Source organism: Notamacropus eugenii, chromosome 4 (assembly GCF_028372415.1).
Source record: "Notamacropus eugenii isolate mMacEug1 chromosome 4, mMacEug1.pri_v2, whole genome shotgun sequence".
In the NCBI taxonomy this organism is placed as follows: domain Eukaryota; kingdom Metazoa; phylum Chordata; class Mammalia; order Diprotodontia; family Macropodidae; genus Notamacropus; species Notamacropus eugenii.
The window spans coordinates 85,810,064-85,935,906 of record NC_092875.1 but is presented as its reverse complement, the minus strand read 5'-3'; the positions used below and the strand labels follow the sequence as shown (position 1 = coordinate 85,935,906).

The 125,843-nt window shown below is 41.2% G+C and overlaps 3 protein-coding genes, 1 long non-coding RNA gene and 1 other non-coding gene across 8 annotated transcripts; 3 read left to right on the top strand and 2 right to left on the bottom strand.

The window, feature by feature from the left end:
• Window positions 1-4,212: 4,212 nt before the first annotated feature.
• On the top strand, window positions 4,213-41,002 carry OPLAH (5-oxoprolinase, ATP-hydrolysing). 3 transcript variants are annotated; one of them, XM_072602657.1, is made up of 27 exons: window positions 4,213-4,335; window positions 5,364-5,566; window positions 6,150-6,341; window positions 7,515-7,614; window positions 7,971-8,094; window positions 8,349-8,544; window positions 8,951-9,116; window positions 9,448-9,586; window positions 11,709-11,776; window positions 12,021-12,286; window positions 12,742-12,854; window positions 17,958-18,128; window positions 18,379-18,516; window positions 18,607-18,745; window positions 19,626-19,738; window positions 20,020-20,171; window positions 37,336-37,496; window positions 37,698-37,799; window positions 38,060-38,234; window positions 38,446-38,630; window positions 38,916-38,993; window positions 39,202-39,336; window positions 39,469-39,618; window positions 39,709-39,866; window positions 39,950-40,110; window positions 40,364-40,461; window positions 40,758-41,002. In XM_072602657.1, exons 2-27 carry the CDS (start codon window positions 5,369-5,371, stop codon window positions 40,902-40,904), a joined length of 3,825 nt encoding a protein of 1,274 aa, XP_072458758.1. In that variant the 5' UTR covers window positions 4,213-4,335; window positions 5,364-5,368; the 3' UTR covers window positions 40,905-41,002. The 3 variants fall into 3 exon arrangements, with proteins under 3 accessions (XP_072458758.1, XP_072458757.1, XP_072458759.1); XM_072602656.1 differs by having other exon boundaries at window positions 38,916-39,062; XM_072602658.1 differs by lacking the exon at window positions 5,364-5,566 and having other exon boundaries at window positions 4,273-4,335; window positions 38,916-39,062.
• LOC140500262 (sphingomyelin phosphodiesterase 5-like) lies at window positions 40,155-44,680 on the bottom strand. 2 transcript variants are annotated; one of them, XM_072602665.1, is made up of 8 exons: window positions 44,150-44,680; window positions 42,957-43,995; window positions 42,786-42,858; window positions 42,089-42,229; window positions 41,908-41,997; window positions 41,589-41,652; window positions 41,368-41,503; window positions 40,155-41,158 (listed from the first exon to the last, which is right to left on the bottom strand). In XM_072602665.1, exons 2-8 carry the CDS (start codon window positions 43,827-43,829, stop codon window positions 41,012-41,014), a joined length of 1,524 nt encoding a protein of 507 aa, XP_072458766.1. In that variant the 5' UTR covers window positions 43,830-43,995; window positions 44,150-44,680; the 3' UTR covers window positions 40,155-41,011. The 2 variants fall into 2 exon arrangements, with proteins under 2 accessions (XP_072458766.1, XP_072458767.1); XM_072602666.1 differs by having other exon boundaries at window positions 40,610-41,158; window positions 42,957-44,033; window positions 44,150-44,188.
• Window positions 44,681-44,726: 46 nt separating this feature from the next.
• On the top strand, window positions 44,727-45,158 carry LOC140500265 (uncharacterized). Its single transcript, XR_011965677.1, has 2 exons — window positions 44,727-44,878; window positions 45,062-45,158. It is a non-coding gene; the product is annotated as an uncharacterized lncRNA (long non-coding RNA).
• A 3,326-nt stretch (window positions 45,159-48,484) lies between these two features.
• On the bottom strand, window positions 48,485-123,234 carry SPATC1 (spermatogenesis and centriole associated 1). The gene is made up of 5 exons (XM_072602659.1): window positions 122,901-123,234; window positions 71,874-72,647; window positions 71,000-71,593; window positions 70,242-70,381; window positions 48,485-48,987 (listed from the first exon to the last, which is right to left on the bottom strand). The coding sequence occupies exons 1-5, from the start codon at window positions 123,193-123,195 to the stop codon at window positions 48,658-48,660; spliced, it is 2,133 nt and encodes a 710-aa protein (XP_072458760.1). The 5' UTR covers window positions 123,196-123,234; the 3' UTR covers window positions 48,485-48,657.
• On the top strand, window positions 117,588-117,669 carry TRNAS-GCU (transfer RNA serine (anticodon GCU)). Its single transcript has one exon. It is a non-coding gene; the product is annotated as a tRNA-Ser (tRNA).
• Window positions 123,235-125,843: the final 2,609 nt, after the last annotated feature.

Below are 125,843 nucleotides of genomic sequence, written 5' to 3'. Positions count from 1 at the left end.
TGAAGAAAATCAGCTGTCACTATACATCTGAGTTGTTGGAGCAAGGATAAAAATTAATATAAAAATTAGAGGTAAAAATAAAGGGGAAAATGCACAGGGGAAAATGAAGGGATGATATAGTGGCAAGTCCTTAATCTTGGGAACTTTTTGATATAATCAAGAAGATAAAGTACAATAAAAAAGAGACTATCTGAAGAAAAGTCCAATAAGGAAATTCATGTGGAGGAACAAAAGGTCAAGAATATCAAGGGTAATAATAAAAGAAAAGTGGGATGGAAGAGGATCTCTCAGTACTAGATCTCTCAGTACTCAAACTGTTCTACAAAGCAATTACCGTTAAAATGATTTGGTACTGGTCAAAAAGGGAGAATTCTCTGGAACAGATTAATCAATCAATAAACATTTATGAAGTGCCTACTATGTGCCAGTCATTGTGCTAAGCACTGGAAGCATTGTGTTAAGTGTTAAGATGAAGTCTACAACATACAGAATCAAACAAATACAGTGGCAATCTTCAACAAATTCAAAGACCTGGTTACTGGTGGAAGGACTCACAATTTGCTGAGAGAATTGGACAATAATTGGCAGAAATTAGGTTTAGAGCAACACCTCATGATATACACCAAGATAAACTCCAAATGAATTCATGACCTGAATATAAAAGGTCACATCATAAACAAATTAGAGAAGCAAGGAAGAAAGTTACCTACTGGATTATGGCTAGGGAAAGAATCAATATCTAAACAAGCAATAGAGAGCATCACATAAGATAAAATGGACAATTTTGATTATATAAATTAAAATGTTTTTCCATAGGCAAATCTAACATAGTAAAAATTAGAAGAGAAAGATATTATGTGGAAAAAATCTTTGCAATAAGTTTCTTTGATAAAGGTCTCTTATCCAAGATAGATGAGAAACTGCTTAAAATTTATCAGACTAAAAGCCATTCTCCAATAGCTAAATCATCCAAGGATACGGACGGATGATTTTCAAAGAAGAAATTCGAGTTTTTAATAACCACTGGTGAAATGAATTGTGAAATAATTGGTGAAATGAAAGTTAAAGTAACTCTGAGGTTCTGAGACCTACTAGACCATCAAATATGACAAAAGGGGAAACATGTTGAAGGGGTTGTGGGAAAACAAGTAGTCAAAAATTAGAAACTAAGATGAGGGGAGTGGGGAGAGGCAGGCTCCACCTCTTAGGGAATGGCTAAACAAATTGTGTTATATTAATGTAATGGAATTTTATTATGCCATAAGAAATGATGAAATGGACAGTTTTATAAGAAACCAGGAAGACTTTTATGAACAGATGTAGAACAAAGAGTAGGACTAGGAGAACCATTTATCCAATGACAATATTAGAGACAACAACTTTGGAAGACTAAATACTCTTATCTACTCACAAAATATGAGTCCGCGAAACAATAGCCATGAAATATACCACTCACCTCCTGACAGAGATGTGATGAATTTAAAAATACTAAAACAGACATTCATTTTTGGATATGGCTAATATTGGTTTTTGTTTTGCTGGACTAGGCAGCTATAAGGATTGAGGACTTTATTTTTCAGATTTACTCATTTTATTTGCTCAATGGAGCCAGAAAGGAGTGAGAGGAACAAATTAATTTTCAAACGCAACAAAAGGTTTTTAAAAATCAAGAACAAAAAAGGATCCATACATTAGATAGTTTGGACTAGATAAGCTATGATGGCTCTTCTGACTCTGAGATTTGATGACATACTTCTTTCTCTATTCTGACTTCTCTGGCTCTCCTTTCCAGATAATTCTGACTTCTTGTCCGTCTCTGTACTCCTACCTTTCCATTTTGACTCTGGGTCTCAGGGTAGGAGACACTAAGCTCAGAGCAGAGACAGATGATGTTTTAGGAAAACCCAAAATAAAAAAAGCTGAACTTTAAATCAGGTAAGAGGACATTTCCCTTTACAAAGAGATTCACCATATTTCTTCTTTCAGTAGTTTGTCCCCTTAGTTCAAATTCTCAGACACATTTTAGAGTGAGGGAGGGCTGCCTTTTTTGGCAGTTCCTTCTGTTTGTCTTTTGTTCTTGAAGAGGACGATGACATGACTGGAGACGGCCCAGGATGCAATGTGAGACCCTGGCCCTTTTAGGCTAAGGTCTTATCACATTCTCACTGTGAGACCCACCCATTCAAAGAATAGGCTTCTTTAAGTTACTCCAGAGATGGCCCCTTTACTAAAAAAAAAAAAAAAAAAAAAAATCAAACTGGGAGGGGAAGACCTTCAGTGTTCCTGGGTAAAAGAAACAATTACTATTTATTTATTACATTCACTCTGTGCTAGGTGGAGACTGTTGTCCAGTCTATGAGCTCCAGAGTGGGTTTAAGGCTTGATCTTGGAGCAACAAAAGGCAGCTTTTGGCCATGGAGTGTATACCTTCCCCTGGGTAGGACACCAGAGGAGAGGAGAGGAGAAAAGAGGTGAGGAGCTGCTGCTCACTCACAGGTTGTGTTTGAACTTCATTCATGAAGAGGACCATGACATCAAGATGATGACATGACTTGCAGCTGAGTTTGATTTGAGTGAGGGAGGGCTGTGCAAGGTCACCAACCTCATTTTCTTTTCCTGAACCATCCTGGCAGCTCCTACCATCATGAGGAAGGAGCCCAAAGAGTATTGAGGAAGGGTGCTCACACTCTTAAATAAACTCTGTTGAAACTATGCTGGAGGCTGGTTCCTGGAGAGAAGCGTTGGGGGGAGCAAGCAGCGAAGATGTTTTTGGGAAATTGGTGGTGAAGAAGACACCCTGAGAGTCTTTTCTTAGGGTCTGTAGACACTCAATGGCCCGTGTCAGTGCCTCTCCTGAACACGGAGAGAATCCAACTTTCTAATATGGGCTTGGACTATTTTAAGAGCAGAGAAATCACATGTCAACCATTCTGTCTAGCATTTCCCAATCTTGCTGTGGTGGAGGGGCAAAGAAAGGAATTGGAGAGGAAAGACTATGCCTTTAAAGTGGTAGTTTGCCCATGGACATTTTTGGAGGGGGAAGGGGGTTGTTGGTTTGGAAAAGATATAAGGGCTTCCAAGGAGAATCCTGTACACATAGGCGCCCCCTCCCCCCTCCCCCCAATGTTTGAAGCATTGCTTTTCAGGCCTTAGAGACCATCCTGTTTATCTTGCTGTCACTCGGCCCCCCTCCCCTCCCCCCCCCCCCCCCAAGCGTTCTTGTTCTTCTGCTTGTGAGACCTCTGACATAAGTACCTGTCTTGGTTGTCCCTCACCTGTTGAGTGTATCTCACCTCTCACTGGCTGGAAGCTTTTCTGACTGCCTAGCCTAATCCTTCCTACTCATTTCAAGCCTTGGCGCGGGGTAGGGGTGGGGTGGGGTGGGGTGTAATGGTGGAGGTGAGGGAGTGTTTTTATGAAGAGGGGCAGATTAAGTTTTTCATCATCCTCTTCATAACCCCCCAAGTCACCTGGTCCACCGTCTTCTGTCATCTTTCAATCTCCTCCCTCTGTCTCCTCTACCCCACCCCATCCCAGTAAACCACAGGAAGTCGCCAGGAAGAAATGAGAGCCAAGATACCAGGGTTCTGTAATCCGCAGGGTTTCTGATGCTGCCTCTGGCTCACCTTCCAGCTCTGTAACTAAGGACTACTCACCCTCCTCCCCAGGGGATTGTGTGAGACGCAAGGCAGGCCAGACCAAAAGGTTATGTAACTGAGAGAAGGGATTAGCTAGTTGGAGAGTGCCAAGACAGGAGCCAAGGAGGGCAGGGGTGGGGGATGGAGGGAATCCATGAAGGTGGGGAAGGGTGGGGGAAGCGGAGAACCAATGATGGCAAGGAAAGGAGGGAGCCAAGTGAGGCAGGCGCTGAATTGAGTCGGGAGAAGGGGGAGTGGAGGGGGAAGCCAAGGAGTGGAATGGGTAGCCAAGGACAGAGGGGGCCAGAAAAGGGGGGAAGCTGAGAGGAGGAGCTGGAGGAAGGGAGAGCCAATGGGGACAAGGGGTAGGAGACGGTGGGATAGCACCGAAGGCGTGAGATTCGGGGCAGGACTGGACAGAACTACCGGACCCGACTTGGCCGGATGGGACCAGCCCCTCCACCGCAAGACCCTAGGACCAGATCGTGTCCCGCCTCAGGCGGAGAGAAGAGGGAGGGCTGAGAGATGGGGAACAGGGGCGGGCGGGGGGGGGAGGGGGGGAGGGGAGGCGTGGCGGGGAGGGGCGGAGCCGGGGAGATTGAAGCCACTCGTAGCCCTAGGTCAGCCCGAACCAGAGCAGGAGCCCAAGCCTAAACCCGATCCCGAGCCTTGACCGAGCTGGAGGGAACCTGGCTAGGTGCGTCTCCACTTTGTCCTATCCTACCCGCCCTACTCCATCCCGATTCACCTCTCCCATGTACGCTCCTCTTTCCTAGCCTAAGTCTTAGATCGCGCTTCCTCCCCTGTCGACCCCCCAGGTCCACCCCATCTTTCCCTTCAGTATCCCTTCCCCCTCCCATACACTCCCAATCCACATCTCCCCTCCCTTCCCCCTCCAATCTCGAGTCCCAACTAGGGAAAGTCTCCGGTATTCACTTCTGTCTGAGTCATTTCACCTCTTTGATCTCAGGTCTGAGAGAGCCCCCACCTCTCTCCTCCATTCATATCACTTCAATCTCAAGTGACCCCTTCCTTATCAGAACCTTCTTTCTCACTCTCCTCCTCAGAACCGTCCCCTGCTTCCTTTTCCACTATCAGTGTCAGCTCCCCAATCCAATCTTTGCTCTCTGTCAAGATACGCAGCTCCCCACGGCCTGTCTGATAGAGCCTGTTCAATGGAGACTCCGTCTCTTATCAAAACCCGGAGAGAACCCCCAAGAACATTTCTATGCCAAGTCAGCGTGGTCCTCCTTTCCCTGCTTCCTCAGAGGTGTCTGCCCCATCTCTCCGGTCCCCTCCTCCCTCACCCTTTTTTCCTTCTACCACAACCTTCCTTGGTCCGTTTTTCTCCGGTTCCATACTCCTCCAGCGGACCCTCCACAGCACTGTCTCCTTCTCCCTTCCATTATTGCCCAGCTCCCTCTGACACCCCACCCCTCGTCAGTTCCCATTTTCTAGTGCGCTTCCATCGTGCCTTGAACACTTTCCACTCCCACGCTCTCTGATTCTCTGCCCTGACTCTCCTCAAGCTTCGTGATTCCCTACCTTGACTCCCGCCTCCAAGTCCGCTGATCTCCTGCGCTGCTTCCTCACTTCTGCATGCCCTGAATGTACCCCGCCCCCCCCCGCCCCCCCATTCCCACACTCGCTGATTCCTTGCCCCCTCGACTCCCAATTCTTCAGCCCAGCTGACCCGGGCCTACAACCCCTCCCTCTCTGCCTCAGACTTAATGACCAGTCCCAGTAACACTGCCTTCAAGGGCAACGTGGAGGGGAAGTTTCAGTTTGCCATTGACCGGGGTGGCACCTTTACGGATGTATTTGCACAGTGCCCTGGGGGCCGAGTGCGGGTGCTCAAGCTACTGTCTGAGGACCCAGCCAACTACCAAGATGCCCCAACTGAGGGTATCCGGCGCATCCTGGAGCAGGTGGGTCTGCCTCAGGAAACTGTTGTAGAAATGTTAATTGTTGTCATTACTATTAATGATGAAACTAGTGATAAGAACTGTCGCTTTCTCTTAACCCTTTCCTTGGTGATCTAGCACAGGTAGAACACTTCTAAATTGTGGTTTAAGGTCAGGGGTGGGGAACCTTCAGCCTCGAGGCCACATGTGGCCCTCTAGGTCCTCAAGTGTAGCCCTTTGACTGAATCCAAACTTCACAGAAAAAATCCCCTTAATAAAAGGATTTGTTCTGTAAAACTTGACTGAGTCAAAAGACCGTATGGAGGAGGTCGCATGTGGGCTGGAGGACTCAGGTTTAAGGTTCTGTTGCAGAAGATGCCTGGGTTGTGTAGGGGAAGAAAGGGGGCAACGTGAGGGAGGGGATATCCACCCTTTAGACAGAAATTGAGGGGCATTGATTCTGGCACCAAAGTTGGGAGCACTCTGATCCTCTGTACCCACAGGAGCCAGGGGAGCATCAATCCCCAGGGATCCACAGGAAAGGAAGGGAGTTGGTGTATGACGGCAGAGGGTAAGAGGCTCTGAGACTGATGCTCTGTGTTCATAGGAGAGTGGTGTGACACTGCCCAGGGATCAGCCCCTGGACACCAGCCACATTGCCTGGATTCGCATGGGCACAACTGTGGCCACCAATGCACTATTGGAACGCCAAGGAGAACGTATGGCCTTGTTGGTCACCCAGGGCTTCAAAGACCTACTCCACATTGGGAACCAGGCCCGGAGAGACCTCTTTGACTTGGTGAGAGCTTACTGACCAACCCACTCCTCAGTAGGGCAACTCAGGGGAGAGTTCTCCCCTTGGCCTCGTGCTTATCACAGTGCCTGGCATGTAGTCGTCAATTGACTGACTGTTTTCATAGAACTACCTCATCTCCACTTCCCCTTCTTTATGGGACAACTCCCTCATGGGAAGCACCTCTCACTTTTAGTGATGCTGCCCCAACCAAAGCTGTGTAGAAATGGAATAATTTTCAAGCAGAAGTTCTTAACTGTGAAATGGCTTAAAACATTTTTTATAACTGTATTATGTCTTTGATTTCCTTTGTAATACTATTTAGTTTATTTGGTACATTTACAAACATTATTCTGAGAAGTTGCCCATAGGTTTCACTAGACTGCCCACAGGGTCTGACACAATCAAAGATGAGCATCCCTCTTTGAAAGGGACAATAATGGGATTTTTTTTTTAATCCCTGTTTATCTCTTTGGTGTAAGAAAAAGCCTGGTAGCATTCCTTTATTCTCTGTGTATGGGGAAATCCCTTTATGATAAACTTTGTATTATGGGTATTTTTGATTGCCTCCAGTGTTGCAATCCACTTGGAGCCACCCCCTCCTTCCCATTTCCTTTATAACCTGAGGCCTATTCTCCACTCCAAGGAATAGAACTGGACTAACTGGTTCTATCATCCAGGAGAGTGTTGGGGGGGGGTGGAATTAGACTGGAATGAAAACTTGGGCCAAGGGCCAGTTGAGAACTTGGATAAGTGCAGACCGATGGTTCGGAGAAAGTCAGCAGCAGCAGCAACAGCTGGCCAGGAAAGACCAATTGTTCCTTGGCTAGAGTCTAGCTTGCCTTTCCCCAGCCACAGTCCCTGGCCCCTGGAACTTGGGCTGGCTGGAGATAGCAGTCTGTACTCAGTCCTGTAGTTGCTTCATTTCACTCAGGTTCCCCCTTTCTGCCTTTCTTCTCTTTAGTCTTCACCTTTCCCTTGGTTTCCTTCTACTAGGGGACCCATGATTGGTTTGTAGAAATGTCTCTCACTCCCACCTTCCATCTCCAACTGGACTCTGGTACAAAGAGGGAACTTTAGCCAGACCACTAAAATGCTAATGAGAAATAACTTGGAGAACATTCCCTCTGAGTGTGCTCTTGTTTTCTTCCTCCCACCCCTTCACCCCATTCCCCCTAGTCAGTACCAATGCCTCAGGTCCTGTATGAGGAGGTGGTGGAGGTGGATGAGCGGGTGGTGCTGCATCATAAAGAGCCAGGGGCTGGGACCCCCATCAAAGGTGTGTGCCTCCCTCTAAACTGATCTTTGACCCAAACTTTTGAGGCCTCTGAGTTTAGTTCTTTTCTGATTCACAAACCCTGCTTTCCCTTTCCCCCACCCCCCCTTCCCTCCCAGTCTAGCCAATCTAGCCTACTACTCCCTGCTTTAAACTTCTGCCTCTTAGCCTTGGGCCCCCTGCCTCCAGTGGGAGCTGAGAAGTGGACTCTGGGGTCAGAATTGGGGCCAAAGAGCTGGATTGGAGACTGTGGAGTTGATCTGCAAAATCACCAACGTAGAAGCGGTTTGGGATGAGATAATGAGGATGTAGGTTGGTATGACATTCTTCAGTTACACATCATTTCTCCTTACCCCTAGGCTCAACAGGAGATCTTCTAGAGGTACAACGACCTGTGGATCTAGGAAGCTTACAGAAAAAGCTGGAGGGCCTGCTGGCTAAGGGCATCCGAAGCCTGGCAGTGGTGCTCATGCACTCCTACATGTGAGGGCAAATTTTGGGTGGCCTGGTGATACTGGCAAATTATTAGGAGCCCACAGTTACAGATCAGGAAGGGGTGGGTGTATGCAGGAATCTGGTACTTCGGAGGGAAAGGAAGAGTCAAAGGTAGACTCTAGTATGAGAAGTTGGAGACCTGGAGATGGGGTGCCAGGGGAGAGGCAAACTGGGGAGACTGAAAGTGCTCCAGGGCCTTGCTCACCCTGTATTCCAAAATGTACCTATATACCCCTGGGCAGGTGGGCACAACATGAACAGCAGGTGGGTGCATTGGCACGGGAGCTGGGCTTTGCCCACGTGTCTCTATCATCAGAAGTGATGCCGATGGTGAGGATTGTTCCCCGAGGGCACACAGCCTGTGCTGATGCCTACCTGACTCCCACCATCCACCGTTACCTGCAGGGCTTCTGCAAGGGCTTCCAGGGGCACCTGAAGGTGAGGAGACCTTCTTACTCTTAGGATCCTTTGTCTACTCACCAAGTGACATGCTGTACTTCTTTCACCTTGTTCTCCTCTACTCTGTGCCTCCTCAGCTATGCCTTTAACCCTGAATTACCCAGTTCTGTGCCTTCTCACTTTGTGCCTTTTGCATTACTCACCCTGCGCTGGTTTGCTGGTTCTCATTCCTATCCTGTCTACCACTTCCCAGGTCTGCTTACTCTGAGCTCTCTGTGTCTCACTTATGGGTGTCTCACCTGTGATGTCTCACCTGTGGTCTCTGTATCTCTAACCTCTATGTGTTCATCCTCTGCCTACCCATTTGATGTGACTTGACTCTCCTGACCTGTCCCCTATCCCAGGTGGTACTTACTTTTTGTTGCTTGTGTCCCCTCTTGCCCAGGATGTCCAGGTGCTCTTCATGCGTTCAGATGGGGGTCTGGCACCCATGGCATCCTTCAGTGGCTCCAGGGCTGTGCTCTCAGGCCCTGCAGGTGGTGTTGTTGGCTATGCAGTCACTACCTACTGTGCTGAGGGGAAACATCCTGTCATTGGCTTTGACATGGGTGGTATGGAGAATGGCTGCTGGGTTCTGCCCTTTGCTGGTGGATGGGCAGGGGCCATTGAGATTGATGGGGCTGATCTTGCTCTGGGGCACACCTTCTCACCCTCAACCCTACCCCAATGCTCAGAAAAAATATCCTGTGGTTCAGGGCACTCCGAATTGTGGGGCTCAAGGGAACTGCAGGGTGGTCACTGATATCTGGAGTGGGAGAGACTTAGAGTGGAGGGGCTTTGAGTCCCAGTTCTATTCTGGGATATGGTGTGGACTGTCCCCATACCCCCACCCCAATATATCTCTGTATCCCACACACTGTCTCCCATCCTTCCTACTCTTAGGGACCTCTACAGACGTCAGTCGATTTGCAGGTGATTACGAGCATGTGTTTGAGGCCAGCACTGCTGGAGTCACCATTCAGGCCCCTCAACTGGACATCAACACTGTGGCTGCTGGAGGTGGCTCCAGGCTCTTCTTCAGGTCAGGATCTCTTTCTCCCTCCCTGCCCGTCCTCTTCCCAGATCTAGGAGCTTCTGGTCTTGTCTTCCAGTTAGGGTCATACCCTGACATCTTGCTCCTGTCTTCTCTGCCATTGCTGCAATTCTCTTCAATTAAGCTCATACTTATCATATGCCTGTTCTGGGCATGACATTGTCCCAAGATGAAAAATAATTCCATCTCTGGCCTTAAGTTTATCCTCTAATGGGGATACGACAGATATGAAATTAAGTTACCAGGAAAATAGACTGTGGTAAAAGCAAAGCAAAGGGCATGACAAATCGTCCTGAAAGTGATCTTCCCCTCCTCTAATTTAGGAGGGGAAGATCACTTTGAGCTAGAGTCATGGGGAAGTCTTCATGGCAGAGGAGGCATCTCTGTTGGGCAAGGAAGAAAGAGAATGAGGAGGAAGTGTTTCAGGCACAGGTATAAGCCTGAATGAAAGCAAGAGAGGACAGGAAGACACTATCAGGTTGCTGCTAACTAGTGGTCCAGTTTGGCTAGGAATGTTGACTGCTTGGAAGGGAAGTAATAAAAGAAAAGTAGGTTGAAACTAGATAGGGCCTTGAATGCCAATAGGGAGTTGGAAGATTGAAGGATCAGGCTTGAATGTTAGAAATGTTTCTTGGTAATTATTTGAAGACAGATTGGAGAAGGAGGATTGGAGGAGGAGGAGGAGAATTGGAGAGATTGAGGAGGCAAGTACAATAGCACAGGGGTGAGGTGTTGAGGGCCTGAATTAAGGGAGGTAGTCCTATAAGTGGAGAGGAGAGATGGATATGACAGATATTGTGGAGGCAGAAGTGGTTACTATTTGGATGTCTCCCAGCAGAAGATAAACTCCTTGAGGGCAGGCACTGTCAAATTTTTATCTTCATATCCCCAGTGCCTAACATAGCTCCTGGTCTATAGCAGGTATTAATAAATGTGGTGAATGTGGGGGATGAGGGAGAGAGAAAAGTGTCATCTACGACAATGAGCTTTTGAGTCATTAACAAAAATCGGAGTCTTGGAAGGGAGCCCCATTTGGGATATGCTGAGTTTGAGGTGCTATTGGGAAATCCAGTGGAGATGTTCAGCAGGCAGCTGACTCAACTCAGATGCCATCTCCTCCCCCATAAAGCCTCCTTTGATTTCTCTCCAGTTGAAAGCATTTTCTCCTTCAGGTTTTTTAATTTATAATTTATTTAATTTATAAATCAAGCAATCAAAAATCATCTTTAGGTGTCTATGAAGTTCCAGGAACTGTGTTAGGTGTTAGGGACACAAAAAACCTTCCCCGCCTTCAAGAGCTTACAAGGATATGGGGATGGGAGAGGGGGAAGAAGAGGGAGACAACATGTCCACATGGAAGCAGTGATGGTCTGGAGCTGGCTCCGATTGATTGTCAAATTTTCAGTGTGAGCATTTTTGCCTTGGAAATTGACAAATGCTACAAATAGCTTGATTTATTATCTTGTTGATTTCCTAGATTTAAGAAAGTATGATAATGAGGTCTGACCTTATTATATTGACATATAATGAGGTCTAGCCTAATATTAAAGGTTACTGCCCCTTTGGGTGCCTAAGATTGTTGTCTGTTCTCAGAGAAGATCATGACATCAACAAGGTGATGCCATGACTTACAAGTGAATTGGGTTTCAGTGAGGAAAGGTTCTGCAAGGTCACCAGCTTTACTTTCTCCTCTGGAGCTGTCTGGGTCCAGTGGCAGGATATAAATCAGGACAACTGGAGATGACCCCAGATAGGGTGGAGATAGAGGGTCTAGGAACTGAGTTTGATTAATGGGGAAGCCAGGGTGTTTGAAGAAGTCTTCACTGTGAGTATCGAAAGTATTGAGGATGATGGCAAGGCCTGGGGCAGAGAGGAGACTATGAGGCAGGTGTTGAGGTCATTGAGATGGGTTTGAGGTGGGAGAGAATATCCTAGATACTGGTAGATGACAGCAACAGGAACTCGGGGAGGGTGGTGTAGTGAGATGAAATGACCTTCAGAGGAAACCCTTGATATCATTGCCTTCTCTGCCCTGACCGGATGTCCATCCCATGCCAGGCTCTGACTTCTTCCTTAAATTCTACTTCTCACCCATATACCTCTTCTTTAGGTCTGGCCTATTTGTGGTGGGTCCTGAGTCAGCTGGTGCTCATCCTGGTCCGGCCTGCTATAGAAAAGGTCAGTAAAGGTCATGACCCTGATCCCAGCTTCCCAAACTTGAGTACCATCTCAGATGCTTTCTAAAGGGTAGACTGAATGTTCCTAGCCCTCTATCCTATTGAGTTCCTAAGCTCTGTATTCTCCTCCCTATACCCTTTATCCCTCTATCAAATCTCCATCCTTCCCCCGCCTCTGAAATGCCTTTTCTGCCTTGCTGTCACCAATGAGTTCCACTCTTCTTTCATCTACTTTATCCTTCCAGGAGGACCATTAACAGTGACAGATGCCAATTTAGTCCTGGGTCGCCTGCTACCCTCTTCCTTTCCCTGCATTTTTGGTCCGGGTGAGGATCAGCCACTCTCTAAAGAGGCCTCTAAGAAGGCCCTGGATGCTGTGACTGCTCAGGTCAATAACTTTCAGGTCCAAGGACCATATGGGCTTGATCCACTGACACCTGAGGAGGTGGCCATGGGTTTTATACGAGTGGCCAATGAGGCGATGTGCCGTCCGATCCGTGCTCTTACTCAGGTATGAACATTCCCCATTCACTGACACTGATCACTGTGACTACTCACTGATAAACGCATACTAGGCTGCTGACTTCCTTTTTCAAAATTAATTTTATTTTGAACAAAAATTTATTTTTTTTCCCCTCTTACCTCTTCCTGTTGGGAAAATAAAAGAACAAAATTCTTGTAACAAATATGGATAGTCAAGCAAAACAAATTCTTACATTGTTCATGTCCAAAAAATAAATCTCATTTTAAACCCTGAGTCCTTCAACTCTGTGTCAGGAATCTGACAATGATTTTCAGCTTCTGAAAGACCATTATGCCTCTGGTCATTTTCCTTGACTGCTGAGCAACCACAAGGCCACTGGGCATTTCTTCCTTGGCCACTACCTTAACCCCTGACCAGCCATGCTCCTTGATCACTAACTGGATGTTGGGTCACTGCTAACTGCTCCCCTCTCTGCTCCACAGGCTCGAGGACACGACCCATCAGTCCATATACTGGCATGTTTTGGGGGTGCAGGGGGGCAGCATGCCTGTGCCATTGCACGTTCCTTGGGCATGGATACTGTCCACATACACAGGTACCTGTTGGGGTGTGTGTGTTTGGAAGGGTCATATGCCTCTGTGCTTGCTTCTCCAACATGTATCTGGGCACAGTAGCTGTTATCTGAGCTGCAGTCAGTTTGCTAGGGAGGTACAATAACAACTTAGCTTGTATGGACTGCACCTCTTTCCTGCTGACTTCAGAAAAAGTCTCCACTTCACCAGTAACTTCCAAGGTGAAATCTCCTTTGTCCTCCACCCCATCTTCTTCATCTGATCCTGCTTCTTTCTGCCAGCTTATAGTAAACTGCAACTTGAGCCTCTAGATCATCTGAAATTTTACTGCTGACATGGAGGGAGGGGGAATAGGAATGGAGGAAGGCTTGAGATACAAAGATCCAGAAGTATTATACAGAATGTGGTGCATGGTGCACTGATATTAGCCTGTTCTCTGCTAAATTATATGAGATGCATTTCCCCCATCCCTCTTTAGCCATGTTCCTTTTATGGTTACCAGTCTGGCATTTTCTCATGCTCAATGTTTTTTTTTTTTTTAAATAAATCCATGGGAAACTTTCCTTCTTATTCTTATCTCTTGCACCCACTCCTATGCAGTTGGGGAGGAGGAGTTAGTACCTTAATAAGCATTCATTAAATATCTACTATGTTCCAGGCATTATGCTAAGCAGTGAGGATAGAAAGAAAGGCAAAATCATTCCCTGCTCTCAAGGAGCTCACAGTCTAGTAAGAGAGACAACATGCAAGCAAATACATACAAACAATATATAAACAGGATAAATTGGAGACAATCTCAGAGTGAAGGTACTGAGGTTAAGGAAGATGGAGCAAGCCTTCTTGCCAAAGGTGGGGCTGTAGCTGAGACTTGGATAAAGCCAGGAGGTAGAGATGAGGAGCTGAGAGAGTTCTAAGCATAGTGGACAGCCAGTGAAAGTGCCCAGATTCAAGAGATGTAGTGTTTTGTTGAAGGACCACCAAAAATGTTGTTGCCATTGCATTGCAGAATAAAGGGGTGGTGATGGCAATAACATGTAAAGACTGGAAAGGTAGATGGGGGGACTGGAGTAGGGAGAGCCTAGGGGGAGAATGGGCCTCCAGAAGGCTGGGATGATAAGGAACTAACACCAGGGTGGTGGCTGTGTCAGAGGAGAGAAAGATGTATATACAAGAGATATTGCAAAGATGGAATTAACAGAAGTTGGTGCAAAAGCAAGCACCTTGACTTACACAGGAGGGCCTGCTATCACAGGTTCTTTGATCTGCTTTTCTAAAAGGAAAGGTAGCTTTTGAGGGGTTAACAATCTCCTTTAATCAAACACATATATTATTTACCAATAGAGAAAAATACAAGTAGAGTAATAAAGACCAATAGACAGGCTTCCAACTCTCTGACCATAAGCAATACATATATCACAGATCAACAGACAGGTCCAACTGTCTGACCATAGTTACCAGAGAGGGAAGCACCAACATCTGGGTTTTCAAAGCCAGAGAACTCAATGGCTACCCAGAGTCTCATCTGGCCAAATAAATTTCTTCTAATGAGTGAGTCCCAAAGCAAACCTCACCTCAGAATATTTATACACTTTTTAGAGCCAGAGGGCATCACAACCTTGGAACCAGTGCCTTATTAACAAAAGGTGTAGGCCTTCCTACAAAACTTTCAAGGTTCATTAATGAGTGAGGAAGGTCTTCTTTAATCACATTATTCAATCAGAGGCACTTGATTGTACTAAAACAAAAAATTCATTATCAATACAGTTGGCAGAAGATTAGATATGAGTGAGACAGAGTGAGGATTCAATGATTTCAACGATACCCCTAGGTTTCCAACCTGGTTGACTACAAGAATTGTAACACCTTCAGCAGTAATAGGAAATCCAGAGAGGGGTGGGTGCAGGGGAAAAGATGATAAGTTCTGTTATGGACATGATGAGTTGAAAATATCTAGAGCACATCCAGTTTGAAATGACCAATAGGTAGTTGGAGAGGTGAAACTGAAGGTCAGGAGAAAGCTTAAGGCTGGATACAGAAATTGATTAACCATCTGCATAAAGATGATAATTGAATATGTGGGATCTGATGAGATCACCAAGTAAAATGGTATAGAGGGAGAAAAGAAGATCCAGTCTGAAGTTTGGAACATATCTCTGGTTTGCAGGAATGAAGATCCAACAAAGGAGTCTGAAAAAGAGTGGTCATACAGGGATCCTAAGAACTAGGAAAGTAGTGTCAAGGAAACATGGAAGAGAGTGATAGTGCCAAAGAGGTCAAGAAGGATGAGAACTGAGAAAAGGCCACTAGAATTGGCAATTGAGAGATCATTGGTAACTTTGGAGGACAGTTTCATTTGAATGAGGTGATCTGAAGCCAGACTGTAGAGTTAAGAGAGTGAGAGGAGAGTAGTGGGGGCATCTAGTGTAGATAGTCTTCTGAAGGAGTTTAGCCATGAGTGATATCATATAGGATGATAACTAGTTGGGATACATATAATACCTAAAATAAAGGGTTGGGGTTTTTTTTTTCTTTGAGGATGGGGAGACATGGGCATGTTTGGAGGCAGTAGGAAAGCAGCCAGTAGACAGAGATTGATTGAAGAGAAATAGAGAATGGAGATGAAAGAGGGAACAATTTTCTGGAGAAGATGAAATGGAATAGGATAATTGATGCATGTGGAAAGGGGTTTGCCTTGGCAAGGAGAAAGGCTTCTTCTTCATATGAGATGAGTGTGAAGGTGGTGATAGTGGCAGATGGCATCTGGTAGATGTGGATGAAGAAGACATGAGAAGAGGGAACTCATAGCAAACGACTTCAATTTTTTTCAGTGCAATGAGACAAAGTTCTAAGTTGAGAAGGGTGGTAAAGAGGAGGAACCATGGAAGATTTGGGAAGGATGAAAAGGTTTGGTAGAGCAGCTGTGGTAAGTGGGATAGGAAAATATGAAAGGATTGCTTTGCTGTGGTGAGAGCCCAGCTGAGACTATGTAACAAATTTGTAGTGAGCCCAGTTGGTACAGTTTTTGATTTCCCCTGTCTTGTTCTGTAGCATGTGCATAGGAGACAGCAGATGGTAGGAGAAATCCAAGGCTGAGGTTTAGTCAGGCTAGATCTTTGATAGGATAAAGGTGCAGGGGACTGAAGAGAAGACAGTGTAGGGTTGAACTGGTTCACCAAGTGGTCAAGATGGGGAAAAGAAGAGAGTGTATGGGATGACAGCTTGAGGGTAGGGGGGATTGGAGATTCTGGTGAGGATGGAGAATGGGGTTTGGGGTTGCATGACAGGAGAAGTGGAATAACAAAAGGTTATGATCAGATAAAGGTGAAGGTCACTAAAAGGACAATCTCACTTAGACAAGGTTTTTAACAAGGTAGAAATTCCATTGACAAAGTTAACTGACAAAGTGTAAGTTACCCTGTGTTAGGTATCACTGGTTAACTTTGACAATGAAGTTTCAGGTTACTATTGCTCAGTTGGCTGTCATTGTTATTGAAGTTAAATGCCTGAATTACCACTTTGGACTTAGCCTCTTAAAGGAGGGATGGTAGAACAGAGAGAAAGGATATCTGTTAGGGAGTAAAACAATCATTCCTTCCAGTGAACCCCACCCTTCCAGGGTCTTATATAGTATATCAGATTTATATTGTTCTGTCTGGGGCCTCCTTGGAAGGTAAAGGAACTTGGAGCAGATAGTTAACTCCTCTCCCTCCCTGGACTTGTTCAGCCCACAGAAATTCAAAATACCAGTGAAGGACAATTCTGGGTTCCACATTAGTGATTCTGTTCCTCATTATTCCTTGGCTGCCACTTCTTGATCCATCATCCTTTCTGCTTAGTCTAATAGTTTGACTGTTCTGCCATCTTTGGCAGAATCTGGAGAGAATCCTTGAGGGAATGTGCAGAGATACCATCTTCCCTAGACTCCATCAGAAGTGAAATCTACTTTCTGTAGATCTCTCTCTCTCTCTCTCTCTCTCTCTCTCACTCTGTTTTTAACTCTCTCCCTCTGTCTCTGTCTCTGTCTCTGTCGCTCTCTCTCTCTGTTTCTCTCTTATTCCTTACAACAGCTCTCCTTTCTCTGTTTTCTGAGCTAAATTGGAGGCTGTGTGTATCTCAGTTGGTACACCAGCAGTGAGGCAGCAAATAGGCAATAATTGTGCATGACAATCAGAAAAATGGGGTTAACCCTTTGGTGCCCAAGGTAATTGCAAGGGTGTTCATACTTTGTCACAGAGTTAACCTTTTCAAAGAGATTTCATCCTTTGTTAAGGAGACACATCATCATCAATACCAGAACAAGGGCTTTACTATTTGGCAGTCGGGAAGACTTTGTATAGGGAATTTCTTACCTAGCCTTAGGGAATGGCTAGGTACCCTTTCCATACTAAGAAACTAAGATTAAAAAACAAATAAATGAGTAGTCATAACTTACATTTGTAGGAAACAGGTTCAGAGTTTACCAGCTGTCAGTTGTGCTACAGCTAGTACATGTTAGAGCCAGGTCTCTGGCACCGTGTGATGTTTGTTCTACTGTACTACATTATCTCAAAGCAGAGCTGCAGATTCTAGTTTTCTAAATTGACCTGGCTTATCAGCCGAAACAATCATACTCTAATAGCTTTGGGGCCAGTCCAGATTTCAGTCCAGATTTCCAGTTTCAAATTTCTCAGTATAGCACCTCTTATACTTACCACACCTCCCCTCAGCCTTGATTTGATCCTTGCCAGCTTCATCTTATCTGCTTGGAAATAAAAAAGAACATAGCACTTTTTAAAGTCTTTGGTAGATTTCTCGTCTATTTTAACTGGCTGGGGTGGCAGAGTCTGGCCCTGGGTATCCTTAGAGAGGAAAGGAGGGACAAAGGGTGCTAAGTAAGGTCAAAGGGATCAGTTAAATTGCAGTGGAAGCATTCTTTCACCTCCTCATCAGGCCATTTGCTTTGGCTTCCCACGACCTATGAATTTTCCATCCTATTTTGAAGAAGGTGAAATTCATACTTTTATATAAACATTGAGGTAAAGGCTCCAAGATTTACCAATCCAATAAGTTTTATGACCTTAGTACAGGGGTCCTGGGTAGATATTCCTAGAGTTGACCTCCCTACACACACCCTCCCCCCTCTGCAGGCACAGTGGACTGCTCTCAGCACTGGGGCTGGCCCTGGCAGATGTGGTGCATGAGGCCCAAGAGCCTTGTTCCCTGCCATACACACCTGAAAACTTCTCTCAGATTGACCAACATCTCAGTCGCTTGGATGAGCAGTGTGTGGAGGCCTTGCAGGCCCAGGGCTTCCCCAGGTACTGGGGCATATGGTGTGGGGCTGGGGTTGCCTAGCTACTGAGGGCTGAGGGAAGGTGCCTGCTGTCCACAGTGGTTTGGGAACATGGGTAGGGCCCCATGAGGGAAGTCTGAAAGTAGGGCTAGGCCTGGGAATCTGGGATGAGGGTGGTCACAGGTACTTGGTCAGCAAAGAAATTATCTTTGTGTCCCGGAGTCATGTCTTTACCCATTCAGCATCTCTCACTCTTTCCTTCTCCTTCATCCCAGATCCCAGATCTGTACTGAAAGGTTTCTACACCTTCGCTACCAAGGGACAGACTGTGCGATCATGGTTTCTGCCCGTCGACACCTTCCCACTTCTCATTCTCCTCGTGAAGGAGACTTTGGGGCAGCTTTCACAGAGAGGTAGTGGGATCCTGTAAGAGGACAAGGAAGTTGGGTCCCTTCCTCAGTGACTTATCTTCCTTGACCAACTTCCCTCTGGGTGGGATATAGGTATCTACAGGAGTTTGGCTTCATCATTCCGGACCGGCCAATCCTTGTAGATGATGTGCGAGTGCGAGGGGTGGGCCAAAGTGGCCTTAGACCGGAATACCCTCCCCAGACCCAGAACGGACCTCCTCGTGTTGACAGAGTAAGACTCCACCAAGCTCCAAACCGAGGGGTCCATAATACTATAGCACTTTCCTTACAGCAACTCTGTGAGGTGGTAGATATAGTAAGACTTTCCAAAGAACTATTTGCTGCATATAATGAGACACCATCTTGTTTTGTTCCCCACATGCACATGGTAAGATTCTCTAAACCAGAAGTGTGGCCCATGGGCTACAAGCAGTGCAGAATACAGGCCCAAATTATGACCCAAATCAGGTTAAAATGTAATTGGGAAATATTTGACAAAGTAAATCAAAATACAGTAATACATAGGTAATGCATTTTAAAACAAAGGTTCCACAGGGATCCTTATATACAGTTTAGTGATCCCAATTCCTATTTCAGTTTGATACTGCTGCCCTAAATATACATGGACACTGAAAACTGCCTAGAGGTAATGGGCCTCATAGCTTTCCAGGGAAATGAAGGCTAAGGAATTCTGCTATCAGATAGATATTGAAGGTACCTCACTGTTGCTGGTAGAGGAATGTGATTCTAAGAGGCAGGTTTCAGCTTACTATAAGGAAGGACTTCCTAATAATTAGAGCTGTGCTAGAGGAATGGTCTTTCTTGGCAGGTAGTGAATTTCCCTTCTCTGGAGGTCCTCAAGCAGATACCAAGTGACTACTTTTCAGTGATGTAGCTGTTCAGTTACGGGTCATTCTGGATGGCCTCTGGGGCCACACCTAACCCTGGGATTCTATAATTCTGTCTTCACTTCTACCCCAAAGTTATCTTGGACAGTACAGGATTTCTATCCAGAAAACCCTTTTCCTCTCAGCTATGGGAGGAGCTCCTATGCTGCTCTCCCTGTCCAGAGTGGGGCCTTAGGAGGGCCCTCACGCTGTGCCTTCTTCTAGGTAACCCAGTGCTACTTCGAGGGAGGGTACCAGAATACTCCTGTGTACCAACTGGGAGAGCTGGGCCAGGGACACAGACTCCCAGGACCTTGCATCATCATTGACAACAACAGGTCAGGGGGATGTTTTGGTTGGAGTTACAAGGATAGGATGAAGGGAAGGAGTATGCAAGGATAGAGGAAGAGAAATTGGGCATCTCGAAGGTCATGGAAATAGGGGTGGAGGAGAGAATGTGTGTGCGACAGGTGACCACACAGTCGTTGTTAGTCTTAACCAGAAGCAGGTTGAGGGACATTGAGACCCCGACTGATATATTTTCGGGGGAGGGCTCTTCCTGAAGGGTTTTGTCAGAATTCTTCAGGATCCTAAGAGTAAACTTCTTTCTATTTCTCAGTACCATCTTGGTGGAGCCAGGATGCCATGCTGAGATGACCAAAGCAGGTGATATCCGAATCACTGTGGGAGCACAGTCCTCTACTTCTGTCAGCTCTCGTCTTGATCCCATTCAACTGTCCATCTTCTCCCACCGTTTCATGAGCATTGCTGGTGAGTGGCTGTCTGTCTTCCAAATCTCCAAATCTCCTCCATTCCCCTCTTCTTCTTTTTCTCCTGTTGGCTATTTATTGTAGCCATCCCCAACCTCCTTAGCTCTGGCCTCTTTCCTATCATCTCCTGTAACGCTAACCTCTTAGCCTCCTGATACACTTGGGTTTCCATGCTAACAAATTTCCCAGCATTTTTCATTTCTCCATGGACATAGGAAAGGTGATGGGACATTCTTGTGAGCACAACTATGGGATGATGGGTGGCCTCTATTAGTTTTTCTTGGATATTGTGTATATACATTGAAGGAGCAAGTAACCCTTTGTGAATTACTAATATCTCACAGAAATATAGCTGGTAGAGGGAAGGAGGGGGTTAAATTAGAATTAAAACAATACTTCCTAGGAGCAGCTAAAAAAATTATTGATAAATTTTGTTTCAATGTAACCATAGATACTTTATCTTCCATAATGTACAATCTCCCAAAATAGTTCTATATCAAGGGTGTTATCAGGAGGAGCCTGAAGATATCTCCCTGTATAAGTTGTGGATAACCTCACTGAGAGGACTGTTAGGTTGTGAGGTGTACCTTTTGGCTTGGACCATTGACATTTTATTGTCAGGGGTTGATTAGAGTTCCACCCTTGGTTTAGGGCCTCTTAAAGGTTGTGTTTGGGTTATTTGCAGATAGAAGTTGACAGAGAGACAGAGAATGGACTTGGATTCTGGAGGGTGGGATGAAGCCTGTAGTTCCTCACAACCCCCTAGTAAGCTCCTCAGTCACAGACATGGCTGCTGTGGAAGACAGTGGTAGAACTTAGCTGCCCCATAATTGACTGCTGTGGACAAGTGGTGGCAGAATAAGGAAGGAGTTCCTAGAGAGGGGACTCTTTGGCTTGAAATATGACTGAAGTTGGGAGTATCATTGGGCACCTAGCTTCCACTTCAGTGAGCGGGGAGGGAATTTCCTGGACAATACCTTGTCATCAGCCTTCTGGAGAAAAAAAAAGAGAACCCAAGTGGCAAGGAACTGAGTCATAATTTGTAAAAACCAACCTGGACCTTGTCCAACTACTACTCTGAGTCATATGGACTGTGCAGGATCAGTTGGGAGGGGAGTTGGTTCTCTAGCAACTCCAAATGCAAAATGTTCCTCAGGGGTGCTTCCAAATCATAGGGTAGCACCATTAGTAGGGAAGATTTTATGGGTTACAAGAATACATTAGAGAAGCTCACTAGGAGGTGAGGATTTGACTTTTTTTTTTTAGCAATCCCAAATACAAAAACCCTTTTTGAGAGAGCCCTAAACCTTACATTACAGGAGGGTTATAAATCTGAAGAATTATACATGTCCCTAGGTGAGGGTGAAGTTCACCCAAGGACTATGGGTCATCTACTGATCTTAAGTTCATTTCCTTCCAAAGAAGTCTCAGTTACATGGTGGTGCTTTGAATCTAGAATATTGTATAGCTTCTAAGGATGGGGGTAGGAAAGGAGGGGAGAGAGGACTTCCTGGAAAGGGAAGGAGGGGTATTTTAATTCATTATAGGCTCCTTTGAATTGTTTTATTTTGTCTTGTTTTTCATTTATTTTGTGGGAGGAAATACAAGAAGTCTTGCATCCGATTTTTAGTTGGCTTATGTACTTACATGGAAGCATTATTTTTTTACCCAGATGTGTAGAGATCTAGACATAGGCTATATACCATCATTTCCAGGGCAGTTACTGGAGTGGGGACAAAATGAGTCAATTTTGGGAATTCCAAAGGAAACTCTGGGTAAGGACTCAAGCCAAAGAATGATTTGTGGGAGGTTCCCTAAAGTTGAACCTAATCTTTAGAAACCCAGAGCTGGGGTTCTGGGCCACAGGTTACCTAAAACAACATAAAAGTGTGATCGTGACCAATAGTGCAAAATGTGCAGCCTTCCCATATGTACAAAGATATTTATATAGCAGCTTTTTTGTGGAGTCAAAGAATTGGAAAGCAATATTGTGACAATGATCAACTGTGAAAGGGTTAGTAACTAATGAAATACAATGATCTATGACAATTCCAAAGCACTCATGATGAAAAATGCTATCCACCTCCAGGGAGAGAAGTGATGAACTGAGTGCTGATTGAAGAGTATTTTTTTCACTTTATTTTTCTTGCCTTTTTTTGGGGGGGGGGGGCAACATGGCTAATATGGAAATATGTTTTGTATGACTTCACATATATATATCTATATATAATGGATATTGCATTACTTGCTTTCTCAATGAGTACAGGAGGGGTCAGAGGTCAGAAGAGAATTTGGAATTGGGAAAAAAAAACAAAGAATATAGAACCTTGCTCTTGGGTAGTTTTCTGTTTGTTAGAAGAAAAGATGTGCTCATGTGTGTGTTTCATAAGTCAGTGTTGGGATTCTCCATTTTCTTGAGCTGAATTTGTGACTTTTTGATAGTTTTCATTTGTAGTTAGTCGTAGTAATCATGTGTATTGTTCCTCTGGTTATGCAGACTAACTCTCTTCATCCACATTTTCTCTTCTTTCTTTTTGTCTCTTGTATTTACCTTTCCTTGTGATACAGTAAAGTTCCATTACAGCCACATTGTACTATTTGGCCATTTCCTAAGTTGTTGATCATCTGGTTTCTTTCAGGTTTGATTGTAGTAGTGCTGCAATGAAAAAAAATTTTTTGGGGAGGGGGCAGAGAGGTCTTTTCTTGTCAATAGACTCCCAAGAGTAGGATTGCTAGCTCAAAAGGTATGGATCATTTTGTAGCTATAGAAGATAACTGTCAGGAAGAACCTGGTCAAGATTAACAAAGTTAAAGGATGAGATCTTTGTTCTGCCATCGAAAAAGTCTTGCTATATATAAACACATCCATTGACAATACATTTCAGACTTTGTCCTGGAATCCATAATGACTTCGTGTTGAAACCCCTCATCATGTGAATGAGTGCCCTTGCCTTGAGTACTCTTTGGCATAAAGACCACACATTCTGGATACTTGATTGAGTCATGGCTAGTTAGGCACTTGAGTCATTGTATTTGGCTTTGGTCTTGAAAAAGAAGAGATGCAGAGCGGGAAGAATAAGAGTGGAGAAGCTCATAGGGGAGAAGGTACTATAGTGATCATGGTGATGGCAGCATCTCAAATATATCTCCAGGAACAGTGGAGCAACAACAGAAGAGATCCAGGACAAAAGGAGGAATTCTAGGGCCAACCCAGGAGAGAGGAATAGGATTTCCTGGATAATACCAGGTCCTTGGACCAAGTTTTCTTGACACAGAGGAGGAGTTTCTGGACTTGGCTGGAGGAGCTTTGGATCCAAGCAGGAGTCAGAACTAAGGAGTAGTTGGAGACAAGTCCACAGCATGGAGGAGCAAAGCTAGATCATATATACCCAGTGTCAGTACTTTGTGTTATGTGGACTAACCAGAGGGGTCAGCGATCTTGCGATCCTAGCTAGGTAGTGCAGAGGATAGTGTGCTGGGCCTGGAGTCAGGAAGACCTGAGTTTAAATGTGGCCTCAGACACGTACTTGTGTGACTCTGGGCAAGTCACTTAACCTATGTCTGCCTTAGTTTCCTCACTGGCAAAATAGGGATGAAAATAATAGAATAAATCTCCCAGGGTTATTGTAAGGATCAAATGAGATAATATTTGTAAAGCACTTAGCTCAGTGCCTGGCACATATCCTTCCTTCCTTCCTTCCTTCCTTCCTTCCTTCCTTCCTTCCTTCCTTCCTTCCTTCCTTCCTTCCTTCCTTCCTCCCTCCCTCCCTCCCTCCCTCCCTCCCTCCCTCCCTCCCTCCCTCCCTTCCTTCCTTCCTTCCTTCCTTCCTTCCTTCCTTCCTTCCTTCCTTCCTTCCTTCCTCCCTCCCTCCCTCCCTTCCTTCCTTCCTTCCTTCCTTCCTTCCTTCCTTCCTTCCTTCCTTCCTTCCTTCCTTCCTTTCTTCCTCTTGAAGACTTTATAATTCCCTGGAGGAGATTGGATTCACCAGGGTAATTTAGTGTGTTTTTTTCCTTTATGGAGGAATCATGGGACTCAGTGGAAAGGGAAAAAGAATTGTCTTGATTTTGTATGGGCTTGAGGATAAGTCCTTTGTGTTCAGGTTTTGTGTCTAGTAGAATAAAAACTGTCCAGTATTTGATGTATGGTTAGCTTGAAAGCTTGCATGGGATATGAAAACTTTTTAATCTTTTTGGTAGAGACCTAGACATGAACTCTAGTCATATTCCTAAGGGAAATCCTTGGTTGGGGCATGAGTCAAACAGAGTAATTTGTGAAATACTCCCAAAGATTAGAATTGATCTTTAGAAACCCAGGGCTTTGTCTCTGGGCCATGAGCTAAATACTTTTTCTTCTATAATTTCAAATTGTTTTTCAAAATGATTGGGTCAATTCACAGCTGATCACAAGAAGGTGAATGACTGGTGGGTGGTACAACACCATCTTCTGACTTGTTAGAAAAGTTCCTAGACAGAATGGGGGGAAATATCTTGGAAGAAATCCAAGAGGAAGAGAATTCTCAGAGGGTGGAGAGATACTAAGGCCAGTGCTAAGAGGCCTTAGGTTAATAGAAGAGTGGACCCAGAGGAGAAGAGAGAAACCCTTGATACAAGCAATGAGTGAACCTCTGTCCATGAATTTGAATCTTGGACAGCCCTCAGCAACATACTTGGGATGACAGACAGATTCAAGCATGTGTCAAGTGCTTTTAGCATATCCTGAAGAAATTTTTGTTTGCTGACACGACTCACCTGTGGGGATGACTGACGAGACCCCAGACATGACTATGCATGGGCATAACATGGCTAATCAGGAAATGCTTTTGCTTTCGTGAACATGAATCCAAAGCCTGACAGAACCAGCTAAGACTCTTCTGTGAAATCCACTGGCCACCCCCATGCTTATGGGAACAAATGCTATAGGCAGGAAATTTTGGAAGAGAGTTCTCTTGAGAGACATCTACAGAGTATTTTACAGTTTACAAAGTACACTCCTTTAATACTAATAATAATAGTTAACATTTGTATAGCACTTCAAAGGTTCCAAAGTGCATTGCAAATATTATCTTACGAATATTTGATACATAACAACAAATTTATGTAATATTTACAAATTTATATAACAAATATTCCATATAAATATTCTTTACAACAACCTTGGGAGTTAGGTGCTATTATTAAATCCATGTTATAGATGAGGAAACTGAGGTAAACCAGTTATGCGACTTTCCCAGGGTCACACATCTAGTAAGTATCTAAGACAAGATTTGAACTCAGATCTTCCTGAATCCAGGCTCAGCAGTCTCTCCATGGTGTCACTTCACAAACCATAAAGAAGTTCTTTGAGGTGAATAAAACAAGATAGGTAGTTAAGGTATTTTTTAAGTGCTTACCATGTGCCAGGCACCATGCTAACATGCAAGTATTAAAGATGAGGAAACTGAATCTGAAAGAGGAAAAATGGCTAAAATTGAAGGACTTAGTAAGGGTGTGGGGAAGGTGATGTTTCCATATTTCTTCCAGTTGAAGATGATGGATTGGGAAAGAAAGGACGTGGGAAAAGGACCGTTAACTGCTTGGATTTTGTCCGAGAACAGTGTTTTGGATCATAGGTTATGATACTGGAACCATGTGCTATTATGATCCCCGTTTTACTGTTGAGGAAATTAAGGCAGATAGAAGTTAAGTGACTTGCCCAGGGTCATGCAGCTAGTAGATTTCTGAGGCCAGATTTGAACAAACTTGGGCCTTCTAAACCTAGCCTTGGTGCTTTATCTACTATGCCACATAGCTGTTTCTGTGAGAGGGGAGAAAAATTCTCTGATGAATTTGTAAAGCTGAATCCTAGGGAAAACAAGTGTTACACAGAAGGAACCCTAATAGAAGAGGTTTTGAGTCATCCTCAGGAGATATTTTGGACATTTGGGGACAGTACTTGTACTTTCAGGTATCTCATATATCAATCCACAGAATATGGTTAATGAACAAATTATACTGGGAATTTTAAAACAAAGGAAATAAAAATGGAAATGGAAACACAGTTATTGAAATGTGGCAATGCAAGAGCACACCTTGGTAGGAGGGGTGGTAGATGAGCACTGTCTATTTAGAAAGTATACACCTGTATGGAAATCCATGAATGCAAGGAGATTGTTTAGGTGGTGAGAATGAAAGAAATGAGAGACAGAAATAATAGCATGGGAGGGATGTATGTATATATACACATATATACATGTAAACTATGTATCTAGTGGAGGAATGAGTGGTGAGTTATTGAGACAAAATTGACAAAGGAATAGGGCAGGGTAGGGATGGAGGACTTAAGTTACTCATTCTGTTAAAACAAGGACATCTGATGAAAATTCTGCTCTGTCTTTCTGATAATTTCACTTCTTAGAAGGTGGGGAACCTTGAGGGAGGGGGAAGTGAGTACTCTGGCTCAGAATTTGTGATACAGGAGAGGAAGTCAGGGCATAATCAGATACATACCCTAGATTTTTGGAGAGTAGATTTCATAGTGTCCAAAGAAAGGATACGTAGAATCCTCCAGCCAAAAATTCTACGGGGGAAGGTCATCCTGGAATGAGTGGAAAGCTTAAAGAATGAAATTCCAAGACCCAAAAAGAGATAATTCTGATGAAAACAAAAAAGAACAGACTGATAGGGGCAGCTAGGTGGTACAGTGGATAGAACTGGTCCTTGCGTCAGGAGGACCTGAGTTCAAATGTGACTTCAGACACTTAACTAGCTACATGACCCTGGGCAAATCACTTAACCCTGATTGCCTCAAAAAAAAAAAAAAAAAAAAAAGAACAAGAGAGAGTGATGTGACTGTACAGGGAACTCATCAAAGAACTTAGATTTTTTTAAGAACATATACAGAAAAGGTAGGAAACAGATCATGAATACAACACTATGACATGGTCTTATAAAAGTAATGTCAAGAAAGTTTAAAGCTCAGATGATCCGAAGCTCAGACAAAGGACTAAGTTTTGTTTTTTTTGTTTTGTTTTGTTTTGAGCTATGGGAGGAAAAGAGGAGAATGAAAGAAGGGTTAGGACCATTGTTTGGGTTGGATGGGACAATGATCAAGAATGATGATGGTGAAAAGGCCAAGCTGTTCAACTCATATTCTGTTTTCTCTGCTAAGGAGAATGATCTTTGGACTGGAGAGGACAGAACACAAATGGCTAATAGGGAGTTGATACCCAAGAGTTCAAGTCACGAGGCCCAGATGAACTACATCCTAAGGTATTGAAAGAACTGGCAGATGTGATTGTGGAGCCACACACTACCAGTTATATTTGAAAGATTGTGGAAAGTGGGAGAGGTACCATAGGAGTGGAGATGGGCTAATGTTAATCCTGATTTTCCAAAAAGAAAGAATTTGGAATATGTAAACTCTAGGTTAGGGAGCTTTGCTTACATTCCTAGGAAAGTGGTAGGATGTATTATTAAAGGGATGGTTAGTAGACATCCAGAGAAGGAAGCAGTGATCACAGCTTGATTTTATGAAGAATAGATCATGCCTGATCAACCTCATTTTCTTTTTTGACTGTGTTACTATTTGGGTAGATCAAGGGAATGCTTCATAGATAATTCACCCAGATTTTGGCAAAGCAGTTCACAAAATCTTTCATGCTATTCATCTGCAAAAGTTAGGGAGATTTGGACTCCCCATATTACAGCTGAGTAGATTTGGATCTGGTTAAAGAGCTGGACACAAAGTATAGTTATGAATGAGTTTATGATAGGTTGGAAGGAACTTGACTCTGTGCTGTTTATTAATTAAAAGTCAGTTTTTCTTAATGATATGGCCATATGCATAGACAGTATGCTTGTAAATTTGCAGATGATAAAAAACTAAGAGGGATAACTAACACCCTAGATGACACAGTATCTGAAAAGTTCTCGACTAGTTAGAATTTTGGGCTGAAGCTAACAAGGTGGAATTTAATAAGGTTAAATGTAAAGTCTTACACTTGAGTTAAAAAAAATCAACTTCATAGATACAAGATGGGGGAGCTATGGCTAGAGAGTAGTTCATTTAGAAAAGATCTGGGGGTTTTAGTGGACTATAGACTCAATATGATTAAGTTAACCTTATGATATGTGGACCAAAAAATCCAATGTGATGTTAGACAGGATTAAGAGGCATAGTGTATAGGATGAGGGAAGGGCTAGTCCTGCTCTAAATTTCCCAAGGTCATACTACATCTAGAATGTTATGTTCAGGTCTTGGGATCCCATTTTAGGAAGAAAATTGATAACCTGGACAGTATGCAGAGGAGAACAACCAGAATGGTGAAAGGTATTAGGCTTATGTTAGATGACGATTGTTTGAAGGAAATTGGGATGTTTCACCTGGAAAAGAGAAGACCTAGAGGATGTCATGAGAGTTATATTCAAATAAATTACAGTTTATCTTGAGAAAGATGGATTCAATTTGTTCTGCTTGGCCCCAGAGGGAAGAATTAGAGTTCTAGTTGTAGGGGAGGCACATGAAGTTTTGATTTACAGACAAATCTTACCATTAAATCATCCTCCAATGAAATGACCTACCTTAGCAGGTGTCCTCCTTCACTAGAAGTCCTTGAGAACATATCAGGCATATGGATGAAGGGATTCATATTCAACTGGAGGTTAGCGTAGATGGCGCTGGGGTATCTTCCAAATTTCAGAACTTCCATTCTGTGTCTTGAATTCAAGCAAGTCAGGAAGCATTTTTTAACTACCTCCTATGTGTTAGGCCTTGTGTTAAGTGCTAGGGATAAAAAAAAGGCAAAAATATTCTTACTCTCAAGGAACTTGCAATCTAATGGAAGAAACAACATATATACACACTGTGTATAGGAAATGTTAAAGATAATCAGAGAAGGAAGACATTGACATTTAGAAGGACTGTGTAAAGATGGAAAAGAGGGCATCAGGAGGTAGAGATGAGGAGGGAGAGCATTCCAGGCATGGGGAACAGTCAGGGAAAAGTGCCTGGAGCCAAGACATAGAAGATCTTGTTCAAGGACATGAGGGCCAGTGGATTGTAGAGTACCTGAAAGGTGGTAAGGTCTAAGGAGACTGGAAAAGTAGGAAGGAAACAGGTTATAGAAGGCTGTGAATGCCAAGCAGAAGATTTTATGTTTGATCTTGGCAGCCTGAGGGAAGTGACATTGGGGTTTATTGTATAAGGTGAGGACATGGTGAAACTGGCACTTTAGAATGGTCCTTTCAGGATGGACTGGAGTGGGAAGAGGTTTGAAGCAGCAAGACCAAGCAGCCGGTGATCCAGATAGTCCAGGTGAGAGATGATGAGGGCTTGCACTAGGGTGGTGGCAGTCAGGAGGAAAGGGGCTATTGGTGAGATATTGCCAAGGTAGAATCAACGTGATGTGGTTATCCCCTTTCTCCTCTTCCCCTCTTTGTCTGTCCTCCCCAACCAGTTAAGACTTAGAAGAACTCTTAGGACTGAAAGAATGGAAGGCATAATTCTAATGGATAAGTTTGAGGTCCCTGAAAGCTAAGCAGGGTAGATAGCTCTACTCAACTCTCCTTTTGCAGAACTGTGTTTCTGAAAGGCTCTGCATCAGGACCTTGTCTACTATTCTTAGAAAGTTTTCAGATGTTGTCCTTAGAACTAAGCCCATTTGTTTAATTTTCCAGTCTCCTTAGGACTTCCTTTCTTCCAGGTACTGTACAATCCAGTGACTGTTATATCCTTGCTGTGTTTCTTGAACAAGATATTCTATGTCTTGGTTCCAGGTATTTTCCCTGGCTGTCCCCCATGTCTGGAATGCTCTCTGTTCTCATCTCTACCTCCTGATGTCCCTAGCTTCCTTCAAGTCGCAGCTAAAATTCCATCTTTAAGAAGTCTTTCCTGGTCTCTTTTAATTTCAGTGCCTTCCTTCTGTGATTATCTCCATCTTTTCTTGTACATAGTTTGCATATATGTTGTCTTCATTAATTTGACTTGTTCTCTCACTTTTACATTTACTAAGCATTATTTTAGTATCTACCACATGTAGGGTGGGGCTGGGGATACAAAGAAGAAGCAGTCCCTGCCTTTGAAAAATTGGTATTTTACTAGAGGGAAACAGCTAGACACAAGGTAAAATAAAACAAAGTCACTTGGGGTTGGATAGCACTAACGATGGGGCAAGGAGGTCAAGGCCTCATGTAGAAGGTGGCTTTAAGCTGGGCCTTGAAGGGAGAGAAGAGTTCCAAGAGCTGGACATGGTGCACATCTTGGTTAAAGGTATGGATGTAAGAGAAAGAATCACTTTGAGGGAGTTACAATTAGATCAGGTTAGAGGGTAGAGAATATCAAGGTTAGGAAGTTACATGAAATAACTTCTGGAAAGAGAGAATAGAACAAGATTGTGAAACAGAGAAGTTTGTTTGTTTTTTTTAACCCTAGAGGAAATAGGCATCCATTGAAGCTTCTTGAGCAGAGGATCAACATGGTCACACCTATATCTTAGGGACATCAGTTTAGCAGATATGTAGAGGATGGATCAGCGAGGGAAGAGATAGAAGCATAAAGAGACTCTTTAGGAGGCTATTGCCAAAGCTCAGGTGATAGAGTTTGAACTAGATTGGCAGCTGCATTAAGTGGAGAAAGGGGAGATGGATAGAAGAAATTAAGTAAAGGAAGAATTGGTAAGATGTGTTGTCTTGGTTCTAGATTCAAAGGATCCCCCTGGCATGACAATTGAAACTATTTCAGTTAATTAGTATAGACCAAATTTCCGAATGCAAAAAGAGAGGCTCAGAAATTAGCCTTCTCTGGATGCCATGGGTGATTATAGCCTCTTTTGCACAGTTCTCTTGTTTTTAAATCCCAGAGATGTCCCTGGAGTCTGCTTTCTATTAGAGCTGGGGGACCTGCCCACCTTGGATTAGGGAGTATGTTTTAAATAAGTGCTTAAGGCAACAATCTTGTACAAAAGCTATTTGGTTTGAGCTTGGCCCAGATGGGTCCCATTTACCCCATGGAGTATTTTCTACACTTTGAGTTCAAGAACTGGGTGAGCTGCCAGGGCCAGGATGAATGTGCAGACACAGGGAAACTGTATTGCCTCTCAAATGCTTACAGAACACTGATTGTCTGATTGGAGGGAAGAGAGTGAAGAATTGAGTGTGACTTAGTTTATGAACCTGTGTGACTGGAAAGATAGTAGTACCCTTGACAGTAATAGAGAAGTTAGAAGAGGGAAGAGTTTTTTGGGGAAAGATGAGTTCTAAGTTAAGATCAATGAGAGAAAAAATAGGGAGAGAAAAGGACCCAGGATAGCGGATTGGGGCACACACATGCATGAGGGCAGGACATGGATGATGATCTAGCAAAGGAGAGTAAGGGATGGTCAGACAGGTATGAAGACAACTGTGTAACAAAAACCCAAGGAGGAAAGAGCATCCAGGAGAAGAGGGTGGTCAGTACGGTTGAATGCTCCAGAGGGGTCTGGAAGGATGAGGACTCAGAAGGCCATTGGACTGGGCAATTAAGAAATGGTAACCTTGGAGAAAGTTTCAACTGAGTCATCAGAAGTCAGATTGTATGGAAAAAGTGGAGGCCATGATAACTTGAAGAAATGGAAGGGTCATCTGAAAGTTTTTTAGGAAGGGAAACTTGGTTTTCCATTCATTGCCTCCAGGAAGAGCTAAGGCCCCAAATGAACCAATAAACCAAATGAAGACATTTAAACATGTACTTTGGTACTCATCTGCCTGACAAGGGTGATTATCCAGCTGCTCTTTGCCCTGGTGAATATTAGGTGCAATTAAGTTTAGAAAAGGACATTGGCAAGTTGGGATATTTCCAAAGGAGGGTGGTCAAGGTGGTGAAGAGATCTAAAACCATGACATGAAGATTGGGCGAAAGTCCTGGGTTAGGGAAGACTTAAGGATAAAGGAATTTTCCTATCTAGGAAGGGATGGAGGGCATCCCTCTCAGCCAGAACCCTAAACCCAGTATTATCTAAGGTCCTTTCTATTCTACTAGGCCCACAGCCCAGAGCCAGTACCTGGCAACATTGTAGGTACTTAGTAAATATTATTGATTGACTTCTATCTATAACTACCCTGAGTGGGTCCCCTTGCCTCTCTCACCCCCACTGACAAAATAATTTTTTTATTGGAGAAACACACCTTTTCTTTCCAGGGAACTTTCTCCTTCCCAAGGGACCCACAGTCTTCCAGGTTTTTATATAGATCCCCACTCCCATGTGCTTCCATCAGCCCAAAACCTATGCAGTCTTTCTGTATTATACTATATGATAAGAATTATATGACACATACATGCACATATGTGTGTATCCACATATATGTATATATTTTAAATTTTATTTATATTTTAATTATTTCTATAAAATGTAATTAATACATTATATAACAATATAATAAATATATTTTATATTTATATATAATAAATATATTTATTTTATATTATGAATCTATATATATGAAAGTTTGTGTTATATTACTATACTGGGCAAATCTCTACCCCTTCCTTGCTTGGGAAAAGAACTAGTGGTTGCTAAGGATTCCTACAACCAATAAAACCCACTTTCCTTTAGGACTTAACAGTCCATGTGGTTCACATTACCAGTGAAGGTCCCATTTTGCTATTCTCTATCATGACTCCCTATTGCACTGACCCTCCTTCTTTCTCACATCTCCATCTAATGATAGCTACTTTGACTTTTCTATGTTTCTGTCTCCTCCTCTCCTGAGGAGATGGGTGTGTGTGTGCTCATTTGCATGCATGCTAACTCTCTTCCAGCTCTTGATGTATTTCCCTGTCTCTGACTCCCCTAGGCCTGGGTTTTCACTTGGTACCAGTTCTTTAATACACGCAGTACCCCCAGAAGGCATTGTGTCTCTAGATTCCCCAGCCCTGCACCCCCTTTTGTGTTCCTTTGTTCTCCTGTCTCCTCTTTTAAAGGCCATGTCCAGACTTGGGTCTGAATTCTATCACCTATGTGGTATCACCTTGTTGAAACTGGGAATCTGAGTCAAAACAGAATCCATAGGGCAACAAGAGTCCAGGAGAATGCAAGGTCCCATTCTGTGAAAGGACAGGAGGTGGGACCTGACTGACCTTGGTGGACCACCTTGCCAGTCCACGAGGAACTGATGGGGATAAAGTTGGAGGAGGTCCTGCAGGGTCACTTCAGACAAAGCACTCACATCAGGAAGCACCTAAATATATGGCAAGGTTGACAACATAACCTCACAGGGCCCATCTGTCTCATCCTTTGGTGCATCCCTTGGTGCTATGTTCCAATACAGATGGGCCATTCAGCTACTTGGCTGACCAGTCCAAACTGACACAGACTGAAGGGGCCTGGTACATTGAGATGGGTGTAGTTATATTTTATTATGCCAGGGTGCTACTCTTTCAAGTTGCTCACTAGTCATCCAGACTAGGGAAGCAAAAGAGTTCTTCATTGAGGGGGCCTTCATTGGCACCAAACCTTTTTCCTTTCTCCAGGTCCACTCTACCTGTTCTGATTCCTTGACCTGAACTATCACGAGTCTGGAAGTGCTTGGTCCAGGCTCTGGTGACCTCAGGGGCTTCTGCCAACTTTTTGGACATACAGTTAGCTCAGTGAGAGCAACCCATAGTTCTAGACAAAACTACCCATCAGCGGTTGTTCCTTATGACTGAGTCCAGTGATTCAGGATAGTTAGCTTTTATGAGTTTGTGTCAAGAAGCACAGGGAATGACTTGTCTAAGACATAATTAAATCTACCATATTTCCTGTTATGTTAGGGTTTGGATAGCTGGCTTAGCATAACCCTGGCATTAGTGGTCTTTTTTCTACTTGGCACATTGCAATGGAATTGTAAGGAAATTTGTAGCCTTGGGTAAATGCCAGGATGCCTTTTCAAAATCAGACATATTAATAATTCAGCGACTTATTTGGGAATTAATTAATTAAGGCAATAATAAATCATTAGGCAATCAATCAATCATCAACAAGTATTTATTAAGTACCTACTGTGTCCCAGGGCTGTGCTGGGGGCTGGGGATACAAGAACAAAGAATGAAACAGTCCCCACCCAAATGAAAGGGTATGGATGTTTCTTGCTCGTATGTCCTGTAATTGTAAAAAGTTCTTGGAGAATCAAAATTGGTTTTATTGTTTGTCCAAAACCCACAAGAAACATTTCATGGGACATTTGGTCATTTTGTATTTTGGCACTTAAGATAAGTATCTGTAGAAAGTTCACTGAGAAAAAATGATTGTAGCTTCTGTGTTAGCATCTGTTGCAGAGGATGAGGAGAGAGAGAAAAGCTACAAAAGGCTCCATAATATTCCCTAAATGAACTTAACATATCCTTGGATACTTGGTGATTTCAATCCAAAGATGGTTGGAGGGGAGGAGAGCAAAAAAAAAAAAAATCAAATTGGAAATTACAGTTCAGAGGCCAAAGGAGCCTCTCTTCTATATTTATAAATACTTCTTTGTGAAAAGAAATGGAAGTCATTATATGTAATAAAATCATGAAAAATTAAATCAATAATATTTTAACTGACAGTAAATGCCTTGCCACTGATGCACAAGTTATTCCTGAATTGGCTGACTCTGTATAGGCAGACCAGCAACTCCTTAGGGACAAAGATCAAATCCAAATGTCAACATTAATATATAGGAAGGGAGCAAGTGTTTATTAAGCACCTACTATGTGCCAGGCACTGTGCTTAAGCTGTTCACAAATATCTTATTTGATCCTCATAATAGAAAAGTCCAAATGAGGAAAAAACTAACTTGATGGGCCACTAAAATAAACCCCATCTTGACATGATGAAGCCAGTGATGCTGAAGAGCGAAAAAGAGGTGGAGAATGGACATCAGCACAGATGACAGCTGTTTCCTCAAGAATTTTAATTGGCATGAATTAATTGCCATAAAGAGCAGACCAGAAGAGCCTGGATATTTTCTCAGCCAGCAGCCACTTACTCTTTTTGTTTGGAGGAGGGAGGGAGAGGAGGAAGCCAAGGGTAGCACTGATTGAGAATATTAACTTGTTTATCAAAATCTTACAGAGAGGAATGGTGTAATATTATGAGGGATATTTCTCTAAAAAAGAGCAAGAAGCAAGGTCAGGGAAAGAGATATTGGTGAGGGATTTAACTAAGCAAATATCTCAAGGACATTTAAAGACAAAACTGGAAGAAGATCAACAAACAGAGGAAAAGTGCCTTGTCAAGATCTCTCTTTCACCGTCAAGGACAGTGGAACATTTGGACATAATCCCAGATGTGCTGCATGAGGAAGCAGAAATGGCTAGGAAGAACACAAAGATAAGAAAAACAGGGGAACTAGACCTCATGTGCATAGCAAGGCAATGAAGGATCAGTTTTCAAGGTGTCTGAAAAGAGGGAAGATGCCAAAGGTGGTGGGGGGAAATCTAGGATATTATTAACTTTAAAAAAGTACCCAAAAGAATGTCAATGAATTGCATCAAGCCCCTGGAACAGAGGAACCTCTTCAATGAGATCCATAATCCCGTAAAAGAGTTTGAACTATTGATCCACACAGGGAAATCCAAATGGATGAAAAAATGCCTATTGCCCAGACTATAACATTATCTTGGACAGACATTACAAAGGCACAATAAGCTGAACTCAGAATGAATAGGAGTGCGAGTTGGTCTGCTCTTGGAAAAAACCCCAAGTTTCTCCTTGAAATAGATACCTATCTTTTAAATATCAGTATTCTTTTGGTGGAGGTGATAAGTGGTAGAATATTAAAGTATCTGAAGAATTTAAGTTGAAGATCCAAGAAATGTATGATGGGGGTAAAAAAAGCCTATTAATCTAGGGAGAGAGACAACCAATGGACAGTTCATAGTCTTCGTTGATATCTATACAACATCAAAAGAAATGCCCATGTCAAGTTGGGTGAACCCTCTCTGGCATATTTACAGGAGTGCATAAACATGAGTTTCACAAGATGGGGGCAGTGTCATTGTTGGAGGGAGGACCCCCATCCATGAAATCACAAATCCACTGGAGCAGGTGACCTGCCTATAATCTCCTGCCTCCATATGTATTTACCTCATTGTTTCATTGGCCCTTGCTGTGCTCCATACACCAGGCCAAGACATCTGGAGCTGCTGGATTTATGACTGTCCCCCTTAGTGATGATAGGCAACTAACATAGCAGTGGTTTCTAGTACTTGGTGGAGTCAAAAGGATGTGGTCCTTCTGGCTGATGTCAACTTGCTACGTTCATCCTCCAGAATTGATGGAGACCTTTGGTAATATGTCATTACCCAAGCTCCAGGGCCCAGATGAACCCTGGTGGCAGCAAGCTGAGAAAACTCCTTGTCAAGCTTGGCATGTCAAGTTACTATGGCCAAACCTTGGACCCCATCTCTTGCTCCCTCTTTCAAGCTTTGGTTTGACTCTTGACTTTTATCCTGCTTCTGCAGGGGATGCTGCTTACCATATCTGTCCCCTGACTTCATTTCCAGTTATGTAATTTTGATTGAACTATGATTTAGTGCCCTTTCTGTGCTGGGAATATCCTGGCATCATTTCTTTGCCAGGGCCATAAAACCCACCCAGTGGTAGCCTCACCTAGGGTTGTGATTAGAGGAAGCTCTGGTGAACACCAGAGCAGTGTGCATGTAGACCTGCCTTTGAATTTGTCTTTATTCACTGGAATATATGGGCATAATGTTATACAGACATAGAGCCCGTAGAATTTGGAGTGTGTGATTTCCACTCATAAGTAAAGGTTTTCCTTGGTTTTATTTTTAGGACATTAAAACTATTGTCAGATACCCAAGAGGGATTAGGCTTGTTCTTGGCCTCAGGTGGCAGAAGTAGGAGCAGGGGATGGAGGCTGTGTGTATGTGAGCGGGGGTGGGGACAAAACTCCAGGGAAGGAAATGTTTGCTCAGGAGGAGGAAATGATGGAAAAACTCAACCATCAGAACTGTCAGAATGGAATGAGCTAGTTTGGGAAGTGATGACTTATAGCATACTCAAGTAAAGGCTAGATGACCTTGTCTAGGATACAATCCAGGGGATTCTTACTCTAGATGAAGGTGATGCTAGATGTCTTCTGAGGCTCTTGAGAGTTTATTTTGTGGTGGGGTTGGAATGAGGAAAGGTAGCGGGTGCTCAGAGAGCACAAATATCTGCCTCCCCTTCCAGAGCAGATGGGGCGCATCCTGCAGCGTACGGCCATCTCCACAAACATCAAAGAACGACTGGACTTTTCCTGTGCTCTCTTTGGGCCTGATGGGGGCCTTGTGTCCAATGCACCCCATATTCCTGTGCATCTTGGTGCCATGCAAGAAACCGTGCAGTTTCAGGTCTGAGCAGACCCCATTCTCTTCCCTCCTCTCCTTTGGCCCCTAGCCCCTATTCCCAGTCTCCCATCCCTGTGACAGAGACAGGGACTGTATAGCCTACTTGTCTCAGCTACCCTTTCTCTGACCTTCCCTCATTACTATTAAATCTCATTAATTTATTCCTCACTAACCCCTCTCCCTGTGCGCTGCACCTGGTTACAGATCAATCATTTGGGTGAGGATCTGCAGCCTGGGGATGTAATTCTGAGCAACCACCCAAAAGCAGGAGGCAGCCACCTGCCAGACCTCACAGTCATCACTCCGGTGAGAAGGGAGGTAGCAGTGGGGGGAAGTGTTGGATCATCACCATGGGGTGCGGTGGATGGATGCTTGCCCCTTCGGAGGACCTGGGCTGCCCTGGAAATCCAGGATCTGCCATTTATATTTGTGTCTCTTTGGGCAAGTCACTTAACCTTTGGGTCTCAACTTTCATGTATAAAGTGAAAGGTTGGATTTGATGACCTCTGAGGTCTTACTGCAGCTCTGAGTCTGATTCTGTGATCCTGTCCCCTCCCCACTTCCAGGTGTTCTGGCCCGGTCAGCCCCGCCCTGTGTTCTATGTGGCAAGCCGAGGGCATCATGCCGATATAGGGGGCATCACACCAGGCTCCATGCCACCCCACTCCACAGCACTGCAACAAGAAGGGGCCGTCTTTTTGTCCTTTAAGCTGGTTCAGAAGGGCATCTTCCAGGAGGAGGGTAAGAAGGAGGTGGTGGTGGTGAGGTGAGGTCCTCCAGGAAGGTAGGGGATTCAAGGATCACTTGAAGAGCACTAGTCAGAAGGGAACTTAGGCACATTGTCTAAAGAAGGTGGGGTACTAGAGAAGAAGGGATGGGAGAGCAGATTAGCCGGTGATCCCCATGATTCTTTCCCTCCTCTTTCCTCCCCCTATCTCCTTCTTGCACCCAGCTGTGACAGAAATACTAAGGGCTCCAGGAAAGATTCCTGGCTGCAGTGGTACCCGAAATCTCCATGATAACCTGGCTGACCTCCGGGCCCAGGTGGCAGCCAATCAGAAGGGGATCCAATTAGTAGGGGAACTGATTGGCCAGTATGGACTAGATGTTGTACAGGCCTACATGGCCCACATCCAGGTAAGAGCAGGAGGTATGGGCTGTGAGGGAATCCTACTCCAGTACTGTTCATCTACATTAATTCAACAAACATTTCCTGAGTGCCTGCAGAGGCCAGGGCTCTGGGACTTGGGAGAAAGGGTGGAGGTGGTGATGCTAAGATCTGTAAAGCTGGGTGAGGGGTGGAGGAGGAACCTGAGCAGAAGCTGGATCACAGAATCTCTCAGGAGCTGTCTTCTGGGTAATAACTGGGAGGGATCAGTGGGGAAGCATAGGGTGGTCTCTGAATGATGTCTCCTTCACTAGGCTAATGCAGAGCTGGCTGTTCGGGAGATGCTCCAGGCCTTTGGGGGAGCTCGGCAGGCACAAGGGCTGCCCCTGGAGGTGAGTGCAGAGGATCACATGGATGATGGCACCCCCATTCGCCTTCTAGTGAAGATCGACCCAGGAAAGGTAGGGTCCATGTTGAGGGAGAGGTCAGGGGCAGGTGTGTGGGCTCAGCCGAGAAGCGGGGATGTTTGTGCTTTGGCTAGGGCTGCTTGTATTCTGTTCTAGTAAGGATATGACATGACACATAGTCCTCTGACCCCAGGGCAGCGCCATCTTTGACTTTAGTGGCACAGGTCCAGAGGTGTTTGGCAACCTAAATGCTCCCCGAGCCATTACACTGTCAGCTCTCATCTACTGCTTGCGCTGTCTGGTGGGCCAGGACATCCCTCTGAATCAGGTGGGTCACTTGAATGTGTAACATCCTCTGAACTCTGTATGTGTGTGTATGTGGTTCTTCTGACCCAGGGGTGTGTTTGGAGGCCATTCCCCACTTATCGAGCTCTTCTGCTCCCTCTCCCTAACCCCCCAGGGCTGTCTGGCTCCAGTTCAGGTAGTGATCCCTCCGGGCTCCATCCTGGATCCATCTCCAGATGCAGCTGTGGTTGGGGGCAATGTGCTGACCTCCCAGCGGGTAGTGGATGTCATACTGGCTGCCTTTGGAGCCTGTGCTGCTTCTCAGGTCTGGAGAAGGCTCTCGTATGAGGAGTGGAATGGGCTGGGTGTCTCTGGCTTGGTCTCCTCACACCAAATTCCTTTCCCCTTTCCTCAGGGCTGCATGAACAATGTAACCCTAGGGAATGCCCACATGGGCTACTATGAGACAGTGGCAGGGGGTGCAGGAGCAGGACCAAGCTGGCATGGGCGCAGTGGGGTCCATAGTCACATGACCAACACCCGAATCACTGACCCTGAAATTCTGGAGAGTCGGTGAGTGTCTATGATGTTGGGGCAATTACCCTAAGGAGGTGGGTGAGATAGAAGAACCAGACGGAGCATCTTTATTCCTCCAGGTACCCTGTGATTCTTCGCCGTTTTGAGCTACGGGAGGGCTCAGGGGGAAGGGGCCGCTTCCAAGGTGGGGATGGTGTGGTAAGAGAGCTTGTTTTCCGAGAAAAAGCCCAGCTGTCAGTCCTGTCTGAGCGACGAGCCTTCCAGCCCTATGGGCTCCATGGTGAGACCTCTCCCTCCCAACCTTCTTCATTCCTCCCACTCCCAACAAGTTCCACAGCTTTATTCTACTTGAGGTCATTCCTTACATTTGGTGACGTTCATGGGATGACCAAAGGGGCCCCCATACTACAGGGGAGGGGTTGTAAGGAGCTATGGTCACATTTTGCAGAGTGATGCAAAGTCCAGCTATGACAAAAGATGGTCTTATCTTGAAATGTTCCCTTTCGCTCAGTTTCCTGTTATGGTTTTTTCAGGGGGAGAACCTGGAGCCCCTGGTCTCAATCTGTTAATCCGAAAAGATGGACGGACCATAAGCCTGGGGGGGAAAACATCTGTGACCGTGTTCCCTGGGGTAAGGGGCTGAAGAGGAAGGGAGGGAATAAGATTTGAGGGGACTGTTCACTAGTCTAAGGAAAAAGGATATACCTAGGGACTTGGGGAACTAGGAAAATTTCACTCTCACTCCCAAGCGCCCATAAAGTGAGCCTTAGACCTCGGGATTGCTGGTGTTCATTGTTTAATTTGACTCCATTAAGGAAAGGGAAGAGTATAAAAAGGAGATGCCAGAATAAAACTGGAGGAAAAGGTGGGAAGGGAGATTCATCTTCTTTCCCCTAGGCTCAGTCTTTTCTCTCTGTGTCACTTCAGGATACCTTCTGCCTGAAGACACCTGGTGGAGGTGGCTATGGGAGCCCTGAGGAGCCAGCCCCTGCCCCGGGCTCCCCACCCCGTTCAACCTGCTTTCCTGAACGAGGCAGCGTCTACGAGTACCGACAGGCACAGGAGGGCGTGTGAGGGGTGGGGTGGGGTGGGGAGCACCGTGCAGCGGCAACAATAAAGATCCCTGAAGTTGCCCAGTACAAAGGGGTGGGGCCGGGGAGGAGCCAAGGTCACCGTTTGCTTCATTTTTCAGTCTGTTCCTTCTGTGTGTTGGCCTTGTCCAGGTCTGACGTAGCCCTGGGCTCTGTGGTTACCCGGAGTCGTAGCCCTACAGCCAGATGGTCAGTGAGGCCAGCCAGGCATGTGCTGAAAGTCACTCGCTCTGCAGCCTAGAGGGGTGCAGTTCTACATGAGGGAAGATTCTCTTTCTTCTCTTTCCCACAGACCATCAGAGTTGGGGGGGAGGAACTTTAGTGAACACAGAGTAACTCCTCCGTTCTCCAGGAGGAAATTGCCCATGGTCTCACAGTATAAGTGGAAAATCTAATGCTATCTCTCCGGTCCCTCAGATTACTTTGGCACCCCCCAGGGCACTTACTGGGATGAGAAGGGTCATAGGGTCTCTCCTGTACAAGATGTAGTCTATTCTTCTGCCTTGCCAGGATGCCGAGGGGAGGGTCCCAGTGGGGGGGCCTGCAAGGTACATATTTCTCCCATCCTGCTGTTCCAGAGCTCTAGAGGAATAAAGAAAGGGGGTACTGGTATTATTAGGGAGAGGGTGGTGCTGCAGCAGACAGACCCCATTCCAGGGACACTTACCTTTTCAGCTTCTCAGGACAGCAGGCCACAGGGCAGTGGAGCGTTGGGGCACTCAGCAGGGTTCCTGGGGACCAGGAAGGAATGTGAGGTGCAGAGCACACCTTGCTTTCCTTTGGTCCCCTCAGGTCCAGGGGAAGGAAGGATAAGCTTGGGGCTCCAGGGCAGAAGAGAGGGATGCCTTGGCCTCCTCCAGTTGAGAAAGAGTGATGTGGGGACCCCACTGCCCAGGGATATTTTTGTTGGTGGAAGGGAAGGATGTGCTATGATTTTCCTGCTGAGGTAGAAAGGGAATGGTGATTGGGACCCTGGCTCCTCCTACCTATGGCCCAAGGCTGCTCCTGGCCTGGCCCCAACCTACAAGGATCTGTGAAGTAGGTGAATAGTTCATGCTCTTGTTCCTGGGCATCATCTTTAGGAGAGAAGGGAGGAAAAGGAATGATAACTTGGTTGGTAGAGGGCTAACTACCTCCCCCCTTCCTCCCCTGGCCTTTGCCCCATACCTGAGGAACAGTTGTCAAAATTGAGGTCACCCATGAGTACACTGAAGGCGACAGTGTCATCCTCCTTGTCATTCTGTGTTTCAAACTGCTCAACCCAGCCCAGCAGGAGTGAAAGCTGCTCACAGCGAATGGCCCAGTCCTCTGGGGAAGGCAGGGAATGGGCCAGAGTACCTGCTGCCCTTTCCCCTGCCCCTTTTCCCCCAACTAGATTCTGTAACCCTGTGGAGACTTGGTAGAGAAATAAACTATGCCTGAAAACTGGGTGGTGGAGGCAGGAAGGACAGAGGAACCATGGAGGAAAGTATGTAGGGGAAGAGGACTGAGCCTATGAATTCAGGCAGAGGTCACATAGGACAATATAGAAGAGGATGTGACTCAGTCAGTTGTGGGGGAGGGCCTGGGCTTGGAGGGATGGCAACCGTGAGGACAGGGGGGAAGGATCTCAACCACAAGGGGTAGAAAGGAAGAATAATAAGAACAAACCACCTTGTAACTGGAGATGAGGGGGAAGGGGTAGGGACATGGGTTAAGGGAAAGACTAGACAATGGTTGAGGAAATTTTGAAGACCAGAGTTACTCAGATAACAGTCACCTCACCAGTGCCAGCTGATGTGTGTTGGTGCTGCTTTCTCTAGCAGCCACAAGAGGAAGTTGAGGACACCCCTAAAAGACATTCTAGCCTTGGGTTCTAGCTCACCCTCAGGGGCGTGCAGATGGGTACAGTGCAGGTAGCCCACAATCCTCCGCTTGTCCAGCATGCCTAACTGCACCTGCAACACCATGGGCATTGCCATCTCTCCCAGGGCCTAGGTCAATCTTTGGCCCCTGCCCTTGATCCCCACAAGTGGCCCCTAGGAATACTGCATACCTGAACTGAGAGTAATCCCTTGGAGGCAAGTGCATCCTCCCTCCGGGCATTTGGGAAGGGCAAGAAGCAGGCACTCAGCACAGGGTATCGAGAGACCAGCAAAAGCCCACTACCCAGTAGTTTGAGCTGAGGTCCTGGATAGAAGCCGGTGGTCCCCACGTCATATATCACAGGACCTAGAGTGCTTGCCAGGCATTGGGCCAACCTGCTTGCTGCCCGTACATCGAATGTTTCCTGAAGGCACACAAAGTCCAGGCTACCGGGTAGGGTTGATATCAACTCCCCTACCAGTGAACTGTTCTGGGGAGGAGTGGAACCTGTGGACCCATAGCTGAGCCCTTTGGTTCCTCCAAGTAGGATAGTGCCCATACACTCTGCCCGCCTCTGGCTATGCTGCAGGTTGCTGAATCGAGCAAGACCATCGGGCAGCAAGCAGAGGTTGGCACTGAGAAAGCCAAAGCTTCGATGGGGATCTGATGGAGGACACCAGGGTGAGGGGGGTGTCCAGTTCCTAGGAGGTGGCTGGTAGCAGAAAGGACGTCGACAATACTGCAGAGGTAACCAGAAAAGCAGTCCCAGGAGCAGCAGGGGTAGAGTTGCTAGCAGCAGAAGCAGGGCAGCTAAAGCCCCTAGCAGGGTGACCAGAAAATGACACCACTTCCTTGGGAAGGGAGTAAAAAGGGGGAATGGAGTGCGGGGAGTGGGCACACAGCAGACCAGAAGCCTGTCCAGGGCCCAGTATGCAGGGAAGAGCATGGTCCGGGCCAGGCTGTGCAGAACATGCAGGGCGGGGTGTGGGAATGGGGATGATCGCAGCCCTTCCAGCCTCGGGGGCCAGCTGGTTGGGGGTGCACCAGGACTCGGGGCCTGCATTGGGGAGGAAGAGAAGGGAGGGACCCTGCTTGGGAGGCACTTGTCTCGCAGGCAGAGAGGAGGCTGCTCTGCCTTCTTCAGAACCAGGCTTGGCTCTGCCTCTGGACTTCATCTTTCCCCCGAGCTGGGGGATCTGGGAGGAGGCCGATCATCTGTCCAAAGGACACTGCAAGGCAGAGGAGTGGGTGAGGGTGATCAGGGACCCTGGACAGAAGAGACAGTGGTGGGAGGAGGGGGCTCCAGGAAGGGGACCGGAGGGCCAAGGTGGGAGAGGCATGAGGGTCGGGAAGGGGGTCCCGGAGACACATCGCTTTACTTACTTGAATTTGGAGGACCGCGGCAACGGAAGCCGGAAAATGAAAAAGAGAAAGTGAAGACGAGAGCCCGCCCCCGCGCTCCTGCCAGGCAGGTCCCGCCCGGGCCAGATAAGGCTGGAAAGTCGGGGGCCCTGGGCGGTTGTCCCGCCTGCTGCTGCGGGGAAGCAGCCTGGGCATGGCATAGGCAGGCCGACCCCGGACTTCAAGGGAGATGGAGCCCCGGGTACCTAAGAGCATCTCGGTGCACTGCGTGGTGCGCAGCTTGGTGCCTTGTAGTCCTAGTTCTGAGACTTCTAAGACACCTTTTCTAGTGGAAAAACCAGCCCTCCAACGTAGCAAAGGTAGTTCCTCTTTGTGGATACGAACTGAGATGCCCCCGGCACCAGACATTGCCGCTATCCAAGTGGGCATTACCTCTGCGACTTAAGGGTCTTAGGGAGGGTCTGGGGTAAAGAAACTTGCCCAGGGTCGCACGGTACATGTCGTAGGAGGGACTCAAACGCGGCAAGAGTTTCCTGGCTCCAAGGCTGGCTCAAACTGCCACCTCTAGATTAAGCCATTTGATTATTCCATTTGACAGGCGGGTAAGACTGGCATTGATCTCTAGCGCAACCTCCTGGACAGCAGCAGGTAAAAGAAAACAGGAGAAAGGAGGAATCGGTGCTGCCAGAGTGGATTGAAGAGGGGAAAAAAGAGAAATTAGTTTGGGAACCCTTGCCAAGCTGGTGCCACGTGGGTAGAGCTTTGTGTTTTGGGCCTGGGGCTGAAATACTCTGACTTTGGAGGGAGCAAATTTATTAGTTCATCTTTTGAGTCTCAAAATTATGAAGCCTTGGGGTGGGTTTGAGGGTGTTACTAATTTATCTATCCAGTTTATCAATTGTTATCTCATACTGCCTATCCCTGCCCTTCCAGGGAAAAAGAAGGGAATCGAAAGCGATTGGGTCTGCAAAGGCCTCCCGCATCAGAATGCAACCCCACCTCCAAGTTAAATAACTAAACCAGGTCAAGCTAAGCTGTGACTAGAGTTAGTTATTTACAAATCTGACCTTTGTTAACTTGCATTTTTTTCAGACATTTATTGAGGTTTGCCATTCTGCACAACCCTAGGTTGGGAGCAGAAGGGGACTTATAAATGAATGACAGTCCTTGACTTCAGGAAGTTTATAAGGATAGAGTAAGAAACACAACTATACAAACAGGTATGAGGGACAGCACACTGTGAGAAAGGTTATAAATGACTGTAAAGATTCAGGCAGAGATCTTAGCTCTCTGGAGGGAATCTTATCTAGCTGAAGGGATCACCTTGTTTACTTACTCCCTCACCGAGATCTCATTCACTCACCTAGCTTCAACTATGACCACTGTCAATTAGACACCTAGGCAGAGGACTCTCAAATTTTTAGCTTTGATCTCCAGACCTAAATTTCCAAATGCCTAGTGAACATTTCCACTTATATTTTCTGTATGTTGTCCCACCTCAACTTAACAGGTACATAACCAAACTCCCTCTGACTTCCTATTGCTCAATACTTTCATCCAGGTTGAAACATTATTGGTATTATCTTGGACTCCTCCCTTTCCCTCACTTCACAAATTTACTATTTCCAAGTCTTGTTTATTTGGATTCTAGAATATCTTTTTCTTCTGTCTGCCTCTTTATTCCTACCTCCAGAATCCAGGTAAAGGCCATTTTACCACCTGGTTGGGTTATTACAATGTATTACTATGAAAGATTCCAGCATAAGTCTGCAGAAAAAGACCTGCTCTATTTGCTTTAACCACTAAGTGCCCAGGTCTACTTTCTAACTAGGGGGTCTGCTGAAGAAGCTCACTCTGTACTGGTCAGGGGTGTGATATCACAGTGCCATCATCAGTGATGCCTACAGTTCACCTGTAGCCCACCTCTCCCTCACAGAGCCACCTTGGTTTCAGTAAGGTACTTTATTGAGGGAGAAAAATCAACTCAAAAATATAAAGGGTGAATGAAAGTGTTTAAAAAATATTTCTACCACATCTCCATTAATTAATCTGTCTTAAAATAAGAGATCCAGGCTGCTGTGATTCTCTTAGGCTCAAGTAGGGTCTGGATGGTTCTACCACTGAATTCCATTCTAGTCCAAATCCAGAATATCTTTTGTCAAACTGAAATCTAAAACACAGTTGGGGTGAGTCTACCTTTCCCTTCCTCTCAAGCAATACTCCATCCCTGCTCTCAAGACTTTAGAAGGATGTTGGAGTAACCATCTTTCTCTGTTTCCAATGAGTTCAAAGTGCAATATAGAACCTGTTGATCTCAGTGCCTTCTCCAGGTTAGGAAATCAAATCTTTCAAGTCTAGTTCTTCAGTTCACTAATTTCCTAAGCAATAGAAATATCTTACACTTTATAACAGAATATTTTTTGACTTGGTGAAATGGATATTAGAAAGGATTTTCTTTTCTTATCTCACAGATAAGGAAACAAAGGCTTAGAAAAAATTGACTTTTTCCCAAATCACAGTTGGTGATGTTCAAAGCTGGAACTCAAATCTGTTCTTTCCACCTGCACCTGGCTCTTTTTCCATTGTTACTGTTTATCCTATGTGACTTCTCCTGAAGAAAAGAGAAAAGGAGACAGAGACAGGCAGAGAGAAAAGAAAGAAAAAGTGAAAGTGTCAAAGTAACACTTTTGTCTAGGCCCTAGAACTACTTCAAAAAGCCCATTCATGGAATGGGTGTATCTCACTCAAAGTGGGTCTCCCATTGCATCCTGGGCCCTCTCCAGCTGTCCTGATGATATCAGGCCACTGGATCCAAATCAGGAGAAGAAAGTGAAGTTGGTGACCCTGCACAGCCCTCCCTCACTCAATTTGAAGTCAACTGCAAGTCATGTTATTATCTTGATGTCATGGTCCTCTTCAAGAACAAAGGACGAACACAAGAAAACTCTAGGGAATACAATAAGTAAAAATTTTCTTATCACTTCAAACTTTCAGCCAGACCCTGAAAGGACACAAAGACATTTATTTTCCTTTCCTCACATAACCAGACTCTTTTTTTCCAATTCAACCTCTACAGGCCACTACACTGACTGCTCAAAACCCAGTAATAATTTTCTATTGCCTACTAAGTGGAATCGATATTTCTTACTCAAGGTTCCTACCATCTGACTTTCTGACCATATTTCCTCTTCATCATAGGGTGATCTTTTCTATAATCCCAGCTCTTGCCGATTTCTATGCTTTGGCACAGAAAATGCACTTTCCTTCTATTCTGAAGGACCTGCTTCTCATCTCTGCATATTTAAATCCTACCCATTCCTTAGGCCTAAATTTAAAGGTCACTTTTTCCTAAAAGCCCTCAAGGTAAAAGACTAAATCTCTCCTGGGAAATGTTTCGATATTAGGGCAGAGTGGAAAGAGCACTGAATTTAGAATCAAGAGGACCAGCATTCAAAGCCCAGCCTTACTAGCTAGATGACCTCAGGCCAATCAGTTAATCTCTCTGAATTTCCAGATTCTCTTATGAAATGCTCCTTAAAGTCTCTTTCACCTCTGGTCTCATGAATCGATCCTCTAGGTTTTGTCAGCCATGAGACCTCTGAAAAGTGACTCAGGGAAAGCAAGGCTTCAAGAGGAATTAATACCTTTAAATTGAACTAACCATTCACCATTCATTTCAGTCAGGAGTGGGAGGGAAAGTTGATCCTTGGGCCTACCAGAGTTTAACTGATATAGTTTTATGGGATTCATGTTTTGAATGAATCTGGAGTGCTCTGGACCTACATGGTGACTATGCCTTGATGAATTCTCCAAATCTTTGAAGAAGCCACTTTGGGCTCTCATTCTTTTTCAAGCCTTCTTAGGTTCTGGTCTGTTTTGAAGAAGCTGGGAGGAAAGGAAACTAATCTAATTCTCAGCTCTAAGGTCTCCCTCTGTCCCATAGAAATGTGGGTTATAGGAGTGACTAAGGGAAGGGGCCATTATTTATTCTTAGAGAACTGTGGAACATGACAGGGACAATGAACGGAGAAAGGTGGATGGAGAGAGGGGGATAGATGGATTGTTTTGTCCCTTAACTGAAGAAGTAAATACTCTGGTGACTGACTCACCCAAAGGCACACAAAAATATTCTATCTTCCCCATTCTACTAACATTCCACAAGTCTGGGACTTCTTGGGGTTTAAGCTAGGCCTAAAATGGTGCAAAAGGCAACTTTGGGATAAGTACCTTTTTAGACACTGAAGCCAATCCCATTGTCAAACCCTGAGAGCATGGTGAGAGATAGATGGTAATTCTAGCAATGCCCTCTATCTTCCTCTAATGAGAATTTGGGTACCAAAAACCCAGGAGTACTGATTCCTTGCCTAGCAATTAATAGCTTTAATAGCTTTGCTTGGTGTGTGTGTGGGAACCCAGGGGAGGAAGAGCCTTGCCCATGGTGCCATGGTGGCCATGCCCAGGGTCTAAGAGGCAGTTCACCAGCATAAGGGTGGGGCTGGTGCCAGCATGTGGTGTTTAGCAGATTTCAGTCACCAGATGAACATGGGTTTGCCATCATCTTGGGAGAGTTGGTTGAGGCAGGAGAGAAGAAGCAGGGTATCACTGAGCATGCTGGGCGGCACTGTCTCTATGATCACTCCCTTGAGGAAGTCCATGGTGTAGGAGCCACCTTCAGAGGCTGCCAGCTCTGGTCGTTCCCTCAGGATACCATAGGCATTAACCAACTGCTCCGTCAGCCCTGGGTGGACCTGCGCATTGTAGCCCAGGCTCTGCAGCCGATTCATGACACTCACATAACGCTGAGTGAGTGTCTGGCACAGTTCTTCATCCAACTTGTGATCTGAAGTTTTCAGGGAGGCCTGGGAAGGGGGGAAAGGAGGGGGTAAGGGTCTGCTTCAGAGGGGTGGTGTCTTGAGAACCTGAGAGGGAAGGGGAGGAGGAAGGTCTGTGAGGAGAGAAAGGAATGGTGATTTAGGGAAGTCTGAAGGGAGGGGGAAATCAGGGAGACCTAAGGGAAGAAGAGAGAGACAAGGAAATTTGAGAAAAGAAGGGGCTTGGGTTCATCTGGTAGTGGGAAGAAAAGGAAGTTTCAGGGTGACTTAGGGTGAGAGGAAGGGGGTGCTCAAGAGCAAGTAAATGCTAAGGATACATTTCTGTGTCTCAGTTCATTAGGTCTGACAGGAGGGGCCTGTGGGAACAGGGAAGTCTAAGACATTTAGACACGACTGTGGCAGAAGGAAATGTTGCTAGAGCAGGGTGTTCCTTCAACTTGAAGTGAAGAGAATTCAATTTGAAGGAAGCACAGATAAAGCTAAAGCAGGAAAGTTTTAGAAAGATCAGTGAAAGCCCACTAACTTTAACCCCCTAGATTTCCCCACTTAGGTGAAGTGACAGACTTTTTTTTTCTCCTACCCTTCTGAGCAAGCTGCTTGGTTAGAAAATATAGAGCCAGTGTAGTGAGAGAAGAGGGCCAAGAGCCCAGCCTTTGGGGGTCAGGGGAGGAAGGCCCTCCTGCTTAGTGCTGTGACCTGGAGAGAGGTCCAGTAAAGGAAACCATGGAGGAGGCTATGAGGCAAATTGCAATTCTGAACCTGATTCTAGTGGTTTAGGAGCTGCTGAAGTAGAAATGATGGCAACCTTGGGGGGATATGACCACTCCATAAACTATGTTATTTATGTAGAGGATAAAGCCCATCTTAGATTTTGGGATAATGGATTTCCAAGAATTCAGAGAAAGAATAGGGAAGATCCTATAGCCTAAAATCCTACAGGAGAAGTCAGCTCAAAAAAGCTAGAATATCCTCAAGAATGAGATTCTGATAACACAAAGGCTTGTGATAAAGAAGAGAAAGGGGAGTGATTTATGTATACCAATGTGGATACACAAGGAACTCACTGACTCCTTAGGTTTTTAAAAGATTTGCATGGGAGATGGAAGTAAGGAGAGCTAAGGAACTGTGGAACAAAGTAGGACAGTGAGTGGCATTAGAATGTCAGGGATGTTCACATTCAGAATAAGTAGAGACAATGACGAAAACTTAAGACAAGGAGCAGGGTTTTAAAATAGTTCATTTGTTTTCTAGCTAGGTTAGGGGCAAGAGCTTCAGTGATGAAAGAAATAATAAGGACCCTGCTTCTGGATTGGTGAAACTACTGTAATTGTTCAGGGAGAGAAGGCAGAACCATTCAACTCAGCTTTCTCTTTTCCCTATCGAAAAAGAATGATTTTTGAATTGGTAAGGCTAGAACAAAAATGGTTAACAAGAGGGACATTAAAATCCAAGGCAAGGGAAAAGATGGTGAGAAAGCACCTAGACACCCTTAATGAGTCTCAGGTACCAGACTCAGATGAATCAACTCAAAGTTTTGAAAAACCAACTTCGTACATTTTCCCTTATTTAGGTCTTAGAACAATTTTGTGAAGTATGGGTACTTCATTTGGTGTATTAGAGATTGAACAACTTGCCACTCGTCCCATAATGTGTAGCTGTTGGAGACATGAGTCAAATGAGCTGCCTGCTGAAGTCTTTTTCAAATTTAGAATTCTACAATTCTATGAATGTTAAGGAAATGAAAAGATTTTATATAAGACTACAGAGCCACTATTGGTGAAATTTGAAACAAATTCTGGAGAAAGGAAGAGGTGCCATGGGATTGGAAAGTAACAAATGTCTCCATTAATGAAAAAGATATTCTGCCTAGCATCGAAAGATTTTGACTTCAATTCCTGGCAAAATTCAAGAAGGTATCATCAAAGATATGATTTCTCAGCATTAAGAAAGGGATTTTTGTTAAAGTCTAGGATAGCTTCTTTAAGAATGAATCGTAACAGACTAACCCTTTCCTTTTCCAATTAGATTATTTGACTTGATCAGAGGTATACCATTCATGCTTCAGGAAGATGTCTAATTTTCATGTCTTAATAGATGAAATGGAGAAATATAGGCTAGATGATGGCACTGTCAAGTGGTTAGAAAAATGGTTAAATAACCAGAACCACAGTATTTCCTCTCCAAGGTTCTACTCCAATGCTTCATTGTGGTTTTGAGATGATTCTAAATTTTTGAAGGTCATGCCAGCAGAGAGTAAGCTCTAGAAGTTCCTACCATGGTGTAAAGGTTTTGAGAATGGTTCTGGCAACAGACCTTACTTGCTTTCTGAGGACTAGCTTAGCTAAATATGGAGAAACTCATGAACTTTTTAGCTATGGGAACCCATAAAACAAAGGAAAATACAAAATAAAGACCCACATTCTGTGAGCAGCTTTCAACATGGCAGTGTGGAAGAAAGAGGGTGCCAAGAATTAGTTTTATGACCACTTGTAAACTGTTGGTACATTGTATGTAAACTCCTTCTCCATCGACCAACAAGTAGAATATTATAAGAGGAAGTGAAGTCTTGAGATTCTCATTATCCTTGAAATCTGAAGATGAAGGGAAGGACCAGATAAAAAAGCATGGCTCACAAGTTCTATTTGGAAAAGTGAATGAAGAAGATGGTGGGGTTAGCTTTACTGTGTGTGCAAAGGCAAGAAGAAACATGTTAAAAGAGGACATTTGGTCATCCTGTATTGAAGTACTTATAGTAAATATGTGCAAAAAGACCTTCTTGAAAATAATTGTAGCTTATGTGCCAACATGTGCTTCAGAAAAGGAGATAAAGAAATTTTAGAACGAATTGGCTAAAACCCTACAAATTAAATTAGTAAAAGCTTGAAAATAGGTGGATTCAAAGAAAGATGAACATAGGGGAAGATAGCCAAGGCCTCCCTCCAAACCCCCCCCCCCAAACAAAACCAAAAAACCAAAACAAACACTAATGACACAGTTCAATATTAAGGAATGAGAAAGGTCAAAATGTTGGTATAGATGACAACAAAGACACATCTAGAAACCCAGAATAACATCTTGGAGAAAAGAAAGTGCTGGATATGGAGATTATAATTAACATAAAAAAACTGATGAAATTTCAAGATCTGAAATAGCTCATAATTGCTATGGGGATCATAATTACTAAATGAGCTGTCTGTGTATAGTTAGACTACTGATTTGTTAGGTCAAAGATTAAAATGAATACAAAAGTAAAAGAATGAAAGATGATGAGATATGACAAGTGAGTAAAACAATTCCAGCTTGACCTATTTAAACAAGTTATGGATGCCAAAAAAAAAAAAAAGGGAAAGGAATGGAGAAAAGAGCCTTGAAACAGATTATAACCATTTCTTGCAAAAATTTAACCAATGAAAATAAATTGTTACAAAATGGGACCAAAAAGGCCTAGAAATGACCTCACTTGAAAACCTTAGAAATAAGGTGGTCAAAGCAATGTAGTTAAGAATATGAACTCATTTGTACAATCTTATGTGAATATTAGGAACTGTATTGCCTCATAAAGGAGAAGAGCAGTAGAAGGAAAAGTAAGTTTAAAGAAAACTTGACAAGGAAGTCAACTAAGTAAAGAATTTTGAGGACATTTAAGCAATGTGAACAAATAGATGAAAAATGGAGAAGATCTCCAAAAATTAAGCAAAACAACACCCAATCTCTTTTACCATCAAGGACAATGGAGTTCCCAAGTTTGAACATCACAGTCTCAAATGTTTCTTTTTGTAAAGGCCAATGTGGTAATTTTATTCAATTCCAGAAATTGTAGAGCTTCTTAAGTGAGATCTAGGATTCAAGAGTCTTATTTATTCACATGGGAAAACCCAAGTGTATTGATCCATCAACCCAGCGGCAGTTATTTAGAGCCTACTAGCTATCCTCCTATGTCTTGCCTCTTTCTGTGGCTAATTTCCTTGAATAAACTATCAATAATTAGTGCCTCTTCTCCTTTTCTAAACCTTTGCTGTTTGGCTTCTGAGACTATTCTGAACTACTCTGAAATACCAGAGTAATAACTCTCCCCAGAGTTACCAATGATTTCTTAATTGCCAAATATAATGGCCTTTTCTTAATTTTCATTCTACTTGACTTCTCTGTAGCTTTTGATGCTATCCAGTACTGGATACTTGCTCCTTTCTAGGTTTTCACTCCTCTTTCCTGGTTCTCTTCCTACCTGTATGATTGATCCTTCTCATTTCCCTTTGCTGGATCTTTCTCAAGGTCTTGCCAATTAACCATGTCCCCCCGGGCTCCATCCTGTGCCTTCTTCTTCCTCCATATTCCTAAACTTCATGATCTCATTAGTTCCCATGACTTTCATTATCATTTCATAATTAGTGGATGGTTCTCAGATTTATTTATCTAGCCCTCACCTCTCTCTTGACCTTATCTCATATTACCAACTGTCTATTAGACATCTCAAACTGGATGTCACATAGATATCTCAAACTCAAAATGTCCAAGGTAATGTACAGGTGTGTGATGGACATGAACCTCTTTGTTTTGGGTTTACAGGGGTCCAAGAAGTTGGAATGAATGAATAATGTTGTTTTGAAGAAGGGAACATTGGAATATATTTTTGAAGGAGGGTGTTAATGTCATAAAGAGTTTTTGGAGAAGCCTAGCAATGGATGGAGATGACACTAGATTCCTGGGTGAAAGCAGGACAGAGTAGGCATTTTCATGTGGGACTTTGTATTAGGTAGAGTGACAATTTGGGTGGACCTTCAATGTTGAACAAGTATTAGTACTTTAGAACAAAGAAAAATCTTGGATATCTATTCTATAATGAAAATAGAAATGAGAGGACTTCTAAGAGAACAAGCAGACTTATAGAAAACTATAGATGTGCTCTATCAAGATTCAGGGAAATGAGCATTCTAACAAGGTGATTAGGAAGACTGAAGTACCAAGATGGTTTTCTAGTCCTGGGATCTTGGCTTTGGTGGGGTATAGAATTGATTTGACCTTACCCCAGTAGTGGTTAAAACAAAATCAATTATCAGCTTTGCAACACAAAACAAGGTTATAAAAACTCACTCATATAACATTTTAAGGATTACAAAACACTTTTTTTATAATAATCTTTGCAAAAGGTATTTCAAACACTATTTTTCCTATTTTTACAAATGAGGAAATTGAAGCTTGAGTGACTTGACTATCAGAGTTACCCAGAGTCAGGACTCAAATACAAATCATCTGATTCCCACTCCAGAGTTCTTTCTACTACGCTATATTGCCCCTACATGCGTCCTAAGAAGCAGACCTTCTATACCTCTGTGCTGCCATAAGAGGGCTCTTTTTTCCATAAAAGAAAGCACCAACACCATAACTCTTCTGAAACTTTTGAGAAAAAAATGTACAAAAAAAAATCAATTAAATTAAAATGAATTGGACAGGGATTCATTTTCTAATACACTGAGAATCTGTGAATGGATCTGTGGTCTTTACTGATGGAGGTACTCCATCCATTGGTACAGAATGCAATATTCTTTCTTATGTTCATTCACAAAGTCTCATAAATCCATTTGGCATCTACCCAATGCACTACAGGCTTTCTAGACCCTTAAACACAGTATGGGTTTTGGTGCAGCACTGGGGTTGTTCATATATCTGTTAACTATGTTACATGACTAGACCACCTCTTTTTCTTAACTTTTTATATTTTCTTGTTCTGTTACATACGAATCATCATGGCCATATGCTGTACTCTCCTTTCACCCTCAGCGAGTCTTTTCTACTAGTCTTGGGGTCACCTAAAATTTTGAGTCTGTGGAGACTATGGTGTTCCATGATTGTTAGTCAAATAACATTGTGGGTAGGATTCTGGGTTCAAAAAGATGGATTTTTGTGGAAAGGAATAACTCGGAATCATTAACAGTACTGTGTAGTTTCCTAAGTACAGTCAAGCCTTTTGCCTTCCTTCTTTTCCATTCTGGCTCTAGCTCACTGTCCATCTTCTATGTCAGTGTCTGTATATCTGATATAAGTGCTAATGAACTAAATCAATGGGCTGTTTACACATGGCATAGACTGGACAGCATAGTATACTTTCATCATTCACTTGATTTTTTTCTGTACAGATTATTAGACCTCTCTGTTGAATTACTATTTCATCGGTATTTGAAGTTTTGATGCAATTGTTATGTTACTTCAAATAGGAGCATCGGGGGAATTTTAACCATTCATCTTCCATTTTGACCCAAAAAGGGCACCCCCCAGGATATTGGCAAATATCTCTGATGGCATGTCTCCATGTTTTATGATTCACTTGATGTTGGTAATCAATTCAATGATTTTATTCTATTTATCAAGGAATTTTGTATCATTTTAACATATGGATGGGAGACACCTTGTTGGAAGAAAGCTTTTAAGGTTTTTTAGTTCTGCTAAATTAGATTTTATTTTATTTTTTGGCAATCAGCACACACTGGATCTCATATCCCTTATGCTGTTTACTCGGTCATGTGGCTATTAAGAAACAGTCTGTTGCAGAAAATCATCTGATATATGCTTGGCCTAGTCTCATATGTATTTTATAAGAATGAGAATATGTGTGTGTGGGTGTATAATTCAGTTAGTTGGTTAACAAGCATTTCAGTGTTTACTATGTGACAAACACTGTACTAAGGGCTGGGGAAACAAAGAAGGGCAGAAAACCTCTGTCCTAGAGGAGCTCACAATCTAATGGTGAAGGTAGCAAGCAAATATGTACAAATATGCATTATGCATGTATGTATATACGTATATGCAGAACACAAATAGTTAACAGAGGAAGGCACTAGAATTAAAAGGGATTGGGAAAAACTCCCTTTTCCTATAGGAGGTAGAATTTTAGCTGAGGCTTGAAGGAAGCTAGTCAAGTTAGTAGGCAGAGATAAGGAGGGAAAGCATTTTAGGCTTAGAGGTCAGTCAATGAAAATGCCCAGAACTGAAAGATAGAGTGTCTTATTCATGGAAAAGCAAAGAGGCCATATTGGGGTAGAACATAAAGTATGCAAAAATTGGAAAGTTGAGGAGGTGGGAGTAGATTTTGAGGGACTTTAAATGACAGAGGATTTTGCATTTGATTGTGGAGTCAATATGGAGTTTATTGATTAAAGAAATGAAGTGGTTGAACCTGTGCTTTAGGAAAATCGCTTTGGTGGCTTAATGAAGGATGGATTAGAGTAGGGAGAAAGACTTGATAAAGGCACTCACCATCAGGTTATTGCAATGGTCCGAGCATGAGGTGATGAGAGGTTGCACCACAATGTTGGTAATATCAGAAGAGAGAAGGGATGGTGCTAAAGTAAAATCAGTAAGCCTTAGCAACAGATTGGCTATAAGAGTGGATAAAAATGAGAATTGAGGATGACACCTAGGTTGCAAATCTGGGGCACTGAAAGGATGGTGCTACCTAGAATGGTATAGGGAAGTTTAGAGAAAGGGAGGGTTTAGGGGAAAGATAATGAGTATAGTTTTGTACATGTTGAGTTTAAGATGTCTATTGGACATCCAGTTCAAGATGTCTGAAAGATAGGTGGAGATGTGAATCTGGATGTCAGCAGAGAGATTTAGGGCAAGATAACAGGTAGATTTGAGATTGATTAGCATAGAGATAATTAAATTAATGGGAGGTGCTGAGATCACCAAAGGAAGTATTATAGAGGGAGAAGAAGAGTCTAGGACAGAGGCCTGTGGCACACTCATATTTAGTGGAAGTGACCTGGATAAGGATCTAGCAAGGGATAATGAGGAGTGATCTATTACATATGAGGAGAACCAGGAAAGAGTGATGTTCTGGAAACCTAGAGAGAAAAGAATTGTCAAGGAGAAAAGAGAGACTGACAATGTCAAAGACCTCTACTTCAAGCAGATGGAGAATTTGGTGAACATGGAGCTGTGAAGTCATAACAATCTTGCTCTGATTACTTAGAATGGTGTAGAAGTGACTCTAGATTCTTGAAGCAAACATTCTAGCAAATTCTACCAAACTGGAAAAGCTTTGAATAAGGGCAAAGTGATAGCCTGTCTGCTGTCAAAGCACCAACCTATTACAAGGTTGGCCACCGGATGATTTTTGATAATAGCAGCAACTCTTGAATTAGTTGTTGCTGAGTCCCTATTTGGGGTTTTCTTGGCAAAGATACTGGAGTAGTTTGCTATTTCTTTTTCCAGCTCATTTTATAGGTGAGAAACTGAGACAAACAGGGTGAAGTGACTTGCCCAGGGTCATACAGCTAGTAAGTTCAAATGAGGTCACATTTGAACTCAGATCCTCCTGACTTCATGGCCAACACTCTATCCACAACACCCCCTAGCTGCCCCTTTGAACTAGACAAAGTACAAAATAGTTCTCTGTTCTGTGCAACTTCCACTTTTGCAGCAATGGTAGGGAAGTAGCCAACAGGACACAGAGGGTGCTAAGAATCAAATTTTAGACCATATGCAAAGAGTAATTTAATCACTGTCACTCAATATGTAATTTTTGTCCAATAGTCAATGAACTGCTTCTAGAAGAACTGACTTGTATACATACTGTCATATAAAGGAAACCAAAAAACAAAAGTTACAAGTAAATTGAAAGGTTGTCCACAGTTTCTCTTGAAAAGTCACACAAAGGAGTTTGCGGGGGATTAGTTTCATTCAGTACTAAAAAGACACATTATTTCATGCCTTTTTCTTTCTTTTTTTTTTTTTGGTTAGCTTTCTTTGTAGTGCTTGTGATGAGTAAAAGATCATTAATAAGATAATGAAGGTAAAAAATAGAATAACTATGTAAGGAACGGGATATCATTTGAAATAGGGGTTTCCAGATGAGTCACATCTTGAATGGACTAGATCCTGAAGGTTGCTTCTTGTTCATTGATGATGACCTGGGTGCAAAATCTGGCTTGGACTTAACTCCCCAAACCTCAGTGGCTCTCTTTTGAAATTTACAAGTTCTCCAACTGTTTTTCACCTAAAGCTAAAGAGCAAATATAAAGGCAAAGATTGTAGGTCTGTATTTCCAAGTTATGGGTTAGCCATGAAGGGAGAGGGCTTCTTTCCAGCTGCTGTCATCCAGAAAAAAGTCACATGGAGAGAAGAATCAAAATAAGAGTAGGTGATGTTGCTATGGTGGGCTACCACCACCATCACCAGCCAAGTGAAAAGCATCCTCTTTAGCACATGGTTAAATATGATCAGTTACAGAATGTCTAAACATGCTCCAAATTGCCCTCAAAGAACTTCCATTAACCATCACTATAATGCCTCTCTGGGAAGCAAGCTCTCAGCCTCTTTCATGGAGAAAATTGCATCAGTATCACTAGGCACACTTGTAAGGACTGGGCTTAGTGGCCAGTTTCCCCTCTGTCTCTGTTATTTCAATCATGTCCGACTCTTCATGACCCCATTTGGCAAAGATATTGGAGTGGTCCTCCATTGCCTTCTCCAGCTCATTTTACAGTTGAGGAAACTGACCAGGGTCACCCAGAAGTGTCTAAGGCCAGATTTCAACTCAGGAAGATAAGTTTTCCTTACTCCAGGCTTGGCACTCTATGCACTATGGTACCACCTAGCTGTCCTAGTTTGCCCTTACACACAATATATTATAGAACCGTAGAGCAGGAGGCTTAGATATTTAGCCCCTCCATTTATAGATAAAAAAATGAAATCTCCGAGTAAAGGTGATTTGTCTAGAGTCACCTGATCCTCTCCAGTGATTACTACTCTCTCCTTAAATTACCTTCTATATTTATTTATATGTGTATATATTATATATATAATATTATACTATATATGTATATGTATATTTTTTCCCCAGCTCCTTAAGAGCAGGGACTGTGATTTACACAGAGTAGACATTTAATAAGCATTTGTTGAGTTCAGTTAGGCTTTTAAAGGATGAGCAAATTCAAGATGCAAGAAAAGGTCACTATGAAACACTCATCATCCTCTCTGGAATGTTTTGCAAATTGTACTTGACCAATTTTGTCCTTCACTACCATATATTTTCTTATTGTTCAGATTAAGTGTTTGTAGACTGAGATAGTTTCTGGCTTCTTTTAACCCCTTCACTACAACATCTTATAAAATAGGAAAAAAATCTGAGGGGGGAAAAACAAGTTCGCCATTTGTCTCCATCCAACCCTAGTCTCCTACTACCAAGGTGTTTAAATAAGCTCCACAGTTTGATCAGGTACTGCCCGGGTCCATAGTTTAACACAGCTTATACCATAAACCATGGCAGATGACAATCTAAACAGGATTTAATTTCATACTGTGCCACTTGCAGTTCCATCCTCTATCTCCTACTGGAACTCAAATTCTACTCTTGTGATCCTTGCTCTGATGAGTGACTCCTGTCCTGGACACACACCCATCAGTAACATTTCCCTTACAATCTCTTTGCCATCCCTCACCTCCCATTCCCCACCCCCGCCCCTTTCCAATTCTGGCTCATAGAAAAGTTATCTAATTAATAACATTACCATTTGTGTCCATCATTTGCCAATCATCATTCCCTCTGATTTCCCTATCCAAAATGATTCTCCTTCTTCCCTGGCCCCATCTCCTCTATGTGTGTTATTTTTCTCTATTAATGTAAATTCTGTGAGGGCAGAGGTTGGTTGGCTTTCTTTTTTTGTATTCCTAGTACTCAACATTATTTTCCCTGACTTGCAGCTTCCCCTTTCCAGGATAGAGCTATGATGGGATTCCATCAGAAGTTTGTGGCAGAAATAACCAGCCTAGTTACTGCACCATCATATTAGAAAATTGCTCACATCTCTGAGAAAGAAATTAATTGTAACCTTATACTTGATAGTGAGAAACTCTTTGGGATCAGTTACTCCCGTTTGCTATGGAGAAAGGCATAGACCAAATTCATAAAATTGGCAGACAAAAAACAAAGTTGAGAGGAACAGCTAATACATTACATGTCATAGTTTTAAAATTGGGTTCTAAAAAGTCTAATTTCACAAGCAGAAAATAAGGGAACTGTGTCTAGAGAGCAGTTCATTGGAAAAGATCTGGGGAGGTCAGTAGATTTCAAACTCAATTTAAAACAACAGTATGATGTGGTAGCTAAAAAAGAGTCAATACAATCTTAGGCTAGATTATGTAGAGGTAATTTTTTTTAATGATAGGGAAATTCAGAAGCTGCTAAATGAAAAATGAGACCTCCACATGGTTTACCAGCAGGTTAGTCTTTTCATCTCTAAGAAGGCAGCACTTAATTTCATCAAAAGTAAAGCACACCTGTATGTAAAGGTTCAGTATTCAGGATTAGGGTGCTGATAATCCTGGTCTATCCTGCCTTTGCCAGACCATATCAGGAGTGATAGGGTTAGTTTGGAAAACTACATATGAAAAAGTACAATGGAGAAGCTATAGTGTGTTCAGTGGAGAGCAAATCAGGATGATTCCGCCTTGGAGTTTTCATATAGAAGGATCAGTTAAAGAAACTGGGGATATTCAACTTTGAGAAGATGATTTAGGGAAAGTATGTAAGCATTCTCCAAATATTTGAAAGGCTGTCAAGGAATCAGATTTGCTCTGCTCAGTCTCAGAAGGATGAATTTCTTTAAGAACTCTGGGTACAAGTTGCAAAGAGGGAGATTTGAAGCTGTGTGACCCTGGGCAAATCACTTAATCCCGATTGCCTTAATTTTAGAGATGGGGAAACTGAGGTCCAATGAAGTTGAGTGATTTCTCCAAGGATCATACTGAAACTCGGGTCCTCTGACTTTAAATGTACCACTTTCCACTGTACATGCTGCTTTGCCTCTTTGTTTTGGCTAGTATTCAATGGTAACCTCAGTTCATTAAGAGGTTTATTGAGCCAGACACTATTCTTATAGGATTATGCCACTCTTTTATATGAATCAGTAGCTGCCTTACTTTCATTTTCAATGTATATCTTTTAAAACTCTAAAGGGGTCAATTAGTTTCTTATTGTTCATATCAGGAGTCTTAAGTTTCCCTCTTTCTTCTTCATAATTGTTGGTATTTGTGTCATTAGAATTTTATTGCAGAATATTTCCAACAATTTGAACTAACTTCCCCTGTAGAATTTTAGGTTGTTGGGTTCTGTTATTTTTCATAACGAATTAAACATTTTTCTCCCCCAAACTAGGTTTCACCTCAAATTCTATCCATCCTTCCTCTCTTTTCTTTCTTTACGACTGATGTAGAAAATCAGGTCCTGCCATGTCTACTGCTTCAGGGTCCTTTAAAAAAAAAAACTTCAACAAACATTTGATTCAATAAAACAAAATGCAGTTTGAAGTCTCTCTCAAGCAAACATAAACATCATACAAGACTCTACAACAGATTTAACTATAGAGATGACTTTATCCTACAAACCACTGGATATTGACACCATGTCAGTTATAAAGGGAGGAGACATGCTCATCTAAGGTATTCTCCGGTGTCATGGAAGATATGCTGCATAGAGACAAAACAAAACAGATTCCCGTTTCATGGTAAAGTTATCCAAATATTCCTCTTCACAGACAAAAAAGAGTTATCTAAGTGCCAGTTATTGCTGCTAATGACTTTAAATCCCAGCTTACTACAAAGCCTACTCAATGAAATCCAGGGCAATGTCAAAGAGATTGATCTAAAGAGTCACATTGACAGATAATGCTCAGACTATAACAAGTAGCTGAATGGACAGATAGCTTATCTATCCATCTATGAATAGGTCCTACCCCCAGATTTGAGTAAGCTGAGGAAATCATATTGGATAAGAAACCACATAATAACTTCAATGCTCTTAGAGTTCATTTCCACAAGTCCATCTCTTTACCACATTATTCCCTCAGAGATGTTACAGAACTACAAATTGTAGAGCATCATGATTTCTGAAGAAGCAGAAATAACCCCCAAAGCTATGGGAATATGTTTAGTGGGTATCCTTGCTGTGGATTACCCAGAATTGGTAGTCTCCTTTATTACAAGACCATTCATCTCTTGTGTTGTTGTTTTGTCATGTCTAACTCTTTGTGACTCCCTTTGGGGTTTTCTTGGCAAAGATATTAGAGTGTTTTGCCATTTCCTTCTCCAGTTCATTTTATAAATGAGGAACCTCAAGCAAACAGGGTTAAGTGACTTGCCCAGGGTCACCCAGCTAGCAAGTATCTGAGGGCAGATTTGAATTCAGGAAAAGGAGTCTTCCTTACTCCTCTCTCCACTATGCCACTCAGCTGCCTTTCATCTTTTGTACCTGAATCCAGTCATTTGAGTCAACCAGTTGACTGGTATATCTTTTGCCTTATGGATAGTACACTCACATTTCCCATTCTTTAAATTTCTATGACTATTTAGTGCTACCATCTACCCAAAACAGCAACCCTATTCCCCTTCAACTTCACTTCATCTTTTTCTTATTGTCTTCTTCAGATTTGTCTTTCTATTATGTTTTTGGAACTTCCACCTAATTTTTAACATACTCCCTTTCGTTCTGACTTCCTTCTTTTTATACTCCTCTAAGCTGTCACTCAAGGAAATTTGTAATCTTCTGCAAGAGACTTCAAGCTGCGACACCCTCTCCAGCATTGGCCATTCTTTTTCTCATATCACTTGCCATATTGGGCCAAGAGGAGGAGGCATCCTATTCCTTGCTCCCTTATTGCCATTTACAGAACCTCCCTCTGCCCCAAGCTTTTAGTAACCTCTCTTCCTTTTAGGTTCCCCCCGTTTGCCTTTATCACTTTATCCAAATCCAACATGATGTTACCTCTCAGCCTCTAGGTTACACTTCATTTCCCAAGGAATTCAGAACCTAGCTCATAGGCTTCGTCTCTACCTTGACCCCTTCCTAAGTCCTAAGGGGTTTAATATTCAGGTAGATGTCTCGTTGGATACCCTGACCTTCTCCCAAGTTAATCAGCTTCTTCCACTCCTTTGGTTTACATCTCCTTATGATTCAGCCACTTAGTCTAGGGGTAGTAGTCATATTTTAGAGCTCACCACCTTGCTCAGATTTTCTATGTCCATGATCCTGAGTTTGACATTCCCCTCTCTAATAATAATAATGTTAGTGATAATAATGCTAATAGCTAACTTTTATTGTTCATCTTTCATTTCTGAAGAAGACCAATGACATCATGTCTTGATTTGCTCATGAATTGGATTTAAGCGAGACAGAGTTGTACAAAGTCATCAGCCTCCCCCTCTCTTCCAGAGTCATCAAAGTGCAGAGACAAGACAAAAGTCAAGATGACTGGGTGATGATCCCGGATGCAGTGGATGACCTTCACATCTTTGATGTCTGATTGAGCTCTAAGTGCTCCACAATGCCTCCTTCATGACCCGTTGAACAAATTGTTTTCATCCACCCATTCCACCAGGGAAAGTCTTCATATGCCTGGGGAGATGTCCGTCTAGCTCACAAAAGGATTGGAGGCCTATTGGTTGCCCTCAACCTGGGTTAGACTATTTGCTGAGACGATTTTACCAGGGGTGCCTGTGCTGTGCATACTACAGCTTCTTGGCACAAGTGAGAATTGGGTGAATCAGATAGACACCAAAGGGAGATGAGCAGCCCTGAAAAGAGGTCAGCAGGCCCTCACAAAAGAGGTGATAGTCCTCCTTGAAAACCCTATACACCAAACTGATACTGTTATTGAAAAATATACCTTTGTGGTATGAGAGAGGGATAAGTACTAATATAGAACCTACTATATATATGTATGTATATATGTAACCTACTACTATATAATATAGAACCTACTACTATGCCAAGCACTATGCTAAGCACTTTACAAATGTTATCTCTTTGGATCCTCTCAACAACTCTGCAGGGCAAGTAGGGTTATTGTCCCCATTTTACAGTTGAGGAAACTGAGGCAAGTAGAAGATAAATGACTTGCCCAGGGTTACACAGCTAATAAGTATCTGAGACTGGATTTGAACTCAGACACTTCTGAATGCTGGCCCAGTACTCTATCCTTGTTTTAAGGTTTACAAAGTTTACAAATATTATCTCATTTGACCCTTACAACAACCTTAGGAGGTGGGTGTTTTTGTTCCCATTTTCAAGATGAGGAAACTGAAGCAGACAATGATTAAGTGACTTGACCATGGTCATATAACTAGTGTCTGAGGCAAGATTTGAACTTAGATCTTACTGTCTCCAGGTCCAATGTTCTATCTACTACTTAGATGCCTCTAATTATCTCTCTTTGTCTGGTTCCTAAACTTATTTTTTGTTTTCTCTGAGATTTCTAGTCCCTCCATACTGCTCTGTTCACTCAGTCCAGTACCCATGTTTGGCCTCACTTTCCTTCAAAAGTAATTCTATAGTTCATCAGTTAACTAAGCACTGCCCTCCCCTCTTGAAATCTTTGCTCCCCTTTCTTTCCACTGTTCATTCTCTGCCAATCATCAGTGTTGGATCACCCCTTCTCCATGGTTACTCCCCAAATTCCGGAGCAATAAGACGGTACCACAAGACTAAATTGTATTATCCAAGTTCAACTGGACCATCACTGTGTGGCATGGTGATCCTTGTATTTGCCCTGACTGACCTCCTCTCACATTCCTTGATGTGGCTGTTCTAAGCCTTCTGCCAAATCTAGCCCCACTGTTATCTAGCCCTAACTTCTCTCCTAAACCTGAATTCTACATCTCTAACTGTCTTCCGGATCTTTCTACTGAGATGTCAATATCAGTACTGTAAGTCCAAGAAGTTCAAAACGGAAGTCAATAAATCAAACAAGCATTTGTTAAGCACCTACTGTGTACCAGATACTGGGAGATACAAGGATAAAGATAAAATTACCTTTGCTCTCAAGGAGTATCGTCTGAAATGTGTGTGTGTGCGTGTGTGTGCGTGTGTGTGTGTGTGTGTGTGTGTGTGTGTGTGTGTAAAGGAATATACACACAGTAAATATCATGCAAATTTGGAAGGAAGGTTACTAGGAGTTGGGGAATCGATAAAGGTTTCATCACCTTTCCCCCAATAAACTGGTGCAAACTTTGCCATCTCTGTGGAGGGCAACATGGCCCTCCCAATTACCCATGTCTGTAGGCTGAGAGCCCCCTCTGCTTCTTCCCTCTTTGACTCCTACATCTATCAGTTTCCAAGTCCTTCCAGATCTATCTCTGCAACATTTCTTATATCTATTTCCTTCATTAAATTTTATGATCACCACTCTAGTTTAGTCTGGCATTACTTCTTGCCTGGGCTAATTGGACCTAACTCGTCTGACAGCTGCTCCTCTCTTTTCCAATACAACCTTCACACAACTGACAAAAACAGTCTTTGGCCACAACCCTGACCATGTCACACGCCTGGCTTTATTTAAAAAAAGAGTGGTTATTAATGTTTCATTGTTAGTGTGGGAGGTCTCCAGTGGGGTTCCCTGGGGATCTAGAGTTGGCCCCATGTTGCTTAATAATATAAATAATTGAATTTAACTGTATATAACTTTGTTACAAGAAACAATATATTTGAAGATGGGAAAATGTATGCACAATGATGCACAATGAAACAAACCAAACTAGGAAAACAATATATATATAATGTCTGAAACAACAGTAGCAATGACAACAAACACTGAATGCTTTAAATGATTTATAAGCAAGTTTGGTCCTTAAAAAAAAGATTAAAAAAAATGTTCCTTTCTACTTTGCGAAGATGGAAGACTGCGGTTATGTAATGTTGCATATGCTATTAGACTCAATGGGTTGGTTAGTTTAGCTGAGCTGTTTTTTTCCTCTTTTTGTTTCAAAGAATGACCTACTAAGTAGGGGTGGAGAGCAGAATATATTCATAAATGAGGGTGATGTTAAAAAACAAGAAGTATCACCAAAAATTTAAAATAAAAGCCCCAGTTTTGTCAATGACTTGGATGTACAGAAGGCTTTCTTCTCAGATTTGAAGATGACATAAGTCCAGATAGGATAGATAACACACTGCCAGCATCCAAAAGGACTGTGATAGGATAGAGCATTGAGCTGAATCTATTCATATGTAATTCAATGAGATCAATGTAAAACCTTACGCTTGGGCACAAATACCAATCTTTCAAATCCAAAATGGGAGAAATAGTGATTGTTCTGAAAAGATTTTAGCGGACAGCAAGCTCACTGAGTCACAATGACTCAATGTGATGGCAGTCAAAAAGGCTAATGTAATCTTGGGCTTCTTTAGGAGAGGTATAACTTCCATGCATAAAGAAGTGATAATTCTTGTCTACTCTGCTCTCATCAGACCTCACACGGAATACTGTGCTAATTTGGGGGTTCTATGGCTTAAGGAAGATATTGATGAGCTGGAGAATGTGAAGGTTTTATCAAATCTTACAAAAGAACCATACGAAATGACCCATAAACCGTCAAAACAATTTCCATTCCTTTTCCAGTGGACCTTACCTAAGTACTACACTACTTATAATACTATTTTATGATTCTCCTTTTCCTCTCTGCAAGGGGAAAAACTTGGGGTTGCCTAAGAAGCAAAGAACCCTCCTCTATCATAAGCTTTATGTTTTCCTTTTTCTTTTTTGGAAGCAATTGGGTTTAAGTGACTTGCTTACTTAAGGTCACACAGCTGGTAAGTATCTGAGGATTTGAACTCAGGACTCCCTGATTCCAGGGCTGGCCACCTATCTGCCCCAAGGGCTACCTTTTTCAAGGCATATTACAGCCCTTTAGACTTATAATGCACTATACTGGGTAGAGGTCCCCAATGAGGAGGATAAAGCTGGGATCACTAGAGAGTCAATTCCCCTTTCCTGGAGCTATATATTCCGCATGTATCACAGTATTACTGAAGGGCCAGATCTAGGTTTGCTCCTTTGTCATGGCTCTATGCTGAGCTGCTCCTTAGGTTCCAGGTCCTGGCTTGATCTATGTCCTTGGCTTGGCTAAAGAGCTCTGTCTCCACCTGGCGTAATTTCTCCCTCTCCAGGGAACTGAGTATCTCTATAAGTAGTGTTTCTCTCTACATTAGGGATGTTGTACAGTTAAAATGTATGAACTAGCCATGAACTTCATTAAATATGTGGTGTCCACAGGCAACACATACACACGATAAGGTGACATCATGTCTTGTCAGAACTGACAGGGAATATCACACCTTGTTCAGGAGAGAGAGGACAAAGAGGGTCTTCTTTCCAGGAGTGTATGTGGGCACACCTACTACGAAAGTTTTATTAAAGAAACAGTTGATAAGCATTTAGAAAGGGAAGTAGTAATTACTAAACACCAACATGACTTCTTTAAGAACAAGATATGCAAAACTAATCTTATTTCTTTTTTTGACAGATTCACTAGACTGGCAGTTCAGAGAAATTCTGGGGAGAGAGTATATGAATTTTAGAAAGTCATCTGACAAAGCCTCATACCCCTAAGGAAAAAATGGAGAGATGTGGCTTGAGTTCTAGTATAATTACATAAATTTGGGACAGGCTGAATGACTTAACTCAAAAGACTGATTAATGGGTCCATGTCAGCTTGTACAGAGATCTCCAGTGGAGTGCCAGATAATTTTGATTTTTGGTCCTGTCCAAAGAATCTATGACTTGAGTAAACTCATGAATGGTATGCTTTTTAAATTTGTCGGTGGCACAAAGATGGAAGGGAAAGCTAAGAGTTTAGATGATATAGTTAGCATATAAAAAGAACTTAATTTAAAAGACTGGACTGCCTCTAAGAAGTTAAATTTTATAGAAATCAATGTAAAATTTTATAACAGAGTTCAAAGGTCAGTCGAATAAATGTAGGATAGGGGATACATATCTTGAAAGTTTATGTGGCAAAAGTTATGGAGGTTTTAATCAACTGCAAAGTCAATGTGAGTCAGTAATTTAATATGGCAGCTAAAAAAGCTAATACAATCTTAGACCAGATTAATAGAGACAGAATATTAAGAACGAGGGAGCTGAAAATATGCTTGCACTCTGCCTTAGCCAGACCACATCCGGAATATAGTGCTTGGTTATAGGTGCCACATTTTACAAAGATTATTGATAAATTAGAGCTCATCCACACCAGGATGGTGAGAGGACAAGACAATATGTCTTAAGAGGATCATTGAAAGGAACTGAAGATGATTAGCTTTGAAGGAAAAAGTTACGGAGGGCCCAAATTAGTTGCCTTCAAATTATTTGAAGGACTTTCATGTAAAAGAGAGATTAAGTTTATCCTCCTCAGTCCCAGAGGGTAGAATTTAGAACAGGGGCAAAAGTTGTAGAGAGGCATCTTTAGAATTAATGTAAGGAAAAACTTCCTATCAGTTAGACCTCCAAAAGTAGAAATGATAATCAATGGTTGTTCTGGGTTCCTGGTCACAGTAGAACTCCAATTCTGTCATTTTGTGCAAAATGGTTAAACACAATGAAAAGTGTTCATTCCAAGCTACAGATATAGTTATGGAAGCTACCGGAATTCCATGAAGCTATAGATCATAGTCCTGGAAATATACACATTTGACAATTTCTCTTGCTACTACTTAAGACTTTTCATCCACAAACCTTCAGGAAAGATGTTGAAATAAAGAATTAATATTTTCTATTTTAAGATGGAAGGGAGAACTTGTGAGGTTAATGCATTGAGTAATGCATTATTAAATGTAAATGAAAAGGGCAATTAAGGGATTCTGGGGGGAAAGGATTTCTTACTGTAATACAAATGATTCTTATTTCAATTCTTTCCTCATCCAATAATCTAATGTCAGAGTTGATGGACAAAATGGTACAAGATGCAAAGAATTCCTTCTTCCAGCATAGGGAGGAGAGATGAACACTAGACCCTGATTTTTTAAAATGGCATTTGATGGCTGAGCTAAAAAAAGAGAATAAGAAAATTACATTCGCAGATCAGCCCATAATGTGAAGACAAGAACGGCTCTTCTGTGATATTTTGATAACTCTAGTTTCCCCTTTGTTCCTCTATGTTGTTTACCAGAAACTGCTAACTTTGCAAGGTCTGTGAATGTATTTCATGAACAGAACAGTAGAGAGTAAGTTGGCAGTGAGCTTGATCCACAATGAGCCAGAGAAGAGAGGGTGCTCATATTTCTTTAATGCTTTAATTTACAAAAATGTTGCTTTATTTTCAATAAACTAGTGGTGATTACAAAAGATACTGAGAAATATGCCAGTCTGAAGTACAAGAGATAAAAAGAAATAATAAACTAATCCAGGACCAGGAAAATCTGAAGTTCCTGCAACTAGGGCCCCTGGTCCACTTTTCATATGTGTTATGGCAGAAGGGTGGCAGGGTGTCTCCAACCTAGCTCCCTGAATATTCAGATTTCCACCTTTCTTCCTAAGATAGTAGCCTTACAAGAGAATACTGAGAGTAAGTCTTGCCAGAAGTGAATGAAAAGGAGGTTGAGCACCAGATCTAAACCTGAGTTTAGAAGGCAGCAGATAGAATAGCTATTACTGTTGAACTCTCCTGGATCCAGGGAAGAGTTCTATGTTTCGAATATTACAGAGGTGATTTGCATAACTACACATGTATAATTCTATATGGAATTGTTTGCCTTCTCAGTGGAAGTGTGTGGGGAGGGAAGAAGGGAGAGAATTTGGAACTCAAAGTTATAAAAACAAATGTGAAAAAATTGTTTTTATATGCAACTGGGAAATAAGATATATAGGCAATGCCCTTCAAGAAAGTAAAGGGGAAGGGGATAAGGGGGGTGCTAATAAAAGGGAGGGTAGACTGGGGGAAGGGGTAATCAGAATGCATGCCATTTTGGGATGGGGGAGAAGGAAAAGATGGGGAGACAATTTGGAACTCAAAATCTTGTGGAAATGAATGTTGAAAACTAAAAATAAATAAATTTAAATCTTAAAAAAAAGAGTTCTGTGTTTTGCTAACCCTTTGATCCCATCTCCTGATGCTACCCTGCAGACTTCGTGGGTACTATATTGGGCTAAATGCTATGATTCTTCCCCTTTGCCCTGATACTTGACTTTCAAGTCACCAAGTCCAGCTTGCCCTAACCACTATCCTCACCTTGTCCGTAATGTTATACTGCTTGCAACCTGGAGTGGTGACTGAAATTTTGTAACCCTTGGTTGCTTCCACAAATAGCTAGTCCATACCCCACAATGGGATTACATTAGCTGACAGTCTATAGCCCAGGGTATAACATACACTTGCGTAGTTCTAAACCCCAGGAGTTTTTACCACCTACTGAGAAGTTAGGGGAAGAAGTCAGAGTGCTAAGGTCTGGGGTGCTGGAGCTAGTGAAACCTATGGGGAAGGGGGTCAGAGATCAAGACTTGAGGTTGTGGTCAGACCTGAATAATTTTCTCAGGGATGTTGGAGACTGTGAATCCGTAGAGGCGTACTCTCTCAGGGAAGATATTGGAGAGTATTCGACGGTCAAGTTGGAAGGCAATCTCCCCAACCAGACGCTCCCATGTCACCTGCTTGGGGTCTGAGGAAAAGGGATAAGACTATGTCAGAAGAGGAAGACTAACAGAGAAGGAGAGAGTGTTAGCAGAAGAGGAGGGAAGCAGACAAAACAGGGCTAGTGTTGGTGGCAGGAGGGAGGAGGGGGCTAAGGGAATAATAAAAGGGGTCAGTGATTGACAGGGGGAAAGAGAGGCTAGTTTAATAAAGTGAAAAAAAGTACAAAAGATGGGGTCTGTGAAGGCACTGGGGGAAAGGAATGGTTCATGGTAAAAATATTTAGCTGTGTGAGAGAGATACAGACAGAGAGGCAGAGAGAGACAGAGAGCAGAGAGAGACAGAGACAGAGACAGAGAGAGACACACAGAGAAGGGGAGAGGGGAGAGAAAGGGGGAGAGAGAGAGAGAGAGAGAGACAGAGACAGAGAGACAGAGACAGACAGAGACAGAGAGAGAAGGGGAGAGAGAGAGACAGAGAGATAGAGAGAGACAGACAGAGACAGACAGAGACAGAGAGCGAGAGCGAGAGCGAGCGAGAGAGAGAGAGAGAGAGAGAGAGAGAGAGAGAGAGAGAGAGAGAGAGAGAGAGAGAGAGCCTATATGATGCACACCTTGGAAATGAGCAGTAGGGGTGGAACACTGACCTCTGGGAGTTTCATTTAGTTTACTGGATTTCCAATGGGCCATCTTCCTCTCCATCTCCAGGACGTTCTTTTTTGTAGGTTCTGAGGAACGGGGCCCTCGGACATTATTGCCAGAAGAAGAGGGTATGGTAGAACGTGGTGGTGGAGAAGGTGGGGGATGTGGAGGAGAAAAGGAAACGTGAGCAGCGAGGGCAGCACGTGCCGGGGAAGGCTGAGAGGTATTGGAGATGTTTTGGAAAACAGCTGCATTATGATTGTGGAGGGAAGATGTGGGAGCACCTTGGTGAAGAGAGGTGGCATCTACTGTAGGTTGGGAATTAGGGACAGCAACGGTAACTGGATGGGCAGATGTGGGAATAGTACCAGCTACAGGAACACTGGTCAAAACAGAAGACATGGTGGGAATCGAGGTATTACACTGTGCCGAGGCTTCTGGGGATCCAAAGAAGGATGCGATGGGGGTCCCAACAGTCATGGTTCCAATGGGGGTGGAAGTCTGGTTTGGCTGGCTCAGAAGAGCCATGTCGAAAGGTTCCACATCTGAAGATGATTCCCAGCCGACTGTTCTTTTCTTACCATCAGTGGAAATTCTGACTGGTGAGTATAGAGAAGGCAAAGTAAGGCAGAATATTAAAGTTAGATGAGATTTAGAGAAGTGTCAGAATAATAATTAATTATAATTAATAATGATGATGATGATTAAGGCAAGGAATGAGATCCGAATAGGTGGTGGGATCAGGAAACAGGGTATGTTACTTCAGTACCAAAGCACTCCATCCCCATGACTTCTTGTCTCCTAGTTCCTGTCCCTTCTCTCTTATTAACCTCAATCACTCTTCCCTGGCACTCTCCTCCTCCCACCCCCACCTGTTACCTTTGGGGACTGTGGCAGTGGAAGCAGAAATGTTGGCTGAGGGCGCAGGATTAGAGGAGCTGTGATTTGCTGCATTCAAAGGGTAGCAGGGTTGATTGGGGTCGATAAGCAGTATGTTGTTGATTACCGGGTTGGGCAACAAATTGCTTGGAGGGTTACTTAAAGAACCTATTAATGTGCTAGACGGGGAAGTAGCTGGAGGAACAGCCATGGGAGCATCCACAGAGCCTGGCAGTGAGCTGGACAGTGGGCTTATTGAAGCCATTGAGCCGGTTAGTGGACTACCTACAGAGGCTACTGGGGAACTGTGGCCCATAAGAAGACTGTTGGTCGGGCCAATCATAGGACTGACTGCTAGTGGTCTATTACTAGAGTCAGAGGCAGGCCCCTGCAGTGGACTGTTGCAAGTAGGGGCAGCTAAATGGACAGTTCCAGAGCCTGGGTTACTTGAAGGGGCAGCTGTGGAGTAAGGCAAAGGATTTGCCGGGAAGCCATTTGGAGGTACAGCTGCGGCACCAGCCTGTTGATTGTTCAGGGTGCCAGTTAAGAAGCTGAACAGTGCATTGTTTGAAAGAATAGGCACAGAACTAGGTATTGTATAATTTAGGGGACGTGGCAAAGGACCAGTCAGAGGGCTGGATGCAGGGCTGTTCCAAGTGCAGGTCGAAACGCAGGACTGTGAGTTATTCAGAATTTCAGCGAATGAGGATAGGATTCCTAACTCATCCAATCCATGGTCTTGTGTTGATTCCGGGGATGAGGGTGGAAAGACACCTGGGCAGAAACAAAAAGAAGCTAGTGAGACCTCAGATCTCCTTGTAGGGGCTGGAAGCTGTGATGAAATTCCAGTGGTTTCCTCCTACCACCTATGGAGAAATTAACCACACTTCATCCTCAGTCCTTGATTATATCAACTATTCTCTCTTTGGAAGAGCAGAGTTTATTTGTTAGGAGTCATAGGTATATGGGCATCTAGGTGGCACAATGGAAAGAGTGCTTGGTCTGGAGTTAGGAAGACTCAGTCTTCCTGAGTTCAAATCTAGCTTTACTAGCTGTGTCACCCTGGGCAAATCACTTAACCCTATTTGCTTCAGTTTCCTCAACTGAAAATGAGCTGGAGAAGGAAATGGCAAACCACTCCAGAATTTTTGCCAAGAAAACCCCAAAAGAGATCCAGAAGAATTGGACAGGACTGTGTGTGTGTGTGTTCGTCCTTCATTGCTGAAGAAGACCATGCCATCAGAGAAATAATGACATGACTTGTACTTGACTTTGTTTTGAGTGAGGAAGGGCTGTGCAAGTCACCAGCTTCACTTCTCCTCTGCAGCCATCTGAATCCAGTGACCAGATATTCATCAGGATGACTGGAGATGACCCAGGATGAGGCAATTGGGGTTAAGTGAGCTGCCCAAGATCACACAGCCAGTGAGTGTCAAGTATCTGAGGTGAGATTTGAACTCAGGTCCTCCTGACTCCTGCACTGGTGCTCTAGCCACTGCACTACCTAGCTGCCCAGGACAGGATTGTAAATGACTAAACAATAGCAAAAGAAGTTGACTATGTAACTCGTGGCTAGTGGAGTTCACATGGACCAGTTTGGATATCCAGGGTCAATGTGAAAAAAGATCATTTTTTCCTCTTTTGGCTTATTCCCTGCCTTCCCTCCAGCTTGAAAATGCCCCAGGAAAATCTACTAACACTTTTAACACCCTTCCCTGTGTGAAATCTATTATACTCATGATGTAGTTTGTGTCTGGATTTCCCCAAATGTGGATAAAGGAATTCCAAGATTCCATAGCTCAAGGTACTAAATGTGTATTGGGTACAGGGCAGCCTTTATTTTACCACATAGAAAGTGGACTCATAGACTCACAGAAACCTAGTAAGTTACAAACAAACAAATAAAAAGCAAACCCACATGTAAAGTATTCAAGAGAAATTCTGGGCCAGAATAAAATTTTAGAAAGGTTGCCAAGAAAGCCCCAAATGATGTCACAAAGAGCTGAACATGACTGAAAAAACCAAGCACCACCAACCCAAAAGCTAAAACTAGGGGTGCAGCCAAAGCTAACCTTGGAGGAAAATTTATTATATGTGCACAAAAGTATTTATAACAACTTCTTTTGTGGTGACAAAAAATTGAAAATTGAAGGGATACCCATCAATCGATGAATGGCTGAACAAGCTATGGTATATGAATGTAATGGAATATTATTGTGCAATAAGAAATGTTGAGCAGGCAGATTTCAGAAAAAACCTGGAAAGAGTTATACGAACTGATGTAAAGTGAAATGAGCAGAACCAGCCTGGAGTCAGGAAGACTCATCTTTTCTGAGTTCAAATCTGTCCTCAGACACCTACTAGCTGTGTGACCCTGGGCAAATCACTTACTTCTCTCATCCTCAGTTTCCCCATATGTAAAATGGAGATAATAATAGCACCTACTCTATAGTGTTGTTGTGGGGATCAAACGAGATAGCATATGCAAAGTGCTACAAATGCTAGAACTTTATGATTACATTAGTCCCTTATCAGAGAAATTTAAAGATTTTCCTAATGGTTTCTCCTTATTTTTAAAGTTTTAACTACAGTGAAAGGTTCAAGTTTTCACTGCATTTTATGGTTCATGTGCAGAAACTTTTCAATTTTATGTGATAAAATTGTACCTTTTTTTCTTTTATAATCATCTTTATCCCTAGTTTTAGGGAAGAATTTTCTTTCTTCTCCATAGTTGTAAAAGTTATCTCCTTCCTCTTTCCCATTTTTAAAAAAATGAAGTGACCTTTTATATTAGGACATATTTCCATTTGGAGCTAATTGTGGTAGATAGCATAAAACTGCTTTCCTATTTTCTCAGTTTTTGTCAAATAGAAAGTTTTTACCTCAAAGTTTATTGGATACTAATTGGGCAGCTAGGCAACTCTCTGGATAGAGTGCCCAGCCTAGAGTCAGGAAGATTCATTTTCTTGAGTTCAAATATGGCCTCAGACATTTACTAGCTGTGTGATCTTGGGCAAGTCAAACAGGATTGAAAAACAACAGAAAAACAACAACTTATTTACTAAATTTGGTTGTTCCAGGATTATATTTGCCTAATATGTTTCATTGATAATTTTTCTACTTTTAAAAAATACTAAGTAGTTCTGATGATTATTGATACATAGTATAATTTAAGGTCTTATGCTTTGGACTTCTTCATCCAGGTTGGGTACCTTCCCTTTGCCCTTCTTCACTTTACAGCTGCCTTTTCTGTGTGATTTTTCTCTACTAGATTATAAGCTCCTTGAGTGCAGAGACTACTTTTCCTTTCCATATTTGTATCCTCAGCACTGAGGGCAGTTAGGTGGCACAGTAGATAGATAACTTGGGCCCGGAATTAGGAAGGCATCTTCCTGAGTTCTAATCTGATTGCAGATACTTAATAGCGGTGTGATCCTGGGGGCAAGTCACTTAAACCATGTTTGCTTCAGTTTCCCCATCTGAAAATGAGCTGGAGAAGGAAATGGCAACCCACTCCAGAATCTTTGCCAAGAAAACCACAAATGGGTTCATGAAGAGTTGGACATGACTGAAAGGACTGAACAACCGCAACCCTCAGCTGGGTGTGTAGCATAATGTTTAATAAATGCTTTAGTACATTAAGTAGGTACTAAATGCTTATCAACTGACTGACTACAAGGACCCATTATTCCCAGTTTTTAATAATTGTTTCCTTTGTGATTCTTGACCTTTTATCTTCCAGTTTATTTCACTTTACTATAGTTGAATTCTCTAAACTTTAGCCAAACTGGTCTATTTTTTGTTCCTTGAACCCAGGGATTATATCTCCCACATCTGTGCCTTGAACCCCCATACCTGGATTCACTTCAAAGAAGCCCAAGTTTCCTTAAAGATTTATCTCAGGTTTCATCTCTTCCAGAAAACCTTTTCTAATTCCCATTTTTTAGATTATTTGGTATTTACTTATCTGTGTCCATGATGTTTTCTCCAGTAAAATGTGGGAATTGTTTTTCATTTTGTCTCCATATTTCCAGTACCTGATAGAGTACTTTGAACATAATACATACTTAATAGTTGTTTGTTGAGTTGCAACAAATTGGGAGGAAAGAAAGAGGACATTCTAGGAATAGAGCATGCTATGAATAATATGGGAATGCCTTTGAATGAGAAAGTGTAGAGCATCTATAGTGAGCATCTATAATGAAGTCTGGGCTTCATTAAGAAGTCGACATTTGATTTAAGCTTCCAATGATGCATAGGCATTGAGGAGATGGAAAGGGGTGAATGGAATACCACAAGCAAAGGCAAGAAGTTTTGAAAGTGTAGAGGGTGGGAAGGAAATAGCAAAGAGTTCTATTACATATTATCTCATTAGCATGTGGCAACAAAAAACCTGGAAACAAAAAGGATCTCCACCAATCGTCCAATGGCCGAGTAAAATGCAGTATATTAGTGTAATGGGATGTTATCGTACCACAAGAAATTACAAATATGAAAAAGTGAGGAAAACTTGGGAATTTTGAACTGACGCAGTTCTGTTATGAAGTGATGCAGAGATTTTTAAAAAGGTAAACAATAGGCACACTGATTACAACGACGTACACGAAAACAACATTAAAAGGCAACAAATCAATGAAGGGCTTACTCGAATATAGTAAGGCTTAATAAATGCTTGTTGACTGACAAAGCAATAACCAATCTTGACTCCAGAGGATTGAAACATACCTTCCTCCTCATACAACCTAACTTAGAGAGGTGGCGAATATAGACGAAGAATGAGACATTATGGTGCTCAAGTAGAGATATCAACCTGTATGTGGCCTATTTTTTTGTCATCTGTAAGCCTACAGAAAATACATCGTCCCTTAAATCAACCATTAAAGAAGGTGTACTTCATACTTTGTCCACTAAGTGGCACTGTGCTTGAACTCAAATCAAAAGGCATTGTTAATATCTACCTGGAGTACCCGCATGAGTCCTCTTTCTGGGCTGCGCGTGGAAGGCTTCTTAAAAGACTGAAACATTTCTACTGCCCACCAGAAGGTAGACAGTTGGAAATCTTTGACTAATGCCGCAGCTCCACACAGTCTGAAAGTGAATTCCCACTCCAAATTATCGGGAAAATCACTATGGTTCTCCTCCTCCTTCCCTGGGAAATTTCCACTGACCCTCTCTCTTTAAATTACGCAGCCCAGCCACATTGCAGCCAGCTTATTTCTCTTCATAGAATGCTCAGTGTGACTGTTTTGTACCATTTCTGCTGACCACTCTCATTATTTTCAGACGGATTGTCTGGAGTGAAGCTTCAAATCCCTCTAACATCTGCAAGTCACATAGGGATTAATGGAAAGTGTAACAATGTAACAATTAATACTTAAGGAGCGCTTTAAAATTTGCAAAGTGCTGTACGTGCTATCTCATGCCTATCTCACAGGTCAGGACTTCCCCAAGGGACATAAGGTAGAGAGAGGAAGCAGTTCCATTCTCCATCTCATCCTCTAAAAACAAGATTTTCACAAACTGCTGGTTCTGTCCTGCTCTCCTCTTGTCTCTTTTGAGAGAGACCCGTTACTGGTCCTGGTCACTGCAGACACCCCAGCTGCCATCGTAGCGGTAAAATGCTCTGCCCAGTGATGGCCAGATTTCGCTTCTTTTTTCCTCCCTTCCAAAGGCAGTTCTACATCGATCCCCTTTGGATGCCTACTTTCTAAACCCAGCCAAGGATGGACCAGACTTCTTTATCAAAGGCAAAACCACCAAAAGACAAAAGTGATTAAAAACCAACTTGTATTCAAATCTTGCTCCATCTCCATATTTCTTTCATGTGGTTTCATCTCTGCCTCAACCAGCTGCTCAGCCTGCTCCACTTTCCACGGCTCACTGACAGTTTCTCTTTTGAGAACCAAGCTAACTCCCATAGAGATCAAACATGTTGTAAAGCCCCCACTACAGATGAAAAATTCAGTATCAGTGGGACTGTGGGAAAACAAGCACACTAACTCATTAGGAGTGAAATTATGGACCGGTCTAACTATTTTGGAAAAGTTTGGAATCATGCAAGAAAAGTTTTTTTAAAAAATCATCATGCTCTTGTTACATGAGTTTTTATTCCAAGATTGTTATTGACAATAAAAAACCCACCTGTATATGACAGTGGCGTAAGCTAACTCTTGGTGGTACTTAAGTGATACTTAAGATGCTACAGTGATAAAGCAATTCACACCTGGTTGTGCTCTACTTTTTGTGAACCTACAGAAAAGCAAATTAGTTAATTGGTTAACTGATAGAAAGGAACTGTAGTATATAATAGGGTCACCAGGTGGTGCTATTCTCATAACCACAGGTTTACTAGTCTGCATCACAGGGCATTCCCAAACGTAGAGTGCCTACTGTTTACCAAAAGGTGATCGTCTATATAAACTCTGACTACCCCTTGTCTCATCATCATGAGTTTCCAGGACTCCCAGTCAGCTCTGGCCCTGAGTTAGTAATCATTTAGGAGTAAATATAGAAAAAGGTAGAAAATTGCCCTGAAATATTAAAATTATGAAAACATCAATTTGGCCCACGATTCTACTTGTGTCTGGGACCTCTGTTTCTCAGTCATGATCCTTTCATGTTGGGGGTTTTTAAAACTTTTTTTGGCCAGATTGTGAAGGGTTTATGGACCCCCCCTGACATTCTGGAAAAGCCAATGGAATGATGTTTTAAAGTGAATACTATAAAATTCAATTGATTGCAGTAGAAAGTGATTGAATTCAGTTATCAGAATTTTTTTTTAAAGTTCATGGGCCCCACACATTAAGAGCCTTTGCTCCACATTCATATTATTACACAGGAAATGTACACTGTGTCCACATGCTTTATTATACCAAAAAATTATACTTATTAAGAGTTGATTCATCAAGCACTCACCCTGTCTCCCACTAATCCTGCCAATCACCCTTAATATTTGGGGGGCATGGGGAGAAATTCCAAATTCTCCCAGAAGCAAAGGTCATGAAAAGATTCAAAAGAAGGAGTGTACTTCTGAAACTTAATGGGGAGAGTGAGGCAGGATAGATGGGCCTGAGAGAATGGTACTATTTCCTATCTTGCCCTCTTGGGATTTTCCCCTCAGAATTCTGTCTCTTTCTGGTCTAGTCTCTTCCACAAAACTGATCCCAACCATAATACTGGTCCTACACTACTCCCTGATCACTGTAGCTCTCCTAGAACTGACCTTTGCTGCACCCCCTATTTAGGGAACAGCAAGCAGCCAGTGGTGGTTACCCATCCTACTGGCATAGCCTAAAAGAACAAACCAAAAATCTATTTAAAGGCAAAAGAAAGGTAAAGTTGAAGGTCTGGGGATATATACGCCTGAATACATTTAATGCCTTGTGAGGCTGGAGTTCTAACAAAATCACACAGCAATCTCGGACCTATGTTGCATTTCAAGCTGGCTTCTTACATGTTGTCATATGAATCTTTCTGGGTGTACTTGTCACAAAGCAGCCCACTTTTAAAATTTGAAATGCTTTTCTCTAGCATGTCATTTCATTGACCTTTTGAAAGTTTTTATTGATACCTTCTGTTTTTACATTGTGTTTACTTCCAGATATAGCTATCACTTCTTCAAAAGCCTTGCTTTAGGGCAAAGATTTAAAAAGAGGAGGAAAAACAGTTCAGGAAAATAAACAAACACTTGGACTAATTACATAACTTTTTTGGGGAGGGTCAATTTATGATAATCTCTGTGAATATACAAGCCAAAAACACTTCCTCATCTCTTTGGTGTCTTTGAGAAGGAAACAATGCAATGGAAAGCCAAGAAAAAGACAAACTCAGACAAATAAATATTTAATATATGTATATGACTATACATATGTGTGTATATGTACATATGAAGAGAACTTTAAATAGCAATAAAAATTAAATAACAATGCAATGAACAAAATTGTCACTTTTTAAAATCAAAACACATGCCTTTCCTTTCATTCAGTAAATAGTAAACTACTTCAGTGTAGGGTTGCCTGTGTAAAGAAAGTGCAAATAAACTTTACACTTCTTTACTCCTGTAGGAGATGTGTAAAAATTCTTCAATTAATCAATTGACTATTGGTTGGTTGAACTGTCAGTCACATCTCTGGAGTCAATCAAAACAAGAGGAGTTCCATCAGTTGAGGGTTTCTCTAGTAACTGAGAAGAGAGCTGTGGTTGTGAAAAATCCAGCTCTTAAGAGAGATTCACTCTTCCCTGTCTCTTCCCTGGTGGGTTTCTAGACTCTATGGGGGAGGGAGAGAATATTCCTTTCGCCTCCTCATTCTCATTAGCAATGGCATCTTGTAGGGGAGCAACGTTTCCAGTAGGAGATGCCGCACACAGTAGTGAGAACTGAGAGAGTCAGCTTTGGCATTTGCAAGCTGAGCTTCAGAAAGGAACAAATTCAGGGATTCCAGCTGAGAGACTTGCCCAGCAGAGACACTGAGCCCAGGAGGAAGAGAATGAGGCCATCACAAGATGAGAAAAGGTATCTGGGTACTGCAGTGTTTAGGGATTAAGTTGCCTTGTCCACATGTGCTGCCTATAATCTCCATTCTCATCTAGTATACTCCCCAGGCATTCCCATTCTTCTCACTAATGCAGTGTGTTTTTTTGTCAGAGAGTGTGCTCTAGGTTTTTTTGTCAGAGAGTGTGCTCTAGGTTTGTGGGGTGAAGAAAAGAAAAGGCGAAAGGCAGCTGGGAATTGGGAGATCTAAGGACTCCAGGCTCAGGTTTGCCTGGATAAACACAACGATGTACTTCTGCTGCAAGCTGATATTGCTAGGGTGGGAAGATTCCTTTCCATCCTTTGCTGGAAGTCTAGTCTAAATGTCTAGGGGATAAAGAGCAGAAAAATGTGGCAAGAAAAGGTGAAATCTATACACATACACACTTTTGTGTGTATATGTATATATGTGCATATAGTATATATACTTCTATACATATTCTTATATACCACAATTGGGAGAGATTCTTCTGACAAAAGCCAGCATTCACTACCTATACCATTCTCTTTAGTACTTCATAGTATGTATGTAATCTTGTTTTTTTGTTTGTTTGTTTTTTCCGTAAGGATGTAAGTTCCCTAAGATCAGGGAACTGGTCTTAGATTGTTCTAGTATCTGTCAGAGGACCTAATATTACTTGAATTCATTACAGTTACTCAACAAACATAATTGATTTGAAATCCAACAAATGCCACAGTCTCCGGTTTGCAACATGAATTTATGAGTGTTATAGGTATGGTGACCAATATATTTAAGAAATGAAGGATGATTTTCTCTTATTAAGAAAAAGTATACTTCTAATAAGGCTTGCAAAAGAAATATCCTTAAGACAGATTCTGTGTCTCCATTCGGAGTTCAGAAAATTTGGTCATTATGGCTATAGAGTCATAGATATTAGAATTGGAAGGAATCTCAGAGCTGGTATCTGGACCTAAGAACTTTTCTGCTGATAAAGTTTTTGAGTCTCCAGAGTTGGACCTTAGTAGAGGACAGTAAGGGATATCACCTCAGAAAATTGAAACAGCCATGTAGGGAAAGCAAAGGATAATATATGGACAGTTCAAATGTTTCACTCTTATTTACTGCAGGGAGGAGGGGTAGAAGTATTTTATTAAGTGCCTACAATATGTTAGGCATCATGTAGGTGCTTTACAAAAATTGTCTTGTTTAGTCCCTTGAATCTTAAAAGACCAAGAGAAAAGCTGCCTGTGTTCTAGGTAGATCATTAATAAAAGATTTATAGAAGGGCAAAAACAAAGATTGAAAAGGTAAGAAGTTATGCTTTGTACCACTGGAGATAAGCACCACATTAATAAGATCATAGATATAATACTACTATTTTTAAATATTCGTAGGCTTAAAGATCAGTAGGTATGTATATATATAGCATGTACACACATATGCATATCTAGCAATATATCACATATATAATGCAATATATGAATCACATACATACAATGTCTTTCACATGTGTGATAAATTACATATCACACATGTTTGGTATAATTTATTATGCATGTGAAATAAGTAATTTGTTCCCCACTGGATAAATGGTCAAAGGATATGAACAGGGAGTTTTCAGAGAAAGAAATTAAAGCTCTCTATAATCATATGAAAAAATGCCCTAAATCACTATTGATTAGAGAGATGCAAATCAAAACATCTCTGAGGTACCACATCACAGCTATCAGATTGGCTAACATGACAAAACAGGAAGATGATAAATGTTGGAGAAGATGTGACAGAGTTGGAACACTAATTCATTGTTGGTGGAGCTGTTAGCTGATCCAACCATTCTGGAGAGCAATTTGGAACTATGCCCAAAGGGCTACAAAAATGTGCATACCCTTTGACCCAGCAATATTGCTTCTAGGACTGTATCCCAAAGAGATCATAAAAATGGGAAAGGATCCCATATGTATAAAAATATTTATAGCAGCTCTTTTTGTGGTGGCCAAGAACTGGAAGTCGAGAGGTTGTCCATCAATTGGGGAATGGCTGAAGAAGTTGTGGTATATGAATGTAATGGAATACTATGTGCTATAAGAAATGATGAACAAGAAGACTTCAGAAAGGCCTAGAAGGACTTGTATGAACTGATGCTGAGTGAGAGGAGCAGAACCAGGAGAACTTTATACACAGCAACAACTACAGTGTGCGAGGAATTTTTCTGGTAGACTTAGTCCTTCATAGCAATGCAAGGACCTAAAAAATTCCCAATGAACTTTTGAGGCAAAATGCCTTCCACATCTAGAGAAAGTGCTATGAAATTGGATCACAGAAAGAAGCAGACCATTTTCTTATGTATTATGTTTTGTTTTTTCTTGTTTTATGGTTTTTCTCATTCATTTTAATTCTTCTATTCAACATGATTAAGGCAAAAATGTATTGAACAGGAAAATATGTGTAGAATCTACATAAGATGGCACACCATCTACAGGAGGGAGTGGGAAGGGAGGGGTTAAGGAGGAAGAGGGAGAGGAAAAAGTCTAAGATATATGGAAGTGATTGTAGAACACTGAAAACAAATAATCTAAAAAAAGAAATAAGTAATTTATTGTGCACATATTACAAGTGATGTCTTACATGTGATAAATGTTATATATCACGTGTGGTATTAGACTATGCAATATAGAACACATTTTGATGGTATAATTCATTAGATTATCTGTCTGATTAATAGCCTTTCTTCATATGTCTTTTTTTTTCTCCATGTAGATCATTAGACCAAACTCTTTGGATTGTTTGTGGATCTCACTGGGGAAGTCCCTCTATTTTTACAGGGCTTTATGCAATTAGCAGAATGTCATCTTTAGATGGTAAAGGACCTCACCATCATGGGTAATCCAAGGGATAGTTCTTGTTAGGCATAAGTAAGTAAAAATTAGTTATTTGTATACAAGAAATGGACTAAAGGAATATTTTGAAGGATCCAAAAGTTTGTTATTGTGGTATTCCCTGTACCAATGCAGCTAATAATTTTTTTCTAACTTAATCAATGGTTTTTGAGAGTTGTTGTGGCCAATAAAATCAAACACCCAGCAGGCAACTCAGTTATGAGAATCTAGGGATATAACTAGGCCAGTCTTCAGACAACAGACACAATGATGCATCATACACCTCATCTCCCAGCCTCCAGAATTTAGGTCCCTTCCAGTTTTGAATCTAATCCTATGATGCTGGAGATGCAGGAGATTTCAATGAGAAGGATATTAAACAAAGGCACTAGGTAAGCAAGATATATTCTTCTAGGATCTCAGATTTAGATGGGAGGACCCAGTCCAACATATACCCGAACAAAAATCCCCTCTGCAGCAGAGCCAACAAGTGATTATCTAGACATCCAGACTGAAGAGTTCCAGGGAGAGAGGACACATTAACTTGAGAGGAAGTTAAGGACTTCTGAGTCATGTAAGTAACCAAATAAAAGACTAGGCATTTTCTCTGATCCTCAAAACCTCCCAGACCTCTCAAAAATAGAAATTATGTGCCAAAGATAAAGCAATTTCAGCTGTCTCTATGGTCTAGGACATCAAGAACTCAAATAAGGTAGAAACTGCATGAACTAATGCCGAACTTATTCTCACTTGGCTTCCCCCTGCCCTATCACCGAGCATCCTCCCCAGCTAGGCTGTACAAGTTGACCCAAACCATGAGTTTACAACAGAATGCTACCCCATACCTTGCCCCTCCCCATTTCCAGTGCTTTGAAGATCCAAACTAGAAATGAGAAATTTGATGAGTCTTCAATATTTAGCACCAAGGTAGCATTCTGTGTTTCAGGAAAGAGAAGGAATAAAGGAAATAAGGCAGGATAGATATCAAGGCCTATAATAGAGCTCAGCTCTACACCTTGACTCTGGCCCCTGCCCCAAGTCCTAGCAAAGAAGATATCTAAACTACAAATAGCAGAAAAAGAGAAAGAGTTTAGCATCTAGTTGGAACCAGTTGTTCCCCCAAAAGTTACTTGGGGTATAGATGTAAGCTGGTGAAACAATAATTGCCCACTGTGGGAAGAGGTTGAAACACTGACATATAGTCCCAAGAAAAATGACCACCAGAAGGGAAGAAGTCAGTAAGTGAGCAATAGAGGAAAATAAGGAAAAAAGACTGCCACTATCAAAAGATCTCAGCAGGTAAGCCAAGAGAGTACATTAATAGCATAAGAACATATGACCTCTAGATCTAGCAAACCAGGTCAGGCATCTATGAATAACCAATGCAAAACAAAGGAAAAAGATTCAAAAAACGGATTAGGCAGAGGACCCTGTAAATTCTGAGGAGAGCATGTTACAACACCAAGCTGTTCCTAAGTGGTTTAAAAGAAAAATGTCAATTGTGAGAGCAGAACATATGGGCTTTACAGCAGAAATAAATGTAGAAAATGCATTTTTAATCCATGTTGACAAGTTTCATCAAAGAAACAAAAGAGATGACAATTGATTAGGAATGCACAAAAGTGGAGAAAAATCTGGAAGGGAAGCAAAAAGCAATAAAATTAAAAGAAAATATGCTCTCCATATAAGCAAAACCTGAACATCAAAATACAAGAAATAATACAAAAAAATTGCTCAGAACTTCTGAACAAAGAAAACAAAGCGTCATCAAAAGAATCGATAGAGTACCACCAGAAAAAAATTAACAAGACTGAAAGATTGAAACTCCAAGATATGCGGTGGTTTAATAACTCCATGGAGAAACAGTACATTATACTTTAAAATGTCTTTTCCTCAAGTAAATCCAAAAAAGCAGGATACAACTATGTTTCCGATGAAGCAGAAAATATTTTAAAAAAATACAAAGGGATAAGCAAGGAAATCACATTATACTGAAAGGAACCATAGACAACACATCAATATTAGTATACGCACACACACACACACACACACACACACACACATATATATATATATATACACACACATATACACACACACCATATGTGCTCCAAATGCTAATCATCCAAATTTATAAAGAAGATATTAGCTGAGCTACAAGAAGACATAGACAGTAACACAATAATGACTGCAGGAGGATTTCAGTGTTCTTCTCAGTTTTGGATAAGTCTAACAGAAAGATAAACAAAAGGTAAAACAGAGCTGAACACATTGTTGAAGAAACTAGAGCTAAGATTTTTCTGTTATCCTTTAATTAGGATTGCAAAAGCATATTCAGCCTGTGCTCTATTATCGCTTTGGTGTGATAGATTTTTCCTGCCAATCTTCTAAGTTATCTTGGGTGGGAAAATTGTTTCATCCTTTTGTAGGTTCTGCCACTCCAGAATTTGTTATAAGGCAATATTTAAATTTGTTTAGAGGGTAATTTGGGAGAGGTTCAGGCTAGTCCCTGCCTTTTCTCCACTATCTTGACTCCACCCCCAAATGGTGATTTTTTCAAAATTCTGAGTTCTAAATTCTAGCCCTCCATCCTTTCTTTCCCCACCTTGAGAAGGCAAGCAACTTGATATAGATTATACATGTGCAGTCATGCAAAATATCTTTCCATATTAGTCATGTTGTAAAAGAAAACACAGACTAAAAGAAACCAATAAAAATGAAGGTTTTTTTTAAAAAAGATGCTTTGATTTGCATTGAGACAGCATCGGTTCTTTCTCTGGAGAGGGATGGCATTTTTCATCATAAGTCTTTTGGAATTGTCATGGATCTTTGGATTGCTAGGAATACCTAAGTCATTCACAGCTGATCATCATACAATATTGCTGTTACTGTGTACAGTATTTTCCTTATATATCTTAGATGCTAAACCCATATATATTTAGAGATTTTGGGGAATTTCCCTTTGGATCATGATCTGGAGCTCACTCTCTCGGTTCAACAGAGTTATCTCACTCAAAGCAGGAGAGCTACTTTACTCTGTTTTCTCATATGTATGCATTCTCTGACTTCTGTTTTGCTATCATCCTAGATAATTGAGTTTCTTTGCTACTTGCTATGAATGTTCATTTTGGAAGTGGTGTTTGGCGGAGTGTCAAGCCTTGGTTACAAAGCTCAGGGTCCTAATTTTTCCATTAAGAAACCAAGATCAGAAGTTTAATTTGAACTTGAAAACATATCCCCTATACTAATAATATTTAAAGGAGCAGATAGATATAATTCTAACTTAATAACCTTTCTTTCTCTCTGAGGAGAGCAGACTGGTCAAGTTTCTGGCTCCAATATCCTGCTTCTCCTCCTGGTAGGAAATAAAATCTCCCTTAGATAAGGGGAAGGGGAGAAAAGACTAGAGATGTCTATTCTGTCCCCCTTTGAGTCACACAGTGACATCCCTATGCTTCATGTGGTGGGGGATAGGAACGATTTGTGCTTCAAAAATATTTGTGTACACTACAGATTTATGTTACACAATCTTAACTGAGCCCTCACTACTGCTCAACAATCTTTCTATACCTCCTTAATCAATTCACCATGACACTCTCCACAATGGCTCTTCCAAACTTTCTCTTCTCCCACATGTTGCTTCATTTGGTAATCTTTTCAGCAACCTTGGATTTAATTATCATCTTTAGGCTGATGATCCTCAGATCTATCTATCCATCCCTATCCTCCTGCTAACTTCCAATCTTGCTTCTCCAACTGCCCTTCAGAGATCTCAAACAATATGTCCAGCAAGTATTTTAAACTCAACATGTCCCAAACTGAAAGATAATGATCTTTTCCCTTAAACTTTCCTTTCATGTAAACTTCCCTTTTACTATAGAAGGCACCATGTTCCCAGTTCTCTAGGCTCACAGCCTAGGAGTCATTCTAGACTTCCCACTCTCCCTCACCCCCTTTATCCAATCTAGTTCCAAGGCCTGTTGATTTCACCTTTGCAGCATCTCTCAAATATACTCCTTCTCTCTGATATATTCCTCTCCTCTCCTTTTCCACCATCTTGTTGTTGCTCATCATCATCTTACACATGCTGGTTGATCTTCTTGACACAAGGCTCTCCTCCAGCCTATCCTTCATTCAGCCATCAAAATGATTTTCCTAAAGTGCCAGTCTATGTCACCCTCCCACTGATTCCCTATCACCTCCAGGATGATAGAAAACCCTCTGGCATTCACAATCCTTCATAGCCTCCACTCCCCTCTACTTTTCCAGTCTTCTTACACCTTATCCTGTTCCTCTTCCTCTCCCTTCCTTCCTATATACTTTTCAATTGAGTTTCACTGACTTCCTTACTTTTCCACAACCGAGACGCTCCATCTCAGGACTCCAGGCATTTTCTCTGACTTTTCCCCATGAATGGGATGCTCTCCTTCTTCTCCACCTCCTGGCTTCCCTGGCCTCCTTCAAGTCCCCGCTAAAATTCCACCTTCCACAGGAAGCCTTTCCCAATCTCTCTTAATTCTAGGGCCTCCTCTCTGTTATTATTTCCTATTTATCCTGTATGTAACTTGTTTGTACATATTTGTGTATTGTTTCCCTTTGGATTGTGAGCTTGTCTTTGCCTTTCTTTGAGAACCATTTCTCCTGGCTCATAGGGGGTGCTTAATAAATTGATGGCCTTTTATGAGGAAGGGGAGTGATACTGGGAAAACACAGAGATGTAAAAAAAAAGATGTTAAAAAATTTGTTTAAAGCAATAAGATTTGTTTGTAACCTTCTTAACTCCAAGGTAGGCAATAAACTGTGACTAGGGTGGGGTCTAGGGAATTTGGAAGTCTCAGAGTATATAGGGTAACACAGGCCAGAGGTGAGATGACTCTTTGAAACAGATGGATGTTTGCAAACTCATAATCCAAGAGGGCACTTTATTTTTGGGGGGTTTATGATAGTTAAAACATTAATTGCAAAGCTGTATAGGAGCTAAATTTACTATGGGAGTAGAAGCAGATAGCTTATAATTTAAGAAGGTTTATGTGCACATATATGGAGCAAAATTTCGTGGCACACCTGATGAACACCATTTGAAAGCTATTGGCATAAGGGAATCGTATATGGATGTCAAAAGGCAAATATTGGAAACATCCTTTACAGGCTTGTGATTTCATTGGCATACAGAGTGCTTGGTGAGGAAACAGCCAATATGTGTCAGAGAGACATAACCTAGATCTTCCCAACTTTGAGGTCAACTATGCCATGCTGCTTCTCACCAGCTCTCTTATGGACCATAATGCAGTAAAATTAATAATGAATGAGAGACGTTATGTCACAGCTGATATAGAACTGGACTTAAAGCCTAGATGACTCTGGGATCCTTGGTAAGTCAGATTGCCTCTCAGTACCTGGGGAGAATTATCTAAAGTTCTAAGCTGCAAAGCAGATGCCAACTTGAATTGGAAGAAGGCATTTCCTCTGTCAATATTTATTCTTCTTTAAAGGAAGTATGAATAAAGATGCAGACCTAAGTAAAGACTAAGTAATAACATCTTGAACAATGATTGGATCAAAAAACAAATCCCAGAAACAATAAATGATCAGCTTGAAGCTGATGGTAATAATGAGGCAATATACCAACACTTTTAATATGTAAGAAAAACAGTCCTCAGAGGAAAATTTTTCTCTCTCAAAATATTTATTAGTATAAAAGACAAAGGAAAGGATCGATGAAAAATGCAATTAAAAAGACTACAAAACAAATTTAGAAACACTAAAGGTAGTGTAAAAAAAAAACCTTGAAAATTAGAGATAAAACTCAAAAATAAAAAGATTACGGAACTGATAAACCAAACTGAGCTATTATTTTCAACAGACTAAGAAAATCAATAAGGCGTTATTAGCCAACATAATCAAGAAAAAAAGAAAATTACTAAGAAGAGGAAACAAGGTGAATTCACATCAAAGAGAAAATAGAAAGAATTATCAGGAAAAGTTATACACACTTATACAGCAGCAAAAATGAGAATTAAAAGGAAATTGATTAAAATGTAATAGAGAAATGTAATAGAAAAATGTAATAGAGAAAAAAATAGAGAAAATAGAGAAAAAAGTAGAAAATGCTTAAATTAAAAAAAAGAAATATAGATCTTAAAGCAATTTTGGAAAGAGAAATTGTTTAAGTCATAAGTTAATTGCCAAAGGGAGGAAAAAAAAGACTCTCCGGCCAGATGGATTTCCAAATGAATTATAAAGCAATTACCCTGGTTAAAAAAGTTTGTCTCAAAAACAGAGACAGTGTGCTCAATGAAATTTCTATTATGGCCCAGATATCCAAACAAGGAAGACACAAAACAGACAAAGACAACTACAAACAAATCTTGCTAACGAGTATTGATGCGCATGTTTTAAACAAAATCTTAACAAAAGAGATTTGTATCCAGGAATAAAAAATTTCACTGTGACTAAGAGTCATCTCAGGCATTCATGGATGGTTCAATATTAGAAGAACAATAAGCATCATAAATTGCATAAACAAAAATTGCAAAAACCAGGTATCTGTGTCAATAGATGCCAACATTTAATACAATACAGAACTCATTCACATTGAAAATCCTAAAAAACATAGGTATAGCTTCATTAATATAATCAAGGCTTTTATACTTACATATATACATAGAGAAATACATATGCAGTTTTTGGAAACATATTTAAAAGCTTATATTGCTTGCAATGCAGAGATACTAGGAACTTTCCCCATATGTATGGAATAAAAAGAAGGATGCTGCCAATCTGTATTATTATTCAATATAGTTCTTGCTAAGCATTTTAATCCATGCAATAAGGGCAGCTAGATGGTACAGTGGATAGAACACCTGTCCTAGAGTCAGGAGGACCTGAGTTCAAATCTTACCTCAGACACGTGACACTCACTAGCTGTGTGACCTTGGGCAAATCACTTAACCCCAATTGCCTCATCCTGGGTCATCTCCAGTCATCCTGATGAATACCTGGTCACTGGATTCAGATGGCTCTGGAGGAGAAGTGAGGCTGGTGACCTGCACAGCCCTCCCTCACTCAAAACAAAGTCAAGTGCAGGTCATGACATCATTTCTCTGATGGCATGGTCTTCTTCAGCAATGAAGGACGAACACACACACACACACACACACACACACACACAGTCCATGGAGTATAATATCAGAAGAACCGAAAAGCAATATACATAATGACTATTACAATACAAATGAAAAGAACATAGAACCTGAAATTAAATGTTATGTATAGTGTATTTATGTATGTATGTATGTATATATAATGAATTAGTTTGTCCCCCACAAGGAGGTAAAAAATGCACCTCTTTCCCTTCTCAGCTGAGGTAGGAGTCTACAGAGATGCAACGTAGCATTGACAAGAGAATGAAACCAAAGCTATAAATATTGGCAAAGAGAAGATGGAAGTATTCCTGTTTGCGGGTGACCTATAGTGGTGTACTTAGAAAATCTCAGAGAATCCATGAAGGAACTAATTCAGATCATGATTAAGCTATAGCAAATTCATAGAATACAAAATAGATCTATTAAAAAATTGTCATTTTCTGTACTAAAAAAAGGAAGAAATGATAACAGGAGAAATAACTACAAAATGTAAAATACCTGGGAGTTAAACTAGCAAAGCGTGTATAATTTTTTATAAAGGTAATTCCAAAATATTTTTTAGAAAACTAAAGGGAGACTTCAGTAACTATAGAGATATTTTCTTAGGGTTGGGCCATCCAAATATTTTAATAAAAGTTATAATACTACATAAATTAATTTAAAGATCTAACTCTGTTCCAATCAAATTACAGAGGAAAAGCTATTTAGGGCTGGGCAAAAGAATAACAACATTCATTTGGAAGACCAAAAGACCTAGAATCTAAAAGGAAAAAATGAAGGAAAAAAGTACAAATGAAGGGAAAATAGTGTTACCAAACATTGAGCTATTTTATAAAGCAGTAGTCATCAAAACAATTTGGTATTGGTTGAAATGGAAAAGTAGATTAGTATAATAGACTGCATAAGAAAGAAATCAAAATAATGCTTCTGCAAGTGTGGTACAAGGGCATAGGTGGTACAGTGGATAGAACACCTGTTCTGGAGTCAGGAAGCCTTACCTTTCTAAGTTCAAATTTGACCATAGACACTTACTAGCTGTGTGACCCCGGGCAAGTCATTTAACTGTTTGTCCCAGTTTCCTTATCTATAAAATGAAATGGAGAAGGAAATGGCAAACTACTGCAGAATCTTTGACAAGAAAACCCCAAATGGAACCAGAAAGAGTCCAAATGAACAACAACAAATGTTGTGTGAGAATGACCAGGAAAACACCATACCTAGTGAACCAAGAACCTGAGACTGAACACTGTGTAATTATAATAACTAAGTTTATCTCCCTAAAAGATATAAGAAAATGCACCGCCTTTCCTTCTTTGCAGAGGTGGAAGACTATAGTGGTGCAACACTGCACACACTGTCAGGCTCTGCTGACGTGATGTGTTGACTAGTTATGCTGAAATGCTTTCTTTCACTTTTTTTTCATCTTTTGTTATTTAGAAGGGATAGCTCATTAGATAAGGTAGGGGAGAGACATATTTGGAAACAAACGTGATATAAAAACAAGAAATATCAATAAAATTTCCATTTAACTTAATAAAAAAATCAAAATTAGAAGAAATAAGGAAGACAAACCTAAAAGAAAGAGAAAAAGAAACAGGCAATGCCGTTTGATAAACCCAAGAACACAAATTCCTGGAGGGGAGAAGGACTTCCTTTTTAATAGAACTGCTGGGAAAACTGGAAAGCAGGTTGGTGGAAATTAGGATTAGGTCAACATTTTGCATCACATTCCACAATAAAAGCCAAATGGATGTGTGATCTGAATATTAAAAGGTAACATTATAAAAATATTAATAAAGAATGAAATTAGATACTTTTTATATCTATGCCTAGGGGAAGAATTCTTAACTAAATACAAGATAGATTATAAAAGAAAAAATAGACAATTTTGACTACAAAATATTTGTAAAAGTTTTTGCATGAATAAAATCAATAAAGACAGTATTTAAAAAGTAAATGATAGAGCAGGAAAAATGCTCATGTCAATTATCACTGCAAAAATTTTGAAATTCAAGATACGCAATGAACAGGCACAAATATATAACACTAAAAGCCATTTCCCAATAGAAAAATGACCAAAGAATATGAAAGTTTTCAAAAATTGGCAAATGACAATACAAATGACAGCAAAAAAAAACACGTCCCAAATCATTAATCATTAAGAGAAAAGCAAATGAAAACAACTCTGGGGTTTAATCTCACTCTATGGAAATTGACAAAGATGAAAAAGATAGAAACAGTCAATGCTGAAGGGGAAGTAGGAAGTCATGCATATAAATACCCAATTGATGGAGCTCTAAAGTGGTTTTTACCATTTTAGATTTCAGTTTGAAATTATGTAATAACAGTAACTAAATTGTCCATACTCTCTGACCCCACAATCCTACTACTAAGGGCACCAAAGATAAAAACAAAGGCCCAGTATATACCAAAAGATTCATAACAGCACTCTCTGTAGAGGAACAAATTGGAAGCAAAGTGATTATCCATTCAACTGGAAAATAACTGGGGAAAAACAAAACGATAGTACATGAATTAAAGGAGTATTGTGCAGAAAGACATGAACGTGAGTAATTAAGATAAATGTGGGAAGATTTATAGAAGCTGATTTAAAAAAGTGAAAGAGGAAGATGAGATAATATTGTAAAGTGCTTCTCCAACCTTAAAACGCTGTATGTTTTAGCTATTATTTTTCTTATTAGCACAATAACAAAGAGATACAAGACAGGAATATAAATAGAGTAAATGACATCACTAAATTGAACTCTGAGTAATATAGAAGTCATCAAGATCCTGCAGAAGATAATGAAACACCTCTCTCACAGCTGAGAGTCAGGGCAGAATATTGTATATGTTACCAGATAGAGTTTCTGTATCAGATGTTTTGGTTTAATTTTGCTCTTTGTCACAAAGGGGGTTTCATTTTGGTAAAGACAAAAGGCATCAATAAAAGGTTTGTTTTTTTTTTTTTTTGAAAGGAATGGATAATAATATGTGTATGTTGCTGGGGGGAGTGGGGAACCTGTAAGAACAAATGTGGATAAAGAGGGATAATAGATGAGGAACTTTTAGGATGACACAAGGTGAGTAGTGGAAATTTGAGGGGGAATTGATGGAACACAAAAGTCAATAATAGGGAAATGTTAAAGAAACAAGATTTACCAACTGATGAGATTTGTGGGGTGAGAACAAATGAGGAGTCCAGGAGGATGCCAAAGTTGTGAACCTGGGTAACTAAAAGAATGATGGTGCCCCCAACAATAATGGCTTAGAAGAGGGGTGAGGTAGATGATAAGTCTGTTTTGGATAAGTTGAGTCTGAGTTGTCCATGGGCACTCAGTTTGAAATGTCCAGTAGTCAAGTGGTGATGTTAGACAAGAGCTCAAGAGAGAGACTGGGGCTAAATACATAGATCTCTGAGTCATCTGCACAGAAATGATAATTGAATTAATGAAAACTGATGAGATCATTAAGTGAGGTGGTTAAGAGAGAAAAGAGGAGAGGACCCTAAGTAAGGTACACTCACAGTTAATGTGACTAACATAGATGATGATCCAAGCCAAGGAGAATGAGAATGATCAATTGGACAGGAAGGAGTAAGGTCACCAAAAACCTAGATCCTGAAGAGTGGGATCTTGAGTTATGAGTGAAAGGTAACAGAAATTGGTGAGTAATGGGGCCACGGTAAAGAGTGAATGATGGAAACAGAGGTAACTCATAGGAATTCTAATGGATGAGGAGTTTCGGGGAAACTGATGAGTGAGTAAAAGTATAATATTAAGGACTGAAGTCTTCCATATGTAACATGAATTATGGAGAGCTCTAGGTGGATTCGACTTGTCCCTTGTTTCCCATGTATAAATTTTTTGTGGATTGGTCTCCTTGGGAGAGAGACTTACAATAATTCTATGGGAGGTAGATAGGGAAGGGAACCCAGGTGTGACATCAGTATAAAAGATTTCAGAAGATCATGCCTCCTTGCTTCTATATCAGATTAAAAAAATACTTCTTATCTAGGGGATTTTGATTGATTTCGAATTAGAAATCTCTTTGCTTACTACTAATCACTTTAGGGTAGCATAGCAATGCTATAGAAAAGAAACTGAAAGGGACTGTGTTCTTCCTGTAAAGAAATCATTCTTCTTCTGCCTCCTGCCCCATGTCTCACTCTAGGTGCAGGGTATATCCTCCTATTTTCTCAGGCTGACTTTCTTTCCCACTTGTCATTTCTGCAGAGAACACTGACCACACAGCAAGGGTGAATAGCCACTTGATTTCTTCCTATGGAGTGTCTCAAAAGTCTTAGTGCAATTTAAAGCTTCAAGAACCTAAGGATTAGAAATGCTACAAAATTGCTGCAAAATATAATGTATTTTTTACAAAAAAAGAACAATTGAAAATTTAATTATTTATATTTCTTTGATGCTTATTTGGTTTTGTGAATTTAAATAATAATTTTTAAATTTTGATGACAAGATGGAGTCCCCTATCATTATGTAGTGTGGCCATTACTGGATGACACTTTTTCAAACTGGTAGATTAATGCAGAATGTCCTCTTGCTTGGCCATCCTGGTCACTTGATCTATCTTCATTACATTTTCTTTTTTGCGAGTTCATTGGTTATGCACCAAAGCCTCATTCTCAGGATGATCTTAAGGCTAGGATTACAAATGCAATCCTAAAACAAGTAAACAAAAACAAATGCAGTCTTTTCAGTCATTGCATAGCAGCTAATTAAAGTTTTTAAAAAGTTCAAAAATCTAGAGTGATCTATAGCATAAGATGGTGGTTATGTGGAATTTTAGTAAGAAACGTATCAATATTTAAAAATTTAAATAGTTAACATTTTGAATATTTTTTTGTAAAAAATTTTTTTTCTAGCATTTCTCCTTTTGAAATTATTAAAGCGTAAGCCTTTTGGGACACTGTATAACAGTGGGAACAAACAGTATCCAGGAAGAGAACAGAGCAACAGGGGGAGGGGAACAGTATGTGAGCATTCACAGGCACTGGAGAGCTTTGCCAAATGGAGCAGAGAACTGGCTTCTCTAACTCCTTCCTCTCCCAAAGAGAAGTCTGGACAACTGCTTCCTTCTCTGACAGCTTTCCAGAAGAGGGATATGTCTCTGAGGGGCATTTGGGGGCAGCCTTTCAAACCTGGTCTGACCTGTACCATTCCCACTGGTTATACTCTTTCTTGGCCTTATGTCAACTGCATGGTTAATGAAAGCAGCAGCAGCCACAGTTCCCTCTCAGAGTCTTTGTAGAGAAGGCTATAGAAGAACACAGTCAGGCCTCAGACTTATTCACTTAACCCTATTTGCCTCAGTTTTCACATCTGCAAAATGAACTAGAGAAACAAATGGTAAACTATTTCAGTATCTTTGCCAAGAAAACCCCAAATGGGATCACAGAGAGTTGGATATGACTGAAAACAACTGAAATGACAGAAAAACAACTACAGGAGCACAGATCTATGGCCAACTAAATATTTATCTTCGGATAAAGTCCTCATGGTGCCAAAATGAAGGACAAAACTGAATTCTCTACCTTTTCACCAGGCATCTTCCCCTTCCTTCCTTCAGAATTCTTTGCAAATAGTCATAGATATCCATGTCAATCTCACGATGTTAGTGATTGGTTGATTGAGGGCAACCATCTTGATTTCCATGGAGATTCTGACACAGGGGTATGGAGAACAAAGTGAAGGATGATTGATGGGGATGCTCATGGTGATTATTGAGTGATGGAGTGAGATGATTGGGAGAGAAACTAGGATTCTATAGGAACTGAATGACAGGAGACACAGTGAAGAGAGGTAAATTTAAGCCATAGAGAGATGACATACCATGGTCATGTCCATGTTCCACTGTGTAGAGTAGGGGTCATTCTTACTGTTAAATGGAAGAAGGAAATATTGCTTTTCTCCCCTGGGTGTCTGTAGGTCAGAGCTAGTAACATTTCAAATGCTGGTGAAGCTGAAACATATTTCCCAGAGGCACCTGGGAAACATGCCAGACACCAGCAAGAGAAGGCAGTATGTTAAGTGGGGGGAATTTCAGGAGAGGTGGTAATGCCTTCCGGGAGAATGTCAAGATTTTAGATGCTCTAGTTACCATTCTGATAAACTACCAGGAGCAGATAATTTCCCTTTGGAATGTTGTCCAGAAGCCTGGATGTTAGTGAAATGACTCCTTAATGTATTTATTTAATTAACGAGCATTTATTTTTTTCCTTCCTCCAACTGAAAAAAAAGAAACCCTTTTAGCAAATATGTTTAGTCAAGCAAAAGCAAATTCCTGCATTGGCAATGTCCAAAAACTCATTTTGTATGTCTCATTTTGTATCTTGAATCCATCACCTCTATGTCAGAAGATGGACAGCATGCTTCATCAGGAGTTCCCAGGAAATGTAGTCTTCTCAAATCTTTAAGTTGTTAAAATAATTTTAAAGTTATTTCGCTTTATAGTTTATTATCATAGCATAAATTGTTCATTTCATTCTGTATCAGTTCATACAAGTCTTCTTGTTTTTCTCTGAAAACATCTATTTCATCTTTTTTAGGTTCAAAACATTCCATTGCAGAGAATTTTATCTTAACAAGCACATACATGCTCTCTCTCTCTCTCTCACACACACACACACACACACAGAGAGAGAGAGAGAGAGAGAGAGAGAGAGAGAGAGAGAGAAAGAGTTGCTGTAGCTATGGAGAAATTGAGATTTCTAACTTTTCTAGAAAAACAACTGGCGCTCCACAGCCCCGAAGTATTAACACTGTTTTTGTTGTTCAGTTGTTTCAGTTGTGTCTGACTCTTTGTGACCCCATTTGAGGCTTTCTTGGCAAAGATGCTGGAGTGGTTTGCATTTGTTTCTCCAGCTCATTTTATTTGTTTCTCCAACTCATTTTATGGATGAGGAAACTGAGGCAAATGGGATTAAGGGACTTGCCCAGGTCCACATAACTAAGTAAATGTCTGAGTCCAGATTTGAACTTAGGTCTTCCTGAGTCCAGGCCTGGTGCCTAGCTTCCCCCCAATTTAGTGCCTTCATTTTTATTCCAATCAGCAAAGGTACCCTAATCTATAATGTGATTCTGTAGTCACAGGAAGTTGGAAAGAAGAAAATCACTTGGGAACTGGTGCAGGAGTGATTTAAATAAATGTATCCATAATTGCTAAATTAATATTTTATACCCTAGAATAAATGAAATGAAATAGAATTTGGGATGAGCCATGGGGAAATCTGGACTGGTCTGTTTCTACTTGTGCTTATATCCTGCAGGTGCTTTTGCAAGGATTGGACCAACTAGTGAGTTCCTTAGGGTGAGCAAGAGAAAGGAATAAGCATTTATATAGCACCTACTGTATGCCAGGCACTGTACTAACAGCTTCCTCTTTTTTGCGATTGAGAGAGCTTTATTAAAGACTAGTAAACACACAGGCTTTCAAAGAAATTTCTAACAGTATAAACATACAAATACATCCAAATGACTTTTTATCATTGTAAATATAACTCTTAATAGTTACACTAAAGATACAACACATATACATTCTTGAAAAGAGGAAGGAAATGGATTTTCTCTCTTGGGTTGTTTCGGTTATTTGACATTATGCCACTTAGACTTCTCAGTTCATAAAAAGGACAGATAGACAAGATTGATTAATAGTTGTTTCTCTGCCTACAGGGGAGAAAAACCATTCCACCTGTATTAGGGTTACCTAAGAGCTTTCTTGACAAATATTATCTCATTTGATCCTCACAACAACCCTGTAAAGTAGGTGCTATTATTAACCTTATTTTACAGTTGAGGAAACTGAGGCAGAGATTAAGTAACTTGCCCGGGGTGACAAAGCTAGCAAGTGTTTCTGAACTGGATTTGAACTCGGGTCTAGAGAGTGCTCTATCAATTTCTCAGTAGCTACTTAGCAACTCTCATCTCTCTCTCTCTCTCTCTCTCTCTCTCTCTCTCTCTCTCTCTCTCTCTCTCTCTCTCTCTGTCTCTCTCTCTCTCTCTCCCCTGTGTGTGTGTGTGTGTGTGTGTGTGTGTGAAGATTAAATTCTCTGCAATGGAATGTTTTGAGCCCCCCCAAAAAGATGAAATAGATATTTTCAGAGAAAAACAGAAAGACTTGTATGAACTGATACAGAATGAAATGAACCAAAATGAATCAGCAGAACACTTTATGCTATAACAATAATGTACTATGTAGATCCTGGGAGACAAAGACATCGTCTATCTATCCACCTGCTTTTCCTTTTACTACTAAAATGCAGGGGTACCCTTGGAGAGAGAAAGAAAACCCCTGTACCCAGTAGTCATGTGCTGGTAAATGTTTAACAATCAGATTTCTTGAGAGGGAAAGATATAAGCACAAAACACTTTTAAATTGAATTTGCATTATTAGCACGTACACGAATAGGTAGGGTGAATGATTGAAATTATTACCCAGTAGGTGGCGCTGGTAAGTAAGTCCGACTGAGCTATCTATGTACTCATTCCCTGAGCCGGAAGACTTGTCGGCTAAACCCATCCCCCAATTCTTTTTGTAGATGGGACTTTCCTAGCAAATTTCTCCTTCCTTTCTTCATGAAGGCATGGTTCTTTTTTTCCCCTCAAACCTTCAACACCAAAATTATTTCTTCTGTTTCACTTCTAAGCTTTTTTTAAAAATCAGATTGAATTTATTCCGGGGTACCCTGGCCTCGAGTTTTTTGATAGGCATGCAAAGTTTAAAACCAGTTTCCCTACTTTATTTGTCAAAGTTTCTAAAGAATGACTCTCATCTCCAGAAAAGAAAATCCACTTTCTCCCTTCCTGAAAGTACTAAAGGGATAGTAGATATAGTCAGAAAAGATATCAGAGGAGGTCATTTCCTAACTCTAACTCTCATTTTATGAAGGCTGAGGCCTAGGGAAATTAAATGTGCCTAAGATCATACAAGTAGATCATAGGTAGGATTCTAACCCAAGACCTTTGATTGCAGTGTCAATGCTTTTCTTACTGTGAGTGAGCTTTCGAGGGAGTAGTATGTAGGCTGAATAGCTTTGGGAAGCTAATGTAACGATTATTTACAAGAAGAAAGATTCCTTATGAACAACATTCTAAATGTTCTGGAGACAAAACTGTATAGACTGTGGATATATGGCATGGCATGGGGTGAGGGTCACTGTGTTAAATAGGGATTTAATGACTCTACAATGCCTGGCATTCCTGCTCCCTAGGCACCTGTGGGGCATAGCAGGAAACAGGGAAACTTCAGGTGATGCTGAGGTAGTAGTTTAGGAGGCTGAAGACACCTCTAGAAACACACAGGAGATCAGGAAGAGATTCTCCAGCCAGAGACAGTAAAGGGCAGGGTACTCGGGTATAGAGCTCATCTTGGTAGATCTTTGGGGAAACCCAAGATAGCTCTTGATCTTTGAACCTCTGGTGACCAACCTGGTGAATAGCAGGAGGAAAAACTAGGAAACCATTGGTGAAATGATTCTTCCCTTTTCCTCCTTGAGACTCTGACAATAGGAGATGAGAGAATCATCCTCTCCTCCTCTAGCAAAGTCACTTGGGCCCCTCTGCAGTCTCCAAAGACTTGGAAAGACAGAGGGAGTGGTGATTTCATATCTTTTTAGGAGTGACTAGGCTCATCCATTTAATGTGGTATCTTTTAGCTTACTAGTTCAGCCAGTAAATGTGCTCTAGTTTATAATGTAACTATGTAGCCCCTTTTCAGATCACTCCAAGTTGGAAAGGAGATAATAATATTAACAAGAATGTAGCACACACAAGCCATTTTGATAAATTATACTTGAGAATTTACATACCCTAGAGTATGGTTCTCAATTTTTTTTTGTTCTCAAGATTCCTCTATCACTTAAAAATATTAAGGACCCCAAAGAACTTTTGTTTGTATTGAGAATGAAAATATTTTAGTAATATTATGAAATTAAGTTTCATCTTGCAGACCCCCAGAAAGGGTCTCAGGCACCCCTGTGGATCCCTGGATACTTTGACAACCATTGCCCTAGACTTAGGCTGACCACACCATTCCTAGCAACCACCTGGAAAGTTGATATCATCTGCTTACCTCCTTCCACCTATAATTCATTGCTGAGGTGAGTCCCTATGATTGGTTGTTGAGCCAGAACTCTGTGGATGTAATAAAAAGGGGTGACCTGTCCCTTCAGTCTCCTTTTACTGATTTAACATGAGAGAAGTATTTAGAGTTGTGTCCAGGAGTGTTAGGTAGAGAAATAGTAGAAGTCCTTTCCCCATTTTGTGCCATCTAGCCATAAGAACGTCCTATCTAGACAACCTCATGCCTAGATTGGAACCACTTCTCTTGTGTTTCTTTCCCAAACAAGGTGAATAAACAGCAAACTTGAGATGGACAAGTCCAGGTAGCCTTGTGAATTTCAGAAGGTCATGAGGTCCTGGGAGGCCAGCAACACAGTGTCGTCAGCCCATCAGAATGGATGAATATGGCTACAGTAGCCAGAATGGACTGGCATTCAAGGGAAGGAAGATCTGACATCACAGAGAAAGTAGGGGGAGGAGTAGCTGAAAAGAAGCTTACATTTAGATCATACTTGGTATTTGATTTTTCTTTACTCAGTAAAGGTGAAGTGTAAAATGGCTAATTAGCAAAACTGACGAACTATTGTCTTCATAAGGCTTACCATCACCTCCCAGAAAATTGCAGCTGACTATAAGTTGTTTCTGAATTCTGCTTAAATCATTCTGTTAACACATCCTGTGATTCCCTTATGTTTAGCATTGCTTTCTGTGTAGGAAGAAAGTGCCCTGTACTATAATTAACTCATATAATTCACAGGTTACCTCTTTTACTTCCCTTACTGTGTGAAAGTAGAGTTGTCCCCATAGTAGCTGGGATGAGGGAAATGAGAATGAATATGAGAATTTGGGAGACTATTTCTAGAACTGACTCCAAGGCAAACTCTGAAGGCAAGTGAGGTACAGAACTGGCATGGGTAATTAGCCTCTGTAACCTCAGCTTGGTGGTTCCTAGACAGCCACTCTGCTGCACTAGAATATGAACAGTATAGAGGTCAAAACTTTAGAAAGGGGATGGGTTGTGATGAACCAAGAAATGTGCAGAGGAATTTTTAAATTCCAGGAATAAATCCTGACTATAAAATAAGGACATGATGAAAAGCATTAAAGGGTTTTATGAAAGGCTTGGACAAATGTGGTCATTTCACATTTAAATAACCAACATTATTTTATTTCAAATTTTCTGATGTGACCAACATAGGAGACGATACTAGGAAAACTGAAAATGGAGCTCTCTCTCTAAAGAAGAGGACTTGCTTAGTTTGTAAAAAATGAACAGAGAAGTGTGATGGAGATGAAACTCTTGATGGAACTTGGAAATCATATTGCACTCGAGGATGGTGCTAGGACATCACAATCCTAGGTTAGCAATTTTCTCAAGAAAGTACTCATGTTCCCTGGGGGAAGAACCAGTGTAGAGTTGAATCAGTCAGGCAACAGAAGGAGAAAGAGAGAGAGAGACAGAGACACAGAGAGAGACAGAGACAGAGAGACAGAGAAACAGAGAGAGACAGAGAGAGAGACAGAGAGAGACAGAGAGACAGACAGAGAGAGACAGAGACAGAGAGACAGAGACAGAGAGAGAGATAGAGACAGAGAGAGACAGAGACAGAGAGAGACAGAGACAGAGAGACAGAGAGAGATAGAGACAGAGAGAGACAGAGACAGAGAGAGACAGAGACAGAGAGACAGAGAGAGACAGAGACAGAGACAGAGAGACAGAGAGAGAGAGACAGAAAGAGACAGAGACAGAGAGACAGAAACATTGAGAGAGAGACACTGACAGAGAGAGACATTGAGACAGAGAGAGAGACAGAGAGAGATAGACAGAGAGACTGAGAAAGAGAGTAAGAAAGACAGAGACAGAATCTGTGGTTAGATTAATATGGGGAAATTCCAAGTAAGAAAAGTCCCTCTACCAAAGCATGCTGGCACCTTCTCTTTGACTTAGAATCTTAGGGAGCTGTTCAGAGACCTGAGAAATTAAGTGACTTGCCTAGGTGGATTTTTACCAGTTCGAGCAAATATCTTAATGTATCTTAGGGGTAATTGTCCCTTCAATGGCTTACGGTGAAAGAACTATACCTACACCAAAGTATTGCTGTGAGTGGATGACATCAGTATATTTGGAAAGATTCTGGAGGAGCATGAGAAAAGACTGATGTGTTTGACAATAAGAAGCTGGTTTGAAGCTATCAGTTGACAAATACCTATTTCTTAGAAATCTCTGCCAAGAACATGGTCACATAGTACCCTCAGCCAAGTGCTCTTCTCTGCGTTTCCCTTTCTGGATTATGAATTCCTATACATGATTTTAAAGTTTTGGGTGATATCTTTTGTTTTTTTATATTACCATAGTTTTCCCTAGCATCTCTTTCCCTCCCCTCTCAGAGAGCCACTCCATATAACAAATAATATTTTTAAAAGACAAAAAAAGAGGAAAAAAATCAGAATACCTGATCAACACATTGAAAAAGACTGAAAATATGTGTAATAGGCAACACTTGTAGAACTTCCACCTCTTCAAAGGAGGAAGAGTGGGAGGGTCTTCACATATCTCTTCTTTTTAAGCCATGTTTGTTCTTTATCATTTTGCCGAGTCCACTTTTTGATTTTTTGCGGTTGTTTTTTCCATTTACATAGTTTCAGTCACTGTGCATATTGTTTTCTTGGCTCTGCTTACTGCAGTCTGCATCAGTTCATGTAGATCTTTTCATTTTTCTCTGTATTCAATACATTTGTCATTTCTTACAGTAAAATAATATTCCATTACATTAGTGTTCCACAATTTGCTTAACCATTTCCCAATTGCTGTGTATTTAACTTTGTCTTCATGTATATTCTTAATATAAGATGCTACTTCACTACTGTTTTAAATATATATTCTAGTCCTTTTAACTAAGATAATGCCCTATCATAGCCATACTTTAGTCGTGAATCACATCTTGCCACAGCAATACTTACACTTTAATGATTCAGTGGATCTGTGATCTCATCTGTCAAATGCAAACTATCCATGCCTTTCCCTACTATGTGATTCCTTTCTATGTTCCCCCATAAATGTCACACAGAAGATTTGATCAATATATTTTTATATTTCTTGGATACTAGTGCTGTTGCAGGTTTGCAAATCTTAGAACGGTATAATCTCTGTGTAATAAAAGTTGCAAGTGACCCAGAGTAATGGAGAGGTTTATGGTGGAAAGGAGAGAGTTGCTACATTAATGGACAATATGCAAATGTAAGTGTATGGATCCATTGACTATCCTGTCCACTTAAAAAACAATTACCTTTTATTAAGTAAGGACCACTCTAGATTAAGTCAATCAAAACTGAATGTGAACAGGCCTTCTACACCTCCCTTGAGTCAAGGACATTGAGTGAGAGATCTAATTGCATCCTAAGGAATTTTTATAAAAAGGACCTATCTTAGAACCAGAGAGAGATTCTGAGAGTTCTTAAGCAGAGAGGAAGGTTATTCAGAGCTGAGTTAAGAACTGGCAGCCCAGGGGCAACCAGTGAAAGGAGAAAGCAGGAAAGACTGAACTGTGACAGAGAAGGGAGACCTGAGGAGTGTTTTTGGCTCTATAGACATTTTGGAGCAATAGACTCAAACTGAGTTAAGTTCCAAGGAAAGATTAGCTCTTTCTTGAACTTCCTCTCCCAGTGTCCATTTATCCATAGACACTATAATATAATCTGATGTTTTGTTACTCAAACATTTTTAGTAAATTGAATATTGTCATCACCACAAAAAAACCAAAGGTTAGTTACAAATAGATATAAATGTAGAGTTAGGTTGAGAAACCAACCTCTGCCTAAATGTCATGAATTTTCCTAATATGGATAAGGTCGGGGAGTATCCGAATGATTGTGATTGAATTCAAAACTTTTCGTCTAAATTAAATTCCCTAAAGCAGAAGAGGGAGTCATGTGAATCTTAAGAGACCACTGTATTGCTGCCTTACAATGAGCTGATTGTAACAGGGTGCTTTCCGTAAGGGATATCATCAAGGAAATGTATAATTAGCAAAGGAGGTGAGCTGGTAGACTCTTTGCATCAAAGGCAAAGTGTTACGGATTGACATCTGTGCACTGCAGTTATATTTATGTAGCAGAGGCCATCCCTTCCAGTCCCCTTGGAGCATGCTCAGAGTGGCCATATGGTGCTTGGTGGAGGATGGTGATAGTATGGTTTCTCTGGCCATGTGTGACTCATCTCAAAGGGGCTCACACTGTAAGATAACAAGGACTCCCTTTGTAAGCCATGCAGCCAGAAGAGCTAGTGACTCAGTGATATGCTGGAGCCATCTTCTATAGGCTCTTGAGAGACAATTGTTAAGTTTTTAGGGTAAATATACTTCAGAAATTGTCAAAGCTACAAATCAGAGATTGATATTTTTGTTTAGTTGAATTTTTTTGGACTTAAGTGATAATATTAAACTTTAAAACATGTCCTGGGTAATTTTTTTCTACAGAAAAAATGTACACACCCTGCATAAGACCCTTCCTTTCTAGCTGAAGATTGTGCAAGCCTATGTTGGACTGGATCCCTAGAGTTGCATGGGGGAGAGGTGGCTGGCTGTGAGCATATGGTCAGGAAGGTACGTGTCCTTCCCATGACAAGCCTGAGTCTGGGTTTGGGCTGACTCTTTTGTGTGTTTTCTTTCCTGAGTAGGTGACCGAACAGTAACCTTGAGACATGGATGTATCTAGATCTGATAGTGACATTGTGAGTTCAAGAGATCCGGAAGTTTCTGAGTGTGGTTGATGTGGCTTTTACAGAAATGCAGTGTCTAAGAGAAGGGGAAACTTCTGCGTCAGAGAGCTTGCAATTGACATGATTGATACATGCCTGGCTATTTTAACAGAAGATATATTATTCCAAGGATTATTTGGACAGTGCCTTGCTGAAATGAAATGAAAATGACCTAAATAGTACTCCTGTAAATTACTTTATGTTCTGAATGAGGTTTCAGATTAGATTTGGAGCAGATTGTCCTAGTAGTTATAGGTTAAGTTTCTGAATCCTGTTCTGTTAATATGTATTTGTGAGCATCCTGTGTTTAACATCCCTTTCGTGTGTAGGAATTACCTGCTTCCTACCTGATTCATATTAGATATTGAGTATTTCTTTGACTTTACCTTTTTTGGGGAGGCATGAGATATGAGTCTTACGTAAAATAGTATGTGGGATACCAGCATGGGGAACTTAAGTAAATTTCTATGAGATCAGGAAGCATTTGTCATTTCAGTCACATCTGACCCCATTTGGGATTTTCTCAGCAGAGATACTGGAGTGGTTTGCCATTTCCTTCTCATTTTACAGATGAGGAAACTGAGGCAAACAGGATTAAGTGGCTTGTTCAGGGTCATACAGCTAATAAGTGTCTGAGGCCAGATTTGAACTCATCAAGATAAATCTTCCTGACTCCCAGCCCGGCACTCTACCTATTTTACCATCTAAGCTGCCTATGTGCCATCTGGCTCCCCATCAGGAAGCATAACTGCTCAGACTAGAGGCAGACTTCCCTAAAACTGAATGAACTACATGTCTGGATGAGGGACAAGAAGGGGCTAGTTTTCCAGGACCTTGATAATCCACTTTGATTTCTTTCTTGAAGTTAAGACTTAAAAGATAAAATGTTCTTGGTATCTAGATGTTAGTTTGCCTTATTTAGAATTCATACTTTGTATACTTCTGATCTGATAAGAAATGACACTTGATAGTATATGTTTTCTTATTGCCCTTCTTGGTGTAACACTTGCCCTTATGATTGATGTTGCTTGCACCTGGGAGGATGGTTCAGTACTTCTGCTTGCAGCACTTTATCTCTGTAAGGCACTCACTGATACTCAAAGCATGAGCTACAGCCACACACTCAGATGAGCATATGCAAATAACTTTAGCTAAAAATGGAGTATGTGCTGTCAACAGCCCTTCACTAGTGCTCCCAGGTCCTGTCTGCATTTAAAGCTTAGAGGAATGAATTAATTCCAATAACGATGATGATGATGATGATAGCTAACATTTCTATATTATTTATTATGTTCCAGGCACTGTGCTAAGCATTTTACAAATATTATTTCATTTGTTCTTCATAACAACCCTGAGAAGTAGGTGCTATTATTATTTTTATTATTTTACTATTATATTATTTTATTCATAATAATATATTATTTCATATAGTTATTATTTCACAGTTGAACAACCAGAGGCAGAGGTTAAGTGACTTGTTCAGGGTCACACAGCAAGGAAATATCTGAGGCCAGATTTGAACTCAGTTCTTACTGATCCCAGCACTTATAAAAGCTGAGCTACCCAGCTTGATTCATGTGCTACCACCAACTCGAGAATTCCAATCTTGCTTCCAATGAAGCTCAAAGAACTCACTAATTCAGTGTGAAAACGAAATGTACCAGCTACTTCAGTGAAAATAAAAGTAGTGTAAGAGCATTAACCCTCAAACAATTGAGAACAAGCTGTTGCCACCATTTCTGAAGTTCTGATTCCCCGCCCCAGCACCATATTTCTATCTTGTCCTTATTTTAATAGAGCTGGGGCTGGGGAGACAGATACACACAAAGGTCTTTTTTGGTAGATAGATGCTATTAGGCATCATCCATCTCAAGATTATAGTGTGAATACAAAACTGTCTTACCCCCAGAAGCCTCTTTGGTGTGGCTTGTGCTGATCACTGCCTCTGGCTTCCATTCAGTTTTGCCTGCAGCTCTTGGCCAAATATCAGATTAGTTTTGGCTTGATATTTCTATGGGATGGATGATCTTGGGAACCTCCCTCAATCAGGTGATCAGATACCTTCTTCAAGTTTCCCTCTGGTGCTGAGACTTCCTGTTGAACAGTTCTTCAAGGGAATGTGACCAGGGTGACTTCTGGCAGCAGGACTTTGTAAATCCTTTTGTCCTCTTCCCTTTAGCTCCACACTTTTATTTCTCTTTGGCATCCAGTCCGCTCTCAGTGTTCCTATCACTAATATTTTGGTCTCGACATTACTAAACACTTAACTTGACTAGAGCGTTTCCCTATTTCATGCTGAGCATTGTGGGTGTGCAGTGTTTTCTTGCCATGTCTAAGAATCAGAGAGACACAGAAGTTGGGGGAATTTGACTTAATACTGTTTTGGAGATTTCAAAACACAGACAATTTCCTGTTTTATAAGGTCAAAGTGGGTCACATGGAAAACATGCCCAAGGAGTTGAAAATTTCAAGGGAAAAACAACCATAGGTGGGAGGTGAAAGCTGCTTAGGGGCAACCACTGGTGAAGTGGATAGAGCATGAGACTTGGAGTTGGAAAGATCCTGAGTTCAAATCCAGCCTCACTTACTAGCTGTGTAACTCTAGACAAGTCATTTAACCTCTGTTTGTCTCAGTTTCTTCAGCTACAAAATGGGGATAACAATAGCACCTACTTTATAGCCCTGTTGTGACAATCAAATGAAATATTTGTAAAAGTGCTTAGCATACTGCATGGCACATAGTAAGTGCCGTATAAAGTTTATTTTTTATTTTGTGTCCTACGAATTACTGGTCATTCTCACTGAAATTCTTCCTGGGTTGTACATGCTACTCTAAGTTATCTAGCTCGGCAGACAAATGTGGGCAGTTTTCCACTTGCTTCCCCTTTTAAGGGAAAACTTTTTTGAGTAGATTCACAAGTCTCTAGGCAAATGTATTGGATTTTTTTTCTAACTCTTATTAAGTACACTGTATTCCTGACCATCACTCCGTATTTTAAGTCATGATCTAGTTATCCAAATCCTATCTTAGATGGCATTTTCTTTTCTATCATTTAACTTCTCAAATCTTCCTTTGTCTTTTAGAGACTATACCTTCAATTGACAGCAATGACAAAAACACAATCTATGACTAAGATCTTTGGTTTCTTGCTCAGAACTTAAGCTTTCTAGATTTCTTCTGACAAATATTCTTAAGCTTAAAACCTACCAAAATTTTAAAAAAATCTTAAGAGTAAACATCACAAAAATGAGTTACAGATTTATTCCCTCTGTTAAGAGTATCTGTCTTACAATGTACTAAGAGTCAGAAGTCAGGTGGGTAGTCTGGCAATACCTTTGTGCTTGCCTCCCAAGGGTGGGACTGGAAAAGGTCTTGGTAAGACATCAAATGATGCTCCAAGCCTAGGTTACCAGACCTTTTGTTCAGGTGTGAAGCTACAGGGCCTTGCCTTTGCCTTCCCCTTCTTTAGTCCTTCTTGTACGTGTGTAGATTGACTTGCCTAGGTTCCTCATCTCCCATCCTTTTAGTTTCTTGACAATTCTATTATGAAGATTGCCAAAATTTATTTGACTCATGCTTCCATTACCTTTAAGTTTTTAATTTCATTCTCTACTTTAACCAAAAAGAACATATATTTTCATTATAAATCAGAATACATTTATTGAATAAAAGTGACATTAAAAGACAATATTATATAACTCCTTTTGCAGAGTTATTGCCCTGGGGACTTACTGGTGTTAGTATCTGCTTATTGACATTTGTGGATTACAAAGGTTTTTGACTCTGGGAAGCAACTCTTGGCCATGTTTCCCATAAAGCATGTGTCCAATAAGGCAACTGTCCTTGTTTTGAAAGTCCCACTAAAGTATCACATAGCAGGACTTTTAGAAAGTTTTGTACCTCAACCCTTGCATTTGTTTCTTTCTGATGTCTAGACATGGTAGGAAAGTGAAAGAGAAATCATTGCTCATCTCTGATAAATGTTTGCTAAATGCTAGTTGCCTTTTCAACTTTGACATGGTAAGGAGTGAACACTGATCTGGAAAAGATACCCCCCCCCACACACACACCCCTCAGTTGGTCATATCCAAAGAACCCATGAGAATTAAAGACATTTTTGAGATTCAATGGCTGCTATCATGAATTTGTGAATAAGTTACTATTGCTAAACCTCTCAGCAATTTCATCTAAGGATATATGATCGCAAGGAACTAATAGCAGAGTTATTGTCTACTTCAGGGGTAGAACCTAAAGTCTTGAGGCCACATGTGACCTTCTAGGTCCTTGAGTGTGGCCTTTTGATTGAGTCCAAGTTTTACAGAACAAATCCTTGGGGGATTTGTTCTATGATAAACAAAAGATGAAATTGGCTGAAACTCTCAGAAGCCGTTTGGAGACCCTTAGTATGGGAAATGTGAACAAGCTTTTAAAAATTTGGTCATCTGCCTCACACATGCATTGGTATTGGCTTATGAAGACTCTGTTGTCTACTGATGCTAGTTTATAAATGCTTGGGAGCAGTCCTATATTGAGTGAGTAAAGCTCATAAATATATTGTAGTTCTCACTAGTGGAGCACTTACTGGGATGCCATCCATAAATTAGAGTTCTTAACTTTAAAGTGGGCTGTCGATGAAAAATTCAGAAACTATAAGTATAGAGCAAAATTTCAGTGTGAGTGGACAACAACGTATGTACTAAAACTGACTGCCAGAGATGAGTAGCAATGCTAGCTAATTACGAGTTCAACCCATTGACTATTGTCCAGGAAATACCAATAGAGATGTAGATACTCTCTACCATAGGCCTCATGTCACCAAAAATTATATTGATAAGCATAAAAGGGATGAAAGCTATCTGTTATACCTAGTTGTACTTGAATGCTTGGTAGTGAGAACAACTGTATGATGAAGGAATGTGAGAAATAATATAAACAAATCAATTCAAGGATTGACTTTTGAGTACTCAAGTTTTATTCTGTGGAGACCTTACTATTAAGACAATGGCAGAAGTTGAAAGTATGCAGTGGAGAGCTATATTCGTCTGTAATTGATTTGACACATACTACCAAATTGTTTTGGATATGAGATATCTGACACCTTTTTTCCCAATATTTTTGACTACTTACCAAGAAGCAATTTCTACAGCCCTATGCACTTCACACCATGGCCATGATGACACTGCATGATAACTTTTGAGACTTGGGTCAAGTAATAATTTCTCAACTATTTAGAAACAGGCTTGATTGCCCTGAAATGGTACCAGATGTGTGTGAGAAGCTTGTAGCTTGTGCTTAAAGTGTCCAAAAGAAAGTTCTGCTAACTTGGACTGCATGTTCATAAAGCATAGGCACCAGCAAACTGTTGGAGCTTTTAAAAATTAACAATAATAGCTAACATTTATGTAGCACCTACTATATGCCAGGCACTATGTAAAGTGCTTTCTACAAATATTATCTCAGTTGATCTTCACAACAACCCAGGGAGGCAGATGTTATTATTATCCCATTTTCCACTTGAGGAAACTGAGATAAATAGAAGTTAAGTGACTGGCCCAGAGTCACACAACCAAGATATGAACCCAGTTCTTTATGATTCCCTGCCCAGGCTTTTACCCAGTGCACCACCTAGCTTCATTGACATGCTGTATCTAGAAGTAGACCAAGGGTAGGGAATCTGTGGTCTTCTAGGTCCTTAAGGGTAGCCCTTTGACTGAATCCAAACTTCACAGAAAAAATCCCCCTAATAAAATGATTTGTCCTGTAAAACTTGGACTCAATCAAAAGGCCACAAAGGACCTAGAAGGCCACATGTGGCCTCAAGGCTTTAGGTTCCACCTAAAGATTGATCCCTAAAGTAGACAATAAGAACATGAGCCTTATCACAGTGGTGACTGACCATTTCACCCAGTTTGAAGAGGCATACCCAATGAGGGACCATAAGGCTACTTCCATTGTTGAGAAATCTTTATTAGGATATGGTTTCCCATCTGGAATTCAAGCTGGTCAAGGGAGAGACTTTAAAAGTAAGGAAATATTGGCCTATTCAGAATCAAGAACCCTACCTTACCACCATGAAAGAGACTTAGCATCTGAGTATTGCCACCACACCTTGCTAAATGTTAGAATCATTAAAATCTAAGCAGAAGTCTCAATGGAGTAAACATGAGGCATTTCTAGTGCATGATTACAAAGCTACCAGGAATGATGTCATAGGTTTTATTCCATACTTGCTAATGTTTGGAAGGGAGCAAATTTTGCCTCTTGCCTTGTGGCTTGGAGTTCAAGAATATGGGAAATATGGAGGGACTTGTAGTTAGGATACATCTTGGTTAAGAAATAGCATGAAAGAGCTCAGAAAACTCTGATAGAAACAAGTGTTTGAACAATACTTGAGTATATTGTCAAAATATTTACACAGGTGACAGAAATCTGATAAGGAACCTTGGTGTGTATAGACCACATGAGATAGCAAATCAATGAAAAGCCATGCTCTACCACAGCATAGGGAGACTGGGTAACTTGCTAGTTTTACAAAATAGCCCCTGAGAAGACAGGCCAAGATGACAGTATAAGAGAGGAAGTACAATTCAGTTCCCTCCACAAGTACTCCCATAACAATTAGACCAAGAGGCAGAGCCAAGATGGCAGAATAGAAAGATGCACATACTTTAGCTCTTCCCCCACACCCCATAAAATACCTGTAAAGAAAGATTCTCAACAAATTCTAGAGCAGCAGAAGCCACAGAACTATGGAGTGGAGATTTTCAGCCCAGGGTGACCTGGAAGGCCAACAGGAAAGGTCTGTTGCACTGGATGCAGAGATAGCCCAGCCCAGTCTTGGCCATGAGGAGCTGAGAGGAGCAGGCCTCAGGGGTGCAATTCCCAGCAGCAGTAGCAGAGGTTCCCAGATCCCTCAACTCATAGGTGACAAAGACACTTCAGAGGTCAGAGAGAGAGCTTTTCCAACTTGGCAAGAAGGGAGCAGGGTTCTCCCCTAACTCCAGCTCCAGGAGGCAGCAGTAGAAGCAGCAGCAGCCAGCATCCATTTTTCCATTGTTGGAGTGCTCAGCTTAAAGTCCTGGGGGGAATTGAGCAGCTGATCTGAATCTCAGCTGCGAGCCTGGCCAGGGAGTAAATGCCTCTCCTTTGATTGTGCCATCTTAGAGGAACTGAGATCTCAAAGGTCCCCAGAGAATACCCTACTCTTGACAAAGGACTCAAAAGTCAAGTAACTGGTTGGGAAAATGCCCAAAAAAGAGAAAAAAATAAGACTATAGAAGGTTACTTTCTTGGTGAACAGCTATTCTCTCCCATCCTTTCTGATGAGGAAGAACAATGTTTACCATTGGGGAAAGACATAAAAGTCAAGGCTTCTGCACCCAAAACTTCCAAAATAAATATGCAATGAACCCAGGCCATGGAAGAGCTCAAAAAGGATTTTGAAAATCAAGTAAGAGAGATGGAGGAAAAATTGGGAAGAGAAATGAGAGGGATGCAAGAAAATCATGAAAAGTGAGTCAACAACTTGCTAAAGGAGACCCAAAAAAATGCTGAAGGAAATAACACCATTAAAAATAGGCTAACTCAATTGATCAAAGAGGTCCAAAAAGCCAATAAGGAGAAGAATGATTTAAAAAGCAAAATTAGCTAAATGGAAAAGGAGGTTCAAAAGTTCACTGAAGAAAATAGTTCTTTAAAAATTAGAATGGAACAGATGGAAGCTATGACTTTATGAGAAACCAAGAAATTACAAAACAAAACCAAAAGAATGAAAAAATGGAAGATAATGTGGAATATCTCATTGGAAATACAACAGACCTGGAAAATAGATCCAGGAGAGACAATTTAAAAATTATGGGACTACCCGAAAGTCATGATCAGGAAAAGAGCCTAGACATCATTTTTCATGAAATTATTAAGGAAAACTGCCCTCATATTCTAGAACCAGAGGGCAAAATAAATATTGAAAGAATCTACTGATCACCTCCTGAAAGAGATCCAAAAAGAGAAACTCCTAGGAATATTGTAGCCAAATTCCAGATTTCCCAGGTTAAGGAGAAAATATTGCAAGCAGCTGGAAAGAAACAATTCAAGTATTGTGGAAATACAATCAGGATAACACAAGATCTAGCAGCTTCTACATTAAGGGATCGAAGGGTTTGGAATAGGATATTCCAGAAGTCAATGGAACTAGGATTAAAACCAAGAATCACCTACCCAGCAAAACTGAGAATAATACTTCAGGGGAAAAATGGTCATTCAATGAAATGGAGAACTTTCAAGCATTCTTGATGAAAAGACCAGAGCTGAAAAGAAAATTTGACTTTCAAATACAAGAATCAAGAAAAGCATGAAAAGGTAAACAGGAAAGAGAAATCATAAGGGACTTACTAAAGTTGAACTGTTTACATTCCTACATGGAAAGACAATATTTGTAACTCTTGAAACTTTTCTCAGCATCTGGGTAGCTGGAGGGATTATACACACACACACACACACACACACACACACACACATACACACACACACAGCACAGGGTGAGTTGAATAGGAAGGGATCATATCTAAAAAAATGAAACTATGGACTGAGAGAGAAATATATTAGGAGGAGAAAGGAAGAAATGGAATGGGGCAAATTATCTTTCATAGGAGAGGCAAGAACAAGCTTTTCCAAAGGAGGGGAAAAGCGGGGAGGTGAGGGAAAAAATAAAGCTTACTCTCATCACATTTGGTTCAAGGAAGGAATAACATGCACACTCAATTTGATATAAAAATCTATCTTACACTACAGGAAAGTAGGAGAGAAGGGGATAAGCAGGGTAGGAGGGAAGATGGAAGGGAAGGCAAATGGGAGGAGAGGGAAATTAGAAGTAAACACTCTTGGGGAGGGACAAAGTCAAAAGAGAGAATAGAAGAAATGGGGGCCAGGATAGAATGGAGGGAAATATAGTTAGTCCACACAACATGACTATTATGAAAGTCATTTGCAAAACTACACATATATAATCTATACTGAATTGCTTGCCTTCTCAGTGGGGATGGGTGGGGAGGGAGAAAGGAAGAGAAGTTGGAACTCAAAGTTTTAGGAACACATGTTATGAATTGTCTTTGCATACAACTGGGAAATAAGAAATACAAGTAATGGAGTATAGAAATTTATCTTGTCCTACAGGACAAGAGAGAAGATGGGGATAAGGGAAGGGAGGAATGTTAGAAGGGAGGGCACATTGGTGGAAGGAACAATCAGAATGCAAGGTGCTTTGGAGTGGGAGGAGAGGAGAGATGGGGAGAAAATTTGGAACTCAAAATTTTGTCGAAATGAATGTTGAAAACCTAAAATAAAAAAAAATAAATTTAAAAAAATTAAAAAAAATAATTAGATCAAGTAGTGATTGGAAAATCAAAGAAAAAAATTATAGTGGTCATCTTTCCAGTCAAAGATCACAAATATGACATATAGGTAACTGTCCAGGGCAAGAACAGAAATGGGTTATAATCATAGACTCAAAATCCAGAGCTCCAAGCTAGACCAGCAGCATAGGGGCATCCAGAGCTTATGGCAGACTCAGTCCCTGGCCTCAGCTAGCAGCACAGGGTCTCTTAGAAGGTCTGAGGATATAGACTCATCACCCACAGATTGCGGATGCAGTCCCCAGGACAGCAATGAAAGTGGTGTAGAGGAAGGGAAGGAAACTTTCCAAAGGAGCCAGGATCACAAAATCAGTCCTTAGGGCTTCTAGCTAGGGTAGCAGACCTGGGTTGTTCAAAGAAGAATAATGGAAAATGACTAAATAAAGAAACAATATAAAGAACTATCATGAGGTCAGGGGTGCTCAAAACACAAACCCAGAAAAAGAGAATAACTCCGAAGCACCTCAATAGCTCAAGGAAAAATATAATTTGTTCATAAGATCAATTAGAATTCCTAAAAAATACGCAAGAGTTAAAAATTACATTTAAATGAAATAAGAGTGATAGAAAAAGTGTTGGGGAAAAAATGAGAACTATGGAGGAGATATTTAGAAAGAGAATTACAAGCTTTCACAAACAGGACAAAACCTTACTAAAGTAACAGACTCCCTAAAAATTAGGATGGACCAAATAGAAGTAAATGGCTCTATGAGATAATAAGAAATATTTTTTAAAAAGTCAAAATATTGAAAAAAATGTTGTAAGATATCTCATATCCAAAACAATTGATTTCAAAAAGAGTTTAAGGAGATACAGTTTAACAGTTGTTTAACCACCTGAAGGCTTTGACCAAAAAAGTAAAAGAACCTCATTATTCCTTTCAAGAAATTACAAAAGAAAATTGTCCAGATATTAGAACAAGTGGGCAAAGTAGAAATAGAAAGAATCTTCCAGACACCAACTGAAAAGAGTAAGCTCCTAGGAACATCATCACCAAAATCCAGAGATTCCTGATCAAAGAAAAAAATACTGCAAACATCCATAAAGAAACAGTTTAAGTACCAAGTAACCAAAATCAGGATCACACAAGACTTAGCAACTTTTACTCCAAATAAGAGGAAATCTTGGGATGAAATATTTTCAAGGATAAAATATATAGGCTTATAGCTAAGAATAACTTAACAGCAAAGCTGATTAAAATATACTACATAGGGGAAAATAGACATTTAGTGGAATAAAGGATTCAAGCATTTCCATAAAAAAAGACCAAACTGAGTAGGAGAGGACCATTAAAATTATTATAAATTAAAAAAAAATTCAAAGTAAGAACAGAAGAATGTTCAGAAAAAAGCTCAGATAAGCAGGACAGTTTTAAAAGTAAATCTTTTGAATTTACTATATACATTTTTTACAAAAGTGAATGGTATGAAATGGAAGTTTAATCAATGTTTTATATATAATCCTCTTTTTGTTTTGTTATAGATATAGGAAATATTTTTCCTTTTGGTGTTAAATTTCATAAAAAAATTAAAATATCTGTCTGTATAAAACGCTATTTTATCTATGGTAAAAATCCAGAAAGATCTGATTTGGGGATGACTTAATTATGATAAATGAATGTAATGGAATGTTATTGCATAAATATTTAAACACATCTGTGATCTCTTCAGTTTTCGAAGTTCCTTCCAACAAATACAGGGTGTAATACATCCATGCTTGGTCATCTTATGGCTTTGAGTTTTGTCCATATGCTCCTACTGTAAGTTCACCACAGAGAGTCCACCAAGCAAGCTGACATTGCCAGGTACTTATTTTCACCTGATATTGCTAGGGTTCCAGTGGAGCATTCTGGCTGTCCAACTGTCATCTTCACTCATGCTAAACTTCTCTTCCTTTGATAGAAGACCTTGATGACATCTTTTATCTCTGTTCTTCTCTGAATGCCTCGTTGATTCTATGTTGCAACCTGATCGCACCTGCCACATGCCCTCTATGGGATACCCATTTTTAATTCTTGAGAGGCATTTGTATTCTGTGTCTTGCTGCTATCCATATAGCAACACCAGTAGATTTTTGATATGGGAAACTTGAGGGTCAGTAAAAGAGCTTTACAGTTCTCCCCAAACAATCCAGACTATTATTTAAGCACCTCCTTAGAGTGCTGTTTGCTATAATACTGCACATTTATTGTTTGTATTAATATTTGTGTATTGACATGAGTACACGTCAACAGAACAATCTCTAAAAAAATTAAAGTTTAGAACTGAGGCAGTGGAATGGTATTGTCACACATTTACAACTGATAGTTGTAGAGGTCTTCTAGTATTGGAAATAGAATTGAACTTTAATAATGAAAATATTTTGAGAAAACTGTAAAGAATGAATGACTTAGAAGAGTGCAAAATTTAGACTGATTTTAAGGCAAGTCTTTCTAGACCTTCCTGAGTATAGGTCACAGAAGTAATACAAAGGAACTACCCCATGAAGGTACTGCCCCTCCAGGGCAAATCCTTAGAAAAAGGCACAAAAATGATAAGGTGAGAGAAGGAACAGTGTCCAAAACTATTCTTCTTGGAGAAATAGAGAATGATTATGGGAATGGAGGCCTAATACTCTATTGTAATAACTAGAGTAACAGGTCTCTTCTTCCCTTTCCTTCCTCCATAACTCTGGATTATATGGCGACATGACTTGCACTTGACTTTGTTTTGAGTGAGGGAGGGCTGTGCAGGTCACCAGCCTCACTTCTCCTCCAGAGCCATCTGAATCCAGTGACCCAATATTCATCAGGATGACTGGAGATGGCCCAGGATGAGGCAATTGGGGTTGAGTGACTTGCCCAAGGGTCACACAGCTAGTGAGTGTCAAGTGTCTGAGGTGAGGTTTGAACTCAGGTCCTCCTGACTTCTTTACAGGTGCTCTATCCACTACACCACCTAAGTGCCCCCATAGGTAGTAGATGAGGTGGCCCAGTGGTTAAGGAGATGGACTGCTAATCCACTGTGCTCTGCACACGTAGGTTCGAATCCTATCCTCATCGGTTTCTCTTCTCTCATCATTGGGATTATATGGATAGTTATGTTGGATGTATTAACAAAGAGAATTTAATCCTGGTCATGCAGAAAATGAAATTCCTTTGATTCAGTTCTGAGAAACCAAGGTGGGGAGAGGGGAGATCAGGGAAAGAGGCAACCCTGGAATCCTCGGACAAATCACACTGTCTTTATTGTCAGTTCCTTAGGGGTCCATTCCACCACAATTCATAGGACCTCATGTAGAGTTGATTGTAAAAATTGAGATGCTACCCTAGACAGTAAACCTCAAGTTACCATCAGTTTTTACAATCTTTTTATCACAGATATTTGAGAAAAATACCTTCAAAGCCTATGATAGGACTTGGATTTGGTGGTTTGAATGATGAAGACCATTCACACCTAGGACACATCAAGGTGAGGCTGAAATATTCCTAAGGAAGTTTCTGGTGTCAGGAAAGTGGACACTATGACCCTGGTATGTCCAGACCCTACAACAGTTACTGGACTGTCAACACTGATTGTAACTGGTTTTATACTTTGCAAAATTCTAGCAGAATATTGCAAGCAAGAAATTGAAACTCAATATCTTCAGACTTTGATCATCCATGCAGATTGTGTATAGGCTTACAAGAGACTGGAGATAAGAGGTGCAGTGAGCATCAGAGGAGCCCTGACAATGTCTGAATTGGATCCTGAGGTATTTGACTTTGGGAACTCTCCAGTATCAGAAGAGTGAAAGGATGAGTTGAGGCTGAAACTCAGTCTTATGTATATTCTCATTGCTTTAGAGAGATGTGGAAGTGCTTGAAGTTCAAAGCACAAAATCCAGCTCACCAGTTCCCAACCATTCAGAGAAAGTTCTAGGAAGATTCCTTTATGATACAGGAGCTCAGAAGGCATCTCAAAGAAATGCTGGTTGATAGAATCTCATAGAATTAAGTACCCCTTAAACATTACCCTTAGGGTGGTACCGAGGAAGAAGGGATAGAAACGTCTGTGTGTAGAATATTAAAATTTTAACAAAAGAACTAAAATGAACTCATGCACTATGTCACGGGTTTAAGATGCCCTGAATAGTTCTCTATGCAGACGGCAGTTTCATTTTGGATTGTGTGGTAGTGACTATCAATAGTCAATAAACATTTATTAAACACCTATTATGTACCAGTCACGTGCTAAGTGTAAGAGATACAAATATAAAAAAAAAAGATTTCCTGCCCTCAAGGAGCTTACAGTATAATTGAGGAAGACTACACATAAAAAAAGTTGAAAAGTGGGTGTTGGAGAATATAACTACTAGCAAATCTTTGGAACTTATCTATATTGACTTTCTTTCTCTGGAAGGGTTGAATAAAAATATAAGTCATATCTTGGTGGTAACTGACCATTTCATCAGGTATACCCAAGCACATTCATTCAGAAAGAATCTATTGTTACCAAAGTGTTATGCGAAAATTATTTTTCAGTATATGCATTCCTTGAAGGATCTATCTGTTATCAAGGTAGAGACTTTGAGGGCAATCTACTCAAGGCTATTTGTCTTGGAAGGTATCAAAAAGTCTTGAACTACCCTTGGCTATGCAAAAGGAGACCCAGGCAGAATGTTTCAACTATCCACTGCTGTATATGTGGGGAACTGTGAGACCAGAGCAAAAAGTTCAGTAGAGTCAACATGTGCCACTTCTAGTATGTGTAAACAATTCCACCACGAGTAATACTACAGGCTTTATGTCATATTTGGGTGAGAATCACACTTAAACTAGTTGATCTGTGTTTTGGATAAGGAAGGTGATATGCTCGCGCTCATTATATCTTTTAGTTGAGAAAAAAAATCTGAAAGATGCCTATTGAGTAGCCATGGTTTCATTTCAGAAGAGCTATGGTAATAATAGCTAACATTTATATAGTGTTTACTATGTGCTAGGCACTGTGCTGAATGTATTATGATTATTATCTCATTAAATCCTCATCACCCTGAAAGATAGGTATTATTATCCCCATTTTACAGATGAGGAAACTTAGGCAAACTGAGGTGAAGTGACTTGCCATGGGTCATGGAGCTAAATGTCTGAGGCTGGATTTGAACTCAGGTGGAAAATGCTATAGGTGTTTGTTTGTGCCTGGGAAAGGTTGAAGAGACATGGCCAAAGGTAGGATACTCTTGACCCAGTTTCCCCATTGTATTACTTCCTTTTGAACAAGAATGTTCCCCACCTGGTTAATCATGAGCCTGGTTAGGATACCCTGTAAATGAGATAGAATTTGATACATGATTGGTTACTTCTAAAACTTAAATCTTGACTCTTAGCTGAAATCAAACAGAGCTAAGGATGCTTTATACTTTTATACATGTGTTGAGTCACTCTTAGGTGTGGGCCAGGAGGACCAGTTTTATGACTGTTACAATTTGAATTATCTGGGCAGGTGAAAAGTGGAAGTTTGTCGATGCAATAATGAATCTATTAATTATTTGATTATTGATACTAAGGAATCTGATTTGCTATAAAAATTCCAAGTGGGAAAGATCTCACTGTTTTCAATATAAATTTGTAGTGAGTTACCTTAAAGATGTCGCAGGAGTCTACGTTTGTATAATATCTATTCTATTTAAAAATGGTTAAATGATTGAACGTGTTTTATTATAGACAACTTGTTTCATATAAATTGTTCTGTATGCAAATTGGGATTAATTAACTTAGTATATTTATACATCCCATCCCTGGTCTTCTGTGATTTGGAGTTCAATAAGCAAATACAGCTGTGCAATGTTGAACCTAGGGTTAAAAAGTATCTAATTACAATGAGTACTGGTAGCAATATATTCATGTAAAGGATTAGATCCTTAAAGTCTGTCTTCCTCCTAAGGGATGAATTAGCAGGAGTGAAAAAGTTTTAAGAAAAGCAACAAGATCAGATGATTATGTATCAAATGTAAATGATTTCAATGGGATATACAGGCCTTAAACATGTTCTAATAACAAATTCTGAAAAGGTCTTGTGCATCTTATGTTAATAAATTCTAGAAATTGGGTCCAGGATTTTACATATAAAATTTGCATTGATAATTGTAAAGAAGAAAGATAGAAATAGCAAGTGGTATGTAATAGCTGGAAATTTTGAAAGTTTCAGGTAAATTATGATAAAGCTTACATCGTCCCCCACTACCTAAACTATATAGTTCGTCTTCCAGTGATATATTAACATGTGAAGCATTTCTTTCTGATTATGAGTAAATATAAAAACTATTCTGCAGGCTTCAAGCTGAAGGTGATTTGTGTTCACTGAACAGCATGGAAACAGCTGTGGAAAAACAGTTTTCAGTGAGTGAAGAAGAGTTGGTGTGAGACTGGCAGAAACTAGAAGACAAGTAATACCCACACAATTTTTTAAAAAGCTTCAAGTAATGGTCGCCAACCACTTTTTTGCAGAAATTTAGCATAAACCTGTGATGATTATGTGGTGAAATATGGTATCTGCTTGCATATTCTATCATCTCACCAGTAGACCATAAGTAAGTCCCTTGGGCGCCAGGACTACCTTTTGTCTTTGTATTCCCAAGTTTAACAAGATGCCTGCTCATCCACTGAACTGAATATAATTGATTAAATCCTCACTGAATTGAATGGAACTGAATTGATGACACCTTTTGTCTCTGAGATCCCAATGCTAAGACTATATAGGCTAGGGGATTATGAAAAAAGGTAGAATGGACAGAAACATTCAAGGTAGCTTTATTTGTAATAACAAGAAACCGGTCATTGCCAACATAGCCAATAGTTGGTGAATAACTCAATAAAATAGTATGATAGGATTTCGAGCTAGAAGGGATGGACTTTCATGGTCATCTAGTTCAATCCCTCATTTCACAGAGAAGAAAACTGTTAAATATCTTGTCCAATTATAATAAATCAATGTAAGGAATTACTTTTGTGCTACGAAGGTAAGCAACTTGTTGAATTGTAGTGTGTGTGCATGTGTGTATGTATGTATGTCTATAGAGTGAAATAGTGACCTAAAATGACGCATATGAAAAGTACAAAGATATATTAAAAAAACCTCATGCCAAATGAAGTTGTTAGGAGAATAATACGCATGCTCACTATGACTATACAAAAACTAACAATAGTAACAAAACCTTATGACTATAAACAGTAAAGGATTTGGTATTGTTGGCTAGATCCTCATACTCATCTATTTTTAAAATCAAAAGTTAAAAAGTTCCTACCTTATATTTTTATTCAAGATTCAATATTCATTATTTTGTTTATTTGTATCTGAGGAAATCATTATTAAATTTATAAGAACATACTTTTGAAAAAGAGGGTGAGGGATAGGAGAACTTGATTTGTGCATCATAGGAGAAAAACTAAGGGTGATTGAAGGAGTGAGTGGGGTGATGTTTAGAGATGAGTGATTTAGGATAGGGGTGAATGATGGGCATAATGTAAGACCAGTTAAAGGGAAATCAGGACAACAGTAGGGACAATGAGGGGTGGCTGATGGCTGGCATTAAGTGGTAAATATTGGAGTGACTCTGAGAGGGGTAAGGGAGGCACTGAGGATGAGAATTATAAGGAAGGGGTGATATTGGGACTCTGAGAAGGCTAATGGACACAGTGAAGGGTGAATGATGGTAGGAAATACTAAGGCGTGAGTGATGATGATGGAGATACTCAGGCAAATAATGGGAATAGGGAGACAGGTCATTTAGAGGTAAGCGATAAAACGACTTCAGAGGTCAGTGATGGGGAGCCTTGAATAGTTGGAGTAGCCAGGCAGGTATGTCAATTGTGAATGGACTTTGCAGAGTGGATTAAGAACTTAGAAAAGCACTGAATGGTGATATCCTAGAATTGGTATGGAAAACTACAATTTTGGAAAGAATGGAAGTGAGGAATTTTAAGGCAGCAAAAAACTGGGAAAGTCCTTATAGAAGTTCACATAGGAGAATGTGGTACATTAGGATGATCATCTTCCTCTACAGACAAGAAGGCCCATTTCTCTGGGATTTATTTTTCAAATAGGAGACCTGAGATTTAACCTACCCTTTCTCTACCTGGGTCTTGCTCTCCATTCTGTAAACATTCCACCTATTTGATTTTAGGATCCCCTTTTCAATAAAAATCTCTCATTTGTCTTCATATCATTTTGCCACAGGAGGAAAAAGATTGCTCCCAGGCTCCTGAGCCACCCATCTACTGCCACATACTCAACTCTATAATGTCAACACTCTTACGATCAGATGTTGGAGAAGCAGAGTCAGGCGCTCCTTCATTCAACATGTTGCTGAGCCCACTGATGCCCATGGCACCTGCTTGGGTTTTTATGGCTGACTTCAGCTCGTGGTTCTCTCGAATCAATTTCACCAGCTTCTTCAGCTCCTCATTCTCCCGAACCAGCCGCTCAATCTGATGCCTCAGCCCTTCATAGTTGCTGAGAAGTGACATGGCCCAGCAAATTGGAGGGGAAACAGTGCTGCTGTGGCAGCACCCAGGAGGCCGGGGCCTCCGCCCCGAGCTGGTGGGAGGCATAGAGGAGCCCGCAATGGTGGCTATGCAGGACTCCAGGGTTATTATGAGGTCAGAAGCTCCCCTCTCCAGCCCCTCCCTACCCTAGACTCCAACTGACTCCAACTGAAGGAAAAATCCTGAAGACCTAGAAGGGCACCACCTTCCTTGCTATGCTAACCTCTTCTCTTCAGGGCACTGACCTCTACTGGGTTGTTAGGGATATTAAGTAAAGATCTGATGCTGTCCCAGCCCAACTAGACCTCAAACATCACACCTGAAGCCAGAAAGCTAGGGAGCTTTGGCAAAGCTGAGCTTCCTGGAACCTCAGACCATAGACTAAATGCCAGGAAAACCAAGTCCTCAGACATCAAGCCCAGTATAGATCCCTGCATGTTCCATATGGATGATATCTTTTGGGTTTCTGAAGGGTCACTGACCTTAGGCTGTCATATTTTATAGGCGTTATTCTCCTCCAGGGCTCCAGTGTCTCTATATTCTGGATTCAAGACCTCAGTCTCACCCTTGTCTAGGTTCCAAGTACTCAACATCATTTGTCTTCTGCTAGATTTCTATCCCCAGTGCCTCTGACTTCTCCAGAGTCTTCTCCTGGATCCAGGTCCTTACCATCTCTTGTCTCCTTTTTCATAGAATTTTTTAACTTGGGAACCCAACCTCCCCTCTCCCCCTTTCCTCTCTTCTTCCCATGCCTCCTAGGTCATGGCCACCAGCCATGTAGAATGGCAACTCTGTGAATCTGAGTAGGGTTTCTCTTTCTTGTCTCTGTGTTCTCTTCTGGAACTTGAACCTTGACCATATTCCCTAGAAAGTTCAGGACAGTCAGCTAGCAGGAAGAGTTCCAGATTAGGGGAGAAGGAAAAGGGAAAAGAAGGCTGGCTTGAAGAATGTAAGCTAAGGATTCCATCCAGACCTCATAATGGTAGAGGTGGGGGGGGTGCTCCCCCCAGGCTCTAGGCAAAGACTGAGTTGCTCCCCTGCTCAGCCCATGTGCTGGTTTAGTTCCGAGGAATCAGTTCTGTAATTCAGTTAAAGAAATCAGACTCCAGTATGGGAGGCATTTGGGCTGGGAGTAAAGCTGATGTTCATGTGTTCATTATTTGTTGTTTGAGGCTTCCTGATATCATGGGACTTTCTATTTTAAGTAAACTGTTCTTTTTGCACAAGATGTGAAATCAGATGATTTCATAATAATCTGTCCGTACAAGAGCAAATTCAGGGATACTGGAAGCTTGAATGCAAAGGAAAAGAGAATCTTAGTGTGGTAGATGGGATTTGCTACAGATTTCCTGAAGGAACATTTCTCCCTGATATCCTGGAGAGTCACAACATGCCATCCAAATCCCTTCACTTTTTCTTCTAGGGGGAGTCTAGCCTGTAATTTTAGCATAAATAACATTACTTGGCCACAGCAGAAAGATAAATATTGTGCATTCTACAATCCCTACAAAAGGATCACTTGTGCTCTATTCTGGAAGCAAGATGCTTTGTTAGTCTAATCAGCGCCTCTCTGGGTCAGTTTTCCTCAGGTCCATTGACCCCAGCAGCCGCATCAGGGTTTTTCTCCTTCAAAGTGCTCTTTCCTCTTATTGCCTTTACTGCACCTGAGTTTTACCTTGAAGGTAAGCACCTGGATAGGCAAACTTTCTCTCCTTGCTTTTATCTTATCAACTCCTCCTCTCCTTGGATCCTTCTCCATCTCCTCTGCTCAGTTATTTTCTCCCTGTTCTCTTCCAGTTATTTTTCTCTTTTATCTGATTCTCATTTTTCTCAAAATCTCTCAAATTTCCCCAAATGAAATGTCAACATCTGTCCTCTTTCACCATTCCCAAATCTTCCAGATTTCCTTCTTTACAACCACTTATCTTTTGCCTGTATTTTCTCAGTCCAAATCTCAACTCATCCTTCTCTTTCTTCTCCTTCCCACCTGTCCCAGAAGGACAATACAAGCATAGTGTCCAGACCACAGGAAGGGAAGGTCCCACCTTATTCTATCATGGTTAGAATACCTGGAATATTGTGTACAGTTTGGGTGGGGTCCCACATTTTAGGAAGTCACTCAAAATTATTCCATATGCGGAATAGTCGGGGATCTCTGGCAGAAGTCTAACTCTTCATTGGCTGAGCCTCAGACATTATTCCTGGAGCAAGAAAGCTGGAGATATAAAACAAGGTCTACTGGAATCTGCCTACAGCATAAGACGCTAGACTAAATACCAAAAGAACCAGGCTTCAGACACCAGGCCTAACTCAAAGAACCACTCAGGTACATATGCTACATATGGGAATGACTTCTGTAGGCTGGCACCTTCTCTGAAGAAGTCTTTCTTGGGTATTAGAGGGTACAGTTGAGCCTACTTATAGAATTATATGGCTTCTAATTAGCAAGGGGGGAGTACAGAGAAAAAAAAGATTTTGAAGGACTATCATAAATTCACAACTTATTATTTTAACCTAAGTTTGAAAATAAGCGTTATGTTAATTTTGATCATGGTTACAAATAGAGATATGTGATTGACTGAATGGTGGCTACTTACATAATTTGAATATTCAACTAAGTAAGGAAATAGGAGAGGCAGCTAGGGGGTATAGCAGTGGAAGTGTTGAATTCTCTGGGGTCCAGAAGGACCTGAGTTCAAATCCATCTTAAGACA

Coding starts and splice junctions, on each gene's coding strand:
- OPLAH (XM_072602656.1), top strand. CDS start 5,369: ATGACCAGTCCCAGTAACACTGCCTTCAAGGGCAACGTGGAGGGGAAG. Junction 5,567..6,149: donor TCCGGCGCATCCTGGAGCAG/GTGGGTCTGCCT, acceptor CTGTGTTCATAG/GAGAGTGGTGTGACACTGCC. Junction 18,517..18,606: donor GGGGCAGCTTTCACAGAGAG/GTAGTGGGATCC, acceptor GGTGGGATATAG/GTATCTACAGGAGTTTGGCT.
- LOC140500262 (XM_072602665.1), bottom strand. CDS start 43,829: ATGCAGGCCCCGAGTCCTGGTGCACCCCCAACCAGCTGGCCCCCGAGG. Junction 41,998..42,088: donor TTTTGACAACTGTTCCTCAG/GTATGGGGCAAA, acceptor TCTCTCCTAAAG/ATGATGCCCAGGAACAAGAG. Junction 41,504..41,588: donor TGTCCTGAGAAGCTGAAAAG/GTAAGTGTCCCT, acceptor TTATTCCTCTAG/AGCTCTGGAACAGCAGGATG.
- SPATC1 (XM_072602659.1), bottom strand. CDS start 123,195: ATGCCTCCCACCAGCTCGGGGCGGAGGCCCCGGCCTCCTGGGTGCTGC. Junction 71,594..71,873: donor CACTGCCACAGTCCCCAAAG/GTAACAGGTGGG, acceptor TATACTCACCAG/TCAGAATTTCCACTGATGGT. Junction 48,988..70,241: donor TCCCTGAGAAAATTATTCAG/GTCTGACCACAA, acceptor CCCCCTTCCCAG/GCCTCCCTGAAAACTTCAGA.